Here is a 108,544-nt window from a genome sequence, read left to right on the forward strand (position 1 = left end):
ATCTTTTTTACTTCCTGTCTTTTGTGATGCAAACTGCCCCTGTTCTTTATGAGAAAAAAAAACCCAGAAAACACACCCAATTCCAAATAGAAAACATATTATTAAATGGAGGATGGCTGAACTTTGCTCCAGAATGTATAGAGTTGCTGTCAGTTAAGAAAAACCTTGTGTAATACAGAATTACTGTTACACAATCAATGTCCTGTTGAAAAACTACAGGAAGGAAGACCATTTTCATCAGTGTGTAGCAATAAAGTAGAACCATGAGAGGAAAGACCATTTTAAGCAGTACGTAGCAATAAAATAGAAAGCTCACGAATCTGGGTCCTTCCAGGTTTCCTTTGGATAAATCTACTTCCTTAGTCTTGGAGAAAGGCTTTTTAAAAGCAAGGATGTTTTTTTCTCTCCTTTGACCTAACCCATCCCTAGCAAACAGCAATGGAGAAATACTTGCTTATTGGGTAAGTTGTTTTTTAAATACTTTTGTTTGATTGAGTAAATCAGATATATCAGCGGGATTTCTATCAGCCTCTGTCTCCATCTTTGTCTCTTAGTAAGTAGTAGCAGTCAGTAAGTAGTAGATATAGAATAGGATGAAACAGAGACTTGAAATAATGTAGATTAGGGATAATAGATTTGGAAAGTTTTAAATGGAATTACATAGTAATTTTTACATTTCCCACCCCAATGTCAGGAATTAATGCCAGTCACCAGCTGGATGTGCTTTTATTCTTAGTAGAACAATGCAGCTATGTTTACTGTTTCAATGTCATTTTCACCATATGAGCCTCAAAAGTATTTTCATAAAATAATTCCTTTAGAAAATATCTCTACAGAAGGTAAATAATTTTGCTACTCTAATTTTTAAGCTTTAATTTCATGTCTCCAATTATATTCAAACTTTAAAAAGGAGACTGGTGTAGAGATAGGGGCCAGGTAGAGGTCCTGAGCAGCAAACTGCCCCTCCAAAGCCTGCGTGCCTCTTCTCTCTACATGATCTCATCCATTCACATCACCATGGCAATGTGGGAAACTACCCTAGGCTGGTACAATGACCTCACCTGCCTGATATCAGCTAGCTTACACCAGATGTTGCAACAAACTGCACCCTGTTTTGGGCCTCTGGCTTTCTATCCTTAAGGATTGGTAAGGAGTTTAACCAATGAAATGCTATTGCTATGCTATTGCCATGTTAAACTTTTGCTGCTTGGAAAACTGTATAAAAAGAATAAACGCTGCGAAGGCGATCAGCCATATTTGCACCCTGCAATGACTGAGCACTGATTACTACAGACTGGACCATATCCCAGAAAAGAGTAGATAGTTTTTTGTTTTCATGGGTAGCTGCCATTCTGCAATAGCTGCACAGTTTCATCAATGTAATTGCTTTTTATGCCTGATTATCTGAACTGTCCAAACTGACATGATGTTTTTGGCAAAGGAAATGATTGTTCACAGTAATGCACTTTTTATTTTGTTTATTGTGCCCAAGGAGGCACCAAGTCAGCAGTACTAAGTAAATCCACCTTTCTCGGCCTCAGGGTAAGGTCACCAACAACTTGGCCTCAGGGTAAGGTCACCTTTTCAGTGACCGTGCTTAGAATGGATTAATGGAGTTTTAAGCTCTTGTCTAACAAGGCATACACTAGGGAGCCTTTTTTAAACAGTAATTTTATTAAAAATTTGAGGTTCAACAATAGAAATTAATACAAACTTTAAAAAGAAAAGAAAAAAACGTAGTCCAGAAAGTTGCTTCTCATGATGAGAACATAAGACTCCGGTCTCTGGCAGGTTTAGAGCTCTTGCAGATGAGAGAATGTCTGAAATGGTATAGGGTTTCCTGCCTGAGCAGGGGGTTGGACTAGATGAGCTCCAAGTCCCTTCCAACTTTATTATTATTATCCCAAGTTAAGTGCAGAAGGCCTGCCCCCAGGTGTTTCTGCCCATCAGATATATTCAGGTAGACTGGGTCCACCCCATGTCTCCTTAATTAAATATTGTTGTTTTGGCAACATGTCTTCTTTGTCACAGCCTCTGTCCCTGGAGACAATCCTTTAGATCTGGCTATGATCCCACGCTTGGGGTTATGGTAACTCCAAAGTAAATGATGAGTTTTCTTTTTTATGTTATGAATGTTGTTTTGGTTCAGGTAGTCATACTGTTTTAGTAAACTGTAGTAATTTATGTACTGGTCAAACAACAACAACAACAACAACAACAACAATAATAATAAAGTTGGAGGTCTTCTAGTCCAACCCCCTACTCAGGCAGGAAATCCTATATCATTTCAGACAAATGGCCGTCCAGTCTCTTCTTAAAGACTTCCGGTGTTGGAGCATTCACAGCTTCTGGAGGTGGTTGTTCCACTGATTAATTGTTCTGTCAGGAAATTTCTCCTGAGTTCTAGGTTGCTTCTCTCTTTGGTTAATTTCCATCCGTTGCTTCTTCTCTTGCCTTCCGGTACTTTGCAGAATAGTTTGCTCCCCTCTTCTCTGTGGCAGTCCCTGAGATATTGGAACACTGCTATCATGTCACCCCTCATCCTTCTCTTCATTAAACTAGACATACCCAATTCTAGCAACCATTCCTTATATGTTTTAGCCTCCAGTCTCCTAATCATCTTTGCTGCTCTTCTCTGTACTCTTTCTAGAGTCTCAACACCTGTTTTACATCGTGCTGACCAAAACTGGATGCAGTATTCCAGGTGTGACCTTACCAAGGCATTGTAAAGTGTTATTAACACTTCAAGTAATCTTGATTCTATCCCTCTGTTATTGCAGCCCAGCACTGGGTTGGCTTTTTTGGCAGCTACAGCACACTGCTGGCTCATATTTAAGTAATTGTCCACTAAGACTCCAAGATCCCTCTCACAGTTACTACTATTGAACAAGATACCACCTATACCAGTGGTGGCGAACCTATGGCATGCGCGCTGTCGCCCCAGTCCTAGGCCTTCAGCTGGGTTTTATAAAACGTTTTTGCTTTAGGCTGCCACAGTGTGCAAAAAAAAGATTCAATCAGTCAATTTTAACTTCTCACAGGAAAAAAAAAGATCTTTCAAAGTTGGAATTGATTGATTGAACTTTTTAGTCCCACCCAGTATGCTGTTACCACCGCAGCCACGCCCACCCAATGGGCCACACCCACTTGGCACTTGACAATGCATAAGTGGGTTTTGGGTTGCAGTTTGGGCACTCAGTCTCTAAAAGGTTCGCCATCACTGACCTATACTATACCTGTGCATTTGGTTTTTCTTGCCTAAATGTAGAGCCTTACTTTTTTTCATTTTGTTAGATAGTACCCAATGTTCAAGTCTGTGAAGATCCTTCTGTATCTTAAGCCTGTCTTCTGGAGGGTTAAGCCACATATTTTTCTAGAGTTGGGCAGCCTTAACAATTAGATAAATAGACAGATAATAGAAAGATAGACAAATAGACAGATGCAATAGATAGATGATAGATGATAGATAGATAGATGACAGAAAGATACAGTAGATAAATGATAGATAGATAGATAGATAGATAATAGATAACAAGTATATCATTCTGCTTTTTATTAATTCAAAGCACCAAATATCTAATTTCTCTCATACCTTCATTTTATGTTTCTATAAATCAGTGATACAGGATAGGCTGAGAAAGTGAGAAGCTGATCCATTGTTATGCCTTGGCATTTAGATTTCAGATCTAAGTTATCTTAGCACACTAATCACTATTCCATAGTGCATCTCTGAAATGTAATTTCTTAAATCTGTTCTTCCACTAGTGTGTCAGGAACTTATCTAGATATAATCAGATCGCAGACAATCAGAGTAATGTATCATTGTCCTAAATCCATTCTCAAAAACTGCTAATTTTGAAACCTCTGCATTAGAGGCCATGAGTGTCTTCCTCCACAAGCGTACAGCAACTTGCAGGATATGGACCACATAGTTTTGTAGTGTATATGCACAGGCTGATATAGAGAAATTGCCTTCAGTGTATGAAGATTGAATTAACACTATTTGAGAAATTCCAGAGATTTGAACAAGCAATGCTGTGCAGTACTGCACATTAAGCAATTGCTGGGTTCTTTTACAATGGAAAAATCCATGTTTCCTTATTTGTGTACCAGAGGAATCCATTGTCAAAGTAACGGAACCTCCCCAATGCATAATCAGTCTAGCCATCTCTTGGCTTTAGAGAAGATCAAGTTGCTACTTTTGTTCATGAATTTTTTTAACCTCTTGTTTTTCGAGAAAAAAAAGTTACAGGGCATTCTTTCTTTTTCTTCTTCCAGAGACAAAAGCTATGTGAGATATGGAAGTGACAATCACCTCACCCCAAAGACTGCACGAGGTATGATAATACAAGAGCAGCTAGCTTCAAGCTAGGATTAAGAAATTAAAGCTGTGTTCAAATCAAGGCACGCGTGCCAGAGGTGGCACTCGGAGCCCTTTCTGTGGGCACGTGTGCTGTCGCCCCAGCCCTGCTTCCTCCCCAGCCCCCCTGGAGGAGAGTCACACCCGGATGCAGCCCGGATGGATCGACACAGCCAAGGACATAGCCGGGCAGCAGGGACAAGACTCTGCCCTCGCGCCCCATAGCATGCAGATGAGATGGTGCGTGATCTCAATGATCACACTAAGTAGTTTCATATACTAGAATACAGAACATAGAATAATAGAGTTGGAAGGGACCTTGGAGGTAATAATAATAATAGTAATAGTAGTAGTAGTAGTAGTAGTAGTAGTAGTAATAATAATAATAATAATAATAATAATAATAATAATAATAATATCATTTGCCTGTAAGCAAAAACTGGTGGGATCATAAAATAGAGAAAGTCATAGAAAATGATAAAATTAAACTGCTCTGGGACTTCAGAATTCAAACAGACAAGCACCTGCAACATAACACCCCAGACTTAACAATTGTCGATAAGAAAGACAAAAAAGTCTGGATAGTGGACGTGGCAGTGCCTGGAGATAGCAGAATAGAAGAGAAAGAACTGGAGAAGATAACAAAATACAAAGACCTACAAATAGAAATAGAAAGACTGTGGCAAAAGCAAGCAAGGGTAGTACCAATAGTCATAGGCTCCTTGGGTGCAATCCCAAAACTACTGGAGCACCACTTGAACACAATTGGCATTGACAAATTCGCTATTAGTCAATTGCAAAAGGCGGCCTTACTAGGAACTGCTTCCATCCTGCGACGATATCTGTAATACCATCAAACATCCACATCTGCCTATCCCAGGTCCTGGGTAAGGACTCGATAGGTAGACAAAATGCCAAATCCAGTCTGAACATCTGGCTGACTGTGCGATGATCAATAATAATAATAATAATAAAGTTGGAAGGGACCCTGGAGGTCATCGAATACAACCCCCTGCTCAGGCAGGAAAACCTACACCATTTCAGACAAATGGCGTCTAGTCTCTTCTTAAAAACTTCCAGTGTTGAGCATTCATGCTTCTGGAGGCAGGTTGTTCCACTGGTTAATTGTTCTAACTGTCAGGAAGTTTCTCCTTAGTTTTAGGTTGCTTCTCTCCTTGATTAGTTTCCATCCGTTGCTTCTTGTCCTGCCTTCAGGCACTTTGGAGAATAGCTTGACTGCCTCTTTTTTTGTGGCAGCCCCTGAGATCTTGGAATACTGCCATCATGTCCCCACTCGTCCTTCTCTTTGTTAAACTAGACATACCCAATTCCAACAACCGTTCCTTAAATGTTTTTGCCTCCAGTCCCCTAATCATCTTTGTTGCTCTTCTCTGCACTCTTTCTAGAGTCTCAGCATCTTTTTTACATTGTGGTGACCAAGCACTGTGTTGGTTTTTTTGGCAGCTACAGCACACTGCTGGCTCATATTTAAGTGATTGTCCACTAAGACTCTGATAATCCCTTTGACAGTTACTACTATTGAGCAAGGTACCACCTATACTATACTTGTACATTTGGTTTTCTTGCCTAAATGTAGAACCTTACTTTTTTCACCATTGAATTTCATTTTGTTAGCTAGCGCCCAGTGTTCAAGTCTGTCCAGATCCTCCTGTATCTTAAGCCTATCTTCTGGAGTGTTGGCTATTCCTGCCAGCTTGGTGTCATCTGCAAATTTGTTGAGTTCCCCATCTATCCCCTCATCCAAATCGTTGATGAAGATGTTGAAGAGCACTGGGCCTAGAACAGAGCCCTGGGGCACCCCACTACACACTTCCCTCCATGTAGATGCAGTTCCATTGAGGACCTCATGTTGAGTACGGCTGGTCAGCCAGCTATGAATCCATCTGGTGATGATGCTGTTTAACCCAAATTTTTCTATCTTATCAAGTAGTAGGTTGTGATCTACTTTATCAAATGCCTTACTGAAGTCCAAATAAAGTATATGGACTTCAGTAAGAAATTAGTGGACTCTGGTCCACTAATTTCCACATAAAGGAAAACTTATATCTTACATATAGAAAAACATGTGAATAGGAAAGACAAAATGCCCATTGTTTTAGCTCTACATGAAGAGGCATCTGTTTCAGGATAAATAAGGAAGTTTCCTGTAACTCTAAGATAAGGAAACTTCTATTTTAGCAGAATATGAAAAGAAGGAAGGATTGCACAGGAAGAAGAATTTATGATGATAGAGCAATTGCAACTTTTGATTGAATAAACATATTTCTTTTGACTCTCCACTGATCGTGTGGTGATTTTTATTACATTTTCATCTTGGAAATGAATAGAGAAAAAATAAGGGTTTGATCCTTCTGACAATGAGATGAAATCTTTTAAAGATATCTCTGTACAAGAGCCTTAGTATTATGCCAAGTCTCACAGAACAGCATTCTCGCTTTGTTGCACAATACAATACAAACAGTTGCAGGTTTGTTCCTCTTGCTCAGACTTATCCACTGTTATAACCACAAAGTGTAACTTTACACATATAATTGATTGCCCTTCAGAAAGTTTCTCTAATGCAGTCTTCTTATGCAAATGTTGCAACTTCCAATGTCAAAAAAAGGTGGTGGCATTAGGTTTACATATTTGCTCTTCCCTTGGCCTTTCAAAACACTTTGATTTAGCAACAGCAAATTTACTGATGTTATTTGAGCTTCAGATTCCTTTACATGAAGAGTATACATGGAATATTCCATACACCGTAGAGGGTACTTAGAATGCTTAAGATACAGCAGGCATGCTAGGTATCTGAGAAGAGAGCTTAAATTCAACCTTCTTTTGCTTATGAATTGCTTAGAGCTAAATTCAGGAGTGGCGTTTAGTGTGTCAAGAGTGCTGCTAGGTTGGCCATACAAAAAGAAAAGGCAGACAGCAGATGAAGACTGAAAGTTTCTCTGGGAATTAAAATAAAGAAAGCAGAAGAACTACTGCTATTATTTACAGCGTCTTTCTCCTTGTAACAATGACCACCATAAAATCTGAAACAGGGTGTCACATATTTGATGTGATGGAATATCTTGTTCACGAGATGGCCTAAAACGAGATGAATTGAGATGAGTTGTCTTCCCTAGCCTAATTGGAAGATGAGGTACGTGAGTATCATAGTTTGCAGAATAGCATGGCTATTTTTCTTCTGCACTTCTGGAAGTTTGGAAAGACTTCTGTGAAAAAAAAACAAAAATAGTCTATATCGACTTGTTCTTTTCATCTGTTGTTCAGAAATTGTTGATGTCTTGAATTGGTGCTGGAGCTGGTAAAACTTGGAATACTAGGTTATGCTTTAATTCAGTTAAGATGGAGGAGATTCCTGTTGGAAGGAGAAAGAATTCTGAATTTGGGACTGAACATATTTTAGGTAAGGATCAGGCCACAGCTTGCCTAGGGGTAGCTAAGTCCAGATTAAATTGGTATATTTGCTATGCCCATTTTTGAAAGAAATAGCCTTGACTATGGAAACACATATTATTATATACCTGCTGAATATAATGCTCTCCATTTGGGGCTGTCTTAAAAGTACTTTTGGAAATTTCATCTGTTCAGAATGTTGTAGCAGAATTTTAGTATATGCTTGGTTATGGGATGATGCTACATTTATCTAAAGTGCTTTCACTGATTGTCAGTTTATTTCCCAGAACTTTCAATATATTCATGATAACTTTCAGAGCTCTAAATGGCTTGTGTTCAGGATATATGATCAGTTGCCCCATTCCATGGTTGCTCATCAAGACCAAGTGGGAAGGCTTTTACTTGTGTTTCTTTCTATAATACCTTTCTCTGTTGTAGAGACATCTAGTCATTCATCTCCTTTTGAAGGAGCTTCTGCACCTCCTTATGAACTGATAAAAAATGGATCGACAGATGAAAAACAAAGTTCAGGAAAGAATGGTAGGTAAATTTTTTGACACACACTTGACTCATCCCCTAAATCAACTCTACTATCCTTTCTTTTTTTTCTTTTTCTACTACTACTACTACTACTACTACTACTACTACTACTACTACTACTAAATAACAATAAGAACCCATCAAATTTGCAGATGACACCAAGCTGGTAGGAATAGTCAACACTCCAGAAGATAGGCTTAAGATTCAAATTGAACATTGGACACTATCTAACAAAATGAAATTCAATGGTGAAAAAAATAAGGTGCTACATTTAGGCAAGAAAAACCAAATGCACAGGTACAGTATAGGTGGTACCTTGCTCCATAGTAGTAACTGTGAGAGGGATCTTGGAGTCCTAGTGGACAATCACTTAAATATGAGCCAGCAGTATGCTGCAGCTGCCCAAAAAGCCAATACGTGCTAGGCTGCATTAACAGACGGATAGAATCAAGATCGCATGAAGTATTAATACCACTTTACAGCACCTTGGTAAGGCCACACTTGGAATATTGCATCCAGTTTTGCTCACCACGATGGAAAAAAGATGTTGACTGTTTCCATAGTCAAGGCTATTTCTTTCAAAAATGTACAGAGAAGAGCAACAAAGATGATAAGAGGACTGGAGGCTAAAACATATAAAGAATGGTTGCTTGGGTATGTCTAGTTTAATGAAGAGAAGGACTAGGGGTGACATGATAGCAGTGTTCCAATATCTCAGGGGTTGCCACAAAGAAGAGGGAGTCAAGGTATTTTCCAAAGCACCTGAAGGCAGGACAAGAAGCAACGGATGGAAACTAATCAAAGAGAGAAGCAACCTAGAAGACTAATATGACTTTTATTGAAATTCTCTATAACAACAGAATCTTGCAAATCCAATTGTGCTCTACCTTTTCCTCGTCATATCTGTGAATTAAGGAGGCTTCAGCCAGTGCAACCAATATCTTCTGGACTTAAAATATGTTTCAGCACCATTTTGCATGGATAATTATTCCTGCATATCTCTATCATGGTTAGCTTCCCTGCTGTCTACAATTCTAGAATTGTCAGTCAGCATACCATTGGTTAAACACAATGAACTGTATTTGCAAGATTCAATTCCTGAACAGTATGCAGAGGCTTAAACCACTTATATTATCTTGGAATGGATGTAAAAGAAAAAAAATCCTGTGTTATTTATTATTTTGTCCTCTTGCATTGCAGGAAGCAAATCTTTGTGTGATTTACTTGATCAACAGCCTCAACATCTAAATGATTCAAAGTATGATATTATCTGACTAACTCTGTTTTACTGATTTACTCAAATAGACAGGATGACTAACCTTAGTAGTATGATAAAAACTCTGGATAAAATCTTGAACTTATTCCTACACATGAATCATCTTCACATGTAGAGGCCAAGATATAATGTTTATATTTGGTTTTCCCTAGCCAAACAGAATATTCATTTTAAACTCCCATAGTTAATCCTTTTAATTTTATTTAAAAAAAACTTCAGGACTTAATTTTAATTCTCAAGCTAATATTATTAACTAGCTGGAGTTCTGTCCCTTACAATACTTTTTTGTAAGTCCCTTACAAATGAGGATATTTTTATACATGTTAAGCAAAGCTTATGTATAAAGAATTGTCTTTTGAGTAATAGAATACATGAAATCTATTGGACATTCCTTTAAACTCTGTTTTCATTAAAGCACCTGTAATTTTGTTGCTTTGAAAGAAAAATAAGTACTGTAAGGAGAATTCAAGAGCCTCCACAACTGGGGCACCTATACAAGAGACTGAATGAAGAGGATTTGTTAAGACAAATATTATTCCCCTTATTATTCTGAAGAAACAATGGTATCCTTTCCTGTACAAGAGGGCAAAAGTCTTGTTTCTGAAACCAAGGCATAAGAGTTGAGGAGTCTGGTCTCAATAAAGAAGAATATTTGTAGCTCAGGTTGAAATGAACAATCTTTGGTGCTCTCTGAGCTTGATTGTTTTCTTTCAGATATTTCATTACCCAAACTAGGTAACATCATCAGTGCTAAGCATTACCTAATCTGAGTAATGAAAACAATTGGAAGAAAGCCACCAAGCTCAGAGAGCACCAAGGACCCCTCACTATCTAATCTATTTTACTTAGTTTAGATGGAAGCACTCTAAGCAGGCATCCTAAAATTATTTTACTGAACAGTAGATTAGTGTGGATTATAGGAATTACTTTTTCAGATACTATGATCCCAGCTGCTGACTACTCATACCAGCAGATAGAGTAAACCCAATTGTTCTTTCAAAACAATTCCATCCAGTTCACAGATTGACCTATGATTCCCTAGGAGAAGGAAATAAATTGGTGGAAATAGAAATGTTTGAAGAATAGTAGTTATGGCTTCATTACATACAATAATTTTGAGGCCTCAGAACATCCGGATATAAAGTTTTCTAATAATTATTTCAACCCCAAATGAAGTAGTATATTGTCTATTTTTTTTCCTCAGCACTCTCCTCACCTCTGAACAAGAGATTAAAGATGCATTTCTCCAGTACACAGCAACAAAGTTTTGCTATAGGACTGCCCCTGCAAAGCATTTAAAAGTCCAGATGCTAACTCCTCTCAACACATACAGAGTATGTACCATAGTTGTATCTAGGGAATGACATTTTTTTGAGGACTGAACTGTAGGAAGTCTGGCCTGAGCTTCAGCAAAATGACTCTTAGACTGTCTCCGTTCAAGGTGCTAAATATCTAGGTTTCCTAACTTCACTCCTTGTTATACTTTCAACTTTGCCATTTAGCATTTATGAAATATTACTCAAAACTACATGAAAATATCTGGTCACATCCTGGAAGGACCATCTGAACTCAAATGCATATTTTCATGTAATTGTTTGGCTACAGTGCAAAGCCAAAGAAAGATGCAGTTTCTTTAAGGAGGCTCCAAGAAGTGCGGTACCATTGGGCTTTGGATTCAATATGTACACATTCCTGTAATCAAGTCAATGAACTTGTCATGCTATCCTCTAGATTAGGGGTGTCCCACCTTGGCAACTTTAAGACTTGTGGAGTTCAACTCCCAGAATTCCCCAGCCAGTCATTGAATTCTGGGAGTTGTAGTCCACAATTTTAAAATTGCCAAGGTTGAACACCCCTGCTCTACATTATGTATTTCTTGAAAGTCTCATCCAAGGGCATCTATTGGTATGTGTAGATAATGCGATTTAAAAATCCAAAATAAATATCTGTAAACAAGTTTGACCTCAAACTTCTAACAACTTAACTGTATGCGGGCAGTTATTTCATGATGAATGAAAGTAGTTTACACTCATTGGAATAATTAAAAATAAAGTAGTAATTGCTTCATTTCAAAGCGTTAGGTCTGGGTTTTAGAATTTCTCAAGACAAAGTACAGAGCCAGATTCTGCTAATTGTTGGCTGAGATTTCCACATCAGAAGCCAGTCTGCTTTCCAAGGATGGCCACTTCTGTTCAAAGAATTAAGACTTCAGTTTCAGGTTAATGGATTATTTGCTGTTTTCTGTTCTCAGTATCGGTTAGAGACTTTCACTGAAAGTAGAGACACACACTTGGCAAGTGAATGCTATTATGGTGAGTAACTCTGGGGAATGAGGGAAAATTTCCAGAATGATTCCTTTGCAAGGACTACTAATCCAAGTAGTGATACTATTGGTTACACTCTAACATTAACATTTAATGGAATCATGGCAAAGTACTTGTAGTCCTCAATTTACAATCATTTGTTTAGTGACCAATCAAAGTCACAATGGAATTGAAAAAAGTGACTTATGATTGTTTTTCACATGGCTGTTGCAACATCTCTGTGGTCACATGATCAAATTTCGGATTCTTGTCAACTGGCATATATTTAAGATGGTTGTGGTATCCTGGAGTCATGTGATAACTTTTTGCAACCTTCTGACAAGAAAGGTTAATGGGGAAGCTAGATTCACTTAACAACCGTATTACTAATTTAACAATAGCAGTGATTCGCTTAACAACTTTGGCCAGGAAGGTCATAAAATGGAGCAAAATTCACTCAACAATTGTCTCGCTTAGCAACAGAAATTTTGGACTCAATTGTGGTTGTAAATCAAGGACTACTTGTAGTAGATGGGCTCAAAACATTCTCTCTCTGTGTATGTGTGTATATGCATGCGCACACATGTAAAAAGAATTAATATAATGTTTTCTTTCATCATACTAAAAAATAATTTTTAGGAAGGGCTTCTGGCATCAAACCAAGGCTTTAGGAGAATCTGTTGACACAGGCTGAGTTAAAGGCTTGGATTGGGATTAGAAAAAGCCTGTTTTAGCTGTCAACATCACTGGGTGATTTTCTTTCCTCATGCAACTTAATTGAAGAATTGACGGTCTTAAGGATGAAAAATAGAAAAACAAAACTGCAATTTAGGAAAGCTGCCACAATTTTAGGCATTCTCTAACTGAGGAAGCAATACGATTTTACTTTCATTTCCATCAGCCTGGGGTTGGGGTGAAGGTTAATCTGGTCTTCGGTGGTTGGGTGTTCCAAAGGGCAACTACCATGACAGAAAAAACTCTGCTTCCTGGGTCCTATTAGATAGCTTTTTTTAATTAACGGGATCTGCTGTTTGATTTCATGAGGTGGGTAGAGAAAATTGGAAAGACATCATATCCCCAAATATCCTGAGGTTGTTGAAGGGATCCTGGGAAAATTGATTTTATTTATTTTTATATATCATATTTAGAGATTGCTTATCTCCCTCATAGAATGACTGTGGGCAGTGTCTTTTTTAACTGTGTTTTTAAAAATCACTACAGTACTTATACATGGCATATTATTCAATGTTTTTTTTTAAATCTGTACTGCTTAATGGAACACCGTTAAAGCAGTATAGTTGTAGCTACGTGTTTGTCTACTTTGAGGCCAAAATACATAAAGGAATGCAATTCATAATCATGCTGTTTTGTCATTTAGTTTCATGATTGACTGAGGAGGGTCTGTTTGTTTGTCTTCTAGGTGGATTTGTGGACTCAGCTGATGTTGCACCTCCACCCACACCCTGGGAAATCCTGGTGGATCCACCTCCCTTGTTTACAGACTGTGAAATGCATATCCCAGTGCCCCACTCATATTCCCTGGGGGTAAAACAAATATTTCTTCCTCTTCTTAGAATTACAGTTGTATGCTGCTTTTCTAAAGTGTGTTCAATAAGTCAACCAAGACAGCTTTGTGAATACATGGTCCACCAGAACAGTGCTTTTTTCCAAACATGGCAACTTAAAGATGTGTGGACTTCAACTCCCAGAATTCTCCAGCCAGCATGCCAAGTTTGAAAAAAAACTGCATTTGGTGAACAACTTCTAAAGGGCTCCTACAAACAGCTCTAGAAAATATATTTCTTGGGCTATTTGTTCATGGCAAGTTATTGTTTAACTGATTACTCACACTTTTAAAGTAGTCTTAGAAATGTTCAATATTTTGAATACTGTTGCAATCTTCTAAGTAATTACTACTAGAATATAAAATTACTATTGAAATGGTTTTGTTGGCAGTGTGTTAAAGAAAGTAGACAAGAATAAGAATTTTAAAGCTTATCAGATAATTGGGTAGATTAGAAATACAATAAGAAATAGATTACAATAAAATGCTACCCAAATGTGCATTATCAGGTCACAATGAGCTTAAGTTGATTCATTATGTAAGCAATACATGAGGAAAATGGAATCCAAAATACATATTTGAATTCAGGACATATATTTCAGACTATTCTACAAAGTAAAAAGTAAACAGAATTGGTTTTCCAGTCAGTCTAGAAGCCTCTGAGAAAGGCATGGTGGGTGGATGGAGGTACAAAAATATGTTACAGGCCATTAATGGATCTTGTTATAGGAAGTGAAATCAAATTATGTTTCCCTGACTCATCCTTATAAACTTGATTATTTGATTTTTTTAAACATGGTTACTTTTAAGTTCTGTGAAATGACTTACCATCTCTAATGTGGCATTTCATGTTCCGCTCTCTGATCATTGTAGCAAAAATAATTTTTACTGTTTGAAACCATAAGATAGTATTTTAGTATATAAACTTTAAAAATAGTATTTGTATTTGGCAAGGGAAACTTCAGGTTTACATATATTAAATAATTATAATATATTTATTATTTATATTTTTAGAAGACCTCCAGGGTTCTTCCAACCCTATGATTCTATATAGTCTTTCTTATGCATTTTAGTTAAAAGCAGGAAAATTGTCATAAAAATGGGATTTGATTACATATTGTGACAAAATGCGGGAATGATCTCAGAAGAGAAGAGGAAGAGACACAGGCTAGGCAATAGTCAGATAAGAAGCCGTTGAGCCCAGAGAAGGAATGTGGGTGTGGCAAATGTCTCAGAAGGAACCCTCCCTAGTTTCTTGGACAGTAACGGTGACAAAGAAAAAAAAGTACTTTCAGACTTGCAAGATTCTGTTAATGTAACCTTACAATAAAGACAGAGATGATATTCCTTGCTGTACTTTTTGTCTGACTATCTCATGAGTCTGACACCCTCCTCCTCTCTCTCAAGGTCATTCCCACATTGTTGTTGTTAGTTACGAAGTTGTGTCCGACCTATTACGACCCCATGGACAATGTTCCTCCAGGCCTTCCTGTCCTCTACCATCTTCTGGAGTCCATTTAAGCTCATGCCTACTGCTTCAGTGACTCCATCCAGCCACCTCATTCTCTGTCATCCCTTTCTTCTATTGGCCTCAATCTTTCCCAGCATTAGGCTCTTCTCCAGTGAGTCCTTCCTTCCTTTCTTCTCATTAGGTGGCCAAAGAACTTGAGTTTCAACTTCAGGATCTGGCCTTCTAAAGAGCAGTCAGGGTTGATCTCCTCTAGGACTGACTGGTTTGATCACCTTGCAGTCCAGGGGACTTGCGGGAGTCTTCTCCAGCACCATAGTTCAAAGGCCTCCCACATACCACTACACATATATAAAAAATTCTGTTTATACATGTATGGGGAGCATGGTGGCTCAGTAAAATGCTGGGTTGACAAGTAGCAAGCCTGTATTCGAGACCTGAATGCTGCTATGGGATGGGGTGAGCTCTCATCCTTCATTCCAGCTCCTGCCGGGGACATGAAAGGAGCCCCTGCCTGGGCATACACCTGGGCAATGGTGATGTCACCAGCTAATCTTGTCAACCTGGAAACACCTCAGTGCTTCCGACATTAATGCAATGCAATATGTTAAGTTCAGCTTTTACTTTGTAACCTTTTGGGGGGAGGTAACGTTCAGACTTGGTTTAATGTCATAGTTCTGATAAATGAGACCAGTAGAAATAAGAACCCTGAAGCAATTGCTTTCCTCAAAGAACACTTTTAATGGCTACATAATATCAGCATGAACATAATAATAATAGTAGTAGTAGTAGTAGTAGTAGTAGTAAAGTTGGAAGGGACCTTGGAGGTCATCTAGTCCAAACCCCTGCTCAGGCAGGAAACCCTACACATAGGTGAAACAAAGACTGAAAGTTACCCCCCCAAAAGGTTACAAAGTAAAAGTTGAACTCCTCACCCCTTGGTGTGTCATAAATCACAATCCACAATTAACACCTTTGGTGGGCTTCCTAATGATAGCTCCCGCCCACCAAACATTAAAGCTGCTTGACCTTGGTTCCCACAAGAAAGTTATTGTTTTGACTAAACTATAAGAATGCATCTCCCTCCTCCCATTGCTGTGGCAACGGAAAAGAAACATGGCTGAATTCAGAGCATTTGAAGGTTTGACAGCAATATACATGGATAATTTGTTTCTATGTGAGCTTGAAGCAAAAATAGGACTTATATAAGATACTAATTTTAAAGATAAGTTAAACCTTTTAAAGATAAGTTGTTATAGCTACTTAAATCCAATTAAAAGTAAATCCAAGTAAATTCCAACTAAAGTACAATAAGTGACTACAGGGTTCTAAATGCTGTATTTTGAACTCTTGTACAAACTGTGAAATTAGAAAAAAAAAATTAAACATGTTTCCATATGAACCATATAACATTTCATTGCTTTTAATAGCCTTGAGGGAATTCAATTAGTATGTAGTCTGGGATTTTAAGTAGAAATTATGATTTTTCAATAGGAAAATTCATACTCAGTTCAAGGGGCAATTGCTTTCTGAAACCACTTTGGGAGATTTTTTTATCTTCTTTGGTATAGATATCCACAAGACGCCCATAGAACATTTGATATTTGTGTATTCATAGTTGGAAATATATAGTTGAAGGAAGCGTAAGGCATGATAAAATGGATTAACCATATGGACGTCAAAGAAAAATAATTATGGGCAGGAATCTATTATCCTTTTTCTGAGGACTATTGTTATTTTAAGAAAAAAATAATAAAATTAAGGCTTGGGCACAGCAATTCTCCAGTGAAGTAGGGCTATCCTTTCTAATGGTTTGCTTATGCGTCCTTTGCTTTATTTTCAGAATTGTCGAAACTGCAATGGCCGTGGTGCAATTACATGCCAATCATGTCAAGGGAAGGGCACGGTAAGTCAGTACAAGAAACATTACAATATTCCTAACAGATGTCAGTGCTTCCTTCTGGGCAGAAATTAGGAGAAGAAGAACTGAATGAGAAAGACCACCCCAAATCTGGGAAAATAGATGATACAAATAAAAGTTTGATGGCTTTTATTGTAAACCACCCAAAATAACATGGAACTTAGCCATACATTTAAATTGTCCTGCACTTTTCAAATATAGAAAAAGTGTCCATCTTGTAATGGGAGTGGGTTCAATTCATCTGAATACACTCATAATTGTGCTCAATATTTCCACTGCTAAGCAAGACATTTGTTAAGTGAGTTTTGCCGCATTTTATGATGTTCTTTGCCACAGTTGTTGAGTGAATCCAGTGCTTTTTTTTTGTAAAAAAAAAAAAAAAAGGTGCCGGAACTCACACACATCATACAACCCGCCTTGCCTACCCTACAAAGTTCCATCCCAAAAAGGTGCCGGAACTCCGTTCTGGGCGTTCTATGACAAAAAAAGACCTGAGTGAATCACTGCAGTTGTTAAGCTAGTAACACAGCTATTAAGTGAATCTGGCTTCCCCATTGACTTTGCTTGTCAGAAGGTCACAAAAGGGGATCACGATGACCCCGGGACTCTGCAAATGTCAAAAACACATGCCAGTTGCCAAGCATCCAAATTTTGTTCATGGGGATGTGCAGTGGTCGTATGTGTGAAAAATAGTCATGTTACATTTTTCAGTTCTGTTGTAACTTTGAATGGTCACTAAACACATGATTGTAAGTCAAAGACTACCTGTAAACTAGGCAATTTGACCCAGTTTGGATGGCTGTGTTTCAGCTTCAAAATGCAGCTATAAGAGACCTGGTCTTTCATTCACGAAAGGGAGGAGAAAACTGTAGTATGTGTTTTGGACTCATAAGAAATAAAAACTTTTAGTTAATTTGCAAATTTGGCTATTAGCTTCAGATCAAATGCAAATCATGAAGGATTTTAAAGGTGACTGTGTAACGAAACCAGACCGACAGTAACCTTACAGCATTTTCTTGGGAAAAAAATAAAGGACTAATCTGAAATATGGGCAAATCTGAAAGAAGTGCTAAGGATAAAAAAACAACAACACTTAATTGTTTGTGGCTATTTTTGGTTTACAATGGACAATTCAAGAGCAAAATCAAGAAAAACTTTAGGGAAACATATATTCTAATAAAAATGTCTACGATCAAACAGAATGTGTAAATTTATTGTAAAAAGACAATACAACTTTCATATTTTTCATATAAATTTGAAAGACTGTCCTAATGGCACTCTTTGTATGGTGAATGTTAAATCAGAGGTCCCCAACCTTTTGGGTATAAGGGACCAGTTCCGTGGATAGAAGTTTTCCTGTGGGCTGGAGGGTGCATGGTTTTGTGTTCTGCCAGCATCCTGCGGATGGGGTTTTGCGTGTTTGTGCAGACTGGTTGCTGGCATGCTGCGGCCCGGTACTGGTCCAAAGACCGGGTGTTGGGGACCCCTGTGTTAAATAACCCAAAATAAAGAAAAAAGAGACTTTGTGAAAAATAAATCTAAAGGACAGCTTCCTGAAATAAGGGACTGTCCTTTATAATAAAGGATGTATCATAAGCCATTTGAAAACCAGCTTATTTCTCAAAGCAGAGCATTGCTCCCTGTTGAACTGAGGAGTTGGCTTCTTGGCTACCTTTCTGAGAGGCCCTCCCAACATACTCATTTCAAAACATGTTTTCTTTGGGATATTTTTGATGCTGGTTTGAATGTCACTCGTCTTAACTCAGGTTTGATGGCTTTTATTGTAAACCACCAAAATAACATGGGATTTAGCTGCTTGTTGTTGTTGTTATTGTTCTTAAAAAAATACATTTAAATTGTTCTACATTTTTTCAAATATAGAAAAAGTGTTCAGCTTGTAATGGGAGTGGGTTCAATTCAGATGAATTCATTTCCTGCTCATGGTGTTCAGGTTCAGGAAACAAGCGGTAAGTGTTGCTTCAATCCAAACTTCATTTTTATTCTTATAATAGTTTTTACTATAACCTTTTATTGGGTTGTTATACCTCATCTAAGTCTTTCAGAAAAGTTAAATTTGTGTGTGTGTGTGTAGATCTAGATCTAGATGATAGATCTAGATAGAGGTAGAGGTAGAGGTATAAAGATAAAGAGATAGAGATATATAGATATATAGAGAAGAAACAAAAGTATACAATATCATCAAGAGAGTAAATGGAAATGGGCTGGTCACCTAGCAAGAAGAACTGATGGTAGGTGGACCAAGGCAGTCATAGAATGGATCCCATTTGATAAAAAACATCCACGAAAGAGACCTAAACAAGAGGGATTGATGATGTCAGCAAGTATTGCGGATTCAATTGGCAAAAGAAAGCTCAGGACCATTATTGGTTGGAAACATGCGGAAGAGGCCTTCATCCTGCAGTGAATAGACAATGGCTAAAATGATGATGATGAAACATAGATATATATGATCTACATTATTTAACATTCAGGATTTTTCCTCATTCATTTTTTCCCATGAAAATAGATCACTTGCAGTAATATCCCTACAGCGAAATCAGTGGACTGATTTCATGTTCAATCATGTCTAATTTGCAGAGACTGCCTGGGCAAATCCCTTCATGGCTTTCGGCATGGTTTTTGAGAAGTGGCTTGCCATTGCTTCTTTCCTAGGATAGGTCCTCATCTGTCACAAGCAGATCATACAGCCTTTGTACCTTTGCTGTTGTTACAAATAAGGAAGACTATCACTTTGGTCTGGGAAAATGGAATGATTGTATCGTATCCTAGTGAAAATGATTCCTAGGACAGCTAACTTTGATCCAGGGAATTTGCTGAACCAATATGGCAGCTGCATGAGAAAGTAGACAGCAGCAGTTGAAATCAATCCATCTGTAGGCCACTTTTTTTAAAAAGGCTGATTTAAATGCCACAGATGGAAAAAGTCTTAAATTTAGCAGGAAATATTTGTTTCTGATCCAGAAGTATAGATAATACAGAATTTTACAAACAGGATTGGCCATTGTATGAACCCAGTATGTGTGCCCTATTTATTAGGCTCTTTGGTAGCTATCTAAAATAGAAAGTGAATCTTTCTTAGCATAATTATTAAATAATTATTTTTTATAAGATGATTGAAAAGAAAGTGATAGGGTTACAAGAATTTAAATAACTGAATTAAATGTCATTTACAACCCATAAGTGCTGATTAAAGATTTTGATTTTCTCTCTAATAGAAAATAAGGTGAGTCTTTATATTGACAACAAAAAGGTATAATGTTCATAGTTTTGTTATTAATGCTAATCTTTAGTTATTTCTTATGTTTTGCAGTACTTTAAAGTTATCTTCTATATCTATCAGTATTTACCACACTTTATATTTTATATTGCATATATTGCATGTATATTGCATATATTCTAGACTACTATATGAGTGAAATAAAATTATGGTGATGATGTTGATGATGATGATATTTAATTTAATTTAAGAGGAAAACTTACAATATCATAGAATCTAATTTGAACATTGATCTCTCTTTCACAGTTGCTCCAGTTGCCATGGCAATGGGCGGCATATGTGTTACCGTTGCGATTGCAAAGGAATATTGCTATATCATACTGAACTTTCAATCACATGGTAAGATATAAAGCAAAGAAATGAATGTTGTAAGTCTCTTTGTTCATCTGTATGTGTAAGAAGACCTGTAAGGGCTATAGGTCTCTTTTTTGTCCCAGTAATATATTCCCCAATATGACCACCACCATCATAGATACTGGGGTGCATAAGATTTTGAATTACACATATTTTGCCAGAGTGGAAAAGCAAAACTATCTCACAAACTCATACATATATACTTTCTCCTTTAATCTAAGTTATATTTCTTTTTAAATAGTTAAGGATAACAATAACAGGCTTCTGATCTCTGGGCTAAATGGAAGACATGATAAATGTCTTCCAATAACTAAGGGGCTGTTACAGAGAAGAGGGGACTTACTTATTTTCTAAAGCAACTGAGGGCAGACAAGAAGTAATAAGGAAGTTTGTTATTGAGAGATCCAACCTAGAAATAAGAAGCCATTTTCTGAACAATTAATCAGAGGAATAGTTTGTCTGCAGAAATTGTAAGTGCTCCATCACTGGAGGTTTTCAAAAGCAGACTGGACAGCCATGTGACAGGGATGATATAAGGTTTCCTGCCTTGAGCAGAGATTGGACCTTTGAGGTCCCTTCTAGCCCTATGATTCTATGTTCTAATAAACCATTTTGTTTATTTACTACAGAGTACTTTGCACATGTAATTTGCTATTAGGAAAGACCCCAATTTATAGCATTCATTTATTTATGACTTCGAGTAAGGCCACTTTAAATCAGATTAAATTTCTGTTTAGTGTTCCTTTTGTAAGAATGGGGAACCTGTCCAGTACTAAGTTAGACTTTGTAGCTTAATTTGATATGCTCTGATATTTTAGCATCCTTCCTTAAATAAGCCTCAGTTGAATTTGGAATACCATCTTTTCTTTATTTATCTGACTTTAAATCATTGGAAGAAAAATTCCTTCCAGAACAAAATATATTCAGGCAGTTAAACAAATGCGTTGTGAAATGGATTCAAAATGCAAGCTGAATGTTTGTTTACTAAACATTATTTACGCAGAAATAATCCCCTTACCCTAATTTTAAATTAATTGAGGTTTACTGCTAGTAATTGAATTAGGGGATTACAGCCCAAGACTGTACTTCTGTTAAACACTTATCTGCAACATGTCTCTGTAAAATCTAGAGATATTTTTGGAAAATATAAATGAGATTAAAGTTGTATCTTATCTTCTAGAGCTTATTAACGTGTATTCAGTCAGTTTCACCTTTAAACTGACATCTTTATAAGTAAATATAACTTTTTACCCCTCATAGGAAGAACAATATTTTAGAACACATAGCAGATGAAAAATCTGAACTTCCAGTTTACCATCTGCAGGAAGTAACTGGAAGAAAAATACTCAGTGATGAGCATAACTTGGTAAGATATATACTGCCACAAATATGTATGCAATGATTACTGGAAGAATATAGAGGTAGTCCTTATTTAGCAACCACAGTTGAGACAGGCATAACAAAGTGATTGTTATGAAAAAACAGATCTGCAAAAATCATAAATGTAAGAATTGGTTACAAAATAATTTTTTCATCACTATAATGTGAAGAAAGTGGTTGTAAAGTGATTTTTTTTTCATTACTGTCATAACTGCAAAGAGTCTCTCCAGGTGCTCATTAAATAGGGCAGTTGCTAAATGAGGATTAGCTGTATTTATAAAAGAATACTGGAAGATAGTGTCAGACCTGCCCCAGTCTATTCTCTCAGGAAAGTAAGACTTGTGACTCCATTTAATTGAAGCAAAGGAACTTTTACTGAAAGAAACTGGTTGCACTAAAGTCAGGCAGAATCTGATATTCCTGTGCAAAAAACCCTATTCTTTTCACTTTTCCCTCCCTCCCCCCCCCATGACCAATCCCCTGGCCAGCCAATATAATACCAGTAAGATGTTTTCAGAAACTCTGAGGTGTTAACTGTTAACATTCCATTCTCAGGGAAACGGCCTTGAAGACTGTAGTACAAGCTGGTTTGGTGATCTGGTCTTCTTCCGCTGTCACTCCCCCCTCCCTATTTCTCATGTTATAACAATAGTGCCCAATAAACCCCCGTCCTCCTTCTCCCTTCCCGCCCTAATGGCAGGGCACCAGCAAGGCACCAGGCCTGTGATAGTGGACCTGATAAATAGAATGTAGACTGTTTTAGAATGCTAGAACAGAGTGCTAGAGTGCTCTTATTGGTCATTCAATCCTTTGTTCAGTTCAGTTCAATCCTTTGTTCAGTTAAAGTACCCCAAAAGAGATCTCTCTAGTCCATTATAGGGTTTTTCCAGACACAACTCTGTCTGAAGTAGACTCCAGTGTTACAGACAGGATTTTTTTCTAGTCCAATTGAAAGATGTTAGAGATTAAATCTGGAAACTTTGGCATGCTTCTGGCCAAAAGCACAGTTTAATTTTGCATGCAATAATTTAGACCAGTCTTTTTCAATCATGACAGATTTAAGATGTGTGGATTTCAACTGCCAGAATTCCCCAGCCAGCATACCTAAAGTTGCCAAGATTAACAAACACTGATTTAGACTACTCATGTCCTCTGTGCAAAAAGATAAGATAACCACAGCTACATTTTCTTAAACTTTTAATGATGAGTGTATGCTTTTTGGTATACAATTCCAAGCATTTACTGGGAGAAAGTTGACAGTTCTATGCAGTCATGCTGTACAGTAGTTCAGTCCAAAGTGCTAAATAATCTAATGCAAAAGAGTATTTTGTGGCCTTTATCTGCATACCAGGTACGTCCCATGATTGATTTCCCAGAATCATCCATTAAAGACTATTCAAGGACAAGCATTGTTCAACACAAAATGATGTTTGCTTCAGATGAGCACCGGATCTTGAAACAAGTGAGTGCCAAAGAGAACAACTGCATTTTAAAAATGAAATTATTTTCACTTTCATTTATTATTTTCATGTTCATTTTATTTAAAAAACTTCTTGACTTACTAAACAGCTCTTTTTCCCACCAAAAAGTTTTGAAAATGTTTATGTGAGGATATTTCAAGTTGATGAAGAATTTAACTTAGATTTATATAAGAATGTATCTTAGATTATTCTCAGTTTGATTATTCTTCCTTTTGCAGGATATTTTGCAATCAAATTATTATTTTTGCATTCACCAAAATGCAATTTTCTCATCCCTTTTGGTTTTTAACTGTTGCAAAGTAATAATAAAGTAAAACCTCACTTTAATGCACCATTAAGAAATAAAGTGTTTTTAACTCCCAAATATCCATATAACTTTATATTATCTGCATCAATTTATGTCAGTTTAGATCACTTGCATAATTATGAACTGTACTTCATTGCATTAAGAAATAAAGTGTTTTTAACTCCCAAATATCCATATAACTTTATATTATCTGCATCAATTTATGTCAGTTTAGATCACTTGCATAATTATGAACTGTACTTATGCAATAACATAAGTTACATAAATAACAACATTTATTTACTTAATATAAGACACATGTAATGGAAAATGATGGGAATAATGCAAGGTAAGTTAACTATTCAGATTACTTCATATACAATTAATTTAGTCTTTATTTCAGGGATGTCTGGATGCAAATTTTGTCCATTGCATCTAAATTCTGGTAACTCTAACCTTAACCCTTTACAAAAAAGGTTTTATTGTGCACCAATAAATAAATCAATACAAATAAAAATCAATAACACATCACCACCAGTCTTTTATTCTATGACAGCATGATGCTTAAGAATTAAACTCACTTTTGAGACAAAAGGCTTCCTCTTAAAAAAACTAAAATGAAAATTTATTTCCATAAGACTTTGAATTGGGGAATTGGGAGACTCCAGCTTTTCCTCATAGCACAGTCTTAGATATTGTAACACAGAAATAATGTTTAGCTCTTTTCCCTGAAGTGTGTAGAACACAGTTTTAATAGTGCTAATTATTTCTTCAATAAAAGAGAATATTTGTAGCTCAGAATTGATATGAGGGGTCCTTGGTGCTCTCTGAGCTTGGTTGTTTTCTAGCAGATGCTTGATTACACAAACTAGGTAACATCATCAGTGCACCATTGATTTTTATTTTAAAATACACCTAAAAGTCACAACCCATAAGTTAGCCTGCATTGTTGTGAAAGTTGTTCTCCTGAAAATATCCCAAAATGTAAATTTTCAAATGTTCTTTGAATTTTGAGTTCACAAATTCTAGTGGCTTTGATCTAAAGATTGTTAAAGAACTAAAATAAGGTATGCTGTTCTTTTTTTATAAATAATATCACATTAATTTCTCAATTGTTTTTATATTGTAGAGACATTTGATGTAAACACATTTCCAATAAATAAATAAATAAATAAAAAATAGACACACTTGTTCCAATTTTTTGGGGGGGTGAAGTTACATGCTGGTGAATCATGTATGGAACAGAAATCTGTTATTCTTTTTTATTTTTGCCTTTATTAAACAATGAGCAGAAAGGAAAGGAGGGGACCAATGAGAATTAAAAAGACAAAAGAAACTAGAGTTTTCCATCAGCCTGTTTTTCTGAGATATACTTCAAGTGATGTATGTTGCAAAGATTACAAACTTACAATGCTTCTAAATTTATAATACTTGCATCCATGAATAGTGAAAGAGCTGCCTGGTCAGGGAACTGATGCAACTGATTTCCATAACATAGAAGTAAAATTGAGGTTGTAGAAATATTCCTCAGGTTTCTCTATTTGGGAATTAGGGTTTGTACTTCTACCTCCCTTCTTTCCACTGCTCTATAAAAGGCCGCCTTGTAATATGGGAATAGAATAGAATAGAATAGAATAGAATAGAATAGAATAGAATAGAATAGAATATCTTTATTGTCATTGTGTAACTCACAACAAAATTACATGCTGTCCTCAGTGCACACTACACACAAGTAAAAACCACAAATAAGAACATACATTATATATATATATATATACACATTTCCTTCACATTCTATTCACTATTACGCTGCCCCTAATATTGCACTTCAATGTTGCACTATACAATAGTATTTAATATGGTTACAGCTCTGGAATAAAAACTATTTTTCACCTATTTGTCTTTGTTTTTATTATCCAGATGGTAATAGTTCAAAAAAAGAATGTCAGGGATGAGATGAGTCTTTAAGAATGTTTTGAGCTTTCCTAAGACAGTGGGAACTGTACAGTTCATCTGGGGGAAGGGAGGAAGGAGAGAGCAGCCAATAATCCTCTGGGTGATGGTAATGACCCTCTGGAGCGATTTCCTATCTGCGACTGTGCAATTGGCAAATAACACACAAATGCAATAGATTAGAACAGTGGTTCTCAACCTGTGGGTCGGGACCCCATTTGGGGTCGAACGACCATTTCACTGGGGTCGCCAAACAACGCAGTCCGCCATTTTTTCTCTTGAATAGAGTCTAATTCTATTGGCTTTCAAAAGCCAATAGGAATTGTCCAGGCTGTCTCTGCCCTGCTGAGCCCGCCAAAAGTCCCATTCTGCAAACGGTGCTGCACCAGTTGAGTAGTCCTCGACTTACGACCGGTTGAGTAGTCCTCGACTTACAACCGGTTGGGGGTCACGGCATTAAAAAGGTTGAGAACCACTGGATTAGAATGTTCTCTATGGAGCAATGGTAGAAGGTCACCAGCAGTTTTTCATTCAGCCTGCATTATTTATTTAAAACATTTATATAACTGCCCATCTTATATCAAACTCTGGGTGGCTCCTAATCAACATTCAAAACAACATCAATAATAAAACAAAATAATGCATATATCTATTAAAAGCATTACTATTGAAAACCTGGCACCAAGCTTCCAGATGAAGAGAAGTGAAGGGTCAAGGCAGGAAGGGGCGTTGCAGAGATACTTTTTGAAAAAAAGTATCAGCAGCTTGAGCCTTTCCATTCTATTTTCCATCTTTAAAAAAAAATAAAAATAAAAAATGGGCTACAAATGGCTTGTTTATGACGATTGGCCTCCTCTTCCCCTTCTGTCAGGTTCCCAAAACAAAGAAAGTCACACTGTGATTCTTCTAAACAGATTTATTTATTATTCCTCACCTACTTTGTCAAACTAAAGCAGACTACTTGTACCATTAAACATATATCCTGGGAACTAATAGGGAGGAGTCACCTTCACCCTCTTTTTCTCACATAAGCTATCTAAACTGTGTTGTCTTTTGCTCCTCTGGAATACACTCCCTTCCTCTGGACAACATTTCATCACACACTCCCATTCTCAATTTTGAATTAAATTTTCAGTAGATCTGGGTTTAGGATGATGGGGAGGCATAAAAATGGTGCTGGGATTAACACAGAGCTTGGAAATCATTAGTTCCCCTCCTCCGGATAGTTTGAAAATATAGTATGCTAAGGGAATAAGATGACCTATACCTTACCTTGTACAGCAGATTCCAATTGTACAGTATTTCCTAAGGAAAAGGAAATATGTGGCGCACAGCACTCATAAATTGGGCTAATACTTTACTGCTTTTTTATTTCAAAGTATTCTAAATAAGCAATGTCCTCTCAAGGTGATGTTCCAAAGAAAACAAGGTGAGCTACAAACAGGTGTCACCTCCACATCTGAATAACATATTGATTCTTTTGAACAAAAATGGTCTGCAAACATAAACTCTTTTGATTTTCTTTTAAGAGGAACATTGAAGAGACTCCCCTTAATGCCTGTACTGAATGGGAAAAGTGTAGGTGCTTGGAAAGGAATTCTGTATCTTTTAGGCCCCTTTTGTGTATCCAACTTAGACAGCCTTAATTGCCAATTTTGTGTCTAGTACCTAAATTGTTGAGTTCACATTCGAAGCGGATGTAAATGATCTCAGAAATATAACTTTTTTTCTGTTTCTTTTTGCAGAGACAAACGGTTGAGCTGGTTCCACTCACAAAAGTTAAATATGAATGGAAAGGCAAACCTTACTCCTTCTATGTCTTTGGCAATGAGAATAAAGTCTACAGCGAAGACTACCCTGCAAAATGCTGCTGCTCTATCTTGTGAAAAAGAACCAGTTTAGTGACAGTCTCCTATTAAAATACATAGCTGTTTTCTGCTTTTAATCTCTACAGCAGGGATAGGAAACCTCGGCTCTTTTATGACTCGTGGAATTCAGCTCCCAGAATTCCTGAGTCAGCCATGCTGACTCGAATTCTGGGAGTTGAAGTCCACAGTCATAAAAGAGCCAAGGTTGCCTACCCCTGCCCATCTCAGGATTCTTTCTTGTGCAGTGACTATGCAAAAAAGGACGTTACTATTTGCTCCATCCAGAGGAATCCGTGCATTGTTTTCTCTGTCCAAAAGAATTTGTGGCTAATTCATTAACCTTATTTATGCAGATGAAAAATGAAGGAAGCTACTTGTTCTAATGCACCTTGAAATAGCGTATTTGCATATTTTGCAACTCAAATATTTAGATACTTTTAGGTCATTTTCTACCCAGAGCATTCACTGCAAGAGTAGCCTGGAGAAGTTGTATGTTCCAATGATGCTGCTCATCAGCACTGTGTGCAGGAGGCAAGCTTTCCCACAAATAGCTGTATAGGTAGGCTTCTACACCAGTCAGCATTGTGGAAATCAATGTACATAGCAATAGCACTTTATAGTGCTTTACAGCCCTCTCTAAGTGGTTTACAGAGTCAGCCTATTGCCCCCAACAATCTGGGTTCTCAGTTTACTGACCTCGGAAGGATGGAAAGCTGAGTCAACCTTGAACAGGTGAGATTCGAACTGACAAACTGCTGGTAGCTGGCAGTCAGCAGAAGTAGCCTGCAGTACTGCATTCTAACCTCTGTGCCAACACATCACCAAATACATACCATCATATGTATTGCATATCTTTAAAAAAAAAATAGGGCAACTGCATAGCATGTTATATTAGCCTTTCCTACTCTGGTGCCTCCAGATATATAGGATTGTACTTCTATACTCTCTAGACTATATGGTCTTTTCTTTCCCCTCTTTCCAAATTGTACCTCATTGTAAATTTAAAATCTGAAGTTGACAATCCTGTATTTTATTAAATGTTCTACTTTTTCAAAGATCTTGACTTGACCTAAAAAGGCTACAGGCTTTGTAAGTTGTGTTGGTAGAATTATTTCCTTACGGCTATGTGTTCAGTGTAAAATCATGTCAAAATATCTTCTCTGTCGTCTTCTAGGTTTAAAGCAAAAGCTGTGATATTTCAGTCACAGTTCTCTAAAACTAAACAAACTATAAATCACGACACACTCTCTATGTCAACACCAATTCAGTGAAGAGCTGTGATTTATATCAGAACATTTATTATACTAAATCTAACATTTGCCACTGTTGATTTGCTCCCATTTATTCCATGAATAAAGATTTTAGCACTGTTTTGATACAGTATGGCATCTCATTTCTTTCTTTTTAAAAATATTATTTTACGGCGCGATAATAGCGTTTTTCCCAAATGTTGCTCCTTTTCAAAAGTAGATAAATAAACGACAATGTTATCAGAAAGTAACAGGCTGCTTTGTTTTGTTCTATTTATGTAGCACTGTTAGAACAAGTTTAAGGATGTGAGCATAATTGCCTAATTGAGTTTTCAAAGGAAAATAAAACTATGATGACGGGTATTAATTCCAGAAAATCATTTGCAGATGGTACCAGTTTAAAAGTAATCTGTGAGTGAGATGGGTCATTTCCAAATTTGATACAGAAATAATTCAATCAAATAAGTTTAAATATCCATTGTAGCATTTAAAGTACTTGGGGAGACCCTGGCTTAAGTCCTCACTTTACCACAAAGCTCACTAGATATCTTTAACTCAATGTTAACATGGTCAGTGGATGTCCCAAAAGTGCTTTTTCAAGAGGCAACTGGACTTCCTTGCTTTTCTTTGAAACTGTTTCGCTTCTCATCCAAGAAGTTTCTTCTTCACCTCCTGGATGACTGAAAATTTCTTCTTCACCATAAGCAGGATGACTGAAAATTTCCATAGACTTTGGTCATTGGATGATGTTGTTGTGGAACTAATGCTCATGTAACTTGTATTCACATATACAGTAAGCTCAAAAAAAAAGAGCAGAAAAAAATAGATCAAGCCACATATTTCATAAGTAACATGGAATCTCTGTATACTAAATGTTTCTATCAGATACATTGCAAAATTTTGGGAAGATGGGGGTGATAGTAACGGATAATATTTGACCAGCTGTTGATTTTTCGCTGCATGTAATATGTACAATTTATATTTTGCAGAGGTTTTGTAATTTCTCCCCTCCAAAACTGGCTGCTGAACAAGTATAACCATTTGTTTAGCAACCATTCAAAGTTACAACGTCATGGGAAAAAAGAGACCTATAACCTTTTTGTCACGTATCCCCACTGTCATGTGTATGATTAATGTTTGCAGCATGCTGGAATCATGTGATCATCACTTGTGATCATCTCTGCTTGCTTCAGACAAGTAAAGTCAACGGGGGAAGCCAGATTCGCTTAACAATCGTGATTTACTTAACTGACGTGATTCACTCAACAACTGTTGTAAAGTTGGATGCAGCTCACTCAACATTTGTCTTGATTAGCAAAATAAATTCTGGCCCCAATATTGGTCAAAGGTCAAGGACTACTTGCATTTAGCAATTATTGCTACTTCTTTTTTCATAGTAAGTACAACATTTTTTAATTAGTTTTATTCATGTATAACATAAAATGTGAAAATGCAAAAGCAAATAGTTGGGGACAACAGTAGAGAAAGGAAAAACAAAAAAGTTGTGAAGAAGAAGAAGGAAGAAACAAAAAGGCATTGACTTCCAATTCTCTCTGTTGCAGTAAAATTGGATATTGAAATCAAATCTCAACTTTTACATTTCTGTAGTAGTAGGCGCTAGCCATTTCTGTATCAGCAAATCAGTCTAATCGGTAAAACCCAAAATCATATCATTTTTTTTCTATCTCAAGCACAAAGTCCAGAAACGGTTTCCAAGTAGAAACAAAGGTACTTATGTTCTTTACTTTTATCAGCACAATCAATTTGGCCATCTCTGTTAATTCCATCAGTTTTTGTAACCATTCGTCCATGGTAGGAATCAAGGCATCCTTCCACTTTTGTGGAAGGGCAATCTTGCTGCCATCACCATATATAAAATCAGAGTTCCAATTTCTTTCCATTAGACCCAGAAGGAAAATTTCTGGTTTAATCTTTATGTTTGCTTTAAAGGTTTTCTGCATTAATATATGAATCCTACTCCAATATTTCTTCACCTTATCACATGTCAACCATAAATGATAAAAAGTCCGCTCTTTTTTGTAGTAAGTAATGAATAATATTTCATGGTATCTATAGGTTTTTTTATGGTATCTGACAGTCATGTATATGTGATGGCAATGTAGGAAATTCAAATATATTATTTCTGTTAAAGCATTTATATCCCTCCTTTCATTTCAAGTTTTTACAATTGTAACAATCTGTTTATTACAATTTCTTACAAGTAACATGGAATAACAATTTGTGACACTTCTCTGACATTTACAAGTAACATTTTTTTCACAGCATTTGACACACAATAATAAAATGTGGATAACTTGATACAGAAGACATAAATAACTGAAGCAGGATTGGAGAAATAAGCTTTTTTAGTCTTTGAAAGAGGCAAATTCATTATAGGAATTTTGTATTTTTTGTTGTTTTTGGAAATATACAATTTCCACTATTAACTAACCAGAATAAAAAAAAAAAACACAGCATCAAACAATGCAAATTTCACTATTAACTGACTAGACTAAGCAAAAATCATGAGGTAAATACAAGTCATGCATAACTATAACTGAGATAAACAAAGGCATTACATCAAACAATACAATTATAAGGTAAACCCTAACCCTAACCCTAATCCTAACCCTAACAATTATATAATAGTAATAATAATAATAATAATAATAATAATAATAATAATAATAATAATAATAATAAAAGTTGGAAGGGACCTTGGAGGTCATCAAGTCCAACCCCTGCTCAGGCAGCTAACCCTATACCATTTCGGACAAATGGCTGTCCAGTTTCTTCTTAAAAATTTCCAGTGTTGGAGCATTCACCGCTTCTGGAGGCAGGTCATTCCACTGGTTAATTGTTCTAACTGTCAGGAAGTTTCTCCTTAGTTCTAGGTTGCTTCTCTCTCTGGTTAGTTTCCATCCATTGCTTCTTGTCCTGCCTTTAGGCGCTTTGGAAAATAGCCTGACTCCCTCTTCTTTGTGGCAGCCCCTGAGATATTAGAATACTGCTATCATGTCCCCCCTCATCCTTCTCTTCATTAAACTAGACATACCCAATTCCAGCAACCGTTCCTTATATGCTTCAGCCTCCAATCCCCTAATCATCTTTGTTGCTCTTTTCTGTACTCTTTCTAGAGTCTCAACAATCTTTTTTACATTGTGGTGATGTAATACTGAATGCAGTATTCCAAGTGTGGCCTTACCAAGCATTGTAAAGTGATATTAATACTTCATGTGATCTTGATTCTATCCCTCTGTTAATACAGCCTAGCACTGTGTTGTTTTTTTTGGCAGCTGCAGCACACTGCTGGCTCATATTTAATTGATTGTCCACTAGGATCCGAGATCCCTCTCACAGTTACTACTACTGAGCAAGGTATCCCCTATACTATACCTATACATTTGGTTTTTCTTGCCTAAATGTAGAACCTTACTTTTTTCACCATTGAATTTCATTTTGTTAGATAGCGCCCAGTGTTCAAGTCTGTCCAGATCCTCCTGTATCCTAAGCCTGTCTTCTGGAGTGTTGGCTATTCCTGCCAGCTTGGTGTCATCTGCAAATTTGATGAGTTCCCCATCTATCCCCTCGTCCAGATCATTGATGAAGATATTGAAGAGCACTGGGCCCAGACAGAGCCCTGGGGCATCCTACTACACACTTCCCTCCATGTAGATGTGGTTCCATTGAGGACCACATGCTGAGTACGGCCGGTCAGTCAGCTACAGAACCATCTGGTGTTGATGCTGTCTAACCTGCATTTTTCTATCTTATCGAGTAGTAGGTTGTGATCTACTTTGTCAAATGCCTTACTGAAGTCCAAGTAAATTATATCCACAGCATTCCTCTGGTCTACTAATTTTGTCACTTGGTCAAAGAATATAATAATTATATGATAAATGGTATTACAGGTAGTCCTCAATTTAGGACCACAATTGAGTCCAAAATTTATGTTGTTAAATGAGAAAGTTGTTAAGTGAGTTTTGCCTCATTTTATGACTTTTCTTGCCACATTTGTTAAGTGAATTGCTGCGATTGTTAAATTAGTAACACGGTGGTTAAGTGAATCTTGTTTTCCCATTGACTTTACTTGTCAGAAGGTTGCAAAAGGGGATCAGATGACTGTTGGATACAACAACTTTCATAAATGTGAGTCAGTTGTCAAGCATCTGAATGTAAATCACTTGACCATGGGGATACTACAAAAGTCATAAGTGTGAAAAATGGTCATAAGTCACTTTTTTCAGTGGCATTGTAACTTTGAACAGTCACTAAATGAACTGTTGTAATTCGTGGAAGAGTCCAGAAATGGCACTTGTGGTGGATTATTATTTTGATGGTTCATTTAATATATCAAATGTAGATAACATTAAACTGTGTTCATCATTCTGTGTATTTATTACTCATAATGTGTACTTATTATAATAGTGCACAGATTAAACTGGGAATTTTAATTGGAGATTTTATAAAATATTATTGAAACAAATTTTGGAACCTCCATATCACTTCAACAAATTACTTTCGTTCATTTGAAAAACACCTCAATAAAAATGAATTGATGAATTGACTTATTTAGATGCTTGGAATAATGGATCTAAATCAAACTTTTTAAAATTTGAATCAGAACATTGTTTCAGATCAGAATAATTTAATGTCGCAAGTATAATTTGACTGTGAGTGGTTAAACTGAAGATTAAAAGACCTGTAGCTCTTCCACAGTGTGAAATAGGTTTTTTTCCTTCAAAAGTGAGTTAGATAAATGTTTTAACAATGTCTACAAGGATATTAAAAGAATAGCACCAAACACAAACTCATTTGTAAATTTATAAATAACTGTAAAAAAGAACTGCAAAACAGAAGGAGGTATGCAGCAGCAGCAGGATTAACTTTCAAAGACCTGCATTTGTAAATATAAAAAATAGATACCGTAATTAAAAGTACTAGGAAGATTAATAGGCCTTGCTATAAAAATTACTTAATGGTTGTCTCCTGTTCACTATCTTTTAAATTACTTTATTCCTTTCAGAAATCTTAGATGCAGTGGTGGGATTCAGCCAGTTTGCACCACTTCGGCAGAACTGGTAGCTATTTCTTTGTTGCCCAGGCCCAGAACGGACTTCCGGAAGGGGCATCCACACAGAGAACTGGTTGTTCACATATTTGAACACCCCCCCCCCACTACTTAGATGCTACCATTTTCTAGACAACTGATGGCAACATGCATGTTCTTTGTGCTACCATGTTCTCAAGTAGAGTTGTATAGTTACAGGTTATTTTTTGAGTAGTACTAAGTAGAAAAAAAGATATGTACTTTTTCTTTAGTCAACTGAAACTTTCAGATTTATATGTGGGAGATTCCCTTGGGAGATTTTAAAACAGGAAATAGATAATTTAGCTGTCCTGAGGTTTAACACTTTCCTTTGCATCTTTAAGGAAAAATGAAGAATTATTCTGTCAAAGACAGCGATTGGGATATCAAATGTTAGAAGTTTTGGCAGGGCTTCATACTCTCTGTAGATGACTGACCTCTTTTAGTAGATTTTCCAGGTATTTTCCAATGACCAGTCTTTGCAACTTTTTCTGCCTATTCCTAATTATGCTTAGTCATCACTGGTTTTATTCCTTCGAGGTACTTTGCAAGATAGATTTTTGTGTGTCTCTGTGTTGGTGATTTGTTGTTGCATTTAATGGATGTTAGCTTTTTCTATACAGTTGCAGGGAAATTGAGTAGCTATATAAGTGGAGTAAATAAATAAACAAACATATTGACTCATATTTTTTTTATTGAAAATTTTTAAATATTTTTACAAAAAGCAAAAAACAAAAAAACAACCCTAACCCACCCACCCCAACCCTCCCTCTCCATCCCTCCCCGACCTTCCCAGAGCTGAATATAGGCTTAATTAAAATTTTTAAGAATCTTAAAAAAATTGAAAAAGTATAAATCATAAATATATCTAAATACCTTACATAAACAACTTATAAAGTAATTAACAATAAAATATATGTAAGAAAAAAGCATAAGTATTAAAAAGAAAAAGTACTTGAAAGAAAAAGAGATAATAAAAAAAAGAAAAGAGAAAGAAGAAAAGAGATATAAAAAAGTACAATCTATAAAATATTAAAGTTTATATACAAGTTATTAAAAAGCTAAATGATATTTTTTTATATCCAATTTATATTGTATAAAATTTATCCATTTTTCCCATACCGCAAAGAATTTCTCTTGCGATTGCTCCTTTAAGAACGCCGAAATCTTTGCCATTTCCGCCAAATAAGAAACTTTAAAAAACCACTCTTGCAAGGTAGGCAATGATTCCTTCTTCCAATATTGCCCTACTAACAGCCTAGCGGCCGTAATCAAATTTAACATCAATATAACTTCCTTAGCATCACAATCAGTAACAATGCCTAACAAAAACAATTGTGGGGTAAATTTTACCCTCTTTCTAAAAATTCTTTGAATATTCCACCATATCTTAATCCAAAAGACTTTTATATTTTTACACGACCACCAAATATGATAATAAGTAGCATCCAAACAACCACATCTCCAACATTTAGGCTGTAGGTCAGGATACATAAGAGACATTTTTTGTGGATCAAGGTGCCATCTATAAAACATTTTGTAAAAATTCTCCCTTAAGTTCTGGGCTTGTGTATATTTAACATTCCTCACCCAGATAGTTTCCCAGGTATCCAGAAGTACTGGTTCACCAAAATTTTGTGCCCATTTAATCATACAATCTTTGATCATATTGACTCATATTGAAAGTTCATTTGGTATACTGATAGTCCTCATTTAGCTACCACAAGTGGGACCAGCAACTTGGTCATTAAGCAAAACTAAGTGAAAAACAACTGTGCCAAGTTGTTCTTACCACTTGCGAAGGTGGCAAATGTGAGAACTGGGTCATAAAGTTATTTTTTCATCACAGTTGTAACTACAAACTGTTGCTAAATAAGGCAATTGCTAGATAAGGACTACCAGTAGTGTCTAAGATGCTGGGATAGAAAATGACGATAAACTCAAGTCTTCCCTTGGCCATGAAAGATGGCTGGGTGATTTTGTTCCCATCAACTTACAGAGTTGATGATATGGGGAAAATAAGAAGCATGGGCATGATGTGTGCACGTGGCCTTGAGTTTGGGAAAAGTAAAACTGGGCTAAAAATTGGGTTGGAGGTTAGCAAGACTGTGTTCGAGACTCGAGCGTGACAAAATGGAGGGATAAGCTCCCATCATTCACTCCAGTTCCTTGTTGGGGATATGAAAGAAACCCCCATGGGCATCCCTGGAGGGATGGTGATGTTACTGGCTAACCCTTTCAACCTGGAAGTGCCTTAAATGGTGCCTCCAATGTGAACAGGATGGGAATTCCATCCATTGGACAAGCTGAATCCATTAATCTGAGCCTGAATGACAAGTTTAGAAACATTAACTTGACTGAGATGAAATCAACCAATCAACTACAGTCCAACCCCTGCTCAGGCAAGAAGCCCTATACCATTTCAGACAAATGGTTCTCCAATATCTTCTTTAAAACTTCCAGTATTGGAGCATTCACAACTTCTGGAGGCTAGTTGTTCTACTGATTAATTGTTCTAACTGTCAGGAAACTTCTCCTTGATTTTAGGTTATTTGGTTTTAAGCTTATTTCTTCTCCTTAGTGGATGGACTGACTTTGATTGCACAATACCCTTTATAATTTTCCTTGAAAAAATAGCACTTGAACTAATGTTTGTGGTGATTTTCCATTATCACAGCATCAAAGGGAGTTTCGGTGAATTATGTGCAAGTCATGTGAATGCATAATTCCAAAGTCTGCTAATTTCGCATAATGTTCTCCTCTCCAACAGATGTTAATGACAGCCCTGGTGGCAGGGTACCTACAAAAAAGATAAACAGAAAGATGAAGTGAGGTATCAAATTGTCCCCCTAAGAGTGCAGTATAAGTCATACATATTAACAATGACAAATAATAAAGGGTGCATTAATGAAAGCATTACTGCTAGGAGGACCAGATGTTATTATTTACTGAAATGCTGTTGGATACAGAAAGCCAATCTGATTATTCAGATGCAAGTTCAACGTGAGAAACTGCAGCAAACATGGCAATAAAATTACTGGTATTGACAAACTTAAGTTTATAATTTCCCTTCATTTTGCACATTTTGACGGTAAGGTTTGAACAATTTACTGATTCTTTTTTTTTTTTTATTGAAAGTTTTATAAATTTTACAAAAAGACAAAAACAATACAAAACAAAAGACAACATATACAAAAAAGAAACTAAACATTACATATATATATATAAAAAAAAAACCCCATCCCCCACCCCTCACAAAAACCCTCCCTTCCCCCCCCTGAGCTTCCCAGAGCAGAATATAGGCTTAATTAAAAATTAAGAAATAAAAATAAAAAATTAAATTAAAAAATTTATATTTATATATATATATATAAAAATATCTATATATATATATATATAAATAAAACTTATAAAAAAGCTATGTGATATTTTTGTATACCCAATCTAAATTGTATAAATTTTATCCATTTGTCCCAAACAGCAAAGAACTTCTCTTGCGTTTGTTGCTTTAAGAAAGCCGAAATCTTTGCCATTTCCGCCAGATAAGCTACTTTAAGAAACCATTCCTGCAATGTAGGCAAAGATTCCTTCTTCCAATATTGTCCTACTAACAGCCTAGCGGCTGTAATCAAATTTAACATCAATACAACCTCCTTTGTATCACAATCTGTAACAATGCCTAACAAAAATAATTGCGGAGTAAATTTTACCCTCCTTCTAAAAATTCTCTGGATATTCCACCATATTTTGATCCAAAATGCTTTTATCTCTCTGCATGACCACCAAATATGATAATAGGAAGCATCCTTATAACCACATCTCCAACATTTGGGTTGCACGTCAGGGTACATAAGAGACATTTTTTGTGGATCAAGGTGCCATCTATAAAACATTTTATAAAAATTCTCCCTAAGGTTCTGTGCTTGTGTAAATTTGACATTTCTCACCCAAATGGTTTCCCAAATGTCCAATGAGACTGGGACACCAAAATTCTGCGCCCATCTAATCATACAATCTTTAATTAATTCCGTTTCTGAGTCCATTTCAACTAATACCCCATAAATTCTCTTGATATGGGTTTGTCTTTGATCCTTGACTTGCTTAATAAGATTTCCATCTTCTCTAAGAAAACCCAATTTACAATCCACCTTCCATTTATCTACTAGTTGCCTATATTGAAACCAAGAATAAATAATATTTTCTTGCGCTAAATCTTCCCGTAATCTTAACTGCCAGTTTTGCCCATCCCATCTAAGTAACTGACTATAAGACACCATGTCCATTTTTACTCCTCTTTTTATTCCTTCTATGCATGCCAAGGTATAGCCCATAATGGAACTTTAAAATCACTTTTATAATATTTTCTCCAAATCCTAAGTAAAGAAATTCTTAAAATATGAGATTTAAAGACCCAGTCCATTTTTTTATTAAATATTAAATAGGCATGCCACCCATAAAGTAAATCCCATCCCTCTAAATGAAGTATCTCAGGATTTGTCAAATTTACCCAATCACTGATTAGTGTTAAGACCACCGCATCGTAATATAATTTCAAATTTGGTACCTTAAGTCCACCCCTCTCACGGAAGTCTTGCATAATTTTAAACTTAACCCTTGGCTTTTTCCCTGCCCAAATAAATTTATTAAGACCCTTCTGCCACTCACTTAAATTAATCTCATTTTTCAAAATCGGTAACATTTGAAACAAAAAAAGAAACTTGGGTAGAATATTCATTTTTATCACTGCAATTCTTCCCATGAGGGATAATTGCAACTTCTCCCAATTCTTCAAGTCCTTCTGTACCCTGACCCACAACCTTTCATAATTATTTTTAAATAATTTTACATTAGAAACAGACAACATCACCCCCAAATATTTTACCTTATTAACAATCTCAAAACCCGTCAAGTTAGCCAAAATCTGCTTCTCCTGACTAGACATATTTTTAGGTAAGATTTTAGTCTTATTTACATTAATCTTGAAACCCGAAACCAAACCATAATGATGAATCAACTGTAATAAGTTTACTGCAGAATAATCAGGTTGCGACAAAGTAACAACCAAGTCATCCGCAAAAGCTCTCAACTTATATTCTTTTTTGTTAACTTCTATTCCTTTAATTTCCTGAGACTCTCGAATTTTGATCAATAATATTTCCAGTGTTAAAACAAACAACAATGGCGATAAAGGACACCCCTGTCTAGTACCTTTCTCTATTGTAAAAACCTCCGACAAACCTCCATTAACAATAAGTTGTGCCATTTGTTTTTGATATATTACCGTAAGAGCTTGTAATATCTTTTCGCCAAAATTCATTTCTTCCATTACTCTTAGCATAAAATGCCAATTCAATTGATCAAATGCTTTTTCAGCATCTAAAAATATGAGCCCTGCAGGAACTTGGTTGTTCTTGTCTAAATATTCTAATAGATTAATAATTTGTCTAACATTATTTTTCATATACCTTCCTGTTATAAACCCTGATTGATCTTTATGCACAAGATGATGCGCCAATTTACTGATTCTTATGATAAAAATCTTATTTCTTAATTTTTTCCAGATGAAACTAGTCTTCTAAAAGAAAAAAGAATCCCAATCCATAATTAGATTTACATAGATTTCCTTTTGACTTTTCTCCTCTTCTCTCTCTGTAATTAATTTCTGTTTTCTCCTATATCTGTTTTTCTTTTGCATAAAATTGATTGTTCTGAAAAAGGAGATTATGATGGATATGCATTGATGCATAATGCAATCACTGAGAGCAACAGTAGCAGTCACAAAATTCTAAGTTAGGATTAAAAATAGCAAATGACACTTTTCCTGAGGAAATTCAGATGTACAGACTGGATGATGGACATATTTTCCCCATCTTTACAATGGCAAGCATAGTATAACTGCAATACAATCAGGAATGTTTATATGGCAGACACACTACTCATATCACTCAGAAGTGATTGTTACAACAGAACAATTCACTTCTTTTCAGCTCCCCAAATGAAGAGTTATCTGCTTTTTGATCTGCATTGGGAGAAATTCTCCTAGGACCTGTACTTTTAAGTTAAGCTAGTGAAGTAGATTGCAATGAAATTCAGTGTAGTGTTTTGTGTCTCATAAAATTTGCTACCGAACAGCAGGGTGATGGTGCTAGTGGCTTAAAAAAGAATCAGCTACTTAATGGAAAATAAAACTATCCATGAGTAGTAGCTTTGAGGTTCTACCCCCATTTTCAGAATCTGTATATCCTAAATACCAATAGTTAGGGATAAAAACAGGAGAAAGTGTTTATTCACTACTTTTGGCTGGATGAGGTAGGCATTATAAAGCATGAATTTTCATATTCTTAAGTAATTTTCATATTTTTTCCATGATGTTAAGAGAGCAGCATTACAAATTGCTACAAATTGAATGTATGGATTAAGGAAGAGAAAAATTTAAATTCATGGGTTGATAATGATATTTTCAATAGATAATCAGAGGGTATGAGAATAAGAGAGCTCTGGAAGAAAGAGTCAAGGTTTCCTTATTACTATAGAGTCATTCTATGAGGGAGATGGGTGGTTTCTAAATACAATAAATAAATATATTGAAGACCATGAAGCATGGTACAGAAACCCTAAGAAAGCAGCTAGAGGTATGGAAAGGAGTTTAGAAGGCTAGATCAAAACTATTTATATAGAAGAGGGAGTAATATATTGATAAGGATAGAAGGTTTAAAAAAAAGTGCAGAAAGTCAAGAGTGAAGCCATGATAAATCAACCACTGCTTAAAGAGTTGAAGAGTTTTGAATGTTTAATCAGATAAGCAGAATAACTATTTCAGAACATGACTATAGAAACTCAGGGCATAAAAAGAATGATTAATAGAAAGTTTCTTAGTTGTAGTGAGATTTTTCACTCATTAGTGAGTTGTGGTGGTAGATTAAGAAGAATTCAGGAAGGTGGAAATGCCATTAGATAGGATCATAAGTGAACCTGGAGAATAAATAGTTGAGATGGCATGAGTAAATAACATGTGTCAGAAACTGAAAGCAAAAGAAAATTGAAACTACCTGGAGAGGGAAAATGGGACAAAGGTAGTTACCCTATGATAAGATGGGTGGCCAATAAAGTTTACAAATAACTAAATGAAGATGAAGATATTTTTTTGGCTGGGGTAATATTGCATGTTTGAACACATTAAAGAAGAATTAGGAGACATTAAGAGAGCTATGAATTTGCTGGAGCCCTCGTGATGGGGAGAAAGGGCAAGGAAGGAACCAATCAAAGGATATAAATTGATAGTTCAGATGTGAAGTAGTTGGGAGAAAAAGTAAAGAGAAGAAGTAAAAAGAAGAGTGAGAAAGTGAGTGAGCAGAGGGAAAGTTGACCTTAGCAAAGTATTTATGTATCAGTATCAAAGATAAAGAATAGGTGCTGAAGCTTTCTTAAGACTACATAAATCAAAATGATATAATCCTGCTATTTAATCTTGTAGATCAGCAAACTCTTATGATGCAAAACGATACACATTTAATGACATTATCACAAATCTACAATTATATTCTTGCCTGTGTCTGGTGCAAATAGATAGTGACATTTGCATGATAATGTCTTTACACATCTTTTATAATCTGCTGTCCTTTGCTCCTGCTGTTCCCTATCGGGTAGAAAACATGGATTTATATCAGGTCAATGCTCTTGCTTACTTTTAGACCTAGATGAGCAACTGATGTACTGAATGATGCAAAGAGCCAATGTTGAAGACTTAAAAGTCGAACTTATCAAGACTTGAAGAGAATCCATTGTTGGTGGTTAAGTGAAGGATTGGAAAGCAAACAAAAATATAAGAAGAGAAAAAAGAAGACAGTGTTTCAAAGGAAATCAGAAGATCAATAATCTGGAAATCACAGAAGGAGCAGAAGGCAAAACATAGGATGGATGGACATGTGTGATGTAGAAGGAGACACAAGAGATTTCACTACAGACACATCAACAAAAGTAAAAAAAGAAGTCAAGGTCAAGACATTGCCCAAGGCTCTTCATGTGCCGGTCTGGTGTGGAGAAGACAATATCTAACAACACCTTTCACTTCTCCTTTCAAACAAACCTATCTTTTGATGATGGCAAAATAAAAGGAACAGTCAGAAGTTCAATAGAGAGAGAAGTTTTTTTCTTATTGGCAGCTGATACAAATGAGATTGTTGCTTTCTCCCCGTGAATTGAGGCGCTAATCAGAAGTGAAAAATCTCCAGGGAGCCGAAGGCTGAGCAGCTGAAGAACAAAGTGATAGCTAGAGAGGAAGGAGAACAGCAGCCCAGCCAAGCTTGCCTGCAGCTGCAGTGACAAACATAGTAAAAGAAAAGATTGAGTCTAGTATATTAGTGAGAGATGTCACCAAAGAGATCTAGGCAGTAAGTTGAGAAGTTGTCATGTCATCTACTAAAGAGACCCCAACAGAATAAACCTTGCAGGAATGGTCTACAGAAGCTTTAAAAAATTATGTGGGAATAGATTTTAGAGACTGTGAAATTTATCCATATTCTGAATATTTCCATTAAGGTGTAGAATGAAAATTGATTTTCCAATTTCTATGAACTCTGTGCTATCATCATATGTTAGATTGATTGTGTGTGTGTGTGTGTTTGTGGTTTGTAAAGGCAGTCTATTCTTCCCTGGTGAGTGCTCTCTTGATACATTGCAGTTTTATTCCCATAATACCTAAATAAATAGGAATTAGGAGTTTTTAAACCCAAGAACTAGAGAGCATCAAACAGATAATTCTACCTTGAATGAAATGCAAGTTTGGGGAGCATCGTTTTTTGCTTATGCAACAGTGATTTTTTCCCCTAAAAGTTTTCTGTAAATGAATAGAAGTAAAACACAGAGATTAAAGTCAACGTCATGTGTAGAGGATGACAGGATGTCTTTCCAAGTAGTGATCAGTACAACTCTTACTGGCATCGCATAGCTGAGACTTCATTTCCGTAGTTACCAATGATTAATCACCAGCTTCCAAATTGTTCTTTTAGCTGGGAGTGGTTGTGAGAGCTGGCCTGGAATTTTGAACTGCTGCTAACACAGAATTTTTAGTAAACAATACAAGTCCAAACAGTTACAGTGGGACTTTGCCTTGCGTGTGTTCCTTGTACTCTCTGCATCATGAGAATGGATCAAGAGCACAATGCAGAAAAAGACAGTAAGTAAACAAGACAGGAGTATCTCAGAAAACAGAATTTGCTATACTGTTTTGACCAATGACTTACAACTTGTATTTTAGAGTGATGATTTAGCCCTGAGCTACAGTACGTACTTTGTGATTCACTTTTAGACTGTTGTGGAAATTTGGCTCACACTGAAGCATGGCTCTCAGAAACTGAAGGACGGATCATAATATTTGCTGAAAGTCCTGTGCAAAATTCCCTTAGACTCTTTTGATTTTCATTTGTAATTTGAGATCATTCTTAGTTTGCATTTTTTGCTGGTCTTAGTGATCGGAAAGTTTAGTGACCATTTATTATCCAACTCATAAGGATAATATGCTGGGTTATAAAAAGCTGGTTATGCAGCTCTGAGCTATTTGAAGGCATTGAATTCATAAGCATTTTGTAGAAAACAGTCAAGTTATTATTTGTAAGCACATTCAAAGATGGACAATTTAATTTTGAGCACAGGTAATACATTTATCTGGCTCAGAGATTTTTCCTCCTAAATATTTGCATATCAAATCTTGTTGCCAGTAAATGAATACTTCATTTTTTAAAAACAAAATTAAGATGTCAAGTTGATATTAATCTCTATCCCACCAGGAACCAACATATTCAACTTTAACCATAGTGAGAATTGAATTGAAGCCATTTTCTTTATATACATTAACTGAGATTTTGTTTGGAACAAAAGCAATTTTTGTGGCATCAAAAGTTGTACAAATTCTTCAGTCTGCTCAATTTACAACTGACTAGAGAAATCAAGTAGTGCACCTTAGACTACTTAAACATCTCTATCCACAGAAAAGATCATACATTGCAGCAAATCATAATTATTGGAGGCACTCATCTGCTTTCATTTTGGTTTATATTCCTTGACTGTTACAATGGTAAAGACTCCTCTTCATAAAGCCTGAAAAAATTGGAAATGTAATTGATCCTATCCAACTGTATTGAATTGTTGAACCCTGTTATTTATTCTTTACTTATACAATCTGAGATCTTCAAACTTTAGGGGGCCAGTGAGTATCTTGGAATTTTGAAAATATATTTTGTGCATTCCCATAAAATGGCTGCTGTGAGAGGGTTCCCCATTCATTAAAAGAATTCAGTGACAGATATGACTACGCATCATTTTTCAAAAGGCAACCTGGTAAAGTTGAAATTTGCCCAAGTACAAAGCAGGGTGATCTACAGTTAAACCCTACTGGTTTTAGTTCCAATGCCTATTTTGAAAGCTGCAATAATACAGCTAGTTTCTATGGGTTTCTTCAAGAATTAGTGGCTTACAACTTATCAACATTGACCAATTGCTCCTTCACCAGAATGGACAGGCAAAAGTTTTTGGAGAGCAGAAACTGACAATATCACCCACTTTAATTTCCAACTTACCTTTAATGTGACCTCAGGACATGCTTTTCTGCTCCATTTCCATAGTATACTTTTTCCTGCAGTTTTCACATGCAAATTAACTTGATTTACAAATGAAGTAACTTCCCAATGTACAGTATAAGGTGTTTTTTTTTTCAGATGTGGATTCTTTAACTCCAATAGGCAACTTTACTTAGGTCCATTTCTCCTTGTTTAAGAGATGTTTATTTTTGTTTTTAAATAGCTGTACAAAAGAACTGTTTGTTCCTGCCTGAATTTTCTTCTTCCCACAAAGAAGTTGGAATTAATAGCTCACAAACCAAAGTGCACTTATTTGATCTCTGTGGTATCAATAATCTGCACAGAAATTGGCTTATGTTGATGCATACCAACTTGAGGTTCTGCTTAAAGTGCCAGATCACTTGCACAGATTTCTCCAGCTTTCCAGCAGTTGCAATAGATGGGAATCTGGAAATTGTAGTAGTTCAACATATTTACAGGGTATTTGGCAAATGAAACCTGGGAAGGTGCCTTTCTTTCCCTATATGTCAGACTCAAAAAACCAAGAAAGACATTCAGAGTCTCAGCTGTTTCCTTTATTGTTCTTCACGTATAGACAAAAATCTTGACAGACTGAAGCAATTACTCACATTATTAAAGATATACTCTGATAACTTCTAAGAAGGAGCTATCTTGACCTTCTTTCTCCCAACCAAACTATCTAAATGTCACAGTCTCTTATTCCTCTGCAATGCAGCCCCCCTCCTGGGAATCCAGACTGTATTCCACCATACTATGTGCATCAATTTGCTACATACCACCAAGAAAGCAACAAGAGATTATCATGTAGGGAATGTTTCCAGTAGCATGTAGGACAACCCTGCTCAACATGTGCCACATCACTTCAACTATAGCAAGCAATATATGTCATGTGATTTGGATGAGGCCCCAATGGAGCAAACTAAATTTTTTATCAGGATGTGGATTAGTGGTCACACATTTTTCAAACATAAATTTAGTCCCCAAATAGTTAGCATTCTCAGAACCTTTTTAAAGAACAAATCATGTAGCCATAGACAACTATAACTAGCCGCAAAGACCACAAAATGGAGCAACGTTTGTTATGATGCAAGTATCTGAGAAGCAGTATTTGTGGCACAGTGGCCTTGAGGTGAAGACCCTCACCTCCCACTAAGAAGGCTGAAAGTTCAATCCTAGACAGCAAAAAATATTTCTCTATCAGGGTGCAAAGAGATAATATCTGGTGTGAACTCCTTGTAGGCACCACCAAGGGCATCTGACTAGTAAATGCTCAGCACCACTCAGTCTCCTCAACCCCATCCTGAAGCAAGGGATTACAGGGTTGTAAAAAGAAAAAAAAATGTGAGAAGTGGTATTTGTATTGTGACGTACCAAAGCATATAGCATCTCCTTATATATCCCCAGTGCTGCAATACTTATATGAGTAGCCATGATTTAATATAAAGATGCTATAGATATCTCGATATCTCCAGTTTCAATGGTGGCTGATATTTGAGCAGAAAAGGATGAATTGAAGATTTTGTTTAAACCATTCTTTTTATTCAGCAATTAATATACATGCTAGTTCAAAGTGGCTATAAACTAGTCATTATAAAATCTCTTTAGACTGATTTAAAACTTCAGTTTGATTTTTGTACATGCCATAGATAAGGTTAATTAAAAAGGGAAGAGTCTGTGTATGTGACTCAAGCCATTCCAAAAATAATTTCTCTAATAAAGAACAAAGTTATAAATAGTTCTGTTTGGAGAGTATGCTTTCAGACCTGTTACTATAGCAATCCAGCTGGGAAAATACAATACTATGTTGAAATTCAGCCAGAGAATATTCATGTGTTCTCATGTTTATTTCTATAATTTATAAAGTTGCAGCTTTGACTACTCTCATTTGAAACTAATAGACTACTTCTGGTAATTTGGGGAGAAATGAATAGAAACAATAAAGATTTTTGGAGTCACTATAATTATAGAATTAATTCATTTAGATATTCATCTGTATAGCAAAATAATCATTGTGAAAAATTAGCTGTTCTTTGTGATTAGGAGTAACATGTCAAAATGACAACCTAGAACAAAGGATAAATTTCCTGACAGAACAGTTCACCGGTGGAATGACTTGCCTCCAGAAGTTGTGGGTACTCCAACACTGGAGGTTTTTAAGAAGAGATTGGACAAACATTTGTCTGAAATGGTATAGGGTTTTCTGCTTGAGCTGGGGGTTGGACTAGAAGATCTCCAAGGTCCCTTCCAACTTTGTTATTCTGTCAAAATAGCCTAGGTATTGAAAGAAAGAATGGGTCTCCAGATTTTTTTTAGAGCAGTGAAATTTGTGAGTATTCCCACAAAGTGCCTCATGTAGGAGAACATCTCCATTTATAAAAGGACTGCTGTGGGAGTGTGGTTAGTTGTAGATGGTCATTTTCCAGAGAGAAACTATTGAGACCAAACAAAAATAATTTGTGGATAAATCTAAGAGCAAAGCAGAAGTGACATCTCCCATTGAAAAACACACCTGTCCCAACATTCAGGAAAAAAGAATAATGTGGTTCAACAGTATTCTTGTAAATAAAGGTGATGCTGTAAGCTACAGCAGGCTAGTATAATGGTTATTTTCTTAAAATATCTTAAATAAATTACATAAGAAGCCCGAAGAAGCACAAAAAAAGTACCAAGTACAAACTATCTATGGGCATACTAGGTGCAGCAACTTGTGGAAGTCAAAATGAAAATCTCAATTTATGAAATAACTCTTATTTTAATTAACATTTAATTAAACATAAACCTCACATGATACATTTTAATTTTTCCATAACTTATGATGCACATTGTTTCCAGATATGCCTGCATATTGCTTATATAACTAATAAAATCCCATCATTCCTCATGGTATAATGATCTGCAACTCATTCATTTTATTTTACAGATATATAATAACACTTATTCTTACACAAACTGTACAACATGTCGCATATTACCCATATTTTATATTTTAATGAATTCAGTGCAATGTAAATGCAAGTCAGTATATTGGTAGGATAATAAAAAATTCTTATGAATTTAGTGGCTAAATTTCCAGTTCCCACAGCAATTCCTACCTATATTGCAGAAATATACAGCATTTTTTTTTTGTGTGTGTGTGTTCTGGTACAGGTAATCCTCAATTTACAATTGCAGTTTGGGGAATTTCCATCATAAGTTAAGGGCAGTTAGAAGTTAAGGCATCATCAATTGTATGATAATTATTATCATGATCATTAAGCAAATCACTGTAGTCTTTAAGTAAAAAAATTAATTAAGCGAATCATATGTTGAGAAAATCCAGTTTCCCCAATGAATTTCTTTTTGCCAGAATCAGAACAAAAGGTCACACATTGCGACCACATGATTGCAGGATACCACAACCACTCATAAATGTGAGTCAATTGCCAGGTGCCCAAATTGTGATACCTTGACACAATAGTGATAAGTGTGTACAGGTCATAAACACTTTTTCCAAGGCTATTGTAACTTTGAACTGTTATTAAATAAATGGTTGTAAGATGAGGACTATGTATACCCAGTAGTGGGATTCAGCTGGTTCACATTGGTTTGTTGAGTTCAGTGAACTGGTTATGATAAATCTGTGTTTTCCGGAACATGTCTGGTTTTCATTCAACTTCCTTCCAGGTGGGCAAAAACAAAAAACCCTCCCCAAAAGTCGAAGAGAGAAGCGACAGAAACCAAATGGAGATGCGGTGCCTTCGATCACATCAGCGGCCTGCCCGCCTCTTCCCTTTCACTCTCCTTCTGAGCTGGCTTGCCATGCTATGGAGGATGGGCATTACCTGTTCCCCCTCTGCCTTTTTGGAGCCAGGGGGGAGTGATGGTGAAAGGCTCTGCCACTGCTGCGCAACGGCCTTGTCTGCTACTGGAGGGGATTTCTTCAGGCCCCGCCACCTCCCTCTGCCACCCAGGAAGGAAGGAAGGAAGGAAGGAAGGAAGGAAGGAAGGAAGGAAGGAAGGAAGGAAGGAAGGAAGGACGCTTTGTATGGAAGGACGCTATGGTAAGCTCCGGGAATACTATGCCAGCTGGACCTGGGCGAGGAAGTCCTGGCTCAGATCCACTTCTCAAGGGCTTTGCAGAACCATTGGGGAAGGGAAGCCTGGCCTTCCTCGCCCAGCCCCAGCTGGCATAGTTTTCCCAGAGCTTACCGTAACGTCTTTCTATATGAAGTGTCCTTCCTTTCTTTCCTTCTGCCGGGAAGGAAGCGGCAGAAAATGAAGCTGCCATTTCCAGATGAAGAAGGGAGATGCGGGCCAATGCAGGGAAGAAAGAAAGTGTGGACCAGAGATCACTGCACTGAGGAAGGAAGGAAAGAAGGAAAGAAGAAAGAAGGAAAGAAGGCTCAAGAACACCCGAGGAGACACTCCCTTTCTTCCTTTCCCAGCTGGGACAAATTTTATTAATAAAATTTATATGCCGCCCAATCCCTAGGGACTCAGGGCGGCGTACAAAATTAAAACAATAAATATAACAATAAAACAGTAAAATAAGTGCATTCATACAGCATGTCCCAATCGTATCCCAGCCCCCCTGGGGACATCAACCCCAGGCCGGCCGGAACAGGAGAGTTTTAATGGCTTTCTTAAAGGCCGGCAAGGTGGGAGTAGTTCAAATCTCGGGGGGAAGTTGATTCCATCAGGTCGGAGCCACCACAGAAAAGGCCCTTCCCCGAGGGCCCGCCAGCCGACATTGTCTGGCCGATGGGACCTGAAGGAGGCCCAATCTGTGGGATCTCACCGGTCTCTGGGAACTATACGGCAGTATGCGGTCCTTCCTCAGGCAGTTTACTCCACCCCCCCTTACTTTTAGTGTTTGGGGAAACCTGTGCCTATCTGTGTTCTTCTAAGTTGTTCTTCAGGCAGAGAACCAGTTGTTAAATTATTTGAATCCCACCACTGTGTATATCTGACATTGAATTGAACAAGATAATGAATTGAACAGGAAATACTAACTGGGGAAATTCAGCGAGTTGAAATCCATATATCATAAAATTGCTGAGGCTGACAAACACTCCTCTAGAACAAGAGAGCTAACTTGCAGGCCTATTTTCATTTGAACTCCAGGATATAAAACCATTACTTAGATCAATTAACTGCAGCACCCCTTGAATCTAACACTGGGATAAGCAGCAGGCAAGGAATGAAAGCTACATCTGAGTTAACCAAGATCTTGGAAGTGCAGTTGTTAAGCAGCTGGAGCAGAGTTGGAGCTATTTGCTAATCCTGCTGCAACTTTTGGGAGGGAAGGTAGGGACAAAATGATAACAGGCTACCTTTCCTGTAAACATCCAGTATTTCAAGCACATTGTCTGCAGTTCCAGCAACATACATAAGCTATGTCAGCACACTATTTTTTTTCTTCCTGCCAAATCCCCAAGCTACTATTACACTTTTGCTATTTAAAAAAAAAAATCTGCTTGTTGTTGAAGGAAAAAAAAAAACTGCTCAGGGGAGAAATAAAAATATGTCCATCTGTTAGCAAAAAAAAAAAAAAAAAAAAGTTGCAATTTTGTCTTGCAAGACTGCTGGGTTTGGTCATTTATTGAATGAGCCTAGCCGGAGGAAGAAAAGGCAGGTACACTGATTTAAGGATCCATAAATTTGCCTCGTTCTATAATGTTCACCTGGAGGAACATTGTCCATGGGGTCGCGATGGGTCGGACACGACTTCGCAATTAACAACAACAAATAATGTTCACACCACAGAAGCAATTTCTACCTTTTCAAGGCAAACGCTTCACCCTGCTTTCATTTATTTCATCTGCTATGTAGGCAGCCAGATGTTATTCTGTAGAGTACATACCCTCTGCTAGAAGCTGAACTCATGGATCTTTGCACTTTAGATAAGTATTTGCAGTCAATTCATTCAGAATAACATTAGGCGATCAACATCCAGTGGTGAGATTCAGCTGGTTTGCACCACTTGGGCAGAACCGGTAGCTAATTTTTTGTTGCCCAGGCCCAGAATGGATTTCAGGAAGCAGCATCCATACAGAGAACTGGTTGTTCGCATATTTGAATCCCACCACTGTCAACATCTAATGAGTTTCCAATGAGAAGAAACCAGTCTTATATTGGTTCCATCAATATAACTCATATAGGAGATAAACTTGGTTTGAATTATGAAATTTTATCCCGCTGTGAGGGAAGAGGTAGAAATTAAATAAAATCTACGCAGGTAGACTCCACCTAGAGACTGTCTTGTTTAGAAACTATATGAAGGAACAACAGGTAAAAAAATTAGTTTTGCAACAAACTACAAGTTCATAGTTTCTTGTATTTTTAAACATTCAGGCTTATTCAGTCAAAGTTTGTGACCAACCATCCATCTGGGTCAGAACTTTGGACCCAGTTCTGATTCTTTTTTCCCCCCAGAAAAGTCCATCATGATTTTTTTAAGGAAAGAAATGAACCAATATGAACCTCAAGAGTACAATCGATGTAAGGAATTTAGTGTGAAAAGAATTCACAATAATAAAAGTTACTGCATATTTGCTTGTCTCATGGAACAACAACAACAAAATCTTTTGCCTATATATTCAATTTAATTGAGGCAACCTTCATATGAAGTCTTCTGCAGTTTGTTTATTTCTTCTATTCTTTTTCATGAGAAGAAAATAGAAATTGTTTTTTTTTTTGCTTTTAGCAGAAAATTCTGTTCAATCAAAGTGATGAATGATGGCATCAAATAACTATTTTCCTTTTAGAAATGTACTTTGTTAGCAGAAGGCATTTCCTGTAACATCCATGGATATATATTGTTTCTTGTATAGATCTTTAAAAGGATACAAAATACTCTACTATAGTACTTAAGAAGAAACACATTTTTCATTGGTTGAGGGGGAAAAACCAATAATTCATCAAAAGCTTCATTTCTTGTAACTCTCATTTATTTGTAGAATAGTATTATAGATTGCTAAAAATCTGTCTGACTAAATGTTGACTGACATGCTTTTCTTTCCACATATGAACTGGATAATTTTACGTTTACCTTAGAATATGAAGAGGCTTCAAAAGCAAAATGAATGCATCATGTCATCGGGACAATCCTTCCTGACTTTTAGTAGATCATTTCTGACATTCTATCTGGTACTGTAAACTCTGTCTCTGTCTCTGCTCTGTCTCTGTCTATGTCTATGTCTCTGTCTATGTCTCTCCCTCCTTCCTTCCCTCCTTCCCTCCCTCCCTCTCTCTCTCTCTTTATCTATCTATCTATCTATCTATCTATCTATCTATCTATCTATCTATCTATCTATCTATCTATCTATCTTCTAAAAAAAAACTTCCAGTGTTGGAGCATTTACTGCTTCTGGAGGCAGGATGTTCCACTGATTAATTGTTCTCACTGTCAGGAAGTCTCTCCTTAGCTCTAGGTTGCCTCTCTCCTTGATTAGTTTCTCAGTTGCTTCTTGTCCTGCCCTCAGGTGCTTTGGAAAATAGCTTAATTCCCTCTTCTTTATGGCAGCCCCTGAGATATTGGAATACTGCTATCATGTCCCCCCTTGTCCTTCTCTTTGTTAAATTAGACATCTAGTTAAACTAGACATCTATCTATCTATCATCTATCCATCTACAAAAATAATTAAACACAATGTTAAAAAGTAATGAGAAGGCAAAGGGAGGGCTTTCAGGGCAATAACCAGCCCCACGGTTGCATGTTCCTCTGTGCTCTCTAAGCAAGACTGCAGAGCCATGTCATTCACACCTTTCCTGAAGGCCAGGAGAGTGGGCGCCTTCCTCATTTCACATGGTGTAGGCAAAGGCAGAGAAGATCTCTTCCTGGACCCCGCTAGTTGCAATCCTTTAATTGATGGAGTCTGCAACATATCTTCCCTGCCTGACTGAGTGGGATGAACAGATTTGAATGGGCTGAAGACAGATCCGTAAGTAGCTTTGCCCCATATTCTATATGTTATGCACAAAAATAAGATGGCTGTTTTATATCATTCACTGTTTACATTTAAAATAGCTACCCTGGAACTGGAATCAGAGCCTGAAAGTCCTTCATTGCCACTTATGGATCTGTTTACCCCAATTGGTCTCGATACATGGACTTTTCGTGATCATGGTATGTATACATAACCCATTGAGCTATATTGATGGTTGCATTTGTATAACTACAGGAGCACAAGTTTTTTATCAGGGCAGTGTTTCTTATCTTCTTGTATTTTAATATATGCATTTTTTTAAAAAAAAAATTTCTACATATTAGACAATGAACTTTTGTCTGTGCAGAGATACCCTAGTACAGGGGTAGTCAACCTTGGCTCTTTTATGACTCCTGGACTTCAACTCCCAGAATTCCTGAGCCAGCACAGCTGGCTCAGGAATTCTGGCAGTTGAAGTCCACGAGTCATAAAAGAGCCAAGGTTGATTACCCCTGCCCTAGTAGTTCAATCTTGACATAAAAGGATTCCTCTCAGTAGATTGCCTTCTGTCTTAGAAAGAAGTTCAGGTAGTATCTTCAAAGAACCTTTCCTTGAATTCCAAATTAGAAACATTCAAGTTCTCAAAACATCCTTGTTGAAACATAAGATTTGGGGAATTTAAAAGTGATCTTTCAGCACTAATATGAGCCAGATCTAGTCCTTTCAAGCTCCTGATCTGCACTGCAGAATTATTATTTTGTCCTATATATGGACAAAGAATTAGTGGAGCCCTTGGTGTTCTTTGAACATTTTATTACCCAACTAAATAATAACATCAGGACTAGAAAGTGTGGGGTTTTCTCTCTTTTATATGGAATAACTTGCCCTGGAGCAGGTATGATTTTTTTTTTAAAAAGTCAATTTCTTCTGAATTTAACCCATAGATGGCACAACCCTATTTAAGGCTGAAAGATATTTATAGAAAATATAAAACAGTAACAGGAGACTAAATCATAATATTCTTAATGCAGTCTTTGTTCATAAATTGGAATTCCTGGCTTTAAAAACATAGCAAATGAGTGTTCTTTCAAATATCAACTGGATTGATCAAAGCAATACTATAACTTGGGGAAAAATGTTGTGCTCAGTGAATCATGTGCAAATCATGCTCTATGAAATGCTGGAGAATAAAATCTTGGAATTATAATGATGTATTGTAGACTATTTTGCTTGTGACCATGTTAGGATTTTAGTGGAAATCTGTCAAAAAAAAAAAGAAAGTCAATACTGTCTGTCTTAAGTACAGCTAATATATTTGTTTATAACATGACATCACTGGAATGTAATAGAAATTGATGGATTAAAGAAAGACTAGTGAATCACAAATCATATTTTTAGGTCCCTGTGATCTGAAGGAGTGCTGTGCACCAGAAATTAATAGAATTGAAATAGAATAATAAACTGGTAAATGTGCTTTAAATAATAACCAAAACTTTTTACTTGAGGCATCACCATCAATCTTGTAAAGTATAAAAAAAAAATATCTTTGCTCAGTTTCACATTAAAACAATACCTATATCTTTTTGTGTAGATTTATTTTTTGTAGTTTGGTTAGGACTAAAAGCAAAATATAGAAATAACATAAAGTACAGTATTATCTTATCCATATGCTGCCCTATCCCATGATAAAGTATTCTAATTAATTCTCATAAAGAATACTAACATTATTTTTAGTATGCATCAACTTATGTGTTGCTATTAGTAAAAAAAAGGAAAAAATATACTACTGAAAAATACAACTGTTCTCATGTGACTTTTAAGATGAATAGCATAGAGCTATGATAGCTCAGCTATCTACCATATAAATCTTTCTCAGGCATGTAGTTGGCAAATGCCATATAACAGAATATATAACAAAGTTATGTTGAAGGCCCAGACTCAGACTGCAAACACTCTCCTGCTGCTGATGTTTTATGAGTTTAATTTGGTTTCAATGCTTTTACATATATTTTGCTTTTTTTAAATTTGCATTTCGCTTACTGTTTTCTGTTGCTATTTTAATTGTGCGATTCTCCCAGAGTCACATATATGAGATGTGTAGCTAGGCAAATGGAACAAACAAACGAATGAATAAATAGATAATAAATATGATTCAGAGAATAAATAGACACATTCACAGCAGCAGCTGATGAGAACACCTCAAACATCATAAATCATCTTTAGAGGCACCACACGAGCACAGAAAGGGGGTCTGATTGAACATGCCATCAGTGCTATGAGTGATTTTCTCTAGTTTTCATGTTGTACCCATCACTGTATGTATTTATTCATCATTATTCATTCTTCCTTGAACCTTTCCACCTAGGCAGGAAAAAGTTATTTCCACCTCCGGAGATGATGCAAAAGCTTAGTGAACAGAAGAGCAACCCTGTGTTGCTGGAGTGTAGGTAAGTCATTTTTTATTGCTTTTTCTTTTTGAAAATGTCCTCGCTCTGGTCCTAGTAGTTTGCTGAATTGCTTCCTTGCTCAATTTAGCAAAAGCTAAATCAAACCTGCAAATTCAATGAGTTGTCATCTCCAAGCAAGACAATAGAAGACTGGACCAAGTTAAAAGACTTGGCCTTATAGGAGTCTAGCAAGTACTACTTGCAATTCATTTCAACATAATGTCAACTCTGCAACAAACCTGGCTACAGCCATCTTGGTTGTTCTAGGTTGCCACATGAAAGGGAGGGGCTGTGGAGTGTCTTTGCTAGTCAAAACAAAACACTGTCCCGTGGGAACCAAGGTAATTCCTTTCTCCCAGGGTAGAGGGTTAGGCATTTTGTTAGAAAGCCCGCCAAATCATTCTGTTGGGGAACGTACTGTCAACTCTCAAATGAATTTGGCTGAAGCCATTTTCCCTTCATTTTCGGTTGCCACAGAATTGGGAGGGGGAATGAGTATTGTTTAGTTTAGACAAAACAATAAATTGTCCTGTGGGAACCAAGGTCATTGCTGATTGCATTTTGGCAGGCTAAAGCTTCCATTAGAAAACATATGCAAGTAGTTAATTGGGGAATGTGATTTATAACATATTATTGGGATGGAAAGTTCAACTTTGTAACATTGTAATCTTTGGGGGGAACTTCAGTCTTGGTTTCACTTTTGATCATGCCAATACTATGTAGCCAAATAAATGTTTCTTTAAGGAAACTTTTTTGCCTTGGAGCTGTCTTTTACTCATCTCATCTATTGGAACCATGACACATAGCTGATTTCATAGCAATGGGAAGTTTTACTTTGTAATAGTGAAACCCTTTGGAGGGAATTTCAGACTTGGTTTCACTTTTGACCATGCCAATACTTTGTAACCAATAAACATATTGTGAGAGAAAGCTCAAGCCTTGGAATTCTGATTTGTTGGTATTCATCTATCACAATGGTGGCGAACCTATGGCACACATGCCAGAGACCGCACTCAGAGCCCTCTCTCTGGGCACACGTGCCATGCCCCAGAGAAGGCAACTGCCCCTCTTCAACCAGCTGCCTGCTAACTCGCTGAGGTCCCACGTGGTCGGATGCATCCCGGCATGGCTGGTTTCCCTCCCCCCATCCTGTCCCTCCTGGCCTTGCATACTCTCCTTTTCCCGGGCACGACCCACTGCATCACCTCCTTAGCTGTTGGCCAGCCATCCAGCTGAGAGGTGGCTTCTTTGAACTGCTGGTGGCAGGCTGCGGAGCTCCAGAGTTCACCAGTCAAGGGGCTGGCAGGCTATGGCTGCTGATGGACACCATTGGCCCCCATGTGCTTGCTGGCATCTGTGTGTGTGGGCCAATGGTGTCAGGCAGCAGCTGCCCCAGCTCTTGCCTTGCCCCATGGCAATGGCACCCCCACCCAGCCTCGCCTCACCCCTCAGGACAAGCCTACTGTCTACTGCCCCATCTGCCAGAGACCACCTGGATCTCCCCCAACCCTGCCCACCCCTCCACAGGTGTCCCTTCCCACGAGCAACATTGAGGTTACCACACCTACCTTGGTCATACCCACCCAATCTGTCATGACCACCACACCCACGCCCACCCAGTGGGCCACACCCACCTGGCACCCAGCAATAAATAAATGGGTTTTGGGTTGCAGTTTTGACACTCGGTCTCTAAAAGGTTCACCATCACTGATCTATCACAATCATGACTCATAATTTTCTTCCCTATGCTACCCAGGCACCAGAGTGTAGAAAATAATAACGATTCAAAGAACACAGAGAATTATTTGTCCTTTCCACCTATATTATATGTACAGGTAATCCTTGACTTACAACAGTTTGTTTAGTGACCATTCGAAGTTACAACAACATTGAAAAAAGGAACTTATGACCATTTTTCACATTTAAAACCATTGTAGCATCCGTACGGTCATGTGATCAAAATGCGGATGCCTGGCACCTGACTCACATTTATGATTGTTGGCAGTGTCCCAGGGTCATGTGATCACCTTTTGTGACCTTCTGACAAGCCAAGTCAATGGGGAAACCAGGTTCACTTAACAGTCATGTTATTAATTTAACAATTGCCGTGTTTCACTTAACCAATGTGGCAAGAAAAGTCATAAAATGGGGCAAAACTCACTTTACAATTGTCTCACTTAGCAACATAAATGACCACTCAATTGTGGTCATAAGTGCAGGACTACCTGTACTGAAATCAAATGGATATATTCAGAATTAGAAATTCTGGGATGCAATGTTTTCACAAAGAAGTCTTCAGTAGGGCAGCCTGTTATGTCTTGGGCTGTGATTGACACAGCAGGTGCAGGAAGCTGCAGAGAGACCCGGGCAGACCACGTGGCTGCCCGGGCCAGAAGGCTGTCTTCAGCCTATTGCGCATGCGCAAGGCAGGAAAGATATGTTGCATTGATTGGTTGATGCTGTTCCCTGTAAAGGGGTATAAAAGGGATCCGCACCGTTTTGTGTTGTTCTGTTGAAGATTGAATAAAAAAGCAACTGTTGTTACTCCTGTCTCATCTCAATGCCTTACCAATGCTCAGAACAGAACACAGCCAATTCTGAACCGGTGTGTCAAAAACATGTTATTCCTGAAGTATGGTGTTTGGCACTTATTAATGAAACATGGCCCAAAACACTAGCCAACGTGGTTCTTCATAGACAATCATTATTTTCTGCCATTGGAGTTGCAAGGCTTAAGTCACCAGCTTCAATTTAGTCTGTTTTACTGGAGATGCCACAGACCGGATGCATATATGCTTTAGAATTGAATGTGTGCTTTCTGTCTTGTTAATTCTCAGGTTCCCTAGAATGACAGATGACATGGCCAGAAGTGCACTGCTCAGTTTTGTCAATTCCAAATGTTGCTATGGCAACAGAGCTGCAGGCGAGCTCTTCATTCAGGAATTGAAGCCACAGACCTTCCACAGAGTGAGTGTTTTGGGATAGGTTACCAGGGAGTGAACAAAGCCAGGTGGGGAAAATCAATAGCCTTGCACAAGTGAGACTTCTGCAACTGTTAGAAACTAGAAAAATGTGATGTTTGTTTAGAAGTTGGACTAACTCCTGAAGCCCTATAGGAGCAAACAAAATGTTTTAATGGCCTCAGTAACATTTTTTTCAAAACCATGTTGGTGATGGTAGACAGGGTGATCCAGAAGTGAGTTAAAATGATGTCTCAAAAGATCCAAAATAGAAAAATATTTTTTTTTCTCAGACTAAGGTTTCTAGAATTAATTAACATTTGATGACAAGTTGTGTTTCTCCACAGTATCGATTGGAAACCTTTAATGAAACAAGAGCATGTGAATGGACATTTGAGCCTTATGCCAGTAAGTAAACATTTAAAGAGATACATTTACTTCCAACCAAATCTTTATAAAGAGTTTTTGGCAGAAAAGGGTCCAGTCATTAAATGCATTAAATGCATCCTGCGCATACCACAAATGAACTTAGGACTCCCAGTTTCCAAATACATACATGTGTGGAATTTTGCATCAAATTTGTCCAAATATGGTATTTGATACAAACCCTGAAAATCCCAGTTTTATTTTAAGAAATAATTTATCACGAACACCTATGAGAGACAATATTCAAGGAGGTAGTTTTCAGTGGCATAGAATTAGGAGAATGCATTGGTAAAACAAAAAAGAAATCTCTAAATTTCCCATTAATAAATACCAAACATTGATATTCCAAGAAGGTTATGACCAAGTACTTGCTCAGTGATAAGTCAATAAATGATAGGATCATTGTTTATTAGAAATAGTGGATGTCCAGGAAGTGTTAGTAAATAATAAGTATATGCACTTACTAGAGACATAGTGATAGAAGACATTGAAATGAAAAATATATATCAAGATTTGATAAATACAGCATTTTGAAAGAACAAAATACTGTTAATGGAGTGATTGGAATGTGTAAGTGGAAAAAATGGAGAAAGCTGATGTTAAAAGAAGTTTTGGATTGGCTAAATGCAATAATGCAGGAGATATGTGAAAAACAATGAGATATAGGTGCATATTGACCTCATCATGTGATTTTGTAAAGGAAGATTGAGAAACAGGACTCCTGGTAAGAAGATCAATTGAATAGTTGGACACTTTTGAAACTGGCAGTGCTCATTAATAACAGTTAGAGGAGCTGTCTCTCTGAATTCTGCACGTGTGTTGGCAAATGAAGTGTTGGTTAGATTAGACCAGGGGTCTTCAAACTTGGCCCTTTTATGACTTGTGGACTTCAACTCCCAGAATTCCTCAGCCAGGCATGCCCGGCTGAGGAATTCTGGGAGTTGAAGTCCACAAGTCATAAAAGAGCCAAGTTTGAAGACCCTTGGATTAGACGTTAGTCACAACTCACTCTTTTCATCTGGCCAGAAAAATAGAAGAGCAGTATGTCTTCCTTGAACAATAATCTTTGTAGAGATGTGAGGGAGCATTTTTATCTCAGAATTTTAATCAATCAAGGTTAATGCTCCATCACATTTCCCCTGTGTAGCAATCACTTCTTTTTATTTTTAATTTAATCCAAAAGAGCAATAGACAGAGCCAAAGTTACAGTACCTCTATAACCTTAAGAGAGGAGATATTGCCAGTTTTAGTAGTTAAAATGGCCTGTTTTGAGTTCAAGGACACTTGACTTTCAAGTTCTTCTTTGTCCACTAGGTGACTTTGGGTTGGTCACCTTCTCTTAGCTCAACTCACTTTCTCATATAGATATGCTTATTACAAATAAAATAAACCAAGAGCTTCATACCCTCTGCCTTGAGTTCTCAGAGGAAAGATGACATAATTGAATGTATGTATGTTTCTTGTTCACTTACATACTACACAAGTCCAGTCACAAGGTAGGGAGATAGCAGAACAGCTAGCCAAATGTTTAAAAATGCATCTAAATATTAAAAAGAATAAATTGTTTACATACTATTAACAGTTAATATTTAACATAGTATAAACAATTTGTTCCAGTGTATTATAGAAGCACAGACCTGAAAGCAATCCTAGAGGTCATTTATTCCGGTTCCCTACAAGTGCAGGGTCCGCTAGAGCTTTTCTGACCAATGACCTTCCTCCCTCTGGTTGAAGATCCCTAGCAAAAGCAAAGTTATATGTTAAGCGGCAGCACTTTTGTGCTCCTTCAAATGTTAAAAATTGTCCTTGGACACTTTGCATCTTGAATCAACAGAAAAAAGTCCTTAGCTACTTTAAGGGAGGAAAAACAGGGCCTTTCTATCAACTTGCTCCTGGCATAATACAATAGAACCCTGAAAGACTTAGACTTGAACTAATAATTTTGTTAAGGTCAAGTGGACTAGCTTTTGCAGAAGAGTAAAAGCCTCCTGCTAAAGTAATTGGCATAATCTATGGTGAAAAGAGATGAAGGTTGCCAAGGGGAGGACTGTGATCTAAACATCTGAATTACCTCAATCAATCAATCAATGAATCATCAATCAAAGAAATAAAATTCTTGTATGCATTACAAGGGTTTCTAATTAACTTTAAGTGGTTAAAAATTAACTTTCCTTCAGGATAAGAAATTCTTGCAATATCTGAAATAATAAAAACTTTGAGAATGACAGTCTTGGAAAGAGTGACCTCACATAATGATATTCTCCCCCCAAAAAAACCCCCTAAGATAAGATAAGGTAAGGTAAGGTAAGGTAAGGTAAGGTAAGGTAAGGTAAGGAAAGGAAAGGAAAGGTAGGATAGAATGATAAGATAAGGTAAGGTAAGGCAAAGCAAGGTAAGAAGCTAAACTAAGCTAAGCTAAGCTAAACTAAGCTAAACTAAGTTAAGCTAAGCTAAGCTAAGATGATAAGAGCCGAGGTGGCGCAGCAGTTAGAGTGCAGTACTGCAGGCCACTTTAGCTGACTGTGTTCAGCAGGTCAGCGGTTCAAATCTCACCGGCTCAAGGTTGACTCAGCCTTCCATCCTTCCGGGGTAGGTAAAATGAGGACCCAGATTGTTGGGGGCAATGTAAATATATATATACATTGCTTACTGGTATACACCGCTTAGAGAGTGCTTGCACTTAAAGCGGTATATAAGTCTCATAAATAAATAAATAAATAAATAAGCTAAACTAAGATGATAAGCTAAGCAAAGCTAAGCTAAACTAAGCTAAGATTTATTGTCATTTTTTACTGTGGTCACACTGGCACACATTAAAAATGAAATTCTGTTGCTTGCTCTCAAAAGTGTACACATTTCATTCTCTGCTCCTCTTAACCTTTCCCTCCCAAATGAGTTAAATGCAGAAATGCAGTTGCTTTTTCTGCATTTCTGAAAGGTGAACTAGAAACACATATTTAAATAATTTTAAATTATTTTAAATAATTTTAAATATCATTAAAATAAGGAGGAAAAAATCAACTGAAAATAAACATACACATACACACTTTGGAGCATTAAAACATAGTTTACAGTTATTTGTTCATTAGTCAAATTTCTATAGTTATGCATTTATGGATGTAACTGTATGAAGAAATCAAAGACATTAAAGTTTTCCATTCAGTAGTTCTATGCATGAAAAAGTAGATTTAAAAAATGAGATTATGTATTTATCATAATCTTTTAGAAAGTCTAAGGTAAAAATAGGTAAAAATGGAGTGGAAAAACTAAATAAAATCATTCTTAAGGGAAGAGTCGGTTTGGTCTAGAGCAGGGGTGTCAAACTGCTGGCCCGTGGGCCGTTTGCATCATGCAGAGGCCACACCCATATCAGCTCCGGCAATGCAAAAAAAGTTGTGATACATCACAACACGTCACATGACACGGCGAGTTTGATCCCTGTAGTCTAGAGGTTAAGGCACCAGGTTAAAAACCAGGAGTCTGTGAAGTCTGTCAAGTTCCTCTTTAGCCATTAAAAATGACTGGGTGACGATGGGCCAGTCATTCTCTCTCAGCCCAGCTCACCTTATAGGCTTGTTGTTTGTAGGAAAATAGGAGGAGGAAGATGTGTTTGTTGGACATGTTTGTCACCTTAAGTTGTTTATAAAAAATGATAAGGGCGGGATATAAATAAATAAAAATAAAAAGAGTACTTCAAAACTCTTTATTACTGTGTTCCCCCCTCCATTTTTTCAGCCAAGTACAATTTCCCTCTGTAAAATGCCATTGATCCAGTGGTGGGATTCAGCCAGTTGGCACCACTTCAGCAGAACCAGTAGCTAATTTTTTGTTGCCCAGGCCCAGAATGGACTTCTGAAAGCGGCATCCACACAGAGAACCGGTTGTTCACATATTTAAATCCCACCACTGCATTGATCAAATAAAATATTGCAGTATTTTCCAGTCATAGACTCAGGAGCTAACAGCAAAAAAATATGGACTCTGTTTCTTTTGTTTCACTGATTTATAAGTTTGGGGAAACATGGATATCATACCTATAGGAAGATTAATTACTAAAGTTTGTTAAATATTTTTTCCTAATTTTCTTAAAACCTTTAATCCAAAAGAATTTCTGTAAGGGCTAGGGGAGACTGCAATATGTATCAGTTTGCCTGTAACTCCTGCTATACACCAAGAAAATTCTTGATCAATACAATGTAATTTTGTACAGTACAGTACAATGCCATCTATGAATTATTTCTACAGCCAATTCCAGATGGATGTGGAGAGAATTTTATGCCATGAAGACTTTCAAGCTGATTCATCAAATTTAGATTATAAATTCTCTTCCAATTTTTTTAAAAAAAGACTTTCAAGAAAACCTGTCAATATCTGATATAAAGAATGGTACAATATTGGACTGGTTCCCTTGATTCTAAACAAAGTAGGAATATACCATTTGTGAAATATTTTTAATGGTTGTAGTTGATGTCATGCAATAAGCCTTAACTTGTCATCTTTGACTCCAGTTGGAACTTGTGATGAATTCTTTGTAAAATATATTCAGCAGAGACAAGTTTTCCATCTCTAATCAATCTCTGGTCCTACCTGTTATCTGAAATCTTGTTCTGTCTCTCAGATGTATATCAGCAATACAGCACAGAAATGAGGGGATTTATCCACCTTTTTGTTTCTGCCTTTATTTCTCTCTTTCTTCATCTCTTCTGTGGCTGATGGCAAGAGCCTGGCAAGTAACTTGAAAGTTGGAGAAGGAGAAAAGCAATATAAAGGATAGCTGGCACAAATCATTTTGCTGCCTGATACAGAGCAACAAATGAACTTTCTCTCTTTCCTCAACCAGTCAACATGTGTTGTGCTCAAAGACAGGGAAATTCCAAGCAACCTTTTCTGTCCATCGCTAACAATAAATATACATTCAGTCTTTGAGTTTAATGGACCCATTATTATTTTTTTAGTGTCTTCAAGTCAGTGTTGACTGCTGCTGATTGACTGAACAAATCCCTGCAATTTTTTTGCAAGACATCAGAAGTCATTGCCTCCTTTTTAGGGCTGAGAGAAAGTGACTGGCCCAGGTTACCAGATAGTTTTGTGCCCAAAGCAGGACTAGAACTCACAATCTCCCAGTTTCTAACATGATGCCTTAGCTGCTACAGCCAGAATGGCTGTCTCTTAGTCCCACATCCAGGATGAAATAATAATAATAATAATAATAATAATAATAATAATAACAACAACAACAACAACAACAAAAAGTTGGAAGGGACCTTGGAGGTCATCTAGTCCAACCCCCTGCTCAGGGGCAAGCCTGCTGAATAGATTCCACCATTTTGTTGCAGGTCCCAAATCTATACTCTCAAGACAATAAAATAATGTAATAATGTAGTAAAATAAATGCAATACTAAGGATCAGCCACGATAGATATAAAAAATTGATAGGAATGTCTGATGAGGATAAATATAATTCAAAGATGCACTTTTAAAATGTTAGTTTCATTGACGATAATGGATTAAAAAATACTGAATCCTTTGTTGGATTGTAGCATATATTTGTTTTATTTTATCAGATGCTATGGTAGATGGTCCACAAAACGGTGTATCTCCTCGACCTTGGGATATTAAAGTCCAAGTTCCACAGATGTTTCAGGAAGACACAAAAAAGTTTCGTGTTCCCCATTCTTCTTTAGTCAAGGTAATTTTACCAAAACAAACAACAAACAAAACAAAATACCCCACCATTTGTTAAAACCATATTTTGATTAATGCCACTTTCTCACTTAACAACAGAAATGTTAGGCTCAGTTGTGATCATAAGCCGAGGACTACCTGTATATATACCACTTCTGCCGAACATAAAAACCCCTTAAACTTTTAACATTTTACTCATTGCCACCTTTCATGTATTATCAATCAGAATTCTGCCAAATATCTTCTTAGGAAAGCTTAACAAACTAATTGGGCGATACTGTTTATATTCACTCTTGCTACCTTTCTTTTTACATAGGGATACAAAATTGGCATTCCAACAATTATCAAGCACAGAACAGTTTTACCGTAAACAATAAATGTCAGCTCCATTCAATAAGAAAAACCACAGGCATATTTTAACATTTCTCCAATTTTTCAACATTCTCACCCATTTATGACTTCATTTCTAACACTTTTTTCCCCTGAACACTAATGTTTACAATTCCAGTCTTTGATAAATCACTGTAATTCCTGTGCCGATTTTTAAAATGCTCTTTCCAGCAACCTCTCTCACTTCTGCTTCATCCCAAATCTTTTTACATTTTTATTTTAAATTCTCTTTGCTGGGAACTCCTTATTTAGCCCTCTTCCCCCATTTTCAATGCATTTTTTGTTTCCTTCACAACTGCTGTTTGCTCTGCCTCTTTTAATTTTAACCATTCTTTGTTTTCTTTAGCACTCTATATAACATAATAATTTTCACTATTTTCTAAACAGCTTCCATTTCTTACCTTTCATGCAAATTCATTCTTTTGGGAAAGTAATTTTTATTTTATTTTATTTTTTTCATGTAGGATTGATATTGCCTCTTCTTGCAATTTCACCACATTCACTCTGTTTTATCCATTCTTTCTTTTTCTTTCATGTCCCTTTTCCCCCTAGATTCATTCACATATATATATATATAAATAAATTCCACATTCAGACGCTTTCATTATTCTTGTATTCTTGACTAACTGAATTGTTCGTCATAAATAATGAATACATTTAAGATTTATTTCATAGAACCTTAGATCCATGGAGCTGGAAGGGACTGTTGTTGTTCAGTCAATAGGTCATGCCTGACTCTTTGGGACCCCATGGACACCTGTCCTCCGCTGTCTCCCTGAGTTTGCCCAAATTCATCACACTATCTGTTATGTCCCGAGCCTTGCAAAGCTGCCCGGGACCAGACAGGCTGTCGCCAGCGCCGTGCGCATGCGCGGGTGCTGGTGCGGGAAAAGTATCGCATTTACCCGGGAAATGTCTATATAAGAAGTTGGGAGGTTTTGGGAGCTGCTGAAGCCATCTACTTGTAAGCTGAACGCAGAATAAAGAAAACTGAGAACTTCAACTGCTTCTCGTGTCTGCTTCCAGCCACGGACTCAACACTGGCGACGAAGGTGGGATTGCCTTACACCGCCTGGAAAGGAAGAAGTGTAAGCTTACCCAAGTGAGTCCTGAGCGGCGGAACGGCGTCGACTCGGCAGCTACCCGCCAATCCAGTGCGCATTCAGGGGTAGGCTGGCTGATAGACCCGTCTCCTGAAGATGGCAAAAATCGGAAGGCTTTCGGAATTCGACGTCTCACATCCAGAGCGGTGGGAGTTATACGTAGCCAGGGTGGAGAACTACTTCAAGGCAAACCAAGTGAGGGAAGAGAGCTTGAAGGCTGCCACCCTGCTTTGTGTTTGCGGCCAAGACGCCTTCGACATCGCAGAAAACCTTGCAGCACCTGTTCCAGTAGAGTCTGTAAGCTACGCAGATCTGAAGAAGCTAATGAAGGAGCACTTCCACCCCAAGATGTCCATCATCGCATGGCGCCACACCTTCGAGCAGAGGGATCAACAGCCCGGTGAGTCGGCCAAAGAATTCATCGCCGCATTACGGAAGGCCACCAAGCACTGCGAGTTCAAAGACCTCGAAGAACGACTGAGGGACCGATTCGTGTGCGGGTTAAGGCATCGAGATCTACAACAGAGACTTTTCGCTAAAGAAGAATTGTCCTACCAAGCTGCCTTAAGGGAAGTCACCGCAGAAGAAGCAGCAGGCGGCGCTGTCAAGAACATGCGGCCGATCAGAAACAGTCCAGAGGTTGCATCCGTGCACCAGGAAGACGTCCAAAGAAACTCCAAGGAGGATCCGGACGAGGAAGTTGACCGTCTCCACCCCACGAAGGAAGAAAATCAGAAGGGAAGCTCTTCAGCTCCGCTCAAGTGCATCGGCTGTGGAGGTCGCCACAGGAGAACCGACTGCAAGTTCCGCTCCGCTACCTGCCGGGCATGCGGCAAACAAGGACACATTGCAGCTGTGTGTCTGGGCCGACGAAAGGTACAACCTCAGGAAGAACTGCGCCTGAAAGGTACCAGATTCCCCAGCCAGAATAGGGTAGGTTTTTGCGCTTCGCGAGAAGCATCCTTAGGACAGGCACACACAAGCCAATTAAGAAAAAGCTGTCACTCAAGGTGAAGCTACAAGGGGTTCCATTATCTATGGAACTAGACACAGGGTCTGCCTTTTCAATTATCTCCTTGCATACATTTAGGAAGATTTGTTCCGGTAGTGGAACTCAGACCAAGTTAAGGCCTTCTGACCTTGTGTTAACAGATTTTCAAAATTCAAGAGTGTGTGTTAAGGGGGAGGCCACCCTTAACGTGCAATACAAGAGTTTTGAAGGTCCACTAGACTTATTAGTAGTAGGGGGTGAACGAACGAGTCTCATAGGACTCGATTGGTTGAGGCCCTGGGGATACACGTCACAGGACTCAACAGTTTACAAACACTCGACCTACAGGAAGTCTGCAAAGAATTTGCAGATGTTTTCAGCCCCCAGCTGGGCACATTCAAAGGACCCCCTGTGTCGTTAAAGCTAGACCCCACGGTCACTCCCATTAGAATTAAAGCAAGAAGGGTCCCTTTTGCTTTAAAGAGTAAAATTGACATTGAGTTAGACAAACTGATTCAACAGGGAATCCTAGAACCTGTTGATTCCAGTCCTTGGGAGACCCCCATTGTCATGCCTCTAAAGGCAAATGGGGACATTCGCATTTGTGCTGACTACAAATGCACTCTGAATAAGGCATTGCAGCAATATGCCTATCCTGTTCCTGTGGTCAGTCATATTCTGGCCTCCCTCAAGGGGGGGCGCGTTTTTGCAAAGCTTGACCTAGCTCAAGAGTATCAACAGCTGCCTGTTGATGATGATGCTGCTATAGCTCAGACTATTGTGACCCACAGGGGAGCCTTTAAGGTAAAAAGGCTGCAGTTTGGAGTGAATGTCGCTCCTGGGATTTTCCAAAGCGTAATGGAAAACACACTGCGGGGCATACCGGGGGTTTGCCCCTACTTTGATGATGTCTTAATTGCAGGAGACTTCACACACATTCTAGCTGAAAGGCTAAGAGCTGTTCTGTTAAGATTCAGGAAATCAGGCCTCAAGCTCAAAAAAGACAAATGCATGATTGGGGTGCCTTCTACTGAATTTCTGGGGGTCAAAATTGATGCTGCTGGGATTCACCCTGCTGAATCCAAACTGACTGCTATTTTAGAAGCACCTAGGCCAAAGTCCAAGGCCGAACTTCAGGCCTTCTTAGGCCTCCTGAATTTCTACAATTCTTTTCTTCCACAAAAAGCTAGTGTAGCTGAGCCTCTTCACAGGCTACTAGACAAGCAAGCAGTGTGGCAGTGGTCACAAACGCATGAGGGTTGTTTTAACAAAATCAAGGCTTTGCTCACTTCTAACAGTGTACTTGCACATTTCAACGAGTCTCTTCCTGTGTGCATCGCTTGTGATGTGTCCCCTTACGGGGTTGGAGCTGTCCTGAGCCACCTCAGGTCTGATGGAACTCAGGTTCCTGTTGCATATTACTCCAGAACATTGTCTTCTGCTGAGCGCAACTACGATCAGATAGACAGGGAGGCTCTGGCTGTTGTTGCTGGAATTAAAAAATTCCATGACTTTCTATATGGCAGGCACTTCACGGTCTTCACTGACCATAAGCCTCTGCTGGGACTGTTTACCACACGTAAACAGACTCCCCAAATCATTTCCCCTAGAATGCTTAGGTGATCTATTTTTTTGTCTGCATATGATTTTTCCTTACTCCACAAGCCTGGAAAAGAAATGGGCCATGCTGATGGCCTCAGTAGATTGCCTCTGCCAGTAGTAGAAGCTGACCCTGCGCCAGCTGTCAACATTCGATCAATCCAAGCCTTGCCCGAGCTCCCTCTTAGTGCCAGGGATGTTGCCGCTGAATCAGGTACAGATCACACACTTTCACGTGTCCGTTCCTGGGTTTTGTCTGGTTGGCCTGAGCACTGCCCTAGTCCTGAGTTTCAGAGGTTCTGGTCCAAAAGGAACGAGCTGTCCCTTTCTCAGGGTTGTCTGCTTTGGGGAAACAGAGTTGTCATTCCCACCTCAATGAGGACTAGGGTCTTAGAATCCCTCCACGAGGGGCATCCTGGCATTGTTCGTATGAAGGCCCTTGCGCGCAGCCACTTGTGGTGGCCTGGTTTAGATAAAGATATTGAGGCTAAGGTGCATGCATGCCACCTGTGCCAACGATCTTGCCCAGAGATGCCCCAAGCTCCCGTGCATAGATGGGAGGAAACACAGTCCCCATGGTCTAGGTGCACATTGACTACGCTGGACCCTTTCAGGGCCAGTTCTTCTTGGTCCTTGTTGACAGCCATTCGAAATGGCTTGAGGTTGTACCTGTCTCATCCACCACCACTGCGAAGACTATTCAGGTACTGAGGGGGATTTTTGCTGCACACGGGCTGCCAGATGTCATTGTGTCCGACAACGGCCCTCAATTCACTTCCTCCGAATTCCAAGCTTTCTTACAGGCAAACATGATTCATCATGCCACGTCTGCATCCTTCCACCCGTCCACCAACGGTATGGCTGAACGTATGGTGCGCATCACAAAGGACGCATTGAAAAGACTCACCTACGGGGACTGGCATCACAGGTTGGCTGACTTTCTCCTTTCTTATCGCACCACACCGTCCACTTCTACGGGGAGAAGCCCAGCTGAACTTCATTGGGGGCGTCAACTTACTACTAAACTTGACCGGTTGCATCTGGACAGACTGCCTTCATCTACCTCACATCCTAGGGCACCTAGACAACTACTTGTGGGTGCCCCGGTTTGGGCTCGCAGTTACGGGCCTGGTCATACATGGGTCCCTCCTTCTATTTCCAGGGTCACAGGTCCTCTCTCCTACGAGGTAGCCCTGGACATCGGTCATGTCCTGTGTCGGCACATCGACCAACTCCGCCCTCGGCGGGACTTTTCAGATGAGACTCCTGGGTCTTTTCCAGGGGGGAGGGGGACCCTTTGGAGCAAAGGGAAGGGCACGAGCTGCTGCCCATCTCCACTGATGGAGCTACAAACGGCCCATCCCAGGGTTCCGCGAGAGCTCCGAACAAGAATTCTATGAGCCTACCTAATTACCAGGCATCTACGCCTACTCCAGCCAGGGAGTCACCCCGGGGGCATACTCACTTTCCACACACATCACACAGCACTCCAGTCACGGAGGATACCCGGGGGTATCCCAACAAATCATTCCCCACAAGAGAGCTGGCACACAATTCCCAAGGTTGGCCTGACCTTACCCCAAATCCTACAGGGGGTCAAACATACAGGGAGGTGGTCGAGGAACCAAGTCCTGACTACAACACCTCTAGCCCAAATCAGGGAGTAACTGAGTTTTGGGAAAGTACAGAAACCCACACAAGCCCGGACACAGAACGGGGTTCAGGGAATGGACAGCCTCCTGACAGGTCTTGGATGGACCTAGGAGGTTCAACAGAGACGCCCAGCAGTGGCTATCACTTCAAGGGGCCCGAGGGTCTACAGCTAGGCAGGTCAACCAGGTCACAAAGTGACAGAAGCCTGGCCTGACGAGCCCGGTGGGCGAGCAAGCAGGCCAGGCAGCGGGGCACAGTCCTTGGAAGGCACCAAGGCAAAATAAGGAGAACAGGCTCACATCTCCTCCAGTCAGGGAACTCATGCTAGTAACCCAGAGCTGAGAAGGTCACAGAGAGCAAAGAAGTCTCCTAAATACTTAGAGGATTACATAACATTGCTGGCTAAACAAAAGCCAGGTAACGATAGGAGCACTGAGAAGCAGAACACTGCATAAAATAAATGATTATATGTTGGTAGTAGTTTTAGCCCGGGGGAAAGGGGTGTTATGTCCCGAGCCTTGCAAACGGCTCGGGCGTTTGCAGGCAGTCCCGGGCAGGTGCAAAGCTGCCCGGGACCAGACAGGCTGTCGCCAGCGCCATGCGCATGCGCGGGTGCTGGCGCGGGAAAAGTATCGCATTTACCCGGGAAATGTCTATATAAGAAGTTGGGAGGTTTTGGGAGCTGCTGAAGCCATCTACTTGTAAGCTGAACGCAGAATAAAGAAAACTGAGAACTTCAACTGCTTCTCGTGTCTGTTTCCCGCCACGGACTCAACACTATCATTTAACAATGACACTATCTAACCATCTCATCCTCTGCAGTCCCCTTCACCTTTTGCCTTCAATCTTTCCCCACCTCAAGGTCTTTTCCAAGCAGTCCTCTCTTCTCATTTGGTGGCTGAAGTATTTGAGCTTCAGCTTCAGTATCTGTCCTTCCAAAGAGCAGTCAGGGTTCATTTCCTTTAGGATTGACTGATTCGATCTCCTTGCAGTTCAAGAGTCTTTTCCAACGTTATCTGTACAGGCCATTTAATACAAACTCCTACTCAGTGCAAGATCCACTAAAACATTTCTGACTATGATTTTTGTTTTTGTTTCAAAACAAAAGTTTCGCAAAGCAAAACTCACCCCTTCATGTGGCAGCTAGTTCCATGGCTAACAGCCAACAAAGTCAGGGAGCCCATTTTCACATCTTAATCATTATGGAATTAACTCATTTGTTCTGTTCCTCCCCCCCTTCTATCTAACAGCTCATCATATATTTGAAGACCACTGTGTTTCCCTTTATTAATTTGTTCTGCAGATTGAAGGATCAATACCCAACCTTTTAACTATTCCTCATGGGATTTTATTTCCAGATCTTTCATGGATTTGATCAGTTGAAGGTTTCACATAATGTTCTTTAAAAATATAGAGAAGGTCTAGACAAGATTATCAGTTACCATATTTAAAATTTGGGAAGGAATTGACAGGGGGATAAAAAGGCCAAATCCAATCTGTCTCTGCAACAAACCATCATAATGTTGAATTTGAGTCACCTTGAAGCAAGATGGGCAGCAAACCAATCTAATAAATAATAAAATACATAAAATAAAATAATAAAGATACGGAGAGTGGGAATTGCCTTAGTGACGCATTTCATCTTGTGGAGATGTGTTGTTCCCATCTTATAGAGGTGTGTTGTTGATGAAATGAAGGGCCTGGTAGAGTTGTGTTGCTCTGCCTCAACAAAGGCCTGAAGTGGTGCTGATCAGGACCAGCCCTCTTCTCCATTTAACCTTGATTTCAAAACATGAATTGAATCTGCTGTTGTGGAGCAAAATGAAATTTCCATTGCATTTCCCTAATTTTAAAAAGTCAGTGAAATATGGCTCTTCGATCCATATTTCTTTATGCTTTGTTATTAGAAATCCCTACAGCTGTTAGTCTTACACAGCATGAGGAAAGTTTTTTTATTCTTTGCCATAATTACTTTACAACAGAATAGATGCATGTTAATTCTTGAATTAGGTAAGACTAGCTGCCTTTGTTGACAGTCATCCTTGCCTAAGTCAGGTATCACCATATACAATTGTCTATTTTAAGTAACTGTATGTAGTATGAAAGGGGGGCCTTTCTATTTCAGGATTGTCATAAATGCCATGGCCGGGGCCGATACAAATGTAGTGGATGTCACGGAGGAGGCAGGGTGAGTATTGATGGTGCACTAACTTATCTTATGTTCTTTGATGCTAAAAAAAAGGGTATTACACATGCTTACTGTTCAACAGCATCGCTGAGCAACTTAATTCTATTTAAAACAGGAAAGTTGCACATGTTGCTATTAAAGCTCAGACTCCTGAGTTTGGTATGGAATTGATAAAAAACTTAATCTCTGAATTTGTAAAGTGATTTTTTGGGGGGGTCCCTCCAAATGGCATGAATCTCAAGTATGTCAAGGCAAAGTGGAAAGCATTTATTAAGGTAGGTCAGATCTTTAAATAAAATACAGAAACAAATGATACACCCATTCGGTATATGTGATATATCAGAAAGCAAGTGATCAAACACATTGATTACATGTGAGAATTGTCTATGGAGATTCTCAGTCATCCAGGTCATGGTTGTCCCAAAGGAACTTTTTCAAGAGGCAACTGGATTTTCTTGGTTTTTTTTTTCTTTGAAAACATTTCACTTCTCATCCAAAAAGCTTTTTGGGTGAGAAGTGAAACATCTTCAAAGAAAAACAAGAAAATCCAGTTGCCTCTTGAAAAAGCTCCTTTGGGACTACATGTGAGAATTGAACAATAGAAAACATTGAGTGTAGTTAACATTCTACAAGTGGCAAATACAAGCTGAGTTTGTATCTTTTAGTCTTGCAAGTGATTTGAAGACTTTTGGAATATATTTTCTATTGTTCAATTGCTGAAAAAGAAATTATCTTAGAAGAAAAACATGCTTTCCTAAAGTTAAAAAAGAGACTCAGATTGCCATACTAAAAAACAAACAAATTAAAATGCCAATTTTAGGCTAAAAGCCTAAAATTCCAGCTAAACCTTCTGTTTTCTGTGAACTCAAATTTATTTCATTTCTGTATACAGGGGATTGGACTAAAAGACCTCCAAGGTCCCTTCCAACTCTATTATTGTTATTGTTATTGTCAGTGCTTTTTTGTAAAAAAAAAAAAAAAAAAAAAGGTGCCAGAACTCACACACATCATACAACCTACCTTGCCTACCCTACAAGGTTCCATCCAAAAAAGGTGCCGGAACTCCGTTCTGGGCGTTTTATGACAAAAAAAACCCTGGTTATTGTTATTGTTGTTATCTGCCTGAAGACAATTACAGACTGAGCTAAAAGTACTTCAGCCCAAATCAAATAAAAACCATGCCTTTACTATTCTGTTATTGTGTGTCTGTCTCTCTCTCTCTGTGTGTTTAATCCTGATGTTGTCTTAGCTATTTTGTGTCCTCCATAGATGAGGTGTGTCACATGTAACGGAGCCAGGAAATCCAAAGCCAAACATTTAAAATATCAGAAACGATGTCAGATGTGCTCAGGTACAGGTCGCAAAAGGTAAGGACTTTGAGAAAGTGATAATGATGAAGATAATGATAATAACAATGGTGACTGCTCTCCTTTTATATATATGTTCATATACATGAATCCATTATACTATTCCCTTTCAGGGTTAACAATATTGTACAAAATGAATAAAAATAGAAAGAAATACTAAGTAAAATCAATTGAAGAGAGAGAAAAAAGGAAAAAGCAGACAAAATCTAGTTTAGACTATTATTCATTATATCCCTTCATGCCTTTCTATCCCTCTTAACTACCCTTGTTTCCAAAGCATATATTGCTTTTAGTTCTTTAAAATCCTCACTGTCCTCTTCTTGAGGATCTGATAATCTGACCATCCAACCTCAGCTTCCTTTGTCAATGTTTTCTTCTTGATCCACTTTTATGTTTACTGATAAAAGGGAATACTTGTACCACTGGATTAAAATGAGAAGTTCTTGGTGTTCTCTGAGCCTGATTGTTTTCTTGCCAGCATTTCTTGAAATATCTGCAAGAAAACAGCCAAACTCAGAGAGCACCAAGGACCTCTCATTAGTATATTTCTTTTGCAATTCAATTTTCATTTATCTTATCTACGGACAAATCTTCAGCTTCTGTCAGCAGAGGCCACTCACTGCTTTCTGAGCAGGAACAGATGATGTAGTTGTCCTTCCATTCTGAGCCTATTGTAAACACACCCCAGTTATGATTCAAAACTGCTGTTTTCCATCTCAAATCATATTAAATCCTTCAGAGTGGACGGTCACAGGCACTCTGTTCTGTTTTAACAGCAGTCCTTTCTCTGATTGGTTGCAGTGTCTCACATGTCACCTCTTCCCCTCTAGCAAGTTATCACTGATCTGTGAAGGAAGGAACAGTCCCTAAGAGGAAGTGCCCTAAACTGATGGATCAATGGCCACAGGAGCTAGCCAATGAAGACTGCCTTTCTGGATAGATGGGAAGGGCAATCTGATGATATACGTGAAGTGTTAATACCACTTTACAATGCCTTGGTAAGGCCATACTTGGAATACTGCAACCAGTTTTGATCACCATGATGTAAAAAAAGATGTTGAGACTCTAGAAAGAGTACAGAGAAGAGCAATAAAAATGATTAGGGGACTGGAGGCTAAAACATCTAAAGAACGGTTGCTGGGTTGGGTATGTCTAGATTAATGAAGGGAAGGACGAGGGGTGACATGATAGCAGTGTTCCAATATCTCAGGGGCTGCCACATAGAAGAGGAAGTCAACCTATTTTCCAAAGTGCCTGAGGGCAGGACAAAAAGCAATGGATGGAAACTAATCAAAGAGAGAAGCAACCTAGAACTAAGGAGAAATTTCCTGACAGTTAGAACAATTAACCAATGGAACAACCTGCCTCCAGAAGTTGTGAATGCTCCAACACTGGAAGTTTTTAAGAAGAGATTGTCTAATATGGTACAGGGTTTCCTGCCTGAGCAGTGAGTTGGACTAGAAGACCTCCAAGGTCCCTTCCAACTCTGTTATTCTAATTCTATTTTTTTTTGTCTGATTCTGAGTGACAGGATGAAGACCTCAATCTAGGCAATGGTCTGATAAGAAGGAGCTCTGTCTGTATGTGGGGCAAAACCATGGCAAGTGTTTCAGAAGGGACTCTCCTTACTTTTTGGAGACTAAAAAGAGAGGAGGGGAGATGTACTTGATTGATGACAGCCTTGCACTGTATTCCAGACAAGAAGCACCTCCAAATGAAGTACCGTAGTCTACTTCATCATTTTAACAGAATCCTGAAAGATTGACAATATTTCTCCTGTCCTTTCTTTTGAATACCAGAAAACTGAAAGTGGGGCAAACTTCTGAAATGCTTCCCATGCTTTCCTTCACCTGAGCTGCCTCTTATCTGATCCTTGTCTAGACTCAAAATCTTCCTTTATCTCCCAGGGTCATTCCCAAATCCATTACTGGCAAAAAGCAACAGACTGCTGGCCATGGTCTAAAGTGAGCACCAGTTCAGCCTCAATTCCAACCAAAAGCAATCTAGGCTGGAATATCTGAGTTTGGCTTAAGAAACACTGGATCCTTCTGAAATGATAGGCTGCAGTTCAGGGCTGCTTTATAACCTCTAAAATACACTTCTTTGATACAGCTCTGAGGGTTCAGTCACCCATTCATTCTTGATCCAATTATCCCTTCTTATATTACCAGACTCACTTTACTGCATTCCACGTATTTTTATGTTTCTTGTGATGTGCACAGCTTTCATTTCCACATAAGAAAGGAACACAGTCATCTGATTTTTTTTAAAAAAGGAAATTATTTCTGGCAATAGAGAAATGTGTGTCTTTATATCTGAAGTCATACTTTAAGGTAATATTGCTTCATTGCCCATTATCTCTTTCCTGGTATAGAAGATAAGCACATAAACATCATGCTTTTCTTTGTAACTGCTCTTCAAGGTTTTCTCATTACCTCAGTGCAGCAGCCATCAGGTAGCTGGGAGGGAAAGTAATATGACAGATTTAGAGCCATTAAAACACTGATGGAGATGTTTTCTTCCAGGCCAGACTGTGAAGGTGGATTATGGGTAACATAGATGGCTTTTCACTGGGATTAGAAAGAAATTGTTCTGAAAGTTTTGAAATGTTCATAAAACTTTCTTCCAACTTTCTATGTAGCAAGAAAGTTGCTCTAAACTTACGTTTTCAGAACACATACTCCAAAACAACAAGTTTGCATCAAAATAATGGCTGAAAGATTGTACACTGCCATCAAGTAGTTCAAACGAGATTAGATTTTCTCCTAAAAGTGCACTGAGAGAGGCACCACTATTGCTCATATGCTATCTAGGTTTTAGCCAGAAAGGTTCAATCTCGTATATTTCACAGGAAATCGGAGAATAGTAAACTCACAACAATGAGGCCAAAAAAAGTAAACTCTTGTCTCTTCCGCTGACACCAGAAGTATATTACCTTCGTCTCTGAGGAAAATTCAGAAATACTGAATAGGTTACAAATGTTTGTCATGTGTTTTGTGCAAGACTGAAGATATTAGGAACAGCTTGCTGTCAGAAGTTGTGGGTGCTTCATCACTGGAGATTTTTAAGTAGAGACTGGAGAGTCACTTGTCTGAAATGGTATAAGGAGCAGGGGGCTGGACTAGAAGACCTCGAAGATCTTTTCCAGCTCTATTCTGATTGATTGATAATGGTAGTATTAGTATTAATCATATTAATGATAGAAGCTTTCTTCAATGTCTTTTTCCTTGGAATGTACAATAATATATCCAAACAAAATAGGGAATCCAGTAGACCCATTCTCCCTACATTTTTTTTTTCTTCTTAGTGGTTTCTTGCAAGTGAAGGGTCTTCTTCTTTTCAGATCAACCCAGAATTGATACAGGGGTTGTGACTGGAATTAATCAACCAGCTTGTCAACCAAGCCTGACTTCATGGTCTGATTGAGGCTGAGTAGCCCAGAGTCACTCACTGGCCTTCATGCCTAAGGAGATATTAGAATTCATAATCTCTTGGTTTCTAGCCTGGTGCCTTTAACCACTACTCCCTACATTTATATTGGCAAATAAAAGAGAGGAAGAAGAGGATAAATGTACTCTGTAGAGCCTAGTAGACTTGCCCTGCATGATTATGTAGAGAAGATAATTCTTCTTATTATTGAGACAAATAAGAAGAAAATAGTAAGACAAGACATAGGAACACCAGTTCTCTGCAAAATGCTATTAGTTTTTTTCTTCTATTTTACCAGCTGATTTTCTAATAACAGTGCTGAGATTGAAATGAAATGCAAGGATTTTGAATTATTATTTTTTTCCAGTGCAAATAGTAGAACTCAATTGGAACTGGATATAACTTCTTAAATCATATGAGGAGAGATCAAGATATCATGTTCAACAAGAGAGAGAGCCAAATCTCAGCATGATATATAAAACTTTCTTTTCCTACTGATTTTAGGTTTCCCATTTTTCTACCAATATTTGTCTTCAACTGATAGCTATTTACTCAAGCTTATGTGCAGCTCACAAATCATTATGTTTTAGTTTTTCCAGCTGCTAAAATGTGTGGTTTTCCATGATCTTTAGGGAATGCAAAATACCTCTCTGTTCTTCTAAAGTGTTTCATAAGACTCCATTAAGCTTAAAATAACAAAGAACAAAAAAATCAAGGTAATAATTTGAAAATGGGGATCTTAGGGGACTAACAGTTTCTTAAAATGCTTTAATAAAGCAGTAGGTAATCATTGCTGATCTGTATCACACTAATGCTATATAAATTTACCAACAATAAACACATGCCATCTGCACATATTGTAGACAGGATAATACATTCCTTGAAAGGGTCACCTAATCTTCCACTGCTGAATCTGGAAGTGGCCATGATGTGCAGATACTCATACTAATTTCCTGTGCTACCATCTTTGTTTCCAAATGACCTCGGTATTACTGGCATAAATCACAGAGTTTAGTCAATTAGCTGTTGTGTCAGAGTTAATTAAGAAGCAAGCAAGGTTTTATTTCTTTAGCTCCTAAACTTTTATCTTAGTAGTCAGAAGGGTAATGTCACACAGTGGACCCATATCAACTATTCTACATTTAATTCTTCCTCTCCTTCATCATTTCTCAAAATTCCAGAGATAATAAAGTTTTAGAAACCATGATAGTGTCAGATTATACAAATATACTTAGAACAGCTTGGGTAACAAGATATATTGATAGGTTATGTAGATCAAATTATCTGCAAAGCATGACACTTCTTTCAAGCTAATTGAAAGAAGGGTGGTCCATATTTTTCCTCCTCCTCCTCCTCCTCCTCCTCCCTGATTATCTCTCTAAATATCAAAAAGGAGAATGACTTTTTCTGCCATTTTGTCTTCCTAGGCTAAATTAAATGCTTACTCCACTGACACAATTAGCAAACACTAGGAATTAGGCTTGAAAGATGCTACAAAATAAATAATACACAACTTGTCCTTATTCATATCAATATCAATTATTCCAATTAAGGATCTACTCTTACCACAGTCTGGTTGATTTGAAATAAAGTACTCCATGTCAAATCTCCTGCATCTTTAGGGTTTTTTTTCTAGTTTTCCTAGACATCTCTTAAATATTTTAATCAAACAGAATTTTACTTTCACTGGAATTTGCTAACAATGGAAGCTACATTTTTTTTAAGCATATGTGTATATGTATGCATGTATATAGAGATTTTTTTTAAAAAAAATGGTATTTTATATTTAGTTTTATATTTAGCATTTAAAATAAACTAAAAAATAAACAGATTCCATTTTTACATCTAAAAGGTGCAACACCTGTTCTGGAAGAGGTAACAAAATCTGTTCAACCTGCCAAGGGGTGAAAAAGTTGCTGCACTTCATCCAGTTGATAATAACTTGGTATGTGATCCTGTTCTCAGTGTTGTTATGGTTGATGTTAGTATGAAAAATCAACTGCTATAATTGCTAAAGCCTCTTCAAAGAGCTTTCAACCTATGTGATGAATGTTCAACAACTCTTAATTTCACATCCTTTCCCTGTCTGTCTTCATTTTTATCGTTACACATTAAATCTTCTTTTTCACTGTTCAGCTGTACTTGGTATTAGCCCTCTTTTCCAGTGCTCAGCCTGATATTTCATTGGCTGGTGAAATGGTGTTGATATATTCCTGTTGTTGATATATTTGGTGTGTCACAAAAGGATGGGATAAGGCAAATATTGATTTTGGGGGCGTCTTTTAAAAATATAACTTAGAATATATTCTATACTTTGGTAGCCATAGGACCAGTGGTTCACATATTTGAATCCCAAACACTGCATAGGACTATTCAGATACCTCTCTCTCTGAGGTTGGAGAGAGAGTTTTCTATATAATTATTTCTATTTATTAAATAATATATCACAAAAGCCATACATACTTACAATGGGATATTAATTTAAGATCTGTGTTTGGTACCTTAAGTTCTCTATCATCATCCTCAAAATCTATATACTACTAAAACTCTCGTTATGTTTATTTGTTCATGTTTGTATCATCAGTTTAGCCCAAATGGTGGGACTATACCACAACAACCTTTGAATCAAGGTACCTAAGATCCTCTCACTTAAAGACTGTGTAAAAATTCACTCCCATGGAACTGAAATTTCCACAATGTTCAGATCGGTTTTATTTGCAAAGTTGTGGCTGTTGCAGCACCACACAGTCATGTAATCGTGATTTCCGATGTTCCCTGCCAGTTTTCCACAAGCAAAATCAAAGAGGAAGCTTGCAGGAAATCAAAAGTTTCTTCCATCCCCACTTTGTTTTTGTTTGCCTGTGATCATTCTGATTTTCTGTTTAGAAAGTAAATATTGACAATATTGAAATTTGCTTGCTGCTACAATTATTTATTTATGATATAGAATGTTCTTAGAATTGGTCTTGATCACAGGGCTGTCCAGCACAGTCCAACATAGGGCTGTCCGGCATTGGAGTACAAAAAAAATATAGTATTTTTTTTTTAAGGTTCACTGTGGTCACATCAGACTGCATTAACTTTTTCTCAAAACATGACCGAACAGATCATAGACTTGCCTAGTAATACCTAAATTTGCTGTTCTATTCTCCTTTGCTCAAGCCCTGTTCTTCTACCCTCCTTTGTTCAATACAGATGGTGATGGTAATACTGTAAAGTCCTGGGCTCTGATTGCTAGAAATGAATGCAAAAACAGATACAACAGGCACCCTGTAACAGTGTTCCAGTTTTCTAATATAAACACCACAGTTCTCTATGTCGCTCTTTTTATTACAGCATTTACATGACATTATTATCTGATTTAATTGTGCTGAAGCTATGTAAGCATTTGCATGCTTCTGCAGACACACCCATTAAGCATGAATTAAGTTACAGTGTGGCTATATCAGTTTTACTAATGAAGATACTCTTCCAAAACCTTGTGTAAGTTAGCCCATTTGAGTCCAAAAATCTCCCAAAAATCTGACTGTGGGCAGAGTTTGCCTGCAATACTTAGGCTTAGCTGTAGGAAACCCTATGTTTTGAGACTTATTGAGAAACAAACCCTTTATCCCTTGACTAAAACGGCATGAGACAAATATTTAATTGTAATAAATGGCATGATTTCTGACAAGACAATCATTGCCTTTATTCAAAATGACATATCTCTTATACTTCCTTGTCAGTTCTTTAGCAGGATAATAACTATGATATTTTGTATTCAGAAGCATCTGGGTAGGATGGGTTTGTATTTCTAAAATTAAATGAGAATGTCAGAAAGAGATTATTTTTTTTTTCAAGTGAACCTTACACCTCTTTCCCTTCTTTTCTGGCTCACCCTAAATAGGTTTTAAGACAATCTCACCTTTCATTTGTAAATTCTGCATACTTTCCAACCACTCCTTCCATCTTATTTCAATGGGGGGGGGGGAAACCCGGTTGATCAGAAAACAAAATTATTTACACCAAGAACATTTACACAGAAAGGACCCTTTTTGGCAAAGAAGAACTTGGCCTTTGAATGACTCTTTCACTTTTAAATCCATGCTCATTTTTAGTTTCTCTGAATCTTGTTTTGAGTATGGGCTTTCATTATGAACTAGCTTATTTTAGCTGACCTTTCTTTTCATTGCTGTGCTACTCTCCTCTTAACTTGTCTTTCACAAACTAATTACTTTCCTCCAGTGGTGGGATTCAAATATGAGAACAAACGGTTCTCTGTGTGGATGCTACTTCCAGAAGTCCATTCTGGACCTGGGCAACAAAAAATTAGCTACCAATTCTGCCGAAGTGGTGCAAACCGGCTGAATCCCACCACTGCTTTCCTCTCTCTTCAGTTATCCTTTTAATGTGCAGCAGACTATTAATACATCCATCTTTTTAAACCAAACTGCAGTGTTGTGCCTTATCTCTATGTACATATGATTTTGCATCAGGGATTCCTAAACTTTTGCCATCACACTTTCTTTTGCTGTCTTCTTAAGGTACACCTCCCTTAAAAATCCAAACACAAACACAAATGAACAATGAAAACAATAAAATTAACATTTGGGAAAGGTAGATTTATTGTGACAATGTAACTACAAAGTTCTTCATCCTCCCCTAGTACACCTTACAGTTTGGGAAACCCCATATTAAATCTCCCTCCCCCTCCCCTCCCCCTCCCCCTCCCCTTGTCCTAGTCCTTCCCCTTCCCCTTGTCCTTCTCCTTGTCCTTCTCTAATCCTTTTTATCTTCCAGGAAAAACAATGTATATGAATTCATTTCTGAACATCAACTAAGCTTTCCAAGAAATCTACTCAGTAAAGCTATGGGGGAAAATTTACTTAAAGATGAAAATACTCTGGTAAGTATGATGATACTTCCTTAAGGCAAAGTTCCTGGTATCTGCCAATGATACCTCTAGATCCTTATTGTCTTTCTAATCATCATCACCATTACCATCACCACCATCACTACCAGTACCAGAAAAAAAGAAAAAAGAAAACTGGAAACTACATGATTTAATGTTATAATTCATTTATTACCTCATGTACCTTTATCTAACATTGATATATTAAATGTAATTGGGCTTTCAATGAGATTTCAACTATATACTTAGACTGGGTTCATATATTGGCCACTAATTACTAGGAAGTATTTCTAAACCTCTAGTTTTTGGAGCTATAATCCAGTCCAAAAGAAAGGAAACACCTCAGAGAAAATGACCCTACTTAAACTATTTGCTCCTGCTTTTTGTTACAAGTTTCGACTATCTTTATAAGTCTTAGATTAGTATTTAATATATTTGGTCTTGGTCTGTAGATGGTAGTAATGGCACTCTTATAGCTTGGCATCTCATAAACATTTGCAGAATATTTTTTATTTTGTTTAATTGATATGCCTGTTCTATTTGCCAATACTGCTAAAAAAACAGTGATGATATTATATATATTAAGACATAAGCACTAGAAACCAGATGCACTTACAATTTTGAACATTTGTGCCATAAGAGGAACAGATGATGACTCATAATTTTTCCTATTACAATTAACAATCCCAGAATTACAAAGTCAATACATCATGTCCTACAGTTTTATATTCATCATATGCATATTATTTATATTGAGATAATTCTCATTTTAACCAGTTGGAGTAGGGAGACTCACTTAAGCTCCTAATATTCTGCTTTTTATAGCTTTAGGGATTGAGCAATCTTCCTAGTAACAGTGATGGGTGAACTTGGAAAGATAAAGAAATTGTAATAATAGCATCTTTTTTCTGATCTCATCAGGCTTGACAATGTGTTATGCACAATGCCTGAAGTAATGCCATTACTTCAACTCATGTACCTGGTGTGCTAATAAAAACAATGGATGGGTAGACATGATCAGAAAGGATAGAAAGGAAAATTTAAAAATAACCCAGCAACCTACAATAGAATGTATAGTTTTTGAAGTTCTTTTTATGCTTCAGGTATATCCACTTGTTGATTTCCCTAATGCTGAGATCTCACTGGCTTCCCAAAGAGCTATTGCAGAGCATCATGGCCAGCTCACCAGTATATCCCGCATCCTATGGCAGGTATATCAAAGTAGGCCTTTTAAAACTTGAATTCTACCCAAACTTTGAACTTACTACATATGAGAAATTTGGAATCACAATACTTGGTTATTTCAACAAGCAAAAATAACTATTTGTGATACTGCACCATATTTGTTTATCACTGAATCTGTATTTTGTAAAGAAAGAAATGCACAATTCCTAAGCATTGGCTATTGCAGGAGCTAAGGACCGTGCAAACTGGGAGATCTTAACGTTTGTTTGTTTTACTTATAAGCAGCTAATTTAAGAAGTGATGTTGACAGATGGGGAACATAACCTTCTTTATCTGCATACTTTTCCAAGAGAAGCATTTCCCCAGTCTGGTTTCTGTGGAAGATTATAAATATTTTCACCATTTTAATCTGGAGGAAATATACCGTATTTTTCCGTCTAAAAGATGCATCCTTGTATAAAACGCTCTGGCATGCAAGTTTCTCTGTGCCGATCAGCTGTTTGGTGGAGCGCTGAACAGCTGAGCCAGCAAATCTGGAAGTTCAGCCGGCCGACGATGTTGCCCCGTCCCCCCTCCTGTTAGTGGTAAGCCCACAGGGGCTTGACACCTGCTCCAGGCGGCATGGCAACCCACAGAGGTATGCCCTGGGCTGCAGAGGTTACCATTATTTTTTCATGTATAAGACGCTGTACTTGTATAAGACGTACCTGATTTTTGAACAGGGTGTTTGCAGGAAAAAATAGCGTTTTATACACAGAAAAATACAGTAGGTGGTTTATATGTGTCAAAAGCATAGTAAAAATAATACCAATAAACAATAATTAATTGTAAGAATGGCTCAAATGAAATATACTTGGAAACCATTAGTGCAATAATCAAATGCAGTAATAGCTAAAATGAAAGATACTTAACATTAACTCACTTAAAAACCCTTTACACAATGATTGGATCTGGAAACATGCTGAATTTTGGCACACACATCTCACTAAAACAGGTGATTTTAATGGTGACTTCCTGAATAAGCCACAATTGGATTGTTTATGCAACACATTAAGCCTTTTCCCTTGAAAAGGCACCTTCAGGTTTTGCAAAAGGTACAGTAAGGAGGCATAGCAGTTTTGAGGACCAGAGCGATCCTTAGAAATAAAGATAAGGTTGGAAGATGGGCATTAATCTTCCATAAATCATTTGGAATAGGTTATATTTTCTTCATAGATTACATTAGATTAGATTAGACTGATACAAAATTAGGTGGAGCTGGAAATTTAGCAGGAGAAACCAGTTTAGAATTGTATGTGTTGCAGTGTTTCCTTTCTGCCACCAGGTGGCAGAATAGCTACATGATCAGATAGCTCTTTCTCCCTCATAAGGGATTCACTCTCCATTTTGCTCATAAAACCCTTCTTGTCAAACATTTTAATTAAACACTTATTTAAAAATATACATTTTTTATTTTAAAATGTCTTTCTCACACACAACTGCATAGAATATGGTCATCATCCATATTACGTTAGTGTATAAAAGTTGCTCAGTAATTTGAGCACACTTGGAATACTGCATCTAGTTTTGGTCACCACAATGTAAAAAAGATGTTGAGACTCTAGAAAGAGTACAGAGAAAAGCAACAAAGATGATCAGGGGACTGGAGGCTAAAACATATAAGGAACGGTTGCTGGAATTGGGTATGTCTAGTTTAATGAAGAGAAGGACGAGGGGTGATATGACAGGAGTGTTCCAATATCTCAGGGACTGCCACAAAGAAGAGGGAGTCAAGCTATTCTCCAAAGGACCTGAAGGCAGAACAAGGAACAATGGATGGAATCAAGGAGAGATGCAACCTAGAACTAAGGAGAAATTTCCTGATAGTTAGAACAATTAATCAGTGGAACAACCTGCCTCCAGAAGCTGTAAATGCTCCAACACTGGAAGTTTTTAAGAAGAGATTGGACAGCCATTTGTCTGAAATTGTATAGAGTTTCCTGCCTGAGCAGGGGGTTGGACTAGAAGACCTCCAAGGTCCCTTCCAACTCTGTTATACTGTTAATTTGATGTACTTTAACTAAGATGTATATTAAGAACTCAGGAAAGTGAACAAAATGAATCCAGGAATCTGAACACGAACACTACATCTTCTGCTACGTGAAGAGATAACTCATCAACCTAGCAGAAGATTCAGAATTAGTTTGGAATAAAATCAGAAATGTGGTGAATATATATATCAAACTAGATGGAGTTATTATTACGCTATTTTAGAAATCTAATAATTAGTCACATATTACACTTCAAGAATTTTATTTTTTCTGGCACAGAGAGGCTATGTAGTTGATTTTATTTTGTGATAGGATTTGCATATTTTTGTAATTATTTAGTTACTATTGTCTCTAAATCTCTTCTTCTGAGCCTAATGTAGTGTGCACACAAGTGTCTTCGTTTTATACCCACAACAGCAACAGAGGCAATTGGACTGAATGAGAGCGATTTGTACTGCATCCCCTTGTGAGCTCTGTGTTATCCTAATTACCCTGCCTGCTATTTTTAATTTCTCTATTGTATTCTCCCTTTTAAAATATATATTTTATTCAAAGTTTTTTCTTAACGTACAGTACAAAGAGAAATAAAAACAATGGAAAAAGGGGAAGGAAAGAGGATAGAGGAGATAAAATGAAAGGAAACAGAAAATGAAATTTAAAAAAGAAACAAAAAGCAGTAACTTCCAATTTTTTTTTTGGTATAGTAAGATACATAATAAAATTATGGTATCAACTTTTTAGTTATACCGAATAGTAACTATTAGCTATTTATATACGGTATCAATTTCTTAGATATACCAAATAATAACTGTTAGCCATTTATATAGCAGTAATCCATTTAGTTGGCAAAATCGAAAGTTTCTTTTCTCTCTCTCTCTTTCATGCAAAAGGCCCAGAAGCAGCTTCCAAGTACCGGTAGTCCTTCACTTATAACCATTTGTTTAGTGACTAACTGAAGTAAAAAAAATGACCATTTTTCACACTTATGACCTTTGCAGCATCACCATGATCACGTAAATCAAATGCTTGGGAACTGGCATGTGTTTATGATGGTTGCAGTGTTCTGCTGTCATGTCACCTTTTATGACCTTCTGACAAGCAAAGATTTTTAATTACATGTGGTGGACATCTCAAAAAGATGTTGAAACTCTAGAAAGAGTACAGAGAAGAGCAACAAAGATAATCAGGGGACTGGAGGCTATATAAGGAACCGTTGCTGGAATTGGGTATGTCTAGTTTAATGAAGAGAAGGACGAGGGGGGACATGATAGCAGTGTTCCAGTATCTCAGGGCTGCCACAAAGAAGAGGGAGTCAAGTTATTTTCCAAAGCACTGAAGGCAGGGCAAGAAGGATGGAAACTAACCAAAGAGAGAAGCAGCCTAGAGCTACGGAGAAACTTCCTGACAGTTAGAACAATTAACCAGTGGAACAACCTGCCTCCAGAGGCTGTGAATGCTCCAACACTGGAAGTTTTTAAGAAGAGACTGGACAGCCATTTGTCTGAAATGGTGTAGGGTTTCCTTCCTGTGCAGGGGGTTGGACTAGATGATGTTCAAGGTCCCTTCCAACTTTATTATTATTATTATTATTATTATTATCATCATCATCATCATCATCATCATCATCATCATCATCATCAATGGGAAAACCAGATTTACTGAACAACCATGTTCCTAACTTAATGACGGCAGTAATTCATTTAACAATGAAGGCAAGATCAGGTGTAAAATGGGGCAAAACTCAACTGTCCCAAAGGTATTTTTTCAAGAAGCAACTGGACTTTCTTGTTTTTCTTTGGAGATGTTTCATTTCTCATCCAAGAAGAGAGTCCAGCTGCCTCTTGAAAAAGCACATTTGGGACAACCATGACCTAAATGACTGAGAATCTCCATAGACATTCACATAACAACTGTCTTGCTTAGCACTGGAAATTTGGGGATTAATTGTAATTATAAGTTGAGGACTACCTGTAACCCCAAAATTATTTGCATTCTTGTCCCTAATTAATGCAGCCAGCTTTGCCATATCTGCCAGTTCCATCAACTTTTCAAACCATTCCTCCATTATGGGAGTTAATGCTTCTTTCCATGTCCAGCCATATAGAATTCTTACAGCTATATATAGCAATGAAGTTCATTTTTTTTCCTCCCATTTTTTATCTACTTGTCCTAGAAGAAAACTGTTCCCAATATTTCTTTGCCTTGTGACATGTCCACCACACGTAATTAAAAATTGCCATCCTTATGTTTGTATTGCAACAAACATTCAAAACACCTTTATACATCTTTGATAATTTATCTGGAGTTAAATATGACCAGTATATCATTTTATAGAAATTCGCCTTAAACTTATATTTCAATGTGAATTTCATCCTTTAGTCCACATATTTTTCCATTGCTCTAACATTATATTAAAACCAAAGTTCTATATGTTCTCTATTATATTCTCATGTCTCAGCAGGTGATGACACCTGGTTGACCTTATTCAGATTCAGAAGGACTGGGAGGTTGAAAAATGTACATTACATATGTATCACCAGGGAATGTACAAATGAGTGACTGACAGGAAAGAAGGATGTTAAGGTGTTTGGCCATAGGGAGAAAATGAGTGAAGATCAAATTGCAAAACAAATATATGAAGGAAGAGTGAATAGTAAGAGGAAAAGGGAGACTGTGGCGATCATAGTTGGGAAGAGATTCTTAAAAAGGCTCCTATAAAAAGAGAACCACATATGTACATGGTGGGAGTGAGGATGGGTTGCAAGGATAGACGGTTATGGAAAAATATAACAAATTGATTTATTTTCTTTATCCCATGTCTTTAAATTAGCAATAGCATTTAGGCTTACAGTGTAGCCCTCTCTGAGCAGTTTACAATGTAAGCATTATTTGCCTATTGCCCCCACCAATCTGGTTCGTTTTATGACCTCAGAAGGATGGAAGGGTGAGTCAACCTTGAATCCTATCAGGATTGAACTCCTGCCTGTGGGCACAGTTTCCCTGCAATACTGCAGTTTAACCATTGCACTACCAGGGCTCCTTCTCTAGTGTACCAATTTCTCTGATTTACCCTCCCCCCCGTGCTGGCCATGAACTTGCTTCATATGTATTACAGAGGCAAACCACTTCTGAACAATTTCTTAAAAAAAATGCATGGATATGTCAATAACAGTACCAGAAATAAATCTGGAGCTGAAGAAGATTTTATTTTTATTTGTGTTGTAGTAGTTTAGACTTGAAAAAAAAGATGCTTTAATGTAACACAAATAGAAGTTATTTACTAGTGCAAACAAGGCCTAGTATATTTACACATTGCTTCTGTAATCCCTAGTCACAATCTGTGTGACTTTCTTGATTCTGTCTTTCACACAGGCCAGTCTTCACATTTACTCAGGAGGAGATATGAGTGATATCAAGATATTCGCTGCAATAATCAATTACTGTTAAATGTTTAGAAACCTACCAAAGCCTCTATGTGAATATAATGGTTAAAGGATGTGATGGGTAGGGAAGCCTTTTCTATTTATTGTCCTTTTCTCAAGAGGAGGAATGATGGAAGTACTAAAGATTAGAGAAGCTTTGAGGAACGGCAAAGAGGATAATCCTATGTGACTGGAAATAAAGTCACTCTCCTGCTTTTAAGGAATGGATTAGGCTATGAGTTCATTATCTAGTTTTGAAAAATCTTTGTGCTCTAAAAATGAGGAGTTGATACATTATGTTGTATGATCCAGATTACAGTCAATGACTGGATGAATTTATATTTATCATATGAGTGACATAATGGCTCAGCAGTTAAGACCCTGGGCTTGCCAGCTGGAAACCCCACCTGGGAGGCCTCCACCAGGCCTAGAACGGACTTCCAGAAGTGTCATCCATGCACTTCCGGTGGGCCATTCTAGGCCTCTGAGGCCTAGAACAGACTTCCAGAAGCAGTATGGGTTCAGCCGGTTCTCCAAACTCAACAAAATTTAGCTACCGGTTCTGCCAAACCAGTGCAAACCGGCTGAATCCCACCACTGAATTTAGAGCAACCTTGAAGCTGCAGCTAGCATATGGATAAGAGTTCTCTGTTCTGCTTCTGTAACTCTGGCATCATCAGGGTATAGTGCCAATAAAACCAGGAGGGTGGTTGTGGAAACACAACTGAAGTCCTTTGTACATGCGCATGACATTGATACATGTGTCAAAGTGGTGAGGCTTCCATGTACTAGTGCCACTTTTTGTCTTTTTTGAACACTTCTGTTGGTGCCAGTGCAAATAAGATGTATTTGAGGGAAAATCTGAATTTCAAAAACCACACTCCTGTCACTCTTATTTGGGAAGAAACCTCTGTAAAACTCTGTAATCTTACTTCAGGATACATAGCCAAAGGATTTTGGTTTATCCTTAAAGCAGGGCTCTCCAAACCTGGCAACTTTAAGACTGTGAGATAGGACAAAAGGCAAACAAAAGCAGAGAGAGGAGACATGAACAACAGGCACGAGTTTGCATTGTATATAAAACTACTGTATCTCTGTTGAAAGGCATAGACCAGGGGTCTTCAAACGTGGTCCTTTTATGACTTGTGGACTTCAACTTCCAGAATTGCCCACCCAGCACAACTAGCTGAGGAAATCTGGAAGTTGAAGTCCACAATTCCTAAAATCACCAAGTTTGAAGACCACTGTTTTAAAGGACTCCCACAGCTTTGAAATGCTTTTTGTGTTGCTAAAATTGCCAGGACTCAGGCCAGAAGTCTGCTATGGATGTCACTAGCTAGCACTGGTGGTATGAGCAGAATATCTCTGGAATTATGGCATACTGAATCATTTTTATTCGTTCACTTTGCTTTCGCTGAGCTTGTTTTTCACTTAATGGAAAGGGTTTGCTCATGCCAAGGAAAGGATAAATAAAAGCAAGCAGCTTTAAAAGTGTCTCTGACACCAGCCTTTTCAAGTGTGAAGTACTCTTCCTCTTAAGAAATGTATTTTTTCTGTCTGTTGGGAATGTATATAAAGATGAAAAAAACCCAAAATAAAATGTTTTCTAAGCAGAAAATTGAACCAAAGGGAATACGTACTCTCAATTTTCCAATTTCTCTCAACCCTTGCCACTCTCTCTTGTAAACATCACTTGCCTTTTATTTTTTCCTCAACATGAAGTCAGGGTGCAAATAGTTTTAATAAAATTTCTGCTTCTAATACAGGAAAGTTTAGAATGAGTATTGGAGGAATATTAGTGCTGCCTATAAGGATGGGAAAGTGGATAGATCCTGGAACTACGGGCACATTACTGCCCTCTCCCCACCAGAGATGGACTAGAAGACCATGGAAGCTGGACCGAGAGGTTGGAACTGGAGGAATAGTAGAAAAATGACCAGGACACAATAGTAAAACTGCTTGGGAGAGCCAAGACTTGTGTCCAGGTCTGTTTCTGGCTTGTTGCTCCTGCTCCTATAAGAGAGGCTGACTTTAAGGCCCTACATGGCTTGGGTCCAGGATATGTGAGGATCTGTCTTTCCCCAATGGGACACACTCATCCCACTCAAGTCAGCGGAACAGTCCTGCTATTGATCCCATCTGCTAAGGAATTGAAGCAGGTGGGGTCAGGGAGAAGAGCCTTTTCTGCTGTGGCCCCATCCCTGTGAAACATTCTACTGTCAGAGGTGAGAATTTTCCCCACCCTTTAACACACAGAAGAATGTTAAAAGCTGGTTTGTGGGTTGCCTGACGCCCTGAGGAGAGTGCTCACCATTGGAGGTGGCTGATAGGGTAAGAAGACCTCATCCAGTCCTGCCCATCTCTTAGTTCTCTTAGTTTCAGTACTTTTTTAAACCATACTTTAATCTGTGCAGTTGTAATGGTTTAATATTGTAATGTTTTTACTTATTTTATAACTTGTAATTCACCCAGGGTCACCTTGTAGGGTAGATGGGCAGTATAAAAGTTCAATAAATTCATAAATAAAATAAATAAATCTCTCATAGGTTCTGAGATAGTGGGAAATAAATATTTATTTGGTAGGTTGAAGCTATGTGAAAGCTAGGGTTGAATTTGTCTGAGTTGTGGAATGATAAAGATGTCAGTAGCTTGGGAGAGAGCTAAATTTTTGCATCTTCCAGAACTTCTGACATTTAAGGGTGGCACTAGGAGAATCAGGCAGCTGTAATGGTTAGGCACCTAAACAATGGCAGTAAATTTTTCAACTATTGATCTACATTTATTCTTCTTGCTTCTTTTATCTCTGTGAATAAGATGATTATCTAGTAAAGACGCAACTTCATTGCAAAACATATGCCTTCTGTAAGGCATGTTTCTTTCATGCACAAGAATTACATCATATGGTAGAAAAATGCAAATCCTCCTGCTGAACTTATAAAAATATATTTTATATTAACACAGATTAAATATGTAATGTAGATAACATTGCCCATCACATATAGCCTCCAACCCAATAAAACAATGTTTTTGGGAGGATAAACATTCTGATTGTATTAGTGGTTTATTTGCTGTGAGACTCAACCAATTTTCTATGTAAGTCACACAATCAGCACTCTTATATGGTATTTTAGATTGTGGAAGGGATGTCAAATTCATCATGTTTATATATAGCAGTGCTTCTCAATTATTTTCTGTCATGCCCCCCTAGGAAGAAGAAAACATTTCGCGCCCCCCGCGTGACTGTAAAATTTTTTTTTTCTGTACAGAGGACCGATTTCCGGGTCTAAAAGTCACACGGGCGGGTTTGGCCAATCAGGATAGAGCATCATGTCTATCCAATCGGGTCCTTTGCATGTGTCACGTGCGTTGGCGGTCATGTTGTCCTCCGCGTCGGGCTGCCGCTTGCGAGTGAGTCGGATGATCCGATCTAGAAATCCAATATGACAGTATTTGCCGAGGTCAAACGAGCCCCCCTTTACGGAGCCTCGCGCCCCCCCGGGGGGCGCGCCCCACTATTTGAGAAGCACTGATATATAGGAATACATTCAATAATAATCTCAGTTTAAAGGAACAGTTATTAAATATTTTCTAGTTCTGACCTGTGCTTCAATAACCCAGGAAACTAAAATATATGATATGAATTTTATAAATTTTGTTGAATCTTTTATATAATGGCTTTAGAAGTCAGAGTCCACAAATCCACATTTGGTCTTCTTTTTATCTGGCAAACGGCACATTTAGTAGACATAGGTATAGTTTGCCAAATCCCTTAATAGAAAGACCCTCATACATTTATTGTATGCATACAAGCTACAGTGCTTCCCTCCAAATTATACCCAGTATATTAAATGTAAAGGTAATAATTTCATAGTCCATAATCCACTTATTTCTTACAATATATTTTCTATATATATATGTGTGTGTGTGTGTGTGTGTGTGTGTGTGTGTGTGTGTGTAAAATAATAGAAAGAGAGAGAAAACTCAAAACACATTAGCATTATCTATTTTATTTCTGGGTTCTATTGTGGCACACAGCAGATTTCATTGTTTTTATTCTACATTAAGCTAAAAGGTAAACATGCCCACAACTCTAGAGTCCACATTAGTGTGTCAGAAAGCTGAACTAAAATAATATTCATGAGATGCTAACTGGGCATGCCCAAAGTATGCATATATTTTAATAAAACAAGAGATAGAAGTTCCAGTAGCTAGCAGAATGCAGACCTCAGCATGAGAACTCTATTATATCTGATGACAATGATATTTTCTTTTCTCTTCTCAGCGACAAACCATAGAGCTGATTCCTGTGACTGAAGTCCATTATCGATATGCTGCAAAATCATATATTTATTATATCTATGGAACAGAGAACAAAGTTTATGCCCTGGACTATCCAGAAAGATACTGTTGTGGCTGCACAATAATCTGACAGTGAAATGCTGTGCAAGTATTCGTTATATAAAACAAGTTATTTTTATGTCTAAATGATATAGAGTGGGATGATACAGATTCACTCCTTACTGCTGTGATACGCGGAATAATATTTGTATCCTTCTCCTCCAGATTAGGAAGATAAAGGCATGGTAATAGAATCTCCTAAATCCTATTTCTACTTTTGTTTAAACAACATATATCTAAATATGTATCTTTAAATATATGTGTCTAATATATTTTCTGGGGGGGGGGAAGCATCTTGGGGCACAAACTATGTATCTATTCTCTAAGTCTACAGTATTCTAGAGTAATCACTATTAAATCTATAGGAGTGCAGCCTTAAGCAGATGCATGAGATGATGGAAACAGGAATAATTTTAGAAACCTCTAGAAAAGCAAGATATTATATATGGGTTGATGTCATTTTCTTTAAAATTTGGATTGTTTTGCATTTGATTTTGGTTAAGTGAGAGGCAAGGAAGTTCAGTTCCTCCCCTTTATGTCAACTCTACAATGAACCTGGCTGCAGCCATTTTGCTCATTTTAGGTTGCCACAGGAATGGGAGGGGGTGTGGAGGATTTCCACTAGTCTAAACATTTTACTGTCCTGTGGGAATCAAGGTAATTTCTGTCAGTTAGATGGGGGCATGAGTATTTGATTAGAACACCCGCCAAACTATTCTGTTGGGGAACATAGCTGATTGCATAGGTTGGGGTGGGAAGTTCAACTTTGTAATATTATCTCTCTTTGAAGGGAATTTCAGACTTGGTTTCACTTTTGACTGTGCTGATACTATGTAACCAATAAACATTTTCTTTGAGGAAGTTTCAGGCCTCGGAGTTCTGATTTGTTTGGTCTTGTTTATCGGAAACTTGACACTTTAGTTCAGGGCTTTTCAACCAGTGGTACGGGTATCACCTGTGGTACATTGGCACCTGGCAGGTGGTACACGACCATCCTAGAAAAATGGTAGTAGGGGAGGGGAATGAGCTGAACCGGTGGCAGCACCGCGCAAGCCTAAGCAAGAGATGGCTGGAGCTGCAGGGCTGTCATATAAACTTCAAACTGGCAGGCAGAGTAGACAGGTGGGTGAGGGCTACATAGTGTATCTTACAGCCAATGTATTTTCCAGAGATATTGGTTTAAGACATTGATCGTTAAGTCCTGAACATATTCATAAATTTGCTTATCTATAATGTTTCCTTAGAGCAAACATGACTAATATGAGACATAATATCCCCATCCCACCCCCCACCCCCCAAAAAAATCCTGGTATGATTCCCAATCCCAAATATGTCAGAGTCCCATATTCACAAAGTAATTATTTTCACATATCAAAAAAATTATTACAGAATCGCTAGGTCATATTTACAAGTGAATGAATCTGCAGTATCCTATCTTGCTTATTTGTGATTTCAGGCTAATGATAGAAAGGAGATGAATGAATGAATGCTAGGGGTTTACTGCATTTTATGTAAACCAATAAAAAGCTCAATTTGAGAATGCTGATCCAGTGCACAGGACCAAGAGGGAATATTCACAGGCTTGAGGGATCTCATTAAACTAAAATAATTAAGAGCCTGGGGCCTCAGCGGAGCTTCAAAAAACAGGAAGAGAAAGACTGCAATGGATAAAAAGGCAGAAGGATGCTCTATTATAAGTCCCACTAGTTTCCTTTACAGCTTCTAAGTGAGCCATTGTTGATTTTCCTTATACCATAGTCCCTGTTAATGCAGGATTCATGGCATTAACAATCGTTTCAGGAAAAGCCTATAAACATAGTCCCACTTTAATGATTTTCCACTAGAGGGAAGCAACAACATAAAAATCAGACTTTATTATTCATGAACAAGTATATACTTGTAAGACATTTTGCAAATCCACTTGGGATGAATGTGTTTGCGTCTGTGCCTGCATATTCAACTTGCATTTACATGTCAAGCGACTGTGCATATAAGTGTTCATATCATTCTTTCTCACACTTTTATAGGAATATATACTGGATGCTATGATGTAATCCACAGCAGGCAGGGAAAACATCCAAAATTCAGGCAATAGCAGCAAGCACATTGCAGATACATGTACTGACCACTGGTTTGCAGTATAAATAGTGCAATGTTTTGTGTAGTTTACTCAAAAGTAAATTCCACTGAATAAACTTTGCCCGAAAGTTGGCACACAGAACTGTAATCATAATTATTATTCAGTTTAAATACTGTACATTTGATTTTAGTGTTTTGTTTTGTTTTTGCTGTGCCTGCTGCGATAGCTTCATACAACTGCCAGCCTAGGATAACAAAATATAATTCTTATGTTGGGACACCATATGATTATATGTCTAAACAAAAAATTATATTCAAGCTTTGACTCATCCAGTATACTAACAAAGGCTGGCACTCATAGCATGTAAGCTATTAATTACCAACTTCATTTTAGCCTAGTTGGTTGTTTATAATTTATCATTTAAATCTTCATAGTCACCCATTGGTATAGGACTCTGGGCAGCTAATATGGGATAAAAACAATATACAGTGTAACAGTTAAAATGGAATTCCTACAGTGATACAATTCCACCTAGTAGAACTTTGCTGGTTGATTCCTGTAATACCCCAGCCTAATTTCTGTGAAAAGTACAATGTTTCCTTGAAGGCAAGTAGCATTGAGGCTGTGAATCTCTGGATGAGTTGTTTCAGAAGGCTGTGTGAACCTAGTCCTAGAATCTGATGTGTAAACTTTAGTCAGGAGTTCCTAACCCACAGTAATATTCTTACTCATGTCACTAAGGACACACACACATAAACACATGCACAGAATTTATTTTAGAAGATGGCGATAAATCATAATGCATTTCCAGAAGTTCATAAGCTATCTGGAATTTAAAGATATGCATGCTGATTTCTGGACAGAACATCAGTATGTAATTATATAGCAATAGCACTTAGACTTATATACCACTTCATAGTGCTTTTACAGCCCTCTCTAAGCAGTTTAGACATATTGCCCCCAACAATCTAGGTCCTCATGTTACTGAAGGATGGAAAGCTGAGTCAACCTTGAGCCTGTGAGAATTGAACTGCTGGCAACCGGCAGAATTAGTCTACAATACTGCATTCCAACCACTGCACTACCATGACTCTTATAGATAGAATTATTATTTTGCAAGATCAATGCCTCCCCCCTCCTAGTAACTCTGAAGAGCATCTAGAGTGAGTCTCAGAAATAAGAGAGGATCTTCCAGATGACAACTTGTTGAATCACTGCTATCCGGGTTTATATATACAGGACCTGGTAACCTGAAAAGATCCAGGAATAATTGAGCTTCCATTCCCAAGAGCTCTACCTTTGGTGATATGGGATGGAGTAGCTGGGAGGAGCAACAGCTGAAAAGTCACAGGTTACCCATCTACTGCAAATTATATTATTTTCAGAAGATTGCTTCTCAGATGTGATATTCTTTGGAAGCTTATCCATTGCACAGTACTATTGTGAAATACCTTTAAAAACTTCTAAAATGTGATTTCAGGCAATAAAGATGATATATTCATTATTGTCACTGATCTCGTAGTGCATGGTGTCCTGCTGTCTGAAATGAAAGTGCATTTGCTGGCAAAAGACAAGAAACCAATAACTAATCTCTGGGTGGTTTTGACAGGATTAGAGAAAACAAATTTCCACTCTGCTCCTCTCTTCAAAAGTGCTTAGCAAAAAGTGCTAAGAACTTACCAACATTTTTTAAAATAACTTTCTTGAAAAGAGTAGATGATTTTCATTTTGTTAAATAATAATAAGCGGTCTTCCTTGAATTAATACATTAAAATGCAGAAAGTGGGAGAGGGTAAATACCTAATTCCTTTTCCTAATTCCTGGAACATTAAAAAATATAAAATATTTTCAAATTGCTCATATGCCTGCATAAACAAATAGCTATTGTAGTTTTCAAGGTGAAGAGTCAATAATAAGAATTTTGTCCCACCTGATTCCTGCGGTATAAATTAGCTGCATGTAGAGGGAAGGTGAGTAACATGACAAGGGGAACATTTCTCTTTGTCCTACATTCTTTGGCACCCAGCAGGAGCTGTGTGTTGCCTATTTTTGTGTATGTGTGTTTCTAAACTTCCTAAATTGAATCAGAAGAAGACCTTAACTTAGGGATACTGAAGGAGAGAACCAACCTAGAACTAAGGAGAAATTTCCTGACAGAATAATTAATCAGTGAACAATTAATCAGTGGAACAACTTGCCTCCAGAAGTTGTGGGTGCTCCAACACTGCAGGTTTTAAAGAAGAGATTGGACAACCATTTGTCTGAAATGGTACAGAATATAGGGTTTCCTACCTGAGCAAGGGGTTTCATGATTGAAAGAGAATCTCTCTCTCTTTCCCTCTCTGTCTCTCTCCCTCCCTCCCTCCCTCCCTTCCTCTTTACACCATCATCATCAAACCATGTAGCTGTAACATCGACTGTTGAAATTGTAGGATTTTATACTAGCAATACAAATGGATAACAGACCCTCCCACCAATATGCAGAAGAATCCTGCAGCTTCTGAGATGAAGTGACATGAATGTATCTTGTATCTTTTGGTCTATTCATCATGGAGCTCCGAAATTCTTCACATACTGACCTGCTGACTTAGCTCATTTTTGTGGGGGGAAAATGCCATGAATTGGATGTTTTCTTAGCTTTCCAAAGCATAGTGGGTTCCCTCCTAGTCCCAACTGTCCAGTAGTAGATACATTTAAGGAATTTTTGCATTAACAATGTGGTCTATCCTGTCTGAAGAGTGCCTTTATTAATCTCAATCAAAACACCCATTTTAGGACATGACTGCAGGCTAATCTATTGCCATATTTGGCTTTTTCCCTTTGGAGTTACACATTTTCTTCCTGGTAAAATAGAAAAACATGCTTACATCATCTTCAAAGCATGTGATTGAAAAACTAGTCAAATTTGGCATCCTGGCTAACTCACCATTTATTGACATGACAGATCAAATTGCATAATTGAGTCAAAAAGGCCTATCAAAATTCCAACCAGAAGCTGACTTGATAAAATCATATTACTTCTTTATATATTGTTGTTGTTATTATTACTGTTATTCCCATTATCATGGTTTTTGGATTTCACAAAGAAAAAAGGAAGAGCTATTTGAAGAAAATTATATCACAAAACATTGTTTCCTGATATGCCCTATTTTCTTTTCTCCCAGCTGTGTATCTTTTCAAGCTAAGCAACCAGTGCTAATATTTAAAGAACATGTGCAAGAATTCATTTAAGCTTGATGTTTTATAAGCCTTTTAAAAATACTGTTTCTTCTTCCCTTCCATTAATCTAAGATAAATCTAAATAATTATTTTTATATCATATATTGATAATACAGGAAAAAAATACAGTTTCACATCTAATAATAGGAGTAATTTTATGCAGTATGTGCTTTAAAACCAAGGACAGTACTGCATTATGTCAAAATTAGACTTCAGTTTCATTTAGAACTCATTTTTTGTGTAATTTTTCAGGCAGAAGAATGAGCCATTATACAAATAGTTTTTAAATTTACAGTTTGTTCAAAGTGCAATAAGCTATCATACCTTTATGGTCTCAACCGAGGAAGCACCTAATAAAAAAGAAATGGCAGAGAGAGAGAGAGAGAGAGAGAGAGAGAGAGAGAGAGAGAGAGAGAGAGAGAGAGAGAGAGAGAGAAATGGATTGCTTATTAATATTCCTATTTATACAGGAAGATGGAAAACTTAAGTCAAGAGAATTATTGACTGCAGAGGGATATAGCTTTCAATGGTTTTCATATGCACAATTAAGAGAAAGCTTTAGTATAAACAAAAAAGTGATTACAATTAATCAAGAATTTAAAAATTAGTTAAGTGCAAATGATGAATGTGCAATTGCAAAAAATGTATAAGCTTTTATTAAGGCATGAAACTGAAGAACAGTTAAGAACTGTATGATAAAATGAACTATGAATATAACATACAAAGGGACAAATGGGAGAGAATAAACGGAATGAAATTCATACCGCTTTATAATTGAAGACAGAATTTGTATAAAATAATGTACTTTTGGAAAAACTATCAAAGATGTATAAGCAATGTTGGAAATGGGAAAAAAACACAAAGAAATATTTTGCCCTGCAATGTGGACTTGGAAAAAAGCTATAAAATTCTTGATGCAAATACATACAGTACAATCTACAAAAAAATCTTAAAGATTAATGTTGAAAAGAACTCAGGACTTTTCTTATTGGGACTTATGGATAACCAATTAGAAAAAAAAACAACCAGACTATTTTATGCACAACAATAGGGAAATGGTGGAAATGCACAATGGAGGAATGGACTGTGAAGATGCTGAGATTGTAAGAAATGTCAAAACTGACTTATGTGGTCATGGCTAAAAATAGTTTTTTAAAAGACTGGAAATCCTTTACAGACTCTTTGCTAAAAATAGAGAAAAATGAAGTGATAATTTATGGATATGATAATTGAAAAAGGACTAAAAAGGGGGTTGAAGGATTTTTTTGTAAAACTAAAGAAGCAAGTTGGATAATAAATTTGTTAATTTCTATTGTAAAGAAGATTGGAAGTCTCCTCTTTTTCTGACTTTTGTTCTCTTGGTTATTTTTCTTTTTTCTATTTCTTTTTGTTGTTGTTGTTTCTTGTACTTTTTCCTCTACTCTTTATTTCTTATTCTTCTATTTTGTCATTTTATATTTGTCTTTTATTATTTGAAAAAAATCTTTAATAAAAATATTATAAGCTATCATATTTTGGTCTGGCTCACCAATAAGCAGACATGCACCCAATGATTTGTATTAAAGAGTAGGCTAAAATATCTTTCCTTCCCCAACCTTATCTGGTTGCTTCTTCCTTTCCATATCCTGCTCTACTAGCTAAAAGGAGAAATGGGCTTAAAATGACTAACCAACACATATTTTGATTTTTGCTCTTGGATGTTCCTTTCTGTAAAATTAGCCCAACCTGTAGGGAAACAAGCCAATATAAGTTCAACATATTAACAGTTGGATGTAGTTTTGTCTATTATATTGGAATAGGTAATTGTAATGTTAAGTGTTGGTGCTAAATTTTAATGTTAAGATAATGTTAAGGATCTATGTAAGCATATGTAGCTGACATGTATGTGTTTGTATGCAGATCCCCTCTTATTCTGCTGCAACACGTGGATGTGGTTAAGGGTGCATTCCCAGCCTGGTATGTTAGACCTCATGTTTACTTGGAAATAAAACAGGCAGTTATTCTCTATAAAAGGAAAGAAAGTTCTTTGTGGTATTAACAGAATGAACTGAAAAGTTCCTTTCCCTTCCTTTCTCAGATCCAAACAAAAAGAAGCCAGACCAGGTTTTTCAGAAAAAATATTTTGTGGCCTTGATCTTTCATAATGCTTTTTAGCGTGGTCATATGCCAAACTCTGTTTGTATTTTGTTCGTTCACTGAGCAGTTTGTAAATAAAAAGGAAGCTTAAATCCTATTAAGGCTTGGCCATTTTCCTTTAACAATACCGATTGTTTGACATTGTAAATAGTCACTGCTCAGATATGATGTTTGGGTAACTTTGTATTATTCCTTTTATGTTGTCCATGAGTACTCCCAAATCCCCAACTTATTTGTACAAAACAAGAACAAATTTAAAAGCAAGCAAACAAAAACCATTGAGTCTTTTGTCAGGGAATTCCTAAGGGAAAGATCTACTTAGAGTCCTAGCTATGAAAAGAAGACAAGACCACAGATATATTCTTCAGGTTATATGTCAATGTATATAACCACTCACAAGGAGGGATGAGCAGCCCTTCCAGGAATAATCTTAAAGGAAGTTAAAAAAAAAACAAACCATCACAATGTTCATTGTGACTGTGTAAACCAGGGTTTCTCAACCTTGGCAGCTTTAAGACGCTTCAACTCCCAGAATTTGCCAACCGTTAAAGGTGGGAAACCCTGGTGTAATCAAAGCTCACCTCTTTTTTTTTTTTTTTTATTGAAAATTTTTAAATTTTACAAAAACAAATCCCCTTCCCATACCCCCCCCAACCCTACCTCACCCCCCTCCTACCCAACCTCCCAAACCCTCCCCTGGACTTCCCAGAGCTGAATACAGGCTTAATTAAGAAAAAAAAACTTAAAACACTTTTAAAACCTAAACAAATTTAAATACAATCATCATTCTATATAAACTCCCTCCAAAAACGCAAATTTAAACATTACTTTCTTTGAATATCTGTACCTATAATGTAAAATCTAATTTCTCCCTCTTTCTTTATCCTAATACAAAAAAAATAAATATATAAACCTTTGTTATACCATCAAAACTAAATACTCTTAGAAAACTTAAAGTAAATACATATTTCCTTCAATCTTCATAATCTTCTCACCTATCCAAAAAAAAAACTTAAAAATCCTAAACAAATCTAGACACATTTAATTAAACAAATTATTTTCTCTTAAAAATATTAATAATATTTAAAAGCTTGAAACACTTTTGAATCCTAAACAAATCTAAATACAATCATCATTCTATATAAACTTCCTCCAAAAACACAGATTTAAGCATTACTTTCTTTCCTAAACAAATCTAGACATTTAATTAAACAAATTATTTTCTCTTAGAGATATTAATAATAATATTTAAAAACCAAATTTAAACTTTACTTGGAACTTAAACAAATTATACTCCCTTCAAAACACAAATTTATTAGAATCCCCTCACTTTCCAAAAACGATATAAGTTTTACTTCTCCCACAATCTCAATAGTAAACTTCTTGTCTAAAATTCTCATTCAATGTCCATAATTTTCCAATAACCAGTTGCACCCACTATAAACACAAACTTCTTATCTAAAATTTTCATTCAATATCCATAATCTTCTGTCTAATAGCCAGTTGCATCTACTATAAGCACAATCCATATCGGTCTCTCTTGCCCGCAAGCATCGAAAAAAATGCGTGGAATTCTGCCCTTGAAGATCGCTCCAAAGAGTTTGTAAGTCCTGATTGACCCACCAGCTCAGGAATCAGTACCTGTGAAACTTCCTCAACCTCCTTCTTCTGTTGGTCTTTCTCTTTACATTTATATGTTACTTTTTCTTTACATTTATATGTTGCACAAGTCTCAGGGACCGATACCTGTAAAACTTCCTCAGTGAATTCCTCCTTGTGTTGATCTTCACAGTTGTAAGTTGTACAAGTTATCCTCTGCCCGTTCCTCTCTTGTTGGTGCCCCTCAAGCTGAAATTTCCCAATTTCGATTTCAGGCAGCAATTCCACCCTTGAAGATTGCTCCAAAAACTTTGTAGGTCTAACTTCTCCCAGAGCCACCCTTGAAGATTGCTCCAAAGACTTTATAGGTCCAACATCTCCCAGAGATTCAGAGACCGCTGAATATGAAACTTCCTTAACCTTCTTCTGTTGCTGCTTTTCTTTGGAGTTATGTGCTACACAAGTTGTCTTCTGCTCCTCAATCTGGACTTGTTGAGACCTAATAGATGGCGATGCACATACCCCCAGGACCGAAGTATAAAAATCTTTTGCTTGAGAAACAGTATTAAGTCTATGACATGTCCCCAGGTAGTTCACCACCATTCCAGTCGGAATATCCCATCTGAATAGAATTTTTCTCTTTTTAAGTTCATTTACTAGAAAAGCAAACTCCTTTCTTCTTCTTAAAATTTTAGATGGGATCTCCTTAAAAATTATGACATCTTGTGAAGCAATTTGAAATCTCTTCTTATAATAGGCTTGCACAATTTGATTGCGTAAGGATCTTTTACCAAAGTAAATTACCACATCTCTTGGCAGATTCTTCTGTGCTGCCACCACAGAGTTAACCCTAAATAATTTTTCAATTTCACTAAGTATTCCCTCTTTTTCTTTATTCAAAATCAATGCAAAGTCCTTTGCAACCATTTCTTTCAAATCTTCTTGCAAAGACTCTTCCAAGCCTCTGATTCTTAAGGCATATTCCATTTGTCCATATTGAAGCATAAGAATCTCATTTTCCATTTCTTTTTCCATACTTTCAATTTTCCCCTCCATTATGTCCACTTTTTCAGCTACCTCTTCCACATGGGAGTTCACCTTTTCAAGAACAGAAGCAACTCCTTCTAAAGCCAAAACAAAATCTTGTCTCAAGATCTTATTATTTTCCTCTAAAATCTTTTTCATTTCTGCCCTAATTTGAATTATAACATCTCCCATCATGTTTTGCAAATCCTTCATAGTTATTAGCTGACCCCCAGAAGAGGGTGAAACTGTTGATTTAGAAGCTATAGAAATCCCTGGACGCTTTGGAGCCATCTTAAAGAAAAACCTTTAGCCCTTCTTAAAAAATTATAAAAATTCCTTCAAAAATCATAACTCCCTCCAAAGAAGGTCATTATAATAAAAAGAAAAAAGGGAAAAGAAAAAAAAAAAGGAAGAGAAAAAGAATTAAAAAAAGCTTTACTCCTTCTTAAAAATTGCAAAAAATTAAACAGAAAAAAGTCCTTCAAAAAAGAGTCATTACAATAAAAAGAAGGGAGAAGAAAAAAAAAATAATAATAATTAAATAGAAAAAGTCCGTTCCAAAAAAAAAATACTTAGAGATACCAAAAACAACCATTCCAATCATAAGAAAATAAAAAGGGAAAGGGAAAGGAAAGAAAAAAAAACACCAAAAAGCCTGCCGGTCAGCATTCTAACTTCAAAAAAAAAAAACACCGAGAGATTTGCCGATCGCCATTTTACTTTCCCTTTCAACAAAGAAAAAAAAAAATAAAAAGAGAGAATAAAAATAGAAGCAAGTCTTAAAACTTAAAATCCAAATAAATCAAAGAAAGCAAAAACTAAATCCTCTACTCAGCTCTGTCCGTTTATAAAAAAAAAAACTCACCAGTTCTCTTTAAGCACGGAGGTGTTTGCAACGGCTCGTTTTGTCCCTAAGGACAAAAACAGCTGGGAAGCGGAGACAAGTCTGAACTCCGTGGGAGCACTCCTTTCACCCCCCCAAAAAAACTTGGGGGGTGCAAAAGAGGCTCTACCACTATTCAGACACTCTCTACCCCCCCCTTTGCCCGGGAGGGGGATTTTGAACCGCTGAACAGCTGGTGTCTGCTGTTCATAGCGGTTCTTACACTTACCCAGGAAAGACGGCTACAAAGTAGCCGCCATCGCGCGCGCAAAATCCACCGGAAGTCCTAAAGCTCACCTCTTTTAAAATGTGTTTTACAGTGGACATAAAAAAAAAGAAGCAGAGCTTTGATCATACTTTTGATCATACTTGATCTTAACTTTTTTGACCACCCGGGCAGACATCTTTGCAACTGTTCCCCTTTCCAAGTCAAGTTGAGCATGCCACTATGGAGATTGCTGCTTCATTGACATCAGCAGTTCCCCTTGTAATAGAGAACAGCTGCTTCTTGCTCCTATAAATATGCTCAGAAAGGCTTTGAAAGATCAACCTGTATGTGCAAGTCTTCCTAGGTTATATTTCCCTGATCAACAAATGGACTCTACTCCTATTTTTTCAAAAGCAACATATGAAAGTGCATCCATCCTGGCTAAAAAACTGAAGGTTCACATTTGAATGCATATGTAATCAATCAAGTATACTGTTTACTGCTGTTATCGGTAACATTTTATTATTTTGATTATGTGCCATCAAATTGCTTTCAATGTTTAGCGATCACATAGACTGATTGCATGAAAACCTATCCTAACCTGGTCCATCAGATCTTTTTTTTTTATTGAAAATTTTTAAAAGTTTTTACAAAAAACAAAAAAGACAACAACAAAAAAAACAAAACAACCCTCACCCAACCCCTCCCAAACCACCCCCTCCATCCCCCCGAGCTTCCCAGAGCTGAATATAGGCTTAATTAAAATTTTAAAAATCCTAAAAAAAAGTTAAACAACTTATAAAATAATTAACAATAAGATATATATAACAAAAAAAACATAAGCATTAAAAAGAAAAAGTGCTTAAAAAAGAAGAAAAAAGAAAGAAGAAAAGAGATAAAAAAAGAGAAAAAGTGCAATCTATAAAATATCAAAGTTTATATTCAAGTTATAAAAAGGCTAAATGATATTTTTTTATATCCAATTTGTATTGAAATTTGTGTGAAATTTATCCATTTTTCCCATACGGCAAAAAATTTCTCTTGCGATTGCTCCTTTAAGAAAGCCGAAATCTTTGCCATTTCGGCCAAATAAGAAACTTTAAAAAGCCACTCTTGCAAGGTAGGCAAAGATTCCTTCTTCCAATATTGCCCTACTAACAGCCTTGCGGCTGTAATCAAATTCAACATCAATATAACCTCCTTAGCATCACAATCAGTAGCAATACCTAACAAAAACAATTGTGGAGTAAATTTTACCCTCTTTCTAAAAATTCTTTGAATATTCCACCATATCTTAATCTAAAAAGTTTTTATATTTTTACACGACCACCAAATATGATAATAAGTGGCGTCCAGGCAACCACATCTCCAACATTTAGGCTGTAAGTCAGGATACATAAGAGACATTTTTTGTGGATCAAGGTGCCATCTATAAAACATTTTATAAAAATTCTCCCTTAAGTTCTGGGCCTGTGTAAATTTGACATTCCTCACCCAGATAGTTTCCCAGGTATCCAGTAGAACTGGTTCACCAAAATTTTGCGCCCATTTAATCATACAGTCTTTGATTAGTTCTGATTCTGAATCCAGTTCCACTAGAACCCCATAAATTCTCTTAATGTGAGTTCGTCTTTGATCCTTTACTTGTTTAAAAAGATTTTCATCTTCTCTAAGCAGGCCCAAGATCTTAAGATAGTATATTCCTTGAGATTGAAGGTTCATTCTCCGAGGTTGTGGATTGCTTTCCAAACATTTCGTTACCAGGCTAAGTAACATCTTCAGTGGAGTCTAGGGGATGTCAGTGTCAGTGTTCTTCTGTTTATAAGGGCTTCAGTTGTGGATGTGTCAGTGAGGGTCTTGTGATGGTTCAGATGATAAAACATATCACAAGATCCTCACTCAACACACTCACACCTGAACCCTTACCTCCACTGCAGAACTTACCTAGCTTGGTAATGAAATGTTTGGAAACCAACCCACAAGTTCAGAGAACGAACCTTGACCCTCATTTTACACCTGAGCTACAAATATTTGCCACTATTGCAAAGTATATTCATTGCCACTGTAACCGAGTCTCTCCATCTTGCTGCTAGTCATTCTCTTTTCTTTCCTTCCATGTTTCTTTAGAGAGGTAGTTCTTTACATAACATGTCTGAAGTAGAGTAATTTGAATCTGATCATTTGTAGTTTGACTGAAAAATCTGGGTTGATTTGCTCAATAGCTTGTTTTATTTATTGTCCATGGTAACGTCAACATTTGAAAGTGCTAATAGTCCTATTCTGCTTCTTCAAAGTCCAACTTTGTTTCCATAGAGTGCCACAGAGAAAACCAAGGCTTGTATGATTCTGATCTTATTGGATTATTGTTTTCTCATTAGAGCCAGTATTGTAATGTTTTGTGCTGTTAGCTGCTTTGAGCTTGGGGTAGGTAGGTTATCATGAGCATATGTCTTTGCTTTCACATCTCAGTTGCCTTAGTGCCAGTTTTCTTGTGATAGAATTTGATCTTAATGGTCCATTGTCTCCCCAGATTTCCCCAGTGAATGCTTCAATAATGTCTGTTCTTCACTATAATGCAATCAAACAGCCTGAGTTTTATTTATTTACGGTGGCAGCATTTATAACCTTACCTCCTTAGACCAAGCTCAGCTATCAAAATAATATTAGTTTAGGTTTTTTTCAATTCAAATAGATTCCTTTGTGCATGAAACCAACTAATTTATGAAAACGGGAAACAGGGCGTACTGATAAATAAAAAAAAACTCTCCTCCATCTCCCATTTCATCAGCTGCTCCAAAGGACAGGAGTAAGTGTGATTTGAAGAAGCAGGCAGGGGAAATATATTTTGGATATTTTATGTAAATATGTAAACATACTTGTGTATGTTATTTATTCATTTTTTTTTGTTCGTGTTCTATTTTTACCAATTTTCTACTATTTCTTAGCACAGTTAACATTTTCTGTTATACAAGTTACTAATGAAAATTAGGCTCTTATCATTTAAGAGATATTATGGAAGAGGAATAGTTTAACAGGTGTTATAAAATATTTCTGGCAGGAAAAAGACAACTTTTAGAAGGAGGCATCATTGTATTCTACTTAAAGATGGTACTGACATGGTGTAGGTATTGTTGCATATATCTCTGCATTATTAATATTTTTCAACTGTTGGCAATATGCTGAACAAGCCTGAGGGCAGATAAACATTCTGGACTTTGAGCAGAACAAAGAAAATTAAAGAGGTGGCAAAACCAGGAAAACACGAAAGGAGATAGGAAATGGATGGATCTTGGGAAATACAGAGGATGGAAATGCTGTGGAGAAGAAACAAAAGTACAAAAAAGCTAGAATCTACATTACAGTATTGTGCTGGGTTTATCTAAAAGACTAAGAAGGTTATGTCTCTCAAAATAATTTGTCTTAAAACTAGGGATCTTTGTCTTAGATTCAGTGAGAACAAGGTGATAAAGGCAGATGATGGCTTCATTTTTCTTAAAAGGAATATTTTAAAAAGTTGGATTGGTATGTACAGTATTAGGATCGTACTTAATCATTTTTATAGGCCTTGTGTTTTTTTAGATATTTTGACAAGAAATTAGAAGAAATCAGGATAGATTATATGAGCTAATCCTGAGACTAATAGCACTGCATAGAGTACTCCTGTCTACCCCTCAAATAAAAAAAAAAATGTGTGCCTCTCTAAACTTAAACTCAATATTTTAGAGAGAAGGTACATTTGCAGATGTTCCTTAGGATCAGCTATGGTTTGCTACTTTCTCTTTATTTCTGAGATTCTGTCTCCTCCTTCCATAAAGAAAAGAATGTTTCCCACTCTGTTACCCCTAAATATATTACATTTCAACTGTCCCAAAGATGCTTTTTCAAGAGGCAACTGAACTTTGTTTTTCTTTGAAGACATTTTGCTTCTCATCCAAGAAGCTTCTTTAGTTCTGAAGAAAAACAAGAAAGTCCAGTTGTCTCCTGAAAAAGTATCTTTGGGACAACCATGACCTGGATGACTGTGAATCTCCACAGACATTTATATTTCAACTGCCCTTATCTTCCAACCAACCTGACTATACAGTATAGGATAGTGGTAGCGAACCTTTGGCACGGGTGCCAGAGGCAGCACTCGGAGCCCTCTCTGTGGGCACACGTGCTGTTGCCCCAGCCTCGCCTCCCCCCATGACCCCCTCCTTTCCAGCAGCCCCCCTGAAGGAGAGTCGCCCCTGAGCGTGGCCCACATGGAGCAGCGCAGCCAAGGACATGGCAGCCAGGCAGCATAGACAAGACTCTGCCCTCATACCCCATCATGCACAGTTGATGCTACAGGGCACGGGCAGAGGGTGTGACCTCCATACCGCTGCTGGGCTGCCTGGGCGATCTGTGGTGGGTCCTGAAGGCAGTGAGTGGCCCTGCGGGCAGACGGGGGGGATGGGGGGTTGAGCGGGGGTGAGGCAGGGAGTGGGGCAGGGGCGGGGCCAGTTTTTGGGCACTTGGTCTCTAAAAGGTTCGCCATCACTGGTATAGGATGAGCAGAATGGAATAGTTGAAATTCTTGGAGAATGTCTGGGAAGGCTGTTTAGCCTATGTTGATATTTAAGTTATCCACTGAAATGTTACAAAGGAGAAGAGAATGTGGGAATATTTGCAAGTCTTGCCTAGTACTGAAAAGGACATTTTTCTTCCCATAGAAAGTAGTGAGCAATCATCTTTTGATTTCTTCATCGCCAAGAAAGAAAATCTTGTGGACGAAACTCAAAGTGTGGGATCTTGGCAGTAATGCCTTATTTGGAAACTTTTCCCATTGCCATTTTCCAGGTTTCTGGTTACTCTTGGATTGAATTGGGTTCCAATCTTTGAGTTGTAAGAAAATTAGCACTTTGGAGATTAGCCATACTTGAACCCCCCAAACCTGAAGAAAGCCC

At 37.5% G+C, this 108,544-nt stretch overlaps 2 protein-coding genes across 3 annotated transcripts; both read left to right on the top strand.

The window, feature by feature from the left end:
* Positions 1-275: 275 nt before the first annotated feature.
* On the top strand, positions 276-28,948 carry LOC120310477 (protein SSUH2 homolog). Of its 2 annotated transcripts, none has more exons than XM_039348912.1 (13): positions 276-461; positions 4,279-4,337; positions 8,207-8,308; positions 9,509-9,566; positions 10,789-10,918; positions 11,836-11,896; positions 13,308-13,432; positions 16,763-16,825; positions 18,722-18,807; positions 20,385-20,477; positions 21,753-21,858; positions 23,224-23,334; positions 27,338-28,948. In XM_039348912.1, exons 1-13 carry the CDS (start codon positions 439-441, stop codon positions 27,476-27,478), a joined length of 1,158 nt encoding a protein of 385 aa, XP_039204846.1. In that variant the 5' UTR covers positions 276-438; the 3' UTR covers positions 27,479-28,948. The 2 variants fall into 2 exon arrangements, with proteins under 2 accessions (XP_039204846.1, XP_039204847.1); XM_039348913.1 differs by lacking the exons at positions 276-461; positions 4,279-4,337 and adding exons at positions 7,075-7,511; positions 7,643-7,778.
* Positions 28,949-42,781: 13,833 nt separating this feature from the next.
* Positions 42,782-93,322, top strand: LOC120310478 (protein SSUH2 homolog). The gene is made up of 12 exons (XM_039348914.1): positions 42,782-42,974; positions 52,403-52,501; positions 54,667-54,748; positions 57,586-57,715; positions 58,056-58,116; positions 63,699-63,823; positions 71,681-71,743; positions 73,013-73,110; positions 78,392-78,484; positions 81,319-81,424; positions 82,534-82,641; positions 92,350-93,322. The coding sequence occupies exons 1-12, from the start codon at positions 42,938-42,940 to the stop codon at positions 92,494-92,496; spliced, it is 1,149 nt and encodes a 382-aa protein (XP_039204848.1). The 5' UTR covers positions 42,782-42,937; the 3' UTR covers positions 92,497-93,322.
* Positions 93,323-108,544: the final 15,222 nt, after the last annotated feature.

Source organism: Crotalus tigris, unplaced genomic scaffold, assembly GCF_016545835.1.
Source record: "Crotalus tigris isolate CLP2741 ecotype Arizona unplaced genomic scaffold, ASM1654583v1 scf7180000018202.2534663867:1097284, whole genome shotgun sequence".
NCBI lineage: Eukaryota > Metazoa > Chordata > Lepidosauria > Squamata > Viperidae > Crotalus > Crotalus tigris.

Bases quoted from the DNA above. Each gene is read 5' to 3' on its own strand.
- LOC120310478 (XM_039348914.1), top strand. From the start codon at position 42,938: ATGAGAATGGATCAAGAGCACAATGCAGAAAAAGACA. The intron at 54,749-57,585 runs GTAAGTCATTTT...GTTAATTCTCAG, and splicing joins CCTGTGTTGCTGGAGTGTAG to GTTCCCTAGAATGACAGATG. The intron at 63,824-71,680 runs GTAATTTTACCA...TTTCTATTTCAG, and splicing joins CCCATTCTTCTTTAGTCAAG to GATTGTCATAAATGCCATGG.
- LOC120310477 (XM_039348912.1), top strand. From the start codon at position 439: ATGGAGAAATACTTGCTTATTGG. The intron at 9,567-10,788 runs GTATGATATTAT...TTTTTTCCTCAG, and splicing joins CAACATCTAAATGATTCAAA to CACTCTCCTCACCTCTGAAC. The intron at 18,808-20,384 runs GTAAGTGTTGCT...TCTCTTTCACAG, and splicing joins TCAGGTTCAGGAAACAAGCG to TTGCTCCAGTTGCCATGGCA.